Raw genomic sequence first — 116,357 nt, forward strand, 5'->3', positions numbered from 1 at the left:
CTTTCGCGAGGTGTGGAGCCTGTAGCTAACCTAGGAGTCTCCGTCTGCCAGCAATGCCGCAGGACTAAAAAGATCCCCCCAAAATCTCTTCATTGAGCCCCCACCTCCTCGAGTCCCGCTCCGGCCGGTCGAACAGCCAATCGCCTCGCGGGGCGGGGTTGCGGCGAGCTGCCGTAACCAATAGCGGTGGAGGGGGCGGGGCCTGGCTCCCGGCGCGCGGCGGTGGGGTCGCCCCGGGCAAAGCGAGCTGAACCCTGAGGGGAGCCGCTGACCGGCAGCATGGAGGACCCCGCCGCGCCTGGGACCGGGGGCCCGCCCGCAAATGGCAATGGCAACGGCGGCGGCAAAGGGAAGCAGGCGGCGCCCAAGGGCCGCGAAGCGTTCCGAAGCCAGCGGCGGGAGTCAGAGGTGAGGAGCCCGGAAAGCTTCGGCTGGGGCCCGGAGACGCCCGCCGGCGGGAAGCGGCGGCTGAGATGCTTCGGCCTCGGCCCCGGAGCCCTCGGCGCGCTCGATCAGCCCCGCGCAGTGGGCGCCTGCTGGGTCCTAGCGGCTGGACGCTGGGCTCTTTGGCTTCGACCAGTGTCCGCACGTCTCTTGCCGCGGGTTGGGGGCTTTCTAGCCCTCTGGCTTTCCCCCGCTGCGCGAAGATGAGCGCGGTACTGAGCGGACCAGATACTTTCCAAATATTTATCTCACTTAATCGCTGCAGCCCCCTGAAGCAGAAATTCCGATCCCAGTTTATAGAGGGGGGAACAGGAGCGGAGAGGTTAAGTGACTGGCTTGAGGGGTGGGAGGCTGAAGCTCAGCTGCAGGAAAGCAGGATTGGCGAGTGGGGTAACCGCACTCCCCCTCCCAGGCTGCCTGCGGCGGGCCCCTGGGCCGGCCGAGGGACTTCTGCCCGTTCCCTGCCCGTCCCCTTCCCCCCGTAAGTCTTAGGCCGTTTAGGGAGCGCCTTCTGCGGACATCAGGCCCCTGCCTGTGAGGGCTGAGCGAGACGGGATTCAGGCAGGGGCAGTCCTGGAGTGGCTATCGGGAGGGAGCAGTCCCAGGATACAGATAGGAGTATGAATATTTCCATCTCTTCCTCCTGTTCTGAAAAAAGAAACCCTATCTAGGAAGACGAAAGCGTTGAATTATTATCACTTCTCTATTCCCTCATTGAGGCAGTTTCCATCGGTTGGATCTGAGCGGGGATCAGAATAGACGACAAAATGTCAGATGTGGCAGGGTCTGCAGATATCATCTGGTATAGCCCTTTCATTTTACAGACCTAAAAGAAAGAGGAGTGACTTGCCCAAGATCAGACATCTGGCACAGTTGGTGGTCAAGAACACCAGGCTTTGGAGTAGTCAGACCAGGTTTTGACTCCCAGCCCTACCATTTACTACCTGTGTGATTTTCGGCACATTAGGGAACCTCCCTGAGCTCCAGTTTCTTCATCTGTAAGATGAGATTAACACTGCCTACCTCAGAAGGTTGTGATAAAGTCAAAATGAGATAATCGACTATAAAATATTTGGCACAGTGCAGGCACAATGCATGTAATTAGTCAGTACATAGTAACTCTTAGTATATTACTGTCATCATCATCATCATCAAGTGGCAGAGCTGGTACTAGAAGCCAGGTCTTTGGCATCCCAGACCTTGCCTTACCATTTGAATAGCATTTCAGTTTCCAGAGTGATTTCGTGTATGCTTTCCATTTTGAAGTAGGTAGAGTAGGAGGAATCCATTCTTTTTTTTCAAGGTAGAAGTGGAGATGAAAAGACTGGCCCAAAGTCACCACCTTGCAGAGGCAGAGAGCTCAGACCTCCTGTCTTGCTAGATGATACCTGCCACATCATCTCCCTCCCTACCTCAGGAGGAGTCTGGTCTTTTAGGGCACCCTGTACCTCCTTCCCCCACAGAGACATTGTTCTCTCTCAAAATGTTTTTTGGGGAGATGAGCCATTCATTAATTCAACAATTATTTATCGAGGACTTTCTGCCAGCCACTGTTTTAGGTGCCAGGGATATATCAGTGAACAAGATAGCGTCTTCGCCCATGGGGAGACAAATTGTGAGTAAATAAATAAAATAATTTCAGAATGATACGTTCTATGGGGGGAGTACAAGTCTCTGCCTGGGTCACCCTTCTAAAGTTGCAATCTGTTCCCCACCTGTCAAGTCTTCTTCAGGCAAAGGCTCTGAAAGTACAGTCCTTTGCTTTTGCCAGTACTTTGCAGTGTCGAGAGAATCGAAAGCTTTCCACCTGCACCACGGTTTACCTGCTGATTGTCTACAGCTGCACTCTTCATGCCTGGAAATGAACAACTGCTGTGGTCATCTCTATCTGGGCTCACTGCCTGCCAAAAGCCTGGCTAGAAAGATTAGCTGTCCTCTACCTTCTGCTGCAGCAGGACTCCTTTTACCTGCCAGTACATCCCCTATCACCACAGTACCCAGGTGCCAGATCTGCTTTTGTTCTCTCCCTCTTTTTGCTTTCCTGTGGAAGGCAGTCCTTAGAGGAGATGGGATTTTTTTCCTCTCTAGGGCTTTTAGAAAATCACTAGAAGAGAATTACTGTGGCACAAGTCAAGAGAGCCTCATCGTGTATCACTGTTTATGGAAGCACTGTTGACCTACCTTCTCCCACTGGCTTAGTGTGTGAACATCCCAACCTAAAAAGGAAGCTAAAGAATAATTGTTTGCTTAATAAGAAGAGTCTTAACCTAACAAAAGGATTCACCTCAGACCTCTTTTAGCCAGATCTGGTTTATTGATCTCAAACTCCTTGACAAAGTTTTAACTGGTCTGTGGTAAAATGAGGAAAATTCGGGTCATCGAAGTGAGTTTTTCTAAAAATTTAGTTCAATATGTTAAATTTAAGAATGTATACAATTTAAAACAGTGTTTTTCAAACTGCTATGGGGGAAACCTGTTAATTAAGGCTAAAATTTTTATTTTAAGAAATAAAGCCAGCATGATGGCTCATGCCTATTATCCCAGCACTTTGGGAGACTGAGGCAGGTGATAGCTTCAGCTCAGGAATTCGAGACCAACCTGGGAAATGTAGGCAGACCCCATCTCTACAAATAAATAAAAAATAAAAATTTAGCCAGGCATGATGGTGCGCACCTGTTGTCCCAGCTGCTCAGGAGGCTGAATCACTTTAGGAGGTTGAGGCTGCAGTGAGCTGTGATCATGCCACTGCACTCCAGCCTGGGTGAGAGGAAGACCCTGTCTTTAAAAAAAAAAGAAAAGAAAGAAAATAATAGAAAATAGCAAGGCATCACATGCAGTAAAGGTAAATATTTTGTTAAACTTTTGTTCCAGTTTTTTTGTGTGTGTGTGTGCTGGGACATAATGTAAAAACAGTTTTTAATGGCTGTTCTTTATTCTGAGATTCTTTCATTTTTTGAATTTTTTGAAGTTTCTAAAGTCCTTACCTATCAGAATAAGACAGCAACAACCCTATGTCATTTGCCACTCTCTACCTTTTTCTTTTTCCCTACTGTTCCCTGTAATCCAAAAGTTTGGAAATCTTTGCTATAGTGGATTAAAACATGAGTCGCCTTGTTTTTTTTTTGGATGGAGTCTCGCTCCGTCACCCAGGCTGGAGTGCAGTGGTGCAATCTCGGCTCACTGCAAGCTCTGCCTCCCAGGTTCACGCCATTCTCCTGCCTCAGCCTCCCGAGTAGCTGGGACTACAGGCGCCCGCCACCATGCTCGGCTAATTTTTTGTATTTTTAGTGGAGATGGGGTTTCACCGTGTTAGCCAGGATGGTCTCGATCTCCTGACCTCGTGATCTGCCCGCCTCGGCCTCCTCAAAGTGCTGGGATTACAGGCGTGAGCCACCGCACCCGGCCGATTTGCCTTGTTGACAGTATAAATTGGCATAATGTTTTGGGGGAGCAACTTATATACAAAGGGACTTTAAAATGTTCATAAGATTTGATTCATTAATTTTCTTTATAAAAATCTTTGCTTAGGAAATATCCTAAATATAGAAAAAAGTATAAGTCTATTACAGTTTGTTGCATATAATAAAGGAAAATTAAAAACAATTTATTCAATAAGGAACTAGTTAAGTAAACCAATAAATGTACATCCATTTATACAACCGTTTAAACTAATAGTCATAATAATATGAGAAGAATGCCTTTATAATATAATATTAAAGTCATAGAGTGACCACCCACATAGTGCTACCAAGTGCTAGGCCGTGGGCCTTTCCTGTATTAACTCATTTAGTCCTTAAAATAACCCTATGAAGTAAGTCCTGTTGTTATCCTCATTTTACAGATGGGAAAACTGAGGAGGTCATTTTCCAACAATTCGCTGACACCAACTGGATGTCCTACAATTCAATTCAGTTCTGACACTAACTACCTAGAATTAGCACAGACCCCCAAGTTAAGGGCTCAGTCCTACAAGGCCCTACTTTAGACACCAGCCATAGGTGGGATCCCCAGGCTATCTACACTTTCGCCTGGCCAACTACAAATTAAGCGGTTATCATGATCTTCCTTTCAGGTTCCATAATTTGCTAGAATAACTCACAGGATTCAGGAAAACATGTACTTAGAATTATAATTTTATTATAAAGGATACGACTCAGAAACAGCTAAATGGAAGAGATGCAAAGGACAAAGTATGGGTTTGGGGTGGTGCAGAGCTTCCTTATCTTCCCTGGGCAGCACTCTCCTAGCACATCTGTTTGTTCCCCAACCCAAAAGCTGCCTGAACCTAGTTGTTTCTGGGTTTTCCTATGGTGTTTCATTACCTGGGCATAATTAAACTATTGGCCACATGACTGAACTTAATCTGTAGTACCCCTCCCCTCCCTAGATGTGGCAGTGGTGCTGAAAGTTAAACCCTCTAATCATGTGCTTGGTCTTTCCTAACATAAGTCACCTCATGAGCATAAATTCTGGTAAAGCTGACAGTGACTCATTATGAATAACTGACACTCCTATCACTCAGGAACTTCTAAGAGTTTCAAGAGCTCTGTACCAGGAGACAGGGGCAAAGAACAGTATATTTTTTATGTCACACTGAGGCACAGAGAGGTTAACTTGTCCAAGATCAAATAGTATGTGACAGAGCTGAGATTGAAAATTTTAAAAATTCATATATATTAACATATACAGGAAGGAAATATCCCAAAATGTTTAAATAAGTTAGAAGATGGGATTATATTAAAACATATTTAATAGGATTATAAATTTATACATACAACATCATGGGAAATGTAATCTTTACTACGACTTGGAGTGGAGATGTTGCATTATTTGACAATCCTAAAGTTGCGGAATATTAAAGCTAAAGAACCTCTTTAAAAATAAGGAACTATAATCCACAGCATGAGACTTAATCTATATCATACAGTGGGTTGATGACAGAACTGAAGCTAGAATCCAGTTCTCTTTGTTTCTGTCTGTCTCAATTTTATATGAATCAGCTAGATGCTCCTCTGATCTGTGCTCATGTGGATTAGATATGGACACAGACCATAGCTTTCATATATGTTTGAGATCCTGGCCCTTTATTCAGACTTTCTGATTTTGCATAGGAATCCTCAGCCCCTCCCAACACTGAGACTCAAGTTTCGGCTTGGCGTAGGGTACCTCTGAGATGAAAGACCCAAATAGGACTCTCCTAACTGACTCCCTGATCTAACCTTGGCCTCCATGAGGGGAAGAAGATAAATAAGGGTCCAATCTTCCCTTGGCAACCCCTTTTTCCAAGTTATCCCAGTTACCAACAAAATTTCTCTGTTACAGGGCTCTGTGGACTGTCCCACTCTGGAGTTTGAGTATGGAGATGCAGACGGGCATGCAGCAGAGTTGTCAGGTATGAGGTAGATGGGTCAGTAGCTAGCGGAAGAATGGCCAGGAGGAGAGGGAAGGGACCTGTGATCTACCTGGAAGCTTGTCTGTTCTCACCAAGTGGCTGTTGAACAAAGGCTGTTCTCCACATTTCCTTTTTCTCTCCACCCGAGTGGTAAATATCTCTTTGTTTGTCTTCACATTTCCTTCTGTGATTCTCCTTGGCTATGGTATTCTTCATTCTGTCATTCTATCACTCTTTCCTGCTCACTCTTCTTTATTCTCTTTGAAAATAACTGATTTGGTGCACTCTCAAATCAGTTTTCTCTCCATCTTCTCCGTATTCCTTCTCTTTTTCTCTTCCTGTCACCCATATCTTTGCCTGCCTCCTTCTTTCTGCCATCCTCTTTCTATCCCATGCCATCTCTTTTTCCTTTGTCTCCTCTACCTCCATCTTTCCCTTCTTCCTCTCGCAACTGCCCCTTATTAAAATCTCAGCAAAGTCTGAGGAAAAACTTTAGTCAACTGGCCAGCTGAGCAAGGCTGGACATGTCACCTGCGTCCATCATAGTAGAGTTCTGCTTGGATGTTTGTGAGCTGGGGTTAAGTGATTCCGTTCTTTCAGAGCTGGCCTGCTTGTCTCTGTCTGGATTTTTAGCTTAGGGTAAATGTGATCGCCTCACATTAAGGGCCTCCATGTTACATGTGCTACGAATGCCAGTTATTAATAAATGAGCTTTGGGTGGAGATGGTGTGAAATTTAAATATTCTGTCACATGGAAGTGATACTCTGAGGCATGCTTTTTCAGAGAAAAGAGGCAAACAATTTTAAAGAAGTTCTTGTGCATGAGCACAGAGAGTAAATTTTGTGATGAGTGACAGAGAAATAGAGAGCTAAGTTTAATAACCAACAAAGGATTATAATTCATAATAGGAATATGATATAAATATATATATATTAAAGAGAGGAGAAGAGCAACCCAACAGAGAAATGGGCAAAGAATATAAATGGGAATTTATAGAAGAAAAAGCCAAATGGTCAATAAATATATGAAAAGATATTGAACTTTATTAGTAAATGGAGAAAAGCAAATTAAAATAATAAAATATTATTTCACAATCATCAGAGTGTAAAACTTAAAAGCCTGGGGTTGGTGAGGGTGCAGAGAAATTAGTACTTTTATGCACTGCTAGACATGGGGGAGCAGAGTATAAAATTGAAAAGCATTTTGCTTATATCTTGCAAAGTTGAAGATGTGCACATATTGTGACCCAACAAGTCTACTGCTAGATATCCACTCTAAAGAAAATTACACTTGGGCACAAGAAAATGTACAAAGATGTGTATTGCAGCCTTGTTTATCAGTGTAAAAAGTTGGAAACAACCTACAATGCTCATCAGTAGGGAAATGGATAAACTATAGCATATTAGTGCAGTAGGCTATTGAATAGCCATTAAAATAATAATTGATCTAAATCAATATATTTATTTTTTATCTTTTTATTTTTGAGACAGGGTCTGGCTCTGTTGCTTACGCTGGAGTGGCACAATCTCAGCTCACTACAGCCTTGACCTCCTGGACTCAAGTGATCCTCCCACCCCAGCCTCTCAAGTAGCTAGGACCATAGGCATGCCCTACCATGCCCAGCTAATTTTGTGCCATGATGTCCAGCTAATTTTGTTTATCTTTTGTAGTAACAAAGTCTCACCATGTTGCCCAGGCTGGTCCTGAACTCCTGGGCTCAAGTGATCCTCCTGCCTTGGCCTTCCAAAGTGCTGGGACTACAGGTATGAGCCACCACACCTGGCCTCAACATGTTTCAATATCAATAAATGCTTGGCCGGGCGCGGTAGCTCATGTCTGTAATCCCAGCACTTTGGGAGGCCGAAGCGGGTGGATCACCTGTCAGGAGTTCGAGACCAGCCTGACCAACATGGTGAAACCTCGCCTCTACTAAAAATACAAAAATTAGCTGGGCATCGTGGCATGCACCTGTAGTCCCAGCTACTCGGGAGGCTGAGACAGGAAAATTGCCTGAACCCGGGAGGCAGAGGTTGCAGATCACGCCACTGCACTCCAGCCTGGGTGACAGAGCAAGACTCCGTCTCAAAAAATAATAATAATAATAAATGCTAAAGACAAAATTGGGAGAAAGGATCAGTAACAAAGGAATTTATACAATAGGATACCGCTTGGATAAAAAAGTTTTAAACAGAACAATATCATATGTTTACAGGCATATATGCATATAGCAAAAGTAGAAAAATAGGCATGTGAAGGATACACACCAATTTCATTGTAGTGGTTGCCTCTGGAGAAGGGAATAAGATAGACGGGGGAGCAGTCTGAAGCAAATATAACAAATGCTAACATTTGTTTGACCTGGGTAGAAGATAATACACAGGTGTCTTAAATGTACTATTCTGTACTTACCTGTATATAAAAATTCATAATCTAAAATTTAAAAATAAAAAGACCAAAACTAAAGTTCAGTACCTAAGAGCCTTGCCCACTTTTCCGATTTGGCTTGTGGTGCTTTACTCTTAAAAATATATATATTCACTTTCTCCACTAATGACCGAAGAATTTAAGATTCAGTGATGGGATTTGATTCTGGTCACTTCTGGATTCTGGAACTTAAGACTCAAAAGCCCTGACTCCCAGACAAGGTGTTTCTCAACCATTAGACAGCTGGCTGGAACATAAGTGAATTTCTCTTGCTTTGTGAATTACCTGTGACCTAGTTAAATTTCCAGGAAGGGTCTCAGGTAGGGAGCAGAGATTTAAAGGAAATCTGTTCTATCATCTGTTGACTTCTGTATTTCAGTTCTTCATCTTCTGTAAGATGAGGGTACATATACAATGTTCTGGAGAGAGACAGAGAGTAGGAGAGGGCATTTTTATTTCTTTTCTTCTTTCTTTTTTTTTTTTTTTTTCTTTTTTAAGATACAGAGTCTCATTCTGTTACCCCAGGCTGGAATGCAGTGACATGATCACAGCTCACTAAAGCCTCAAACTCCTAAGCTCAAATGATCCTCCACCTCAGCCTCCTAAGTAGCTAGGAGTACAGTCATGTGCCACTACACCTGGCTAATGTTGAAATTTTTTGTAGAGATAGGGTCATGCTATATTGTCCAGGCTAGTCTCAAACTCCTGGCCTCAAGCAATCCTCCTGTCTCAGCCTCCCAAAGTGCTGGGATTATAATCCTATAGGTCTGAGCCATCACACATGGCCGGCATTTTTATTTCTCATAAGCTTTCTGCATTTTGTATTGAGAGGCTGCTGTTAGCAAAGTTAGATTTTCCTGGGCACAGCAGCCCTTTGACGGCCATAGCTGTTCTCTAGAGTTTTTTTTGCAGCCTCTGCTTAGTGGCTGTGGGCAGGAATCTAAGCTTCTATACCCTCTGAGGAAACTTAGCAGGGAGAGAATGAACTGGCTCCAACCCTGAAGAGCCATCTAGCACTTACTTTTCAGCCCTTGCCGTGGTTTCCTGATCCAGCACAAGGATCTTTCCTCTAAGTTTCAGGAGTTGTGTTGCCCTCCTCTTCTCTTAGAGATATGATAGTTCCTGGTTGGATTGACAAAGCAGGAGTTGCAGCCCTGAGAAACAGGAGTGATGAGATTAAGCTCTCTGTGCTCCAGTCCTCCTCCTGGCCCTCACCAAATGTTGAAGGCTGCCTTCTCTGCTGCAGCAGCCAGCTGGCAGGAAGAGGACAGGTTTGATGGTTTAATCTCCCAGGGACACAAGTGGCTATTTTTAACTGCTCTGAAAAGGAGGAAGCTGGCTTTGGATTGAATTGGACACAGGAATGTGTTGGAAGCTTCAGCTCTTTCATGCCACCCTCTCTACTTTGGGCCCCTTCTTTAAGGATCTCCGGAATGTGACTGTTCTGTCTTTCCTGCCACAGAATTGTATAGTTACACTGAGAACCTGGAATTCACCAATAACAGGAGGTGCTTTGAAGAAGATTTCAAGACTCAAGGTAATTCCAGATCTTTACTCATAGAGACCTGCTTTTTCCTTCTATGATATACCAGCCTGATCTAGTAAAAGACTAAAACAAAGTGCGATCCTTCATGCCCTCTGTATCAGTTAGGGTTCTCTTAGAGGGATAGAACTAATATGATAAATAGATATATAAAGGGGAGTTTATTAAGTATTAACTTACACAATCACAAGGTCCCACAATAGGCTGTCTGCAAGCTGAGGAGCAAGGAGAGCCAGTCTGAGTCCCAAAGCTGAAGAACTTGGAGTCCGATGTTCGAGGGCAGGAACTCTCCAGCACAGGAGAAAGATGTAGGCTGGAAGGCTAGGCCCGTCTCTCCTTTTCATGTTTTTCTGCCTGTTTTATATTTGCTGGCAGCTGATTAGATTGTGCCCACCGGATTAAGGGTGGATCTGCCTTCCCCAGCCAACTGACTCAAATGTTAGTCTCTTTTGGCAACACCCTCACAGACATACCCAGGATCAATACTTTGTATCCTTCAATCCAATCAAGTTGACACACAGTATTAACCATCACAAGTCCACCCCTTGTCAACTCGAACTCATACACATCTCCTGAGATCATACATAATCTTCAAATAGAGACAATAATAAGGGCATAATTATGCCTAACATAATACAACTATCCTTTGTACAACTGGAAACTCACCAATCCCCAACCCAAATACTATTATATAAAGTTAACAATACTTAAATGCTGATATGAAGTCAATAAATCTTATGTCACATGATAAAGGAGAAAGGAAATAAAATGAAGATATTAGTACAAGTGTATACATGCACAAACATGTTTTTAACAAAAGAAGAAGGAAATACTCATGACAATTACAGTCCTCATTTCTGCAGCTGGTCACGTGATCGTAGCTGGTATTGATGACTACCTTCTTTTACTACCCATTCTGTATTCCCTTAGCATTCAGCAAGCAGCTTGGCAGGTCATGATTTTTTTCCTGGTGGAGTGACCCAAACCTTCATTCCTGAGGGGTCTGGGTCATTTGTAGTCCTTCCTGGATTGGGGTGTTGTAGTTTCCCATCGGCCTTAGTCACAGGGCATAGTAATATTAAGAGAGGCCCTAATGGATCTCCTGTATTCCACGCATACTCTTCCTTACCTCCGTTGTGGAGTAGTAGACTGATTTCATCTTGATAGTCTGGGTCAGTCACCCCAGCCAACACTGTAACTCCCTTCTTAGCCTGTTGACACTTTGGGGTGTCCAGGTGGCAATCTTCACTTCCAGTTTAATGGAATCATTGTTGTGTCTCCTGGTGGCAGTTTCCTCCCTCTGGAGCTAAAACCTCTAGGCCAGCAGAACGTAATGTCACGGGAACAGGAAGCAAAAATTTTGCTAGATCACTAGGGGTGATGGTGAGTGGTGCCACTTCCACCCCTTGATTCCTGGACCGGTGAATCCTGACTATGGGAAAAACAGTACCATATGTTGGATGCTGATTCAGAGCATACATGGCCTTCTGGAGAACTTTGCCCCAGCCCTGCAAAGTATTGTCACCTAGTTGGCATCCTACTTGTGACTTCAAAAGGCCATTCCACCGTTCTATCAATCCATCTGCTTCAGGATAATGGGGAACATGGTAAGACCAGTGAATTCTATGAGCATGAGCCCACTGCCACACTTCTTTAGCCATGAAGTGAGTGCCTTGGTCAGAGGCAATGCTTTGTGGAATACCATGACGGTGGATGAGGCATTCCATGAGTCTGTGGACGGTAGTCTTGGCAGAAGCATTGCTTGCAGGACAGGCAAACCCTTATCTGGAGTAAGTGTCTATTCTAGTGAGGACAAACCTCTGCCCTTTCCATGACAGAAGAGGTCCAATACAATCAACCTGCCACCAGGTAGCTGGCTGATCACCCTGAGGAATGGTGCCTTATCTAGGGCTCAGTGTTGGTCTCTGCTGCTAGCAAATTGGGCACTCAGCAGTGGCTGTAGCCAGGTCAGCCTTGGTGAGTGGAAGTCCATGTTACTGAGCCCATGCGTAACCTCCATCCCTGCTGCAGTGGCTACTTTGCTCATGGGCCCATTGGACAATGACAGAGGTGCTGGGGAAAGAGGCTGATTGGTGTCCACAGAACAGGTCATCCTATCCACTTGATTATTAAACTCCTTCTCTGCTTTGGTCACCCACTGGTGAGCACTCACATGGAGTACAAATATCTTCACAGTTTTTGACCACTCAGAGAGGTCCATCCACATACTTCTTTCCCCAATTTTTTTGTCACCAATTTTGCAATCATTCTTCTTCCAAGTCCCTGACCATCCAGCCAAATCATTGGCTATAGCCCATGAATCAGTATATAATCGCACATCTTACCATTTCTCCTTCCATGCAAAGTACACAACCAGGTGCACTGCTCAAAGTTCTGCCCACTGGGAAGATTTCCCTTCACTGCTGTCCTTCAGGGATGTCCTAGAAAGGGGCTGTAGTGCTGCAGCCATCCACTTTCAGGTGGTGCCTGCATATGGTGCAGAACCATCTGTAAACCAGGCCCTACACTTCTCTTCCTCTGTCAACTTATAGGGAGCTCCCCATGAGGCCGTCAGTGCAGGCTGAGGGAAAGAAGGCAGGGTGGCAGGACTAGAGACCATGGGCATTTGAGCCACTTCCTCATGTAACTTACATGTGCCTTCAAGACCTGCTTGAGCCCGATCACATATATACCACTTCCATTTGATGATGGAATGCTGCTGTGCATGACCCACTTTATGGCTTGATGGGTCAGAAAGCACTCAGTTCATGATAGGCAGTTGAGGTCGCATGGTGACTTGATGACCCATAGTCAAACGTTCAGTTTCCACTAAAGACCAGTAACAGGCCAAGAGCTGTCTCTCAAAAGTAAAGTAGTTATCTGCAGAAGATGGCAGGGCCTTGCTCCAAAATCCTAGAGGCCTCCACTGTGATTCACCTATGGGAGCCTGCCAAAGGCTCCAAACAGCATCCCCATCTGCCACTGACACCTCAAACACCATTGGATCTGCTAGGTCATATGGCCCAAGTGGCAGAGCAGCTTGCACAACAGCCTGGGCCTGTTGCAGAGCCTTCTTCTGTTCTGGACCCCACTAAAAACTGGGTGGGGTCTAGATAAATGGGCAGGAATAACACACCCAAATGAGGAATATGTTGCCTCCAAAACCCAAATAGACCCACTAGGCATTGTGCTTCTTTTTTGGTTGTAGGAGGGGCCAAATGAAGCAACTTATCCTTCACCTAAGAAGGAATATCTCAACAGGTCCCACAGCACTGGACCCCTGGGAATTTTAATGAGGTAGAAGTTCCCTGAATTTTAATCAGATTTATTTCCCATCCTCTGGCATACAAATGTCTCACCAATAAGTCCAGTGTGTTTGCTACTTCTTGCTCACTGGATCCAATCAGCATAATGTCATCAATGTAATGGACCAGTGTGATATCTTGTGGAAGCAAAAAGCGATCAAGGTCTCTCCGAATAAGATTATGACTCAAAGCCGGAGAATAGATATACCTCTGGGGTAGGACAGTAAAGGTATATTGCTGTCCCTGCCAGCTGGAGGCAAATTGCTTCTTGTGGGCCTTATGGACAGGAATGGAGTAAAAGGCACTTGCCAAGTCAATGACCACGTACCAGGTACCAGGAGATGTGTTAATTTGCTCAAGCAATGAAACCACATCTGGTACAGCAGCTGCAATTGGAGTCACCACTTGGTTAAGCTTACTACAATCCACTGTCATTCTCCAAGATTCATCTGTCTTCTGCACAGGCCAAATGCGAGAGTTGAACAGGGATGTGGTGGGAATCACCACTCCTTTGTCTTTCAAGTCCTTGATGATGGCAGTGATCTCCACAATCCCTCCAGGGATGTGATATTGTTTTCGACTTACTATTTTTCTAGGTAGAGGCAGCTCTAATGGCTTCCATTTGTCCTTTCCCACCATAGTAACGCTCACCCTACCAGTCAGGGAGCCAATGTGGGGGTTCTGCCAGCTACTAAGTATGTCTATGCCAATTATGCATTCTGGCACTGGGGAAGTGACCACAGGATGAGTCTGGGGGCCCACTGTAAGTCAGGCCTGAGCTAAAACTCCATTAGTTACCTGACCTCCATAAGCCTGTACTTTAACTGGAGGACCACAATGACATTTTGGGTCCCCTGGAATCAACGTCAGCTCAGAGCCAGTGTCCAGTAGTCCCCGAAATAGCTGATCATTTCTCTTTCCCCAATGCACAGTTACCCTAGTAAAAGGCCAGAGTTCTTCTTGGGGAAGGATGGGAGAAAAATTCACTGCATAAACTGTCGGTAATGTAGTGGTGTCCTTCCTCAAGGGAACCCGGCCTCCCCTTCATTCAAGGGGTTCTGGGTCTATTAACTGGCTCAAATCTGGAAATTGATTGAGAGGCCATGATTCTCTGTTTTTATAATTCAAATTAGTCTTTTGTCCATTCGACCTACAAGTTTTCTGCTTGTATAAAGTAGGAATGCAGTAGACTTCCTATCAGTTTCACTTCTAGAAACACTATGATTAATTAGCCAATGCCACAGCTCTACATGAGTCAGACTATTCTGATTGCTCCTTTGCCTCTGCCATCCATTATGGTAGCTACACCCACCTTGCCTTTGATGGTCGAGTGCTTCCACTTGGCCCCTGCCACCTCGGGATCTGATTATTCCCATTGTATTTAAATTTTTTATTATTATTATTATACTTTAGGTTTTAGGGTACATGTGCACAATGTGCAGGTTTGTTACATATGTATCCATGTGCCATGTTGTTTTGCTGCACCCATTAACTTGTCATTGAGCATTAGGTATATCTCCTAATGCTGTCCTTCCCCCCTCCCCCCACCCCACAACAGTCCCCAGAGTGTGATGTTCCCCTTCCTGTGTCCATGAGTTCTCATTGTTCAATTCCCACCTAGGAGTGAGAACATGCAGTGTTTGGTTTTTTGTCCTTGCAATAGTTTACTGAGAATGATGTTTTCCAGTTTCATCCATGTCCCTACAAAGGACATGAACTCATCATTTTTTATGGCTGCATAGTATTCCATGGTGTATATGTGCCACATTTTCTTAATCCAGTCTATCGTTGTTGGACATTTGGGTTGGTTCCAAGTCTTTGCTATTGTGAATAGTGCCGCAATAAACATACGTGTACATGTGTCTTTATAGCAGCATGATTTATAATCCTTTGGGTATATACCCAGTAATGGGATGGCTGGGTCAAATGGTTTTTCTAGTTCTAGATCCCTGAGGAATTGCCACACTGACTTCCACAATGGTTGAACTAGTTTACAGTCCCACCAACAGTGTAAAAGTGTTCCTATTTCTCCACATCCTCTCCAGGACCTGTTGTTTCCTGATTTTTTAATGATGACCATTCTAACTGGTGTGAGATGATATCTCACTGTGGTTTTGATTTGCATTTCTCTGATGGCCAGTGATGATGAGCATTTTTTCATGTGTTTTTTGGCTGCATAAATGTCTTCTTTTGAGAAGTGTCTGTTCATGTCCTTTGCCCACTTTTTGATGGGGTTGTTTGTTTTTTTCTTGTAAATTTGTTTGAGTTCATTGTAGATTCTGGATACTAGCCCTTTGTCAGATGAGTATGTTGCAAAAATTTTCTCCCATTCTGTAGGTTGCCTGTTCACTCTGATGGTAGTTTCTTTTGCTGTGCAGAAGCTCTTTAGTTTAATTAGATCCCATTTGTCAATTTTGGCTTTTGTTGCCATTGCTTTTGGTGTTTTAGACATGAAGTCCTTGCCCACGCCTATGTCCTGAATGGTTTGACAAAATTCAACAACCCTTCATGCTAAAAACTCTCAAAAAATTAGGTATTGATGGGACGTATCTCAAAATAATAAGAGCTATCTATGACAAACCCACAGCCAATATCATACTGAATGGGCAAAAATTGGAAGCATTCCCTTTGAAAACTGGCACAAGACAGGGATGCCCTCTCTCACCACTCCTATTCAACATAGTGCTGGAAGTTCTGGCAAGAGCAATCAAGCAGGAGAAGGAAATAAAGGGTATTCAATTAGGAAAAGAGGAAGTCAAATTGTCCCTGTTTGCAGATGACATGATTGTATATCTAGAAAACCCCATCATCTCAGCCCAAAATCTCCTTAAGCTGATTAGCAACTTCAGCAAAGTCTCAGGATACAAAATCAATGTACAGAAATCACAAGCATTCTTGTACACCAATCACAGACAGAGAGCCAAATCATGAGTGAACTCCCATTCAGAATTGCTTCAAAGAGAATAAAATACCTAGGAATCCAACTTACAAGGGATGTGAAGGACCTCTTCAAGGAGAACTACAAACCACTGCTCAATGAAATAAAAGAGGATACAAACAAATGGAAGAACATTCCATGCTCATGGGTTGGAAGAATCAATATCGTGAAAATGGACATACTGCCCAAGGTAATTTACAGATTCAATGCCATCCCCATCAAGCTACCAATGACTTTCTTCACAGAATTGGAAAAAACTACTTTAAAGTTCATATGGAACCAAAAAAGAGCCCGCATCGCCAAGTCAATCCTAAGCCAAAAGAACAAAGCTGGAGGCATCACACTACCTGACTTCAAACTATACTACAAGGCTACGGTAACCAAAACAGCATGGTACTGGTACCACTACAGAGACATAGATCAATGGAACAGAACAGAGCCCTCAGAAATGATGTCACATATCTACAACTATCTGATCTTTGACAAACCTGACAAAAACAAGCAATGGGGAAAGGATTCCCTATTTAATAAGTGGTGCTGGGAAAACTGGCTAGCCATATGTAGAAAGCTGAAACTGGATCCCTTCCTTACACCTTATACAAAAATTAATTCAAGATGGATTAAAGACTGAAATGTTAGACCTAAAACCATTAAAATCCTGCATTTAAATTTTGTAGTTGAGTGACTGTGGTTCCCACCATTAGATCTGGCATAAGGAGAAAAGCAATTACAGGACTCTTCAAAGATGCAGTTGCTGCCTTCACAAATCTATTTTGTAAGGCATTGGTCAAGGATGTATCTTCTGGACCCTCCCAGCTGGGATGAGTAGCTCTAAAGTGAGTAATCCACTCCACCATCCCAATTTCCCTAAGCCTTTGGATCCCTTCCTCTACATTAAACCAAGGGAGATCAGGCATTTCCAGCTCACTCACAGTGGGCCATCTTTTAATCCATAATTCAGCTGACCAAATAAACTATTAGAATCTTTTTTAACTCCCCAAGCTGCAACATTAAATGCAGAGCCCCTACTTAGTGGGCCTAAATCAATAAATTCAGCCTGATCCAACTCTGTGTTCCTTCCTCCATTATCCCATACCCTTAATATCCATTCCCATGCCTGTTCTCCAGATTGCTGTTTATATAAATTAGAGGACTCAAATAGTTCTTTTCGAGTGTAGCACACCTCCTCATGGGTCACACTCTCAACGCCACCTCTAGGGGCCTGCCACAACTTTCATCTAGTTATAGGTCTAGAACCAAACAAAGGTGTTGGGGGTAGCTTCTGAGGAGAAGCAACATTATCTTGCCTGGCAACTGTTTCAGGGCAACTGCCATCACTGTTGCTTCAGGCAGTGCAGGGTTTATCTCGTCAGACAAAGGTGGAAAGGCTGATGGCAGCATGGGTCAGGAAGGAGATATTGCCACTACTGGGGATGGGGAAGCTGTTCCTCCTGGCAAAAAAGGTTCATCAGAGTTTATAAACTCAGTGTGCCCAGCTTCACCAGGGTCCTCCCACATGTCCCCATTCTAAGTTTCAGGGTCCCATTCTTTTCCACTAAATGCCCTCACTTTAACAGTAGACACCTGACAATGCTGTAAATGCATCTTTCATTGCCGTTCAGCCATTCGCATGACAAAAGCTTGTGTCTGTTTTTCCACAATTTCAGCTCTTTCTCTACAGGAGATAAGACTCTCATTCAGGGCAATCTTAGCAGATTTGAGGCTCAGTATCTGCTTCTGAAGCTGGGAGACAGAATCCCTGAGTTCATCATTTTCTTTCATCACTTTGTCCACTGAACTTAGGAGCAACCAATCAGCTTCATTATGTTCCTTGGTTCTCCACATATGGTCAAAGGTATTATGTATAGTCACTAAACTCCTTGCCTCTCACGAGCAGTGAATCAGGAATGTCAAATGCATTTAGTTTGCATAACTCTCCAAACAGTTTCTGCCAAGGACTATCCGTGTTCTCTATACTATTAGAAGTAGATTTCTCAGCATTTTTAGATCTAATCATATTAAGCAGCCAACTCCAGAAATCTCAAAACCACTGAAAGAACTCCATCCTTAATATTCTGTTCCTCTAGAACCACTCCTGGTACCCAAATCTGTGTTAGTCGGGGTTCTCTTAGAGGGATAGAACTAATAGGAAATACATATATATATATATATATATAGAGAGAGAGAGAGAGAGAGAGAGAGAGAGAGAGAGAGAGAGAGAGGAGTTTATTAAGTATTAACTTACGCAATCACAAGGTCCCATAATAGGCTGTCTGCAAGCTGAGGAGCAGAGAGCCAGTCTGAGTTCCAAAACTGAAGAACTTGGAGTCTGATGTTCGAGGGCAGAAAGTATCCAGCACGGGAGAAAGATGTAGGCTGGGAGACTAGGCCCATCTCTCCTTTTCATGTTTTTCTGCCTGCTTTGTGTTTGCTGGCAGCTGATTAGATGGTACCCACCAGATTAAGGGTAGATCTGCCTTCCCCAGCCCACTGACTCAAATGTTAATCTCTTTTGGAAACACCCTCACAGACACACCCAGGATTAATACTTTGTATCCTTCAATCCAATCACGTTAACACTCAGTATTAACCTTCATACCCTCCATAACCATGTAGCCTTTCCTTCTTGCTTAGGGGATACAGGGTTCTCTGTATCTCAAGTGGAGAGCAATGGAGTAGAAGCATGAGAAGCTGGTGCTGTGCTGCCTGATAGAACCCTTGACCTTAGTGTTTCACCCCATCTTCAACTTTGCCCTACTCTCAATAGTAATTTCATGTGCCCACACTGTGACATTCTCAGACATTCTCATCCACTTCTTTACTTGGTCAGTGGCAATTCAATTTTCAGTTCAACAAATGTGTGGTGAGTATCTATTCTGTGTCAGATACTGGAGGCAGGGGTGAGAAGCAGCTTTTACAAAGAAGTTAGAGTTTGAGAGCAGAGGAGTCATGTACACATCACAAAACTTGCTGAGGCTCAAACAGTCCTCCTGCCCCAGTCTCCCAAGTAGCTAGGATTACAGGCATGTGCCACTATGCCCAGCTTCTGCCCAAGGGCCTTCTCTGCGGCCTATACAGGGCAGCCAGGAAGTGTAGGGAATCAGTGTGCTCCTCCAGTTTAGCACCCCTCATCCAAGAGGAAAATGCTGTGTCAGAAAAGTTTAAAAAGTGTTATGGAAGCAGAGTATTTGGCCAGAGCATTAGTGAGAAAGGTCATTTTATATTGGGCATGTAAGAGTGGGAAAGAGGTCATTTTGTATTGGGCCTGTAAGATTGACTAGGAATTGAATATGTAGGGAGACAGAGGGAACTCCTTGAGTAAAGGCAGAGAGACAGGACAGTATGGGCTGTGTGTGGAGGACAGAGGGGATGTTGAAGGTGAGGCTATAGACTGGGTTCAGGCCAGAACATTTTGGGTCCTTTTCCCATACCTTATTCTTTCTCAGTGAAATAAGGAAAGCTTTTGGAGAAAATAATTTTGGCGGGGGAGCTGAGATCAGAGGTGGATATGCTATGAGGAGCCTTTCCAGGAAGGGTGGCAATAGCTGACACTGGATGTATATGGCCTTTTATTCCCAGTGCAGGGCAAGGAATGGCTGGAGTTGGAAGAAGATGCCCAAAAGGCCTATATAATGGGACTCTTGGACCGGCTAGAGGTGGTCAGTAGGGAACGGCGGCTGAAGGTGGCCCGGGCTGTTCTCTATCTGGCCCAAGGTGAGTGACCACGCTTGCTAGCTTTAGAGGGGTGGAGGCTTGAGAGGGAAGTGGGCATTATCAGGACTGACATGACACAGGCTGTGCTGGGAAAGCAAGGTTTCTTGCCTCTCAAGGACAGATCTTGTCATGTGCTAGGAGTAACCTGTGCTTATGAGGAAGATGAGATAGTGTTGAGTGCTGTTCCAGATCCCTTGGGATCTGCCTTTATCTTACCAGGCATGTCAGAATTTTTTATAGGGTTCTTCTTTTCCCTACCCTGTACTATAATCATATGTGAATACTAGCAAGAGGTGTGGCCAGAGCTGATGATGTACCACCAGCTGATGATGGAGACAAGACATCAACTGTGGCCTGGCCCCAAAACTGAGGAGAAATAGGAGAGTGTCACAGATACACATGGACCCCTTGCGTTTCTCATTGGCATTTTGAAAGTTCAAGCCAACATAACTGCAGGAGTGGATGCTGTGAGTAATTTGGAGATGATCAGAACTAAATAGAGTAATTGGGGAATGCTGCTCAGAAGAAAACTGTTAGCAAGGTGTTGGAAAGGGAAATGAGATAGCCTAGCTGGAGTGAAAATAAGCCTACGATCATAAATATGAGGCGTGTTAACTGAACCAACCAGTTGGGAGCTAAAAAAAAATTGTAAAAGAAAAAATAATAAATGAAGAGGGGAAAGGGTGGACATTAGGTGAAGAGAAGACTAGCAAATAGGACTGTGCCCTCCTATATCTTTTGGGTCTGGTGCTCTGGCCAACTTCCAACTGCCAGTACCTTCATATGTTTGCCCAAGGACTTTATTTATTTAAGTTTTTTAAAACGAAGTCTCACTATGTTTCCCCGGCTGGTCTTGAACTCATAGGCTCGAGCTATCCTCCTGCTCCAGCCTCCTAAGTAGCTAGGATTATAGGCATGTGCCACCATGCTTAGCTTCTGCTCAAGGGCCTTCTCTGCAGCCCATACAGGGCATCCAGGCAGTGTAGGGAATCAGTGTGCTCCTTTAGTTTAGCACCCTCATCCAATGACTAACAGGAGTTAGTAGATGGGTAGCCTGACTGTCTCACCCCTCTTGGATAGAATAACTGTGAGTTGTGTGTTTTATACTGTTTCCAAATTATCCCCTGAGTGAACTCTTTTGGCTTCCTTTTCTTCCCTATCTCTACTGATGATTCCTCGGAACAATTCCCAGATAAGCTACTTGCACTGGAATCCTTACTTACCTCAGGATCTGCTTCTGGGAGAACCCACCCTTAAGACGACAGGCCATTGATGAGCACATTGGACCTAACCCTGGAGACTACCTCTCCTCTCCCCTGACTCATTCCAGGAAGTTCTTGGGGTCCCTGTCATACCTATGCCAGCCTAATTATTAGGCAGAGTATTATAGGAAAATCTTAAGATCATGGGGCAGGGTGGAAAGAACTGGGATACTGCCACCCCTCAACCCCTGTAACAACTGTCTGGTCCTTTAGGTACTTTTGGGGAATGTGATTCAGAGGTCGATGTGCTACACTGGTCCAGGTACAACTGCTTCCTGCTGTATCAGATGGGGACCTTCTCCACCTTCCTGGAGCTACTACACATGGAAATTGAGTGAGAAGCCTTAGGGGAAGGGCTGGCCTACATAACCCCCATTCCTTAAAGGGGCCTCATGTTCTGTGCTGCTTCCCTCACAATAGAGACCCCCTGTGAGGAACTGGGTCTACTCATACCTCAGCCCAAAGCTCATTGACAGTTCCCCTCCATCCAGCTGTGTTCTCTGATATTCTGTTCTCCCTCCCTGAGGTTGGATACATCTGCAGCTTCTGCCTCACTTACAGCTTTAATCCTGGGCTTCAAGGGCCTATACATCTGCAGCTTCTGCCTCACTTACAGCTTTAATCCTGGGCTTCAGGGGCCTATCCTGAGTGGGTTCTCTTTTTATTCAAGGACTTTCTTAGCTCAGCCTAACTCTGGAATTCAAGAAGGAAACTATTTTGAGTGCATGACCCAAGAAAGACAGGAAATCAATTCCTGTCATTGTGCCCAATTCTTTCCCTCATGGGCTATAGTTCTAGAGGTGGCCTTATTTGCTGCTACCACTACAGTGACCCCTTGTTTTGTCTCATGCCCATCACCCAGGAGTTTGAGATAGGGTGCAATCTGCTTATTATTCATCAGGTGTTTCTTAGCATCTGTTTTATGTCCAGCACAGTTCTAAGCATAGTGGGGAATGCAAGAGGAGTGGATACCACAGATCCTGCCCTTGCCTTGTCTTCACCATAGATGAGAGTTTGCTGAGGTGGCAGGGGAATTCTATCAGCTCCTTTACCCTAGACCAGTTTCATTAGTGGCTGCCTAGCCAGGGAATGGCAAGCACTCATGTTTGTGTGAGTGATAAGTAAGAGCACAGGGAGAAAAGAGGTCTTATGCATTCCTGTTCTTTTTCTCCTCCCCCTGGCAGCAACAGCCAGGCCTGTAGCAGTGCCCTTCGGAAACCAGCTGTCTCCATAGCTGATAGCACAGAGCTCAGGTGAGTGGGGCTAACTATGGGCTTGGAACAGGGCAGATGATTAGCACCTGGGTTACCTTTTCCCCAAATCCCAGATGACTCAGACCGTTAGGAAGTTGCCCTCTAGCTAATCTCACTGGGTTGGGCTCCCACAGAGACCATCCCTGAGGTCTGTGACTATGGGCTGGGAATTGCCTTGGGAACCTCTTGTGACTCTTCTGTAACCCCAGGGTGCTGCTGAGTGTTCTGTACCTAATGGTGGAAAATATTCGCCTGGAGCGAGAGACAGACCCCTGTGGGTGGAGAACAGCCCGGGAGACCTTCCGCACCGAATTAAGTAAGAAATGGCACTTGAGGAAGGTGTGGATGGGGTGCTAATGGGAGAGGGGAAGCAGAGTATCTGCCTAGGAGAGGCAGACAGTCGTTTTTTCTTTCGTTTTCTTTTTTAAAATTAATGTCCTTTCTTTTAGGACAGGGATACTGCATGGCAGACACAAGGGCTGGGCTTGATTGCCCCCCCTGTATCTATGAGCTAAGACCAGCCATGTAACTTCCCTATGCCTTGGTTTCCTTGGTTATAAGTGGGGATAGCCATTCCTCTCCCACTCCATCACGAATCCCACATGAAAAAATGAGTTGAATCACCTTGAAAACTGAGTTCTGTTCAAATGTAAGTTGGCGTTGTCATCTGACAGGGATAGGATATGAAGGACTATGGGATTTCAAAAATATATTTATTGATGTGGGAAAGTGAATGACATTGAGTCCTTTAGCCAAAAAGCAATGTCTTCATTATTGTTACTTCTAGTTTGGCATCCAACCCCAAAGTGTCACCCTAAGCTCTGGGGCCTATGCCATTTTAGTTCCATGGCGTCCCTTCCTGCCCTTGAGGGGCTTCCTTCTGGGGGCTAAGCCTCCTTCTCAGGACCAAGTACTCTGGAATTCTTCAGGGGAGGTGAGTGCCTTCCTGTGTGTGTCCAGAATCAGGGTTACATGAACAAGGTTTTAGCTGCCTCATCCTCACTTTCTCACCCCTCTCTCCTCACCCCTAGGCTTCTCCATGCATAATGAGGAGCCTTTTGCCCTTTTACTCTTCTCCATGGTTACCAAGTTCTGCAGTGGCCTGGCTCCTCACTTCCCCATAAAGAAGGTCCTGCTCCTGCTCTGGAAGGTGGTCATGGTGAGTAATTCTCCCCACTCCCACATTATCAGATCAGCAATGCCCTATGCCACCTGTTTCTTCTAGTCTCATTCAGGAGGCTGGAGCCAGGGAGCAGAATAGGGCAGCCCTTAGCCAACTGCCAATATGGAGGGGCAACAAGGCTGTCTTAGAGACATCAGATGTTCTGTGTTAGAATAGGTTTCATGTTTTTATTGGATGGATGGGAGATGCCACTCCATAAATTGAGGATGTCAGTGGTACCTTCTCTTATTAAAGCCAATGTTTGATGGAGAGAACACTGGTTGAAAGTTGGTAGATCTGGGCTTTGCTGATACTGAGAAACTTTGGGCAATTCTCTGTGCCTCAATTTCTCTAGCTATGAAAGGTTGGGATGAGCACCTGCCCTCCCTCCAGATAAACAGGGAATTTGTACTTTTTTTTTTAATAAAAATAATTTTTTTTTTTACAGACGGGCCTCCCTGTGTTGCCTGGGCTGGTCTTGAACTCCCGGTCTCAAGCGATCCTTTCACCTTGGCTTCCCAAAATGTTGGGATTACAGACATGAGCCACTGTTCCTGGCCAGGATTTGCTTTTTTTAAAAATAATGAAGTTCTTATAAATATGTGGTTATATTTTTGTTACTAGTTATTCAACCTGATCCTTCATTTTTGGCTCCCATCTCACAAGGCAGTCCTAATGGGGGAACTGCCTCTTGACTGCAGAGGAAATTGAGTGACTCTGGGGGTTTATAGCACCTGGATGTGTTCCTTAAAAAGGTCGATAGTTTCCTTTTTTTTTTTTTTTGAGGTGGCCCCCAGGAATTCCTTTCCTAAATTCTGTGATATTTCCCATACTGGGACAGTAAATAATGCCTTATCCTGACCCCTGAGCTCCTCAGTTGCTGTGGGGATGGTAATCATATTTGCCTCTTTCTGTTTTACTACCTCCTTATTAAGGAAAAGGTCTGAAGGGACTGGGGGTTGTGGCTCTTTCTTTTCATCCATGTTTCCCTGACCTTGGCTCTCTCTTACTTCCCTTCCTTCCTCTCTCTCTGCCCCTTTCCTGTTTCTTCCTTAGTTTACCCTTGGTGGATTTGAGCATCTGCAGACTCTCAAAGTACAGAAGCGGGCAGAATTGGGCCTGCCTCCACTGGCTGAAGACAGTATCCAGGTGGTGAAGAGCATGCGTGCTGCCTCCCCGCCCTCTTACACTCTTGACCTGGGAGAGTCTCAGCTGGCACCCCCACCCTCCAAGCTGCGAGGCCGCCGTGGCTCTCGAAGGGTATGGACTGAAGCAGACAATGGTATTCTGATACTGACTGGCCAGAAATCAAGATTCTAAGCTACTCTGGGTGTGGTAGGGAAAAGCAGTAAATGACCTGGCTCATCCTGCCCAGGTTGGCCCTATGACCAACCTGAAATCTTAGGGTCTCTAGTTTGGCCTCTATCGCCCAGCCCTGACAGCCCCCTGGGCTGCTGTGATGTGACACTGTGATATATATGACACATGTGATATATATGACACATGTCATATAGCCATGTCTTGCTACAGAATCATTGGCCTGGACCTCAGTGCCTGGAGTTCCTTACATTCTGAACAACAATTAAGGGTATAATCCTGGGGATAGGGACCCAGGGTACCAGAACAGGTCTCCAAGCAAATCCATTTTTCTGGGGTAAGGCATTTTACTATTTTGAAGCACCAGGAAGGTTTACTGTCAGCCAGCCACACTCTTAACTGGCCCTGGAACCAAAGGCTTACATTTAAGAGATGACTGGGTAGGGGTCTATGTATATAACCATGTGACACTTAACGACAGGGATACAATCTGAAATATGTGTCATTATGCAATTTTGTCACTGAGCAAACATCATAGAGTGTACTTACACAAACCCAGATGGTATAGCCTACTGCACACCTAGGCATATAGCCTATTGTTCCTAGACTACAAGCCTGTACAGCAGGTTACTATACCGAATACCATATGCAATTGTAACCCAATGGTGTTTGTGTATCTCGACCTAGAAAAGGCACAGTAAAAATACAGTATTATAATCTTATGGGTCCACAATTACATATGCAGTCCGTTGTTGACTGAAGCATCGTTATGCAGCACATGACTATAGTCTGCTGTCCTGAAAAGGTCAGAATGACAAGTTATACTGAGACCTGACTATGTTCTTACAAACTCCCCTGCCTGACCCACTTCAGTTCATCAACAGGGCTAGATAGTAGTGCTCAGTAATCCAGTCTCCATTATCTGCAATAAAATTTTTTAACTTTATTTTTGTTTTATAAAGTAATGCTTACTCATTGTAGAAAATTTGGAACAAATATAAAAATGTGATGAAGGGAGAAAAGAAAAATCACCCACAATCTTAACAACCAGAGACAGTCACTGTTAACTTTTTGGCCTATTTCGGTCCAATCTTTTTTTCTTTGTCACAAGATTTAAAATTCCAAACTTGCTTCCCTCTGCCTAGCAGCAAGCTTCTGTCCTCCTCTTCCTCAGTCAGCCAGCTGGTGTATGCTCACAGAAGGCAAACTAATTGAATGTTCACCTAAGCAGAGCATAATTAGGAAGGAAAGCGCTGGCAAAAAAAGGCATCACTGCTTTCTGAAAGCTAAGTAACTGTGACTTTGGGATTATCTATGCTATGTTCCCTGGCTAATGGCAGGGTTACCTGAGAACTTCTTGTCCTGTTATTGGGCCGGGTGGGGACAGTAGGTTAAGGTGGGGAATTGGATGTTTTCACAAGGGCTTTGTTCAGATTCCATGTTCCCTGAAATCTGGAGTCCTGTACATATGGGGTGGCCTCAGACAAGGATGCCCAGAGTGAGATCTCTGCACGCCTACCCTCCCTTCTTTCCCCTCCAGCAACTCCTCACTAAGCAGGACAGCCTGGACATCTACAATGAAAGGGATCTCTTCAAGACTGAGGAGCCAGCCACAGAGGAGGAAGAGGAGTCTGCTGGTGATGGAGAACGAACCTTGGATGGAGAGCTAGACCTGCTAGAGCAGGACCCTCTGGTGCCACCTCCACCCTCACAGGCACCCCTGTCTGCTGAGCGGGTGGCTTTTCCCAAGGGCCTGCCCTGGGCCCCAAAGGTCAGGTAGGTTTAATAGCATCAGGGACCCTATGCTTTGGGGTTTCAGTCTCCAAAGGCCCAAGATGGGGTAGTCTATGTATTCAAGGCTTGTTAAGTTGGTCTGGCAGTCAGAACTCCTGGGTTTGAAATTCCTTCTGTTGATTGCTGCCTTTCTCCACTGCTCCAGTCCTCTGATTGGAGGGGTAGGAGCCCGGAAAGTTTTTCTCTCTCAAAGTTTGCTTTTCTTCCCTTCTCTGGGATTGGTCATTTCACCATCCTCTCAGACAGAAGGACATCGAGCACTTCTTGGAGATGAGCAGGAACAAGTTCATCGGATTCACCCTGGGGCAGTAAGTGACTGAATGGTTGGAACTGGCTACAGAGTGGTTCCTAGGGGGCCAGAGGAGCAGGTAGCTTGGAATGAGGGATGGTGCCTGGTAGTCATAATGTAACCTACAGCCCCTAGGCCATGGACAACTCCCAGTGACTACTTTGGGTTCTTTCTATGGATTTTTTTTTTCCTTGAGTTTCTTCCACTTTTCCTCAAAGAACTTTTGTGTTTTTAGCCAACTGTAGGACTTTGAGCAACAAGTCATTTCTCTTTCGGGCCTTAATTTTTCCTGAGGTTGTTGGGTTAGATGGTTTCTATGGGCCCTTCCTGCTCTAATGGGCTAAAATTCTGTGAACAAGAGACATGGTCAGAATGGATCCAGTCTTCCCCCATTTCCCCAGCCTCATGAAACCTTCCCACAGGCCTCTTGAAAATTGAGTCTTTATTAGTGGAGTTTTACAGTCAAGGTGTCATTGGGCTATATACCCTTTTAAGTAGGAACCTGCCACTCCTACACCAAGTGAGTACTCAAAAGACTATAAAAATCTCCTGATTTCCAGAAACATTTCTGTGCACCATTATTATTTTTGTGTCCTGAAGCACTGATGTGGGACCTACAAGCTTGCAGAGGAAGGTCTAGGGTACTGGGGGTAGATGTTGTTGAAAGTAGCATGGTCCATTGACTCTAGGGGGGTATTGGGGTATCGGTAGTTCTCTGTACTTTGGAAGCTTATGATCTGGTATGTCTGGCCTTTTACAGGGACACAGATACATTGGTTGGATTACCCAGGCCCATCCATGAGAGTGTGAAGACCCTAAAGCAGGTGACCGGGGTGGGCTCTCAGTCTTCAGGGATAGGGAGCCATCAAAGTAGGTCAGATTACCAGGCTCCTGGATACTGGGTGGGGCTTTTCTACTAAACTCTTTCTGGACCTTCTGCATTCCTCCTGCAGTCCTTTGGCCAAATAGGAAAAATTAGGTCTCTCTTTACTTACTCAGTTTCCTATATTCAGGTAGATTTTAAAATTCTCCTTTCTTCCTCTCATTTCTTTTTCCTCTTCCCATTCTTCTCTCTCTGTTCCCATTCCTTGCTTCTTTTCCTTTCACTTCTCTCTCTCTATAAGTCCACTAACTTCCAAAGGCCCAGGATTGAGTAGGAGCCTGCTCTATATCCATTGTATGCATGGAGTCATCACTCCGTGCATACGTGCACACACATCAAAATTCTCAAGGCACTGGTCCAGGGGCAGGGGCCTGTTTCTGGCTTCCCCTTGCACTTTGTTTGAAGATAAATGCTTAGGTATTTGCTGCTCTTCAGCGAATGTAGAAACAGAATTTTAAAAAAACACTGTGCACAAAGCACTTTGACTGGTGCTGATGATGCAGAGGTGATTAAGACTCCTGCCTTGAAAGAGTTCATGTCTATGTGGGGTGACAAACCCATAAGCAGAACATTTCCTTGCTTTTGGGGAATTTAAGTAAGAGACTGGTACACATGTGAATGAGGCCCTCAGCCCTTGTTGATGTCTTCTTATCTTTGTCAGCACAAGTATATCTCCATCGCAGATGTGCAGATCAAGAATGAAGAGGAGCTGGAGAAGTGCCCTATGTCTTTGGTGAGCCAAGGAGGCCCTACACAGGGGGAGAGTAGAAGAAAATCTGTCTGCAGTGTTGTCACAGAGCATGTGTGCATGCATTCATTCAGCATATTAGGCTCTAACTGTGTTCCAGGCAAGACAAGGTCCCTACTTTCATGATATATTGAAGTTGGGGAAGAAAGATACAAAACAAAAAGTTAAGTAAACCAAACTATCAGAGAATGGTAAATACAATGAAGAAAATTTAAACAGGATGACATGAAAGAAACATCAGTAGACTACTTTAGATTGGGCAGTCGGAGTAGGTGTAGACCTCTGAGAAGGTGACATTTAAGCCAAGATCTGAGGGACAGGGAGCCGGCCATAGGAGCATCAGAGGAAAGAGCATTCCAAACAGAGAGAACAGCCTTAGCAAGGGGAAAGCAGGCTTAGAGTGTCGGAGGTAGTGAAGGAAGGCTGTTGTGGCTAGAGCACAGGGCCGAGGGCTGGGATCCTAGAGATGGAGTCAGAGAGGTGGCCTGAGGCCGCTTTGCTGAGGACCTGTAAGCAAAGGTAGAGAGCTTGAAGTTGACTCGCAGTCAAAGGGAAGGAAGCCTTTGGAGATTTTAAGCAGAGGAGTGATATGATCTGATTTATGTTTCTAAAAACATTAGCTCCTGTGTAAAGATTGGACCAGAAAAGCGTAGACGCACTCTAGGGAGGTTAGAAAACCCTTGAAATAGTCAAGGTGAGAGATGATGCTGACCTGGATTTGGAGATGTAGCTGACAAGACTTGCAGTGCATTTGGATGTGGATAGAGAGGCAAAGAAAGGAATCAAGAATAAGTACCATTTGCCAGGATGTGGGGGGAATATCAAGAGTTCTGTTTTGGTCATACTAAGTTTTAGATGCCCATTAGATACCCATGTGGAGCTGCAGGCGATTGGAAATCAAGTCTAGAATTCTAGGGAGAGGGCTGACTTTGAGAAATAAATTCAGGAGTTGTTTGTAACACTTATAGGCAGTGTTAAAGGCCGTAGAACTGGCTGAGATAACCCAGGGAGGGAGTAGAGACAAAGAAGAGAATGGAAGGCAGGACAAAGCCCTGGGGCACACCAATATGTTGAGGTGGGGATGTGTCAGGAAAGGAGCCAGGAGAGTACGAAAGACAGTAAATCCAGGAGATTATGATATCATCATAAAAGCTAAGAAAGTCTTTCAAGAAAAAAGGAGTGATCTGCTGGGTAAAATGCTACTAGTAAGTGGCATTATGGTAAGAACCAAGGTGCCCATTGGATTTGGCAACATGAAGATAGTGACCTTGATAAGAGCAACTCTAAGTGAAGTAGTGGGACTGAAAGCCTAATTGGAGTGTATTGAAGGAAATGTCAAAAAAGGAGGTAGATGGTATAAAAGTTTTGTGAAGGGGAGAGAAAGTGGATGGTAGCTGAAGAAGAATGTGAGGTCAAGGGGAGGATGTTTTATGGCTGAGAGATACTAGAGCATTTTTTTGTCCTAAAATAAATGATCCAAGAGAGGGGATAATTGCAGGACTGAGGCATTCAACAAAGCAAATGGGTGTGGGATCCTGAGCACAAGTAGGAGACTGGCCTTTGTTAGAAGCACAGGCGGTTCATCCTTCATGTCAAGAAGGAAGGAAGAAGACTCTTGGTAGATTTGGTGTTGAGAAGATGAGTGTGTGCCTGTCTGATTGCTTCTGTTTTCTCCATGAAGTGTGAGTCAGGGTCAGCAACTGTTTAGGGATGGTGGGCAAAGGAGTTGGTTTGAGGAGAGAGAAGATGGTATGAAATCGGCCTTTTGGAGAGCAGGAAGGCAAACATGCCAGGATTGCCAGGCTCTGTTGAATGTCCATTTAGGACTTAGGTCCATTTAAGCAGCAGATGAGTTGTGTGGGACAGAAGGAGGCTGGTTATTCTTCCCTGCCTCAGGGTCTCATGGCAGTGGCCCCTTGCCCTGTAATAGAAGGACCTTGTAGGAGGAAGGGAACAGCATTGGTCAAAGATGACAGTGGCCTGAGCAGCTTATTGGGTCCCTGAGGCCCCAGCCTCCCCACTGTGATAAAAGGCTTAGTTAATGTCATCAACAGGACAGAGATAGTTGTATATGAGGGAGCTGGTCAGAAAGGAGAAAGTGATGTAGGGGCTAATGGAGAGGGGAAGAAAATAATTTCCATCCATTTAAAAGCTTCTTTGCTAATATTCCTTCCTGTTTCTCCAGTCCACAGGTTACCCAGCTTCCTTTTAAACCCTCACTATTGAGCCACCTACCTCTCCTTCCAGGCTTACAGAACGTTCTAGAGTTTTCAGCCTCAGATCCACACCATAGGAAGTGCTTCTGTAGCATCTGTTCCAGTATCCCAGGTCCTGAGAGGTCATCCAGGCCAACCTGATGGTCCTATTGAAGAGAAAACTAGGACTCAGAAAAGGAATGTGACTTAACCAAGGTCACACAGTGAGTCATTAACACAGCTAGAGTAGAAACCTAGATCTGACTCCCAGCTTAGTGCTCTTTTCAGGTCACCCCTCACAACCAAGAAAAAAAAGCCTTTGGTCACCTGGAAAGTGGCGTTGGCAAACCATGTATTTCTTGCCACAGGGGGAAGAGGTGGTACCACAGACGCCATGTGAAATCCTCTACCAGGGAATGCTGTACAGCCTTCCTCAGTATATGGTAAGGAGATGGCTAGGCCAGAGCTGCCCTTCTCTGCTGCAAGGAACAGACAGCTAAAAACCATTTCAAGTGGACCTGTCCAACACTTGAGCTTGTTTCCTGAGCCTTTGCCCCTTTGGCAAGGCATTTTCTGACACATGAAAATTCTGAGCTTTCCTCAATGCTCCTCTGATGGTGCTGTTCTCCCTAGTCCTTCTTTGGGAAGGGTGGGAAATAAGCTGGGGTCTCTACAGAATACACTGGGGACCCTCCTCCGAGATAAGTACTGTAGTCCCTCTGAGATCTGCTGTGATCTGTCATGTCCTAGATAGCCTCAGGCTGGGAGTGGGGAAGATGCCAATGGTTCGGGTTAGAGGAAAGAAAAGAGTGGAAGAAGTTGGGCTTATGCTGCCCACCTTATTTCTACACACTGTCCCTCCCACTCTGTTCCTTCCATCTTCCCCTTTGAAAAGAACAGTCTTTTTTTTTTTTTTTTTTTTTTGAAGTGGAGTCTCACTCTGTCGCCCAGGCTGGAGTGCAGTGGCGCGATCTCGGCCCACTGCAACCTCTACCTCCCAGGTTCAAGTGATTCTCCTGCCTCAGCCTCCCGAATAGCTGGGATTACAGGCACATGCCACCACACCGGCTAATTTTTGTATTTTTAGTAGAGATGGGGTTTTACCATGTTGGCCAGGCTGATCTTGAACTTCCAACCTCAAGTGATCTGCCTGTCTCGGCCTCCAAAAGTGCTGGGATTACAGGCATCAGCCACCATGCCAGGCCCTGGAAAGAACAGTCTTGAAGCATAACAGCCAATGCTGTCCCTCTGGCTTTCTCCTTAGCCTCACAGGCAGGCCTTCAGGACTGGGCACCTGTTTGCTTTTCTGGATGCTGGGGAGATATGGTCATTAGGGAAGAACTTAGAGAATGGCTTTAAAACACTTTTTATAGGGCGGTTAGGGTGTGGAAGAATCACTCCCTTGCTGAGTGGGTTTGACAGTGGTGAATTTCTTTATTTTCTACTTCCCAGATCGCTCTGCTTAAGATTCTGCTGGCTGCAGCTCCCACCTCCAAGGCTAAGACAGACTCTATCAATATCCTGGCAGATGTCCTACCTGAGGAGATGCCGTGAGTGCTTCAACGGGGGCAGCTGCTGGATACTAGCTGTCTTGTCTGCAGGCTGTCTCTAGTCCCCACTCACCTTGTTAACACAGAGATTGTCTCCAAAGAGATCTCCCTGTCTCTGCCCACCAGTACCCCCTTTCCCCTACAGGGCTTTCTGCTTGGCTCTTTTTAGCTCAGAACTCTGGATCTGGAGGGTGACACCAGTGCCAGCGACTGGCTGCCCAGGTATTTGGGTGAACATTGCCAAGGGATGAGCTTGCCAAAAGAGAGACAGAAACAAAGAGATCAGTGGAGCATTTCTTCAGACAGGGTCATAAGTGGGAACTCTGGAGGTTTCCCTGGCACAGAAGTTCAAGTTTCCCAAGTTCTGGCTCTCTTGTGTATATTGTATCAGACCCAAATACCTGGATCCCTACAGGGCTCCCTTTAAGGCCACTCTCTGTGCTAATACCTTCTCTCCCCATTGTAGCATCACTGTTCTCCAGAGCATGAAGCTGGGCATCGATGTGAACAGGCACAAGGAGATTATTGTAAAGAGTATCTCCACCCTGCTTCTGCTACTCCTCAAACACTTCAAACTCAACCATATCTACCAGGTGAGCAGCTAGGAGCACTTCTCCACAGGTCTTGGGTGTTTGCCAGGCCCTATCTCTCAAAGGAAGGATGCAAAGGCCCTTTTAGTCCTGATGAGCATCTTTCAGCCTTTTCTTTGTCCTCCCTCAGGGAATCCAGCCACCCATTGCATGAGCTTGAGGTAGGGTTATGGAGTGGGAACTGTCCTAGAAAGGTGCAGATGTCTGTGTCCCTTGTAAGTTATCCCAGGGTTGTGGGTAGGAATCTCTAGCTTCTCAGGAATATGCCCAGCCAGTTTTTAAACAATGCAAGAGAGAATGTAAGCATTTCACAAAAATGGGGGGGAGGTATGTTGACCATAGTTTTCTATATGTGAAGCACTTTTCCAACATTTGAGATATAATTCTGAGAATAAGGCACAGTTCTGGCTCTTCAGGGCCTTGAAATCTTATAAAGGATACAGATATATAAGTAGCCAATTATAGAGAGATAAGTGCACTGACACTGATAAGCACTGGTTGCTATGGAAACACCTAATCCAGCTTGAGGTGGAGAAGAAATGACTTCTAACCTGAGTCCTAAAAAAACAGATGTTAGCCAGGATATGGGAATTGTTAGGGAAGGAGGACAGGAGGCATTTCAAGCGGAAAAGCTAATATGCAAAAGTCCAGAGGCCGAAGAGAGGGAGCAAAGTACCTTTAAAAACCGTAATTAAATGTTGCTGGAGTTCTGCCTGGGTTGGGGAAAGATGGGCATGGTCTGGTGACACATGAAGCTGGGGGAATCGGCAAGGAGCAAATCATAATCTATATGCTAGCACACAATTACTGAGCACCTATCCTGTGCCCAGCACCCTGTTAAGCTTGTCTAGGCCCTCATTTAATTCTCTCCACCCTATGAAGTAGTCTTATTTAATACCTCTTTTATAGATACTGAAATCGAAGCTAAGAAAAGTTAAGAAGCTGCTTTCCCATAAAACATTGTTTGCCGTGCTAAGGAGTTTGGACTTGGTTTCATGGGCATTGCCAAGATATAGGGACAAGATGGGGACAGCAAATGGATGCTCCTGTCTGTGAGGAGACCATAGGGAAAGGAGGAATGCTTCTCATTTTTGCCCAGAGGCTCTACCCCATTTTCCTCCTAAGAAGTCAGAATCAAGCTTGCTGGTAGAAGAGCATGTCCTCAGAGTACAGAGAGGCTTCTGCAGGGTCGATGTCCATGGCCCTATCAACCAGGGTATTTTTCCACTTTCATACATTCAAAGACATCTTTGGGTATGTTTGGTTGCCCTGAGTGCTCCCACTTTTGCCAGTGTTTGCTGAGCAGCAGGGCTGGGAGGAGTAGGGGTAGGTAGGAGATAGTGTTTCTAGTGGAAAGAGAACAGAGAACTGTGGATGTGTGTTTACTTCTGCTTTTCTTAGTGGGAAGTATGTGGATTCACAGCCAGACAGATGGATGGCTTGATGGGCCATGCCAGTGTGTGTCAGTGAATCCTGAAGGGCCACAGGCACATCTCAAACTGAAGAAAGTTTTTCATCAGATGATACTGGATATGTGTTGGCTCTTTTGTCTGGGGCTTTGGAAAATACCCTGGATTTTACAAATAAAATAAATAACCTTCCAGGGAGAAAATATTGAACAGAAGAGGGAAGTGGTCTTGGCATAAACTCACTCCACTGCTCTAACTACATACCCAGGGCCATTAGGCAGCTTAGCTTGCTGCTTGGCTACTTGTTGGTGATCAGAGAGCTGAGGATTTAAAACACCATAGTTCTCTGCTTTCTCAACCCCATTTCTATACTAGAATACTAGGTTCTGGATCTGGAGATAAACTGTGTTTGACACTCCTTAGTGTATCATGGGTAACATAACCCCCATGACACTGCTTTTATGGCCACCTGTCCCACTAGGTTGTCCTATATACAAACCACATCTGGATTTGGGAGAGCAGAATGGAGTCTCCACATTCTGGTATTAAGCCTATCAAAGACACCTTAGACTTCTCAATGCAGTATCTGTTGGCTGAAGGGCTCTTGTTCATTCATTCATTAAAATATTTACTAATATTCTTTCCCCCCTTCCCCCATACTCCAAGCGGCCAGTATACTTACTGATATTCAAAATACTAAGGATAATATGGCATACCAGACATACTGGAGCTGGAGCCCCGTGGTCCATTTGGTTATTATGTGCTGTCACCATCCTGACTGGGTGATGCCAGCACTTGCCAAGAGTAAGCTGCAGCTGTCCCTGCTATATCAATTACAGCTGAAGCATTGTGAGCCAGAGGTTTGGCATGGAAAACAACTCCCTCAGGGAGCCTTCCTTTCCTGTTGGGCTTAGGAACAAATCTCACAGCAATTCTTTCTATGCATTGGAGTGGGATTTTATTTTCTGGCTTCTTTGTTTTGTGCTTGTGACGTATACTGCAGATGATCCCCCTCCATGTAGGATGGGCTGGCTGAAGATGATTCTTCCCATTTCCCAGACAGGAAGACTGATAACACAAGTGGATAGTAGATATTCTCAGGAATCAATATTAGATTTGTACTTCCCCTCTTTTTTTCAAACATACTTTCCATTCTCCTCCAAATAAGCAGCCCTTTCTGCTTTGATTTTTAATTCAGTTTGAATATGTATCGCAACATTTGGTATTTGCCAACTGCATCCCCTTGATCCTGAAGTTCTTCAATCAAAATATCTTGTCATACATCACTGCCAAAAACAGGTATGAACTCTGGACAGGTTTATTTCAAGGGGCTATTTTGGGGTGGTTGAGAAAATTACATCATCTCAGAGCCTTTCAGTTTTCCTGGTGTCCCTAGTCCCTCCTGTCTTAGAGCTGTCACTGTTAAATTTAATTTCCTTGAAGTGTTAGCTGATGGAGTGTATAGTTTACCTTCTTTAGGGAAGTATTTGTATTTTAATAGTTTTAAACACCAAAAAATGTCATGACTTAAAGAAATGAAGTGGCAATGATGAATTTTTAGCTCTGTGTCAGGTGGATCCAGGGGTTGTTTTTTGTGAAACAACCTGCTTGTCTGGCCAGGCCTTATTTTAGTATAAATCATAAGTTGGAGCAATTGGAACAGTTATGCTGTTTCATAAACTGTAATGCATACAAAATTTGTAACTGAAGGTACGTAATAGAATTTACTGAGGTACATCAATTTGTAGTTTAAAAAAATAAGGTATTTCGCATTCATTATTTAATCTCCTCAGCAATGCCAAGAGTTGTTGTAAGTTTTATTCTCATTTTTCCAATTAGGAAACAAATTCAGAGATATTAACAAAATTAACATGCTGGTGAGACCCCTTAAGTAAGCATCAGAGACAGGATCAGAACACAGGCTTCCCTGTGAATACAAATTGCTTTCCATTCCTCCAGCCAAGCAGGGACTTGGGGATTACAGAGTAGATCCTTGTTCCTTACTATTCTACTTTCACGAGAACTGGAAATATGTTAATCAGTAGAGTTTACCAGAGGCAAAATTCCTAAAGTAGAAGTAAGAGGGCTAATCTCATACTTGGGGTGACTAGAGATATTGCCACACTAGTCTGTCAGTACTGCCTGAAATTCCACCATGGAGAAGGAGCCTGCTTACATGTAGCTTAAAACACACACACACACCCTATGGAGCCTGAAGTCATGAGACCTGGATTCGTGACCTGGATCTGCTACTTGCTAGTTATGTAATCTCAAGCAAGACACTGTTTCTCTGAACCACAGTATTTTCATCTTTAAAATAAGAATACCTTTTCTGACTATATCATAGAACTTTTATAAGCATTAGTTAATATTAGTATGTGTAAGATTGCTTTAAACACTTTCTTTGGGGGTAAGCATTGGAGGATGGGTTTTTCCTAACAATATGGAGACCTGTGCACTGACCCCTTTAAAATTGGCACTTCAGTTGTGCTCCTTGAGTTACCAGGGAAAATGAAAGTACAGGTCAGCCTGTGTCAGGGCCACAACTGCATACAGGCACCTCCGTGTATCAGTCAACACTCTTGGTTAAAAGTAACCAAAACTAGCTGGACTAGACTCATGCAGAATAGTGACTTTGTCAGAATGAAATGACATGTGTCATCCTGAGGAACCTAGGACAGCAATGCAGCTCTGGACCTCAGGGTTGGCCTGTAGTGTGGGGAGCCCAGAAAGCCTTTCACTTGTATCTGTAAGACACCAGGCCTCTGTATTTCCACTCCAGTTTCCTCTCTCACTGACAGATTTATCAGTCTGCGTTGTTTGCTTCTCAGGCCTCATAGTGAAATATGTCTATATGAGCTAAACATGCCCCACCTCAGAGACTGAACTGACTCTCCAATCCCTATTCCAGATTCCCTGGGTTAGAAGTTCACCCCTAGATCAACTGTGGCTAGGGGAGTGATATACAGAAACTGAATGTTCCTTCTGCACCCATGGACCTAGAATGGGAGGTACAGACAATTCAATAGATGTCCATTTGGTTCAGTTTGAAGTTGGAAGAGTGGTAGCAACAGACTACACCTTTTGCTAAGGTTGGCCTGAACAAGATGATCCTCTTAGGCACCACCTGTAAGTTTTGCTTTTGAATGATCTCTGAGAACTTGGAGATCACAGCTCATTATTGCAGAATTTCCTCATGGCTCTTACAATCTAGATGTTCTAGATACTTGTAAATTAATTTTATGCCCCCTTAGGCTAGATTTCAATTCACTAAGAGAATGGAACAAATCCATCTTTGATTTCCCACCCCCATTTCCTGGTCGCCGGCACCTACTTTGCCACAGGGCTTCATCAGTGGGAGGTGGGTGGATAGGTGGATGAGCCAGCCAAGAATGTTCATCCTAATGGAGCAGTACAGAACTGGCAACCCTGGGAAAATCCAATAGAGTGAATCAAGATGATGAACAACATTACAGGTAGTTTGACACTGCCCTCTCCCAAGCTGACCCTTCTCCTCTCCTACCCTGGTCCCCCAGGTTATCTTTGTCTGAGTTTCTTGGACAAAGGTAAACATTTCTGGCCAAATAAATTGTTGCCTTTTACTTGTATAGAAGTTTTGACTTTTAAAATGTAGAGACAGGTTCATTATAGCAGTGTGAACTCGTTGTCGTCAAAGCCACTGCTTTGCCAACATCCTTTATCCATTTCCAGCTGCACTGGTTCACATAGGTTGGTGTTCAAAACCTCATGGAACGTCAGAACCAGAAGGAGCATTACAGATTAGCTAGTCCAGATTCTGTATTGTGTCAATGAAGAAGGGAGAAGAGGAAAGAGAGAGCTGTCATTTATTTTGTAACTATGTCCTTGTCATAACGCAATGCCTTATTTCCCCTCCTAACTCATGCCTGCTTCCCTGGGCTCACCACAGAGCTGTAGCTTGCAGTCCCCCACTGTCAGCTATTACCATTCTTGAGTTACTAGATTAGACTTTCTATAGGAAGCTGCCCCTGTCTCAAGCTTCCTTTAGGAGTGGCTTCTGTAATCATTCCCCAGAGCTCCCAGCTTTTGGAAGGATCTGGTGAGAGACACAGGAGGATCATTTCATCCTCACATCCTCAGATTGTTATCCAGTGGGATGGGTTTGGGCAGTGTCTGTGGGAGCAGTTATATTCACACATACAGTTAAATGCAGAAACACAAATGCACTCAAGTTTACGTATTCCTTTAAAGAAGCAAGGAGTGCTAAGAAAAGAGGCTGTCTTTCTGCTTTCTTTTGTATCTACCAGATGGGGGCCAGCCTCAAAGAACTCACTGGTTCCTCTCATGACAGGAAAGGAGACTGGAGCTAGAATTGCCTGGCACCAGAGCCCTCAGTTTCAGCTGAGGTCACTAAGCAATTTGGGAAATGGATAGGGGCTGCTGGAGAGAAATAACTCCTGCCCTTTTCAGATACAGCCAATTCCTGCTGTTGCCATTTACCTAAAGCCTGTCCTTATCTCTGCATCTTACAGCATCTCAGTCCTGGATTATCCTTGCTGTACCATCCAGGATTTGCCGGAGCTTACTACTGAAAGTCTGGTAAGCAGATGGGGATTTGGTAGCCTTTGAAATTGCTAGGTGGCACAGGTTGGCATTTGCTCTTTCATTTCTTCTCCAACCCCTTAATGCCCCGGTTTGAGAGTCTCAGATCAATGAAGGTATATTGGCAAGAGCACAGATGCAGCAGGGGTTTAGAGTTGCTGACCCAGTTGAGAAAGATCTGGAAAAGCTTAGCATAGCATTTTTCAGAAAGGAGGAAACAGCCAGTGAAAAACACTAAGGAGGAGAGGGAATTTAGAAACATAATGGGACTGAAATTGAGTGTGAATATCTATGCTAAATGCAGGAGAATCTCTTCTGGTCTAGCACAAATAATTGTCTTCTTTCTGCTGTGCTACAGGGAGTTCACTTCTTATTTTCATATAGGTTATAAAACCTAGCAATGTGTACTTGAGAAAATACTTTATCTAAGTCTCTTGGAGGCAAAAGTCTATATAGCCACAAAAGGATAGCCCAGAAAGTTTCTCATCTTGAAAACAGCTCTAGGCAAATCAGAAAAGTCACTCACAGTTTTTCTCAATTCCATGAAACTGACTGAACAACAGCCATACTGAAGATGAGGTATCTACCTCATCATGTATTGCCACAGCTCCTTAGATAATGCCACAATCCATACCTCCAGTCTGTTACATTGTAATTATGTATTTGTGTCTGTTTGTTAATTTGACTGTAGAATGCTTGAAGGAAGAGACAGTATCATCATTTTTATATCCTTAGAGTCTAGCACCTTGTCTGGTACATTGAAGAGCTCAATAAATGTCAAATGATTGAATCATGGCACGCACCAATGGTTACTACAACCCTTTGTCCTCCAATTGTAATTCCTGCAAAATGTTGAGTCAGAAAAGTATATTATGCAAAAATAGAATGACAATCTCTGTGGTACAGGTTTTATAGAACCATGGGATTCTTGGCTGGAGGGGACTTAAGAGCCATTTGATCCAACCCCCTTATTTCAAAGATGAGAAACCTGAAGGCCCAGTGAATGAAGTGACTTGTCATGGTTTACTCCTCATAGGTGACACAGCCTGAATTAGACATGAGTCAAAAGACCCATGTCCTGAGACACCAACCTAGCACCCTTTTTTACCACTGGGATAGAGAGATTCCCTGGTCTTATTTAGATGTGGCCTCAGCAGCCAAAGAATTTGGAAGCTTTTTATTCCTACAGAGAAGTAATAAATTGTCCAACCCTCTTTATGTTATTTATGATGCTATTCAGTCTTTTTTCAAATTTTTTATTTAAAAAAAAATTTTTTTTACCCACACTACACAGATGTAGCTATTCAATTGTTAAAACAACTCTATGAGGTTAGTAATACTATTTTATAGATGGAGAAGTTAAATAGCTACCAGTTGAAAGTGGAAGTTGGGGTAGAGAGACATGCATCCCCTGCCATTCAGAGTTGGAATGAAGAATACATTTTCCACAGAAACAGTGGTACACAGTAGCATTAAAATTCTGCTATTAGTATGGCATTTCACAAGATGAAGTCAACTTTTATGGCCTGAATTTATTTCTTCCTATAATGTGTTATTTTCAATGCCAACCCCATTGGTTCATATATAGGAATTGATAGGAACCACACTTTCACATCTCTCCCAATTGACCTTTGGGATATGTGCATAAAATTACTGAAATGAAGTGAACATAATAATTTATTATGTTTTCTAAGAAGACTTTAGTATTATCCAGAGTGAAAGCATGTATTTATTCTTCCTAACAAATAGTCATGCTAAGTATTTTACCCCTTTCTGTGAAGCAATAGTGGCACCTGGTGGTTTCATTTAGTAACCACAGACTTTTTGTTTTGCTTGAATTTTGAATGAGCCCAGTCATGGGCTGCAGTAACTAGTGAGTCTATTCCACATAGGTCCTCAGTATGGTTTATCTAAACTGGTGACTTCTATGCTCAGAAAAAGACTAATGTTCATATGAGTAAGATATATCTCTTTTTTTCAGGCTCAACAAATTGCAAGCACAGAAAATGTACTGGCTATTTGAATATATAGAATTTTCTTTTCTTTTTTTTTTTTTTTTTTTTTTTTTGAGACAGAGTCTTGTTCTGTCACCCAGGCTGGAATGCAATGGTGCGATCTCAGCTCACTGAAACCTCTGCCTCCTGAGTCCAAGTGATTTTCCTGCCTCAGCCTTCTGAGTAGCGGGGACTACCGGCACGTGCCACCATGTCCAGCTAATTTTTGTATTTTTAGTAGAGACAGGCTTTCATCATGTGGGCCAGGCTGGTCTCGAAATCCTGGCCTCAGATGATCAACCTGCCTCAGCCTCCCAAAGTGCTGGGATTATAGGCGTGAGCCACCACGAATGGCTATAGGATTTTCTTTAAGTAACTTTTTAAGTTTTTTTCCTGATATCAAAATAAATATATGTATTGAAGAAAACTGGAGAAACAGAAAAGTATGAGGAAGAAAAATACTCTTATGCCACCTACATATAGCCACTGTTAATATTTTGCTGCAATTATATATATATTCACTCATATATAAACACATTAACAAAACTAAGACTTTATACATAGATGTTTCATTTGACAGCAAAATTTAAATGTTCACAATATCATTTTATTAAACATTCTAGAGGACAATTTTTTTCTTTCTTTTTTGAAGACAGGGTCTTGCTTTGTCACCCAGGCTGAAGTGAAGTGCACTCGGCCTGAAGCACGGCCCATCGCAGCCTCAAGCTCCTGGGCTGAAGTGATCCTCCCACCTTAGCCTCCCAAGTAGCTGGGTGTAGCTGGGACCACAGACATGCCACCATGCCAGGCTAATTTTTGTATTTTTTGTAGAGACGGGGTCTTTGTGTTGCCCAAGCTGATCTTGAACTCCTGGGCTCAAGCAATCTGCCCTCCTTGGCCTCCCAAATTGCTGGGATTACAGGTGTCAGCCACCACACCCAGCTGAGGACATAATTTTAATTATTTATTTATTTTTTATTTTTATTTATTTATTTTTTTGAGATGGAGTCTTGCTCTGTCGGCCAGGCTGGAGTGCAGTGGCGCCATCTTGGCTCATTGCAACCTCTGCCTCCCGGGTTCAAGCGATTCTTCTGCCTCAGCCTTCCAAGTAGCTGGGATTACAGGCACAGGCCACCACACCTGGCTAATTTTTTGTATTTTTAGTAGAGACGGTGTTGTACTGTGTTAGCTAGGATGGTCTCAATTTCCTGACCTCGTGATCCGCCCACCTTAGCCTCCCAAAGTGCTGGGATTACAGGCGTGAGCCACTGCATGCAGCCCAGGACATAATTTTTAATAGTTACACATAATATTCCACTATTTAGTTTCAAAAAAGATTCTTCTCTGCTGTTAACATTTATTTATGTTTTCCTTGTATAACTCCAAAACAAACATCCTTGCATGCGAATCTTTTATTTTATTTTTATTTTTTGAGACAGGGTCTCGAAGTTGCTCAGGCTGGAGTGCAGTGGTGTGATCACAGCTCACTGCAGTCTTGACCTCCCAGGGTCAAATGATCCTTCCACCTCAGCCACCCAAGCAGCTAGGACTACAGGCACATGCCACTATGCTTGGCTAATTTTTAAATTTAAAAAAAATTTTTTTTAGAGATAAAATCTCCCTAGAGACAGAATCTCCCTATTTTGCCCAGACTGGTCTCAAATTCTTGGGCTCAGTGATCCTCCTGCCTTGGCCTCTCAAAGTGCTAGGATTACAGGTGTGAGCCACAATGCCCAGCTGCACATGAATCTTTGATTATTTCCTTTAGATTCCTAGAAGTGGAATTATTGGGCTGAAGTAGTCTTTTTTTTTGAGACAGTCGCCCAGACTGGAGTGCCAGTGGCACAATCTCTGCTCACCGCAGCCTCCACCTCCCAGGTTCAAGCGATTCTCCTGCCTCAACCTCCCAAGTAGCTGGGATTACAGGTGGGTGCCATTACTGCCCAGCTAATTTTTGTATTTTTTAGTGGAAGCAGAGTTTCACCATGTTGGCCAGGCTGACCACAAATGATCCACCTGCCTCGGCCTCCCAAAGTGCTGGGATTATGGGCCTGAGCCACCGCTGGGCTGAGGTAGTCTTGATTTACATTTTTTCAGTTTTCTGAATTTGAACTGAATTCAACTTTATTTGAAACTCTAAACAGCATGATGAACATGAAATAAAGGTAGAGCTAATGGCATATTAATTTCTGAAGTATTCCCATTTTGTCAGAATAATTAGCTTTAGACAGGCTATCCTCACCAATATACTGAATAGTTTCCCCTCCCACCTGGTACAGGAAGTTTAAAAATTTGTGTATCTCCAAATGTTGGTATTCATATTCAATCCACTAAGCTAGGAAAAAATTGAAATAAAATTCCAAACTTAAATGAAGGATGGTGAACGTATGATTATGTGGAAGTTAAGTGTGGTCTTTGAAAAGAGGTTGCTGGAAAAGGCAGTGGATGTGGGCTCAGCATGTATTTTGCAATGCTTAGCATCTGAATGGTTGTTGAGAGCAGTGGTATGAAATGTAGGCTGTGCAAGGACATACTTTGGGGAATGGAAAATATTAAATCTTTTATATGTATTATATTGATATCTTTTTTACTTTCTGTACTTATGTGTACATTCCTATAATGTTATTTAAAGCTATGCATTTATGAGTAAACATACATGTATTTCAGAGATATACTGTAAATATACCATGAGGTATATATCCACTTTCCATGAGGTATTTAGGCAAAGGAAGGACCATGGATAAAATTTTTTTAGCATTGTATCAATTTTCCTGTTGGTCACTATTTCTATAATGGGTTCTTAGGGAGATTAGAATCTCCAGGATGATTTTTCAAACCCACATACCCAGGTATGTTAGTGCCCCTTACTGGAGCACTTGTAGTTTGTTAAAGTTTCCCAAACAATCTTGAAACTTTTTTTTCTCCTTCCTCCTTATCCACTTATTTCACTTGAGAACCATTACTCTCTTTTAAGCTATCCAGATCTATGTCCTTAATCTAGCAGTAATTTATCAAAAACCCATATGTTAAGAGAATTATTCTATAATGGTGTTGGTAAAGAAAATCTAAAATAGAAAAAAATTACCGACAATCGATTGGCTAATGAGGTGGGTGATGCCAGATGCAAGACTGCTGGGCCTACCACAGGAGCAAGAGAGAAGCCATGCATCCCATCTCAAGGCATCTGTGAGGCCACGTAGGCACCATGAGCAAAGCTCACCCTCCCGAGTTGAAAAAATTTATAGACAAGAAGTTATCATTGAAATTAAATGGTGGCAGACATGTCCAAGGAATATTGTGGGGATTTGATACCTTTATGAATCTTGTGATAGATGAGTGTGTGGAGATGGCAACCAGTGGGCAACAGAACAATATTGGAATGGTGGTAATACGAAGAAATACTATCATCATGTTAGAAACCTTGGAACGAGTATAAATAATGGCTGTTCAGCAGAGAAATTCCATGTCCCCTCTCCAAAGAGCCTGTTTTACTATGATGTAAAAATTAGGTCATGTACATTTTTTTATATCGGACTTTTTATATTAAAAACTTTTTGTTAGGCCGGGCACAGTGGCTCACGCCTATAATCCTAGCACTTTGGGAGGCCAAGGCAGGTAGATCACCTGAGGTCAGGAGTTCAAGACCAGCCTGGCCAACGTGGTGAAACCCCATTTCTACTAAAAATACAAAAATTAGCTGGGTGTGGTGGCGGGCACCTGTAATCCCAGCTACTTGGGAGGCTGAGGCAGGAGAATCGCTTGAACCTGGGAGGGAGAGGTTGCAGTGAGTGGAGACTGTGCCATTGCACTCCTGGGCAACAGGAGGAAAACTCTCTCAAAAAAAAAAAAAAATTGCTAGATAAACTTTTGTAATAGTCAAAAAAAAGAAAATCTGAAATAAAAATAGGATTTCATTTTGTTATGTGAACCATAATAGAGAAATGAATCAAAAGAATCATTTATCAAATAGTAGTTATTCCCATGAATTTGAAATCAGTTAAGTATTAAGACCTAGCAATTTCTTTTTCTTTTTCTTTTTCTTTTTTTTTTTGAGAAGGAGTCTCACCCTGTCACCCAGGCTAGAGTACAGTGGTGAGATCTTGGCTCACTGCAACCTATCCTCTGGGCTCAAGTGATCCTCCCACCTCAGCCTCCTGAGTAGCTGGGACTAGAGGCACATGTCACCACGCCTGGCTAAGTTTTTATATTTTTTGTAGAGACAAGGTCTTACTATATTGCCCAGGCAATTTTTAAATTTTTTTGTAGAAACAAAATGTCACTATGTTGCCCAGGCTTGTTTCAAATCCCTGGTCTCAAGCAATCCTCCTGCCTTGACCTCCCGAAGTACTGGGATTACAGGTGTGAGCCACCATGCCTGGCCAGCATAAGTTTTTGTAATAGTTTCAAATAAATGCAGGGCTAACATGGCATGGAAAGCCTGAAGCAAAAAGCAGAGAAATAGATTAGTTGGTAGTATGGAAAAGACAAACAAACCTGGCTTTGCCACTTACAACTATAAGGGATCTTGAGCAGATTTCCTGTAGGCTATAGAAATTTCATCTATAAAAGAAGGAAGGTTGGGTCATTAGATAAGCATCTGACTTTCCTTGGACTATAAAATTCCCCTAGATTCATTATAAAATAACCAAGCTAATATTAATAATTTTGATTTATCAGTGCAGAACTCATTTGTCACATAGGGACTTCAGTAGGCCGTTGAGGAGGTTTGAGATATAGTATTAGATCTCACCCTTAGTAGCCCTTCTTTAAAGGTTCAATCTGATCATAGGCTGACTAGATTCAGTCAAATGCTCCCATTTAAAGCAGGAAACCTCACTGTTTTTTGTTTTTGTTTTTCCTGGAAACAATTATTTTCTTCTGATTTGAAGTACGAATTATGGTAGGACCAAAGAATGTGCTTTTCCACCATTGAGTCTTTAAGTAGCTCAGAAAGCAGGGGATCCAACTAAATTTCCTCTGCATTGCCTTCTGTGTGCAGGATTCCAGAAGTGCAGCTAGAAGGTGAACAGTAAACAAAGAGTCTTCTAATTGACTGAAGACTGGTGATTGGGTGCTTATCACGTGACCTTGGGCAAGCCCCTTCCCCTTTCTGGGCCCCAGCTTTTGTTTCTGTGGATGACAGAATTGGGACTAGAGCAACTACATTCCTTCTGGTGCTCACATTCTAACCAATATGATTTCCTCAATCCGAAAGGAAGAAATGCTTCATTCTTCCCTTAGTTATCTGAATTAATTATCTACATAATTGGCATAGCCTAGATTTTATTTGGCTTGGCTCACTCAGCTGGGTTATGGATGGATCTTTGAGAATAGAGCCCTCATAGTGCCTTGGAGATACTCTGAAAGAGTAGGATGTAGTCCTTGAACTGAATCTTTAGACCTAAGGCATACTGCAAACAAATACTCGTGAGAGTAGGTCGTGGGTGTTTTTTTTTTTTTTTTTTTTTAACTTTAGTTGATACAAAGGAAGTAAAGGTCTTGCTAGTATGAAGTACCAGTAACAAGAGAATGTGACTGTGGGCTGCTGTTCACAAATTTTATATCTCCTCATAGAGGTTTCCATCTTAATATGCTTAGTCTTACAAAAAAAAATAATAAGAAAGGTGACCTGCCTTAAATGAACATAAACATGAAGAAAAAACTCTCAAGTTTGGCAAATATGAACAGGTACCTGTGGAACTGAAGGCCTGCTGGGAAAAAAGTTATCTGTTGGGTTGGAACAAGGCACAGGTTGGAGCAGTGCTTCAGGTAGAGCCTGCTGCAAACAAGGGAGACAGAACAAGCTAGGGTTTGGTGGCCATCCTGAGAGAGCCACTGACCAGTGTGTGTGCTTTCAGTGCCAGCTCCTGGCAGCATCTGATGTGAGAAGTGGGGCTAGTTACAGTTGTCTGGGGAAGCAGTATCAGAAGGAAAAGAGAGTTGGCACATGCCTATAGTCCCAGCTACTTGGGAAGCTGAAGTGGGAGGATGGTGAGTTTGAGCCCAGCCCAGGCAAAATAGTAAAACCCAGCCAGGTGCGGTGGCTCACTCCTGTAGTGCCAGCACTTTGGGAGGCTGAGGCGGGCAGATCACCTGAGGGTCTGCAGTTTGAGACCAGCCTTTCCAACATGGTGAAACCCTGTCTGTACTAAAAATAGAAAAATTAGCTGGGCATGGTGGCATGTGCCTGTAATCCCAGCTACTTGGGAGGCTGATGCAGGAGAATAGCTTGAACCTCGGAGGCAGAGGTTGCAGTGAGCCAAGATAGCGCCACTGCACTCCAGCCTGGGCAACAGAGCGAGACTCTGTCTTAAAAAAAAAAAAAATATATTGAGACCCTGTCTCAAAAACCAAAAAAAAAAAAAGAAAGAAGAAAAGAGAGCAAGGCCATGGGCAGCTGAGACTATCTTCAAAGAGCGTACTTGGGTTCCTTTCCTGGAATTCTTGAGACTGAGCCCTAAGGAAAAGGCAGCAGCCACAGACAGCTGACCCTCACTCAAAACTTCACTTTTTTTTTTTTAGACGGAGTCTCACTCTGTCGCCAGGCTGGAGTGCAGTGGCGAAATCTTGGCTCACTGCAACCTCTGCCTCCTGGGTTCAAGCGATTCTCCTGTCTCAGCCTCCCGAGAAGCTGGGACTATAGGTGCACGCCACCATGCCCTGCAAATTTTTGTATTTTTAGTAGAGATGGGGTTTCACCATGTTGACCAGGATGGTCTCTATCTGACCTTGTGATCCGCCCGCCTCAGCCTCTCAAAGTGCTGGGATTACAAGCATTAGCCATTGCGCCCAGCCCAAAACTTCACTTTTAAAACTTTACTTGGTAGGGCACAGTGGCTCACGCCTGTAATCCCAGCACTTTGGGAGGCCGAGGTGGGTGGATCACGTGAGGCCAGGAGTTCGAGACCAGCCTGGCCAACATGGTGAAACCCCATCTCTCCTAATACAAAGATTAGCTGGGCGTGGTAGTGCACACCTGTAATTCCAGCTACTCAGGAGGCTGAGGCACGAGAATCACTTGAACCGGGTGGCGGAGGTTGTAGTGAGCTGAGGTGGTGCCACTGCACTCCAGCCTGAACGACACAGCAAGAGTCAGACTCAAAACAAACAAACAAACAAAACTTTACTTGATTAATCACCAGTCCATTTATTTTTGAGATTTAAATATAGACCCTCCCACAGAGAATCTCTGCTAGGGAAGTTAGCAAAGTTGTTTGGATTATAGTCACACATCCCAAATGTCAAATGTTGTAATTCTAAGATTATTCATTGTGAGGCCAGGCGCAGTGGCTCACGCCTGTAATCCCAGCACTTTGGGAGGCCAAGGCGGGCAGATCGTGAGGTCAGGAGATCGAGACCATCCTGGCTAACACGGTGAAACCCCGTCTCTACTAAAAATACAAAAAATTAGCCGGGCATGGTGGCGGGCACCTGTAGTCACAGCTACTGGGGAGGCTGAGGCAGGAGAATGGCGTGAACCCGGGAGGCGGAGCTTGCAATGAGCCGAGATCGTGCCACTGCACTCCATTCTGGGCAAAAGAGCGAGACTCCATCTCAAAAAAAAGAAAGATTATTCATTGCAGCATTGTTTGTAATAATGAAAAATTGGGGGCCATGCACGTGATAGCTCACGCCTGTAATCCCAGCACTTTGGGAGGCCAAGGCAGGTGGATCACTTGAGGCCAGGAGTTCAAGACCAGCCTGGCCAACATGGAGAAACTCCATCTCTACTAAAAATACAAAAATTAGCTGAGTGTGGTGGCCTGTGCCTGTAATCCCGGCTACTTGGGAGGTTGAGACATGAGAACTGCTTGAACCCAGAAAGTGGAGTTTGCAGTGAGCCAAGATTGCTCCACTGCACTCCAGCCTGGGCAACAGAGCTAGACTCTGTCTCAGAAAAAAGAAAAAAAAAAAAAGGCCAGGCGCAGTGGCTCACGCCTGTAATCCCAACACTTTGGGAGACCGGGGCAGGCAGATCACCTGAGGTCAGGAGTTCAAGACCAGCCTGGCCAACATGGTGAAACCCCATCTCTACTAAAAATAGAAAAATTAACTGGGTGTGGTGGCAGGCATCTGTAGTCCCAGCTACTCGGGAGGCTAAGGCAGGAGAATCGCTTGAACCCGGGAAGCAGAGGTTGCGGTGAGCCGAGATGGCACCACTGCACTCCAGCCTGGGTGACAGCGTCAGACTCCATCTCAGAAAAAGAAAAATTGAAAGATTGGCAATAACCTAAATGCCCACTAATATAGGGCCAACTGGTTAAATAAATTATGGTACATACTTGCAATACAATATTAGGTAACCATTAAAAAGAACGAGGCAGTTCTTTTCAACTGGAGAAAGTCCACGTAAATCATGGAATTATAGAATGCTCAGAGCTGAAGTGATCTTAAAGATTAGCTAGTTCAACCTCCTACAGGAAACAAGGAAAATGATTTACCTAAGATCATACAGTCAGGGATGAGGCCATAATCCAAGTATTCTGGTATCTATTCCAATGCTGCTTCTGCAAGGGGATGCCTTCTCTCCCATATTATTCTTTGAGATACTGAGGAATGCAAGGCTTTTTATGCCTCTACCGTATTGAAAATCAGGATGAAGGAAGCTCACAGTAGAAATACACTTACTTATCACATATGTTTTGTGTTTCCCTTGCGTCTTAAAAATTTGAAAGTCTGGTCGGGCGCGGTGGCTCATGCCTATAATCCCAGCACTTTGGGAGGCCAAGGCGGGCGGATCACCTGAGGTTAGGAGTTCGAGACCAGCCTGATCAACATGGAGAAACCCCATCTCTACCAAAAATACAAAATTAGCTAGGCGTGGTGGTGCATTCCTATAATCCCAGCTACTCAGGAGACTGAGGCAGGAGAATCGCTTGAACCTGGGAGGCAGAGGTTGCAGTGAGCCGAGATCACCCCATTGCACTCCAGTCTGGGCAACAAAAGCAAAACTCTGTCTCAAAAAAAAAAAAAAAAAAAAGTAAAAGTCTGCCTGTCTCTATTAACCACACAAGATATAACATCTGTAGAACTTGGTCTATTTGGGGCAAGCCAGACTAGTTGATGCACTAGAGTAGAAAGTCCCGTAGAAGTTTTCCTTAGAAGCAGACAGATGGTTCTCCTGGGACGATATTGAACATTTACTATAGGATGGAGAATATTATTTATAAATAATATTTCTTTTTTTTTTGAGATGAAGTTTCTCTCTGTTGCCCAGGCTGGAGTGCAATGGTGCAGTCTCGGCTCACTGCAACCTCTGCCTCCTGGGTTCAAGTGATTCTCCTGCCTTAGCCTCCCAAGTAGCTGGGATTACAGGCACCTGCCACCACGCCCAGCTAATTTTTTTAATTTTTTTAGTAGAAATGGAGTTTCGCCATGTTGGCCAAGCTGGTCTCGAACTCCTGGACTCGGTGATCTGCCTGCCTTGGCCTCCCAAAGTGCTGGGATTACCAGTGTGAGCTACCATACCTGGCCTATAAATAATATTTCTAAATGAGAAATTTCCCTGAAACTTTTTGGCTCTTGGTATTAGGTATTAGGAAAGCCTAATACCCTCAAAAACCTCGGATGTTCATTCCACATTAGATATATGCCTATCTTGCTTCAAATTAATTTGAGGGAGGAGGAGGTAATTTTCCATTCACCAGACAGCAGCTCACTTCTACATGTCGTCTACTCCTACATTCTCCTATCACATTGTAGATGTGAGGAATTTCCAAGATGTTAGTTTGGCTGTCATGTGTGCTCATTGATTTATATAGCTTCTGACACCAGTATGTATTTGCAAGCCCCAAATTCACATAAGGACTCATATTTTTATTTCTGAAAAATGTTTCTATGAGTAGATACCTGCTTTTAATCTGACATCCATCTGTTGTCTCTGGTTAGGTGTTCACAAACTATCAAGAAATATATAAGAAAAATATCTGATTAGAATAAACTATCTGCCATTTTTCCTTCCATGCTGAAGAATTAAGCATCTGACTGTAATATGGTTTGATAAAGGAGGGTGGAGTTGATTAAAAAAAAAATTCAACCATAGTTGATATCAGATCCATCCAACATAGTTTAAAATCTACCAGAATTAGACCTAATCCTAACAATTACAAACATGGTTTATGTAAGCGCAAAGTACCTGTATATGGAGGTAAAATTCTCTCAGCTCTTTTCTGATCCTAGAGCAATGAGCTACACAAGAAAACTTGCCTGAATCAGGTTCCTGTGCTCATGTATCATCTTTCTAACCAACACATGCTGTAGGTAGAGTCTTCCAGGATTGGCAGCTGAGGGGGTTTTCAAACCGTGGGCTTTGGAGACTTCAGTGTGTTAAGAAAAGGAAGGTGAGGAGGTATTATTTCATACAGGAAGGCCTCACCTAAACTGACCAACACTGACTTCCAGGCTTCTGTGGGAATTAAAGCCTTGTAGATATCAAGATAATGATGGATGTTTCCTATTATAGGAAGCTGGAGACAACAGCCAGTTCTGCTGGAGGAACCTCTTTTCCTGCATCAACCTCCTGAGGCTGCTCAATAAACTGACCAAATGGAAACATTCCCGGACAATGGTGAGGGTGATTTTACATCATGGAGTTGTCCATCTGACTGAATTTTTAAAAGATCGCTAGTAAATATTTGTGTGCTCCCTGGTTTGTGATCTCCTTATATAGACACTGAATGCTACATAAGATTTAGCACCTCATAATTCTGGGCACTTATTCTATATTAGATGATTACTTACCAGTCCATTTCTTTTCAGGGGGCTGAATCTCAAACCCTCCCTCAGGGCAACTCTAGCAGGGAAGCTAGCAATGTTGTTTGGATTACACACATTCCCAAATGATGCAAGTGCAAGGTTTATCATTGCAACATTGTTTATAATAATGAAAGCTTGGCTGGGTGCCGTGGCTCATGCCTGTAATCCCAGCACTTTGGGAAGCCGAGGCGGGCAGATAACAAGGTCAGGAGTTCAAGACCAGCCTGACCAACATGGTGAAACCCCATCTCTACTAAAAATACAAAAATTAGCCGGGAATGGTGGCAGGCACCTGTAATCCCAGCTACTCGGGAGGCTGAGGCAGGAGAATCGCTTGAACCTGGGAGGCAGAGGTTTCAGTGAGCCGAGATCATGCCACTGCACTCCAGCCTGGGCGACAGAGGAGACTCCATCTCAAAAAATTAATAATAATAATAATGAAAGCCTGTAAACAAGCTAAATGCTCATTAAGCAGGACCAACTGGTTAAATAAATGATGGTATGTTCTTATAATAGAATATTATGCAATCATTAAAAAGAATGAGCAGCCAGGCTCAGTGGTGCGTGCCTATAATCCCAGCACTTTGGGAGGCTGAGGCAGAAGGATTGCTTGAGCCCAGGAGTTTGAGACCAGCCTGGGCAACATGATAAGACCCCATCTCTATTTAAAACAGTAAAAGAATGAGGCAGTTCTGTACTGATATGGAATGATTTTCAAGATATATTCAATTAAAAAAACCAGGTATAGAACAGTGTGGCAGGATATGTAGCTGGCTACCATTTGTGATAAAAAACAAAAGTAGGCTGGGTGTGGTGGCCCACGCCTGTAATCTCAGCACTTCAGAAGGCCAAGGTGGGAGGATCACTTGAGGTCAGGAGTTTGAGACCAGCCTGACCAACATGATGAAACCCCATCTCTACTAAAAATTAGCTGGGTGTGGTGGCGGGCGCCTCTACTCAGGAGAGGCTGAGGCAGGAGAATCACTTGAACCCAGGAGGTGGAGGTTGCAGTGAACCAAGATTGCACCACTGCACTCCAGCCTGGGTGACAGAGTAAGACTCCATCTTAAAAACAAAACGAAAAAATAAAAGTAATGTATGCATACATAGAATTATCTCCAGAAAATAAACAAAAAACTGTGACAGTGGAAATGATATGTGTGGCTGACAAAATTTTCTTTTCACTTTATACTATATGCTTTGAATATTGAAAACTTTGAACAATAAAATATGAATGGAATAGTTCTCTCTCTCTCTCTCTCTCTCTCTCTATATATATATATATATATATTTTTTTTTTTTTTTTTTTTTTTGAGATGGAGTCTTGCTCTGTCACCCAGGCTGTAGTGCAGTGGCATGATCTCAGCTCACTGCAAACTCCACCTCCTGGGTTCAAGCAATTCATGTGCCTCAGCCTCCTTAGTAGCTGGGATTACAGGCCCATGCCACCATGCCTGGCTAATTTTTGTATTTTTAGTAGAGATGGGGTTTCATCATGTTGGCCAGGGTGGTCTCAAACTCCTGACCTTAGGTGATCCACTGGTTTCGGCCTCCCAAAGTGCTGGGATTACAGACATGAGCCACCGCGCCCAGCCCCCCTCTATATTCTTGAAGATTAAATCTAAGTAGAGCCTGGACCATAGATTCCTGAAAGCTCCCCAGGGATTTCTGAGGCTAGCTAGGTTTGGTTTAATTTGTCTGTAAACTGGAAATTCCAAGAAACGTTAGATCTTTACCCCACCCCTCTTTCAATGAACAGATGCTGGTAGTGTTTAAATCGGCACCAATCTTAAAGCGGGCCCTCAAGGTCAAACAGGCCATGCTGCAACTTTATGTCCTAAAGCTGCTAAAGATACAGACCAAGTACCTGGGGCGCCAATGGAGGAAAAGCAACATGAAAACCATGTCAGCCATTTACCAGAAAGTGCGTCACCGCATGAACGATGACTGGGCTTACGGGAATGGTGAGTCTTCCCAAAGCTCTTGACTTCCTGGAGTTTCCTGGGGTTTAGACAAAACTAGATAAATATTTATCACTCCTCTTTGGCATGAATTGTTACATATTTTAGACGAAAAAATATGTGATTATAGGTCAGGCGTTGATACACCACACTTTAAGGTTATGCCCCAAATTCTAATATGTACCCTTGTCCTATGTAAACTATGAAAATCCGTTTTATAAAACAAGTAAATTGAGAGATAATTGCCTTTCCAAAACATTCTTTTAAATGACAGCTTTCTCCAAAAGATTTAAATTAAAACAACTTTTTATTATTACAAAGCAGTTAGAAAAAAAGATAGAAAATACAAGTAAACAAACATTTTACTGTATTATATTTATGCCATATTTGTACTATGCAGAAATTGCCACCATTAACATCTTATTGTATATTCCTCCAGATCTTTTTCTATATATATATGCATATTTTATTAAAATGAAAGCAAGTTATGTATGCTATTTTGTAATTTTCTCTTTTAACATTATCTCTACCTTTTCATGTCACTACATTTTCATTTCATCTAATAAAGTTCATATTCACAATTTTCTAGTTGTCCCAAAATGTTCTTTATAGCTATTTTTCCAAGTCAGAATCCATTCCAGGTCCACAGGTTGCATCCAGTTGTTATATATATGTTAATTATTTTTGTTTTCTGTTTTTTGTTTGTTTGTTTGTTTGTTTTGAGAGAGGGTCGCTCTGTCACCCAGGCTGGAAAGCAGTGACATGATAATGGCTCACTGCAGCCTCGACTTCCTGGACTCAAGTGATCCTCCCAGCTGCCAAGTAGCTGGGACTACAGATGCATACCACCACCACACCCGGCTAATTTTTAAAATTTTTTTGTAGAGATGGAGTCTCTCCCTGTGTTGCCCAGGCTGGTCTTGAACTCCTGGGCTCAAGGGATCCTCCTGCCCTGGCCTCCCAAAGTGCTGGGATTACAGGTGTAAAGCCACTGTGCTTGGCCTCTAGCAGTCTCCCCACCCCCACCATTAATGCTAACTAATTGAAGAACTAGGCCAGTTGTCCTGCAAAATACTCACATTCTGGATTTGTCTGTTTTCTTCTTTGTGGTGTTATCTACTTTATCCCTCTATCTATGGTATTACCTGTAAACTTGAAGTTAAATCTAAAGGTTTGATGAATTCAATTTAAACCTTTTTGGCTGCAGTATGTCCTAGGTAATCTTGGGAACTGTACATTGCCTCACATCAGAAGGCAAGACATTTGGTTGAACTATCAGAACTTGTAAGATTGATTAGAGTTTGGAAAAATTTATTTTGGAGAGCTGTTTTGTTGTTTTGTATTTGACCATTATTTCCATAATTGTATTTGAGAATTTTTGGTAATGACTTGTCTTTGCTGGGTTTGTAACCTGCTTGAATTTTAAAGGATGATGTAGTAAAGAGTTCAGAAAACTCTACTTACCTGTCAGGGAAAATACCATGATCATGAAGGTGGTTTTCCCAAGACAAGGTTTATCCATTTTACTCCAGATATGCTAACCCCTGCTATTCCCCAAATGTGGGAAACTCAACTGTATAATTTGTGGTAGTGAGGGACTGTCTTTTCACTAAAAAAGGGTTTAGAGAACTAAAGGAAACATATGATAGGCACATAACAAGCCAGGATGCAACTTCTGCTATAAGACATAAAGCACAATTATCTATTAAATTCTTGTAAATTTTTAAAACACAAAAATGTTTTATCCTGCAAACGGCACATCTGTTGTTGCTGCCATTATGAGCCCAAACTCACACTACACTTCCTTATGATAAACCCTTGCATGTAGGACTTGAGAGATCTGGGAGATTTGTATCTTTAGCCCTGAAATAAGTGTCCAAGTGAATAGAAGCAAAACAGATTATCTGTTTTCTGTTTTTACCTTCATTGAAGCTGTCACCTCATCATCTTAAAATAAGCTGACATATAGATTTATCATGTGCTGGAGGAGATTCCAGGGAATCAGGAAAGTCTTCGGTAATTGGTCCATTCTGATTCTCCATGTTATACCCCTCTTGCCCCTTCCTATTCCTTGAGAGCTGGCTATTCCATTCAGATGGGACACTCATCCCCTAAGGAAAGCTGCATAAAAGGAATTTAATTACCCTTTTGGGAAACATAATACATATAACTAGTAATACATAAAGCTAATAAGAAAGTGAAATAATGAAAAGGAAATGCAATAGAAGAAGTCCACCTCCCTCTGGGCCCTCATTTCCTTTCTCATAGGTAACTACTATTACCAGTTTCTACAGTACCCTTCCAAAGATAATTTCTGCATATACATGTGGGCATATGTGTATTTTTTAAACGTGTCAGCATGCTGTATACTAACTTCATACATTGCTCTTTACAAAAAAAAAAAAAAAAATTTCTGAGCAGTTCCGTTTTTGGAATCCCATAGACCATGCTCTGTGGTAAGAGGAGCAGTGTCTTGCATTATATGTCGTTTTCTTCCACTCTTTCCAACACAGACATCGATGCCAGGCCATGGGACTTCCAAGCAGAAGAATGTACCTTGAGGGCCAACATTGAAGCTTTTAACAGCCGTCGGTATGACAGACCCCAGGACTCTGAATTTTCACCTGTGGATAACTGCTTGCAGAGTGTACTGGGGCAGAGGTTGGATCTACCTGAAGATTTCCACTACTCATATGAGCTCTGGCTCGAGAGAGAGGTGTTTTCACAGCCCATCTGTTGGGAGGAGCTGCTCCAGAATCACTGACTAAGTTCTTGTCAACAAGCATCAATAGATGGAGGTCAGCTCCAATAAATGGTGCTCTGCCTACCCTGTCCATACAGGCTTTGTTACCAGTTCAGGGCTCTTCTAGGGGCTCTTGGGCCTAGAGACAGTACAAGGGTGGGATCCTGAATCACAACAAAATTATCAACTTGCCCTGGGGTCAGTTGGGTGCCCATTTGGCCTTGGAAATCTTTTGGTGGATCAATCCTAGACAAGCTCTTTGGTAGGACCTTTTCCTGCTTTAGTCTTGGCTAGAACCAGGCTAGATTTTGCTAGCTCTAAAACAGGAAATTTGTTATGGCATTTGACCCATGGCATTCATCACAGATAGTGGGAGGTACAAGTCATAAAATAGGGAGAAAGTTTTCTTCTTGCTCACCCTAGATTCCTAGGACTTATCAGAGATTTGGAAAAGCCAACTTTGAAATTAAGTTTGCATTTTAAATTTCAAATTTAGACAGCCTCTGTCTAAAATCATTAGCTCTGAGATTATTTTACAGCACCTGCACCTTCTTTGTGAAGGATGATGATTTACTATTCCCTCAATACTGCATGTTATAGAAAAGCATGTTGTGTAAAGTGTTTTTTTCCCCATTCTGTAAGAGATCTATATTCAATGTGAAAATTATTTCCTTGTGTACTCTGTATAGGGCATGGAATGCTCTGCCATTTTTAAAGAGCCACAACAAATATGAAATAATCAGGTCCTCTCTAAGGATGTTTCATGTTTTTCTTAAATGACTCCAGTCTTAAAATGGCTGAGCATACTGCAGAAAATTATCCTTTTCATCTAATTCATTTTTTAAATGACAAGTTAACTACAGGAGGCTTTATTTATTCAGATGGTATGTCCACTTGTGCTCATGATCAATATATTTTTCTAATTGAAAAGAACAGTAAAAGCATCACAGCTTACCATTTTTCTTTTTCTCCAATGTTGATTAATGATTTTTTTCCCTTTTATTGCTAGCAGTTTCAAAGTGTCATGTGGAGATTTAGCAATACTGTCTCTACCTAAAAGTATTGCACATTTCATTGAAAATATGAGTTGATGTACCAGCCTCTTTATATTTCTCTTTTACAGCAGAATCACATACTTCTCAAGATAAACAAGGTTTTTAAAAAAGTTTCTGATTTAGTTAGGATCTTTTTTTTTTTTTTTTTTTTTTTTTTTTTTTTTTTTTTTGAGACAGAGTTTCGGTCTTGTTGCCCAAGCTGGAGTGCAATGGCACGATCTCGGCTCACTGCAACATCTGCCTGCCGGGTTCAAGCGATTCTCCTGCCTCAGCCTCCCAAGGAGCTGGGTTACAGGCATGCACCACCATGCCTGGCTAATTTTTTGTATTTTTAGTAGAAACAGGGTTTCACTTTGTTAGCCAGGCTGATCTCAAACTCCTGACCTCAGGTGATCTGCCCGCCTCGGCCTCCCAGGGTGCTGGGATTACAGGCGTGAGCCACCATGCCCAGCTTCTTCAAACTTTTTTACTATAAATGTTGCCCCCCTCCCCCAACTTAGGCACTACTGAATCTTTTTATGATGGCACCAGGTCACTTTATGCTGGGAGACCTAGTTAAAATTTGCTTATTTACTCTGCCCCTTGTCAACCACAGTATCATCTGGAGGACATGAATAAAATACTTGACGTATCCAAAGGAGCTATACCAAAATCTAGTAAGTAAATTTTGGATTTTACCTCTATGTGCTTTAAAGTACCAGGATTTCTGTCTTTATGGATAGGTCTTGGAGAATATAAGTAATGGATGAAACTTTTTTAAATAATTTGTAAATTTTACCTAAGTAGGACAGTAGTCCTTATTGCAATCAAAATAATTTACTGAGCACAAGTCCTGTAAATTAATCTATGGTCAGGCTAGTATGATTTTAATATGATTTGAGTAAAAAGATAATTTTCAAGGAAAGAGTAATCATCCATCAATTTATTTTAAAGCCAGATAGTATTCAACTTATGTCAAGAACAAAGAAATTGCCCTTTTAAAAGCATGTACATGAATGCTTTTTGAGGCACAGAAGTATGCTAAGCTTTAACATTTTGTATTTATTTACAACCCTTCTCTAAGGGAAGGTTACTTCTCAGTGCAGATGGAGAAACTGAAGCACTAAGGATAAATGATTAGTTTCCAGTCACATCATTTTTTCCATAGACTTGCTGGGACTAGCTTTCAGGTATTGACAGCCAGCCCCATATATTAAGGTAACCAGGTTGAATCTTCCAGTTTGAGAACCCTGTATGGGTTGCAGTGAGCAGAGATCGTGCCACTGCACTCCAGCCTGGGCAACAAGAACGAAACTCCGTCTCAAAAACAAAGAAGGATATAACAAAGTTAATATATAAACCATGTATGTGGTTAGGAATAAATTCAAATTCACCAGTCTCCAATGGTGATTACTTTTACTACATAGAAAAACATTTCAATGACTTATAGAGGATTTTTATTTGTGAATATTTCAGTAAAGTTTGTGTTGATTGTTGATAATACTGTTCATCTACTGAAGCACTTTAATAAAAATAAAATGAGCTGGAATTAGAAATTTGGTGTTTAAATTCTTCAACACAAGAGAACCTCGAAGTCAGATGTAGAAAGGAAGGATATAGGCCGGGCGCAGTGGCTCACACCTGTAATCCCAGCACTCTGGGAGGCTGAGGCGGGCAGATCACCTGAGGTCAGGAGTTCGAGACCAGCCTGACCAACATGGTGAAACCCCATCTCTACTAAAAATACAAAATTAGCCGGGCATGGTGGTGCATGCCTGTTATCCCAGCTACTGGGAGGCTGAGGCAGGAGAATCGCTTCAACCCAGGAGGCGGTGGTTGCAGTGAGCTGAGATCGTGCCACTGCACTCCAGCCTGGGCAACAAGAACAAAACTCCATCTCAAAAACAAGGATATAATAAAGTTAATATATAAAATATTATTTTACCCCAGAGTGTTCCCTGAGGATAGACCAATAACAAGCAATAACTCCAGATCTTAGTGACTTTTGACAAATGTTTCTTGTTCACGGGTCTGGGAGTCAGCCACAGCTCTGCTCGACTCAGCTTGGCTTGCTTGGCTTGGCTCTGCTCCACAGTCTTCTTTCTCTGGCACTAGACTGATGGAATAGTCCCTACTGGGACGTACATTTTTTTATAGTGAGCAGGAGCTAGAGACAAACAATACCATGCAAGCACATTCAAAGCTCTTGCTTGAATATGGTGTAAATCAAATTGTTCATATACCATTGACCAAAGCAAATCACATGGACAAGCCTAACATGAGACTGGAGAAGCATACTCTACCTACACAGTGGCAAACATGGGTGGTATAATACTCTCGTAGTAGAGAAAGTGAATTGGTCATGAATATCTGCTCCTATATTACACACAACACACAGCCCCTCCTCAAGGAAGACCAAAAATCTTATCCAGTCATGTGAGACCTAAATTCTAGTGTCTCATCTAGATGAAGGTGTAGATGAAGTGTTTCTTGATCCTGTGACTTGTTAACTTAAACAACAAGATACGTCTACCTAAAATGAACAACAGAGACCAACTCTCCAAAGCAGAGTTTATTTGGGAATAGCAGGGGATTGCAATCTGGGATATGCATGCTATGGCAGACCACAGGCTCATCCAAAGGAGTTGTGGCAAAGGGGAAGCTTTTAAAAACAAAAAGAAGTCCACGTAAACTGTTTTGAAACAAAGACCATTGGTTACAGGGGCTTTTTTTTTTTGAGACGGAGTCTCGGTCTGTCGCCCAGGCTGGAGTGCAGTGGCGCCATCTCGGCTCACTGCAAGCTCCGCCTCCCAGGTTCACGCCATTCTCCTGCCTCGGCCTCTCCGAGTAGCTGGGACTACAGGCGCCCGCCACCAGGCCCGGCTAATTTTTTGTATTTTTAGTAGAGGCGGGGTTTCACCGTGGTCTCGATCTCCTGACCTCGTGATCCGCCCGCCTCGGCCTCCCAAAGTGCTGGGATTACAAGCGTGAGCCACCGCGCCCGGCCGGTTACAGGGGCTTGTTGCCGAGTTGGCAATAACTCATGGGTGGAGACGTTCATTGTTGAATATCCTTGTGTAAGTGACTTATCTGGAATACTGCAGTTTTGAGGAATTTTTTGCATAGTTCCCATCATAGGCATACTCGAATGAGGGCCCCTCCTCCATGGCCTCAGCTCCATTTTGTTTGTTAGAGTTTGACATTAGTGACTCCATTTTGATATTTTCACAGTTAATGCATTGTGGTCATTTCACAATGTATACATATATCAAAACATCAAGTTGTATTCCTTAATTATATAAAATTTGTGTCACTTTGATATCCAGGCTACATGAAGTATAAGCCTATGTGAAGTATAAAACTTGCCACACTGGGACTCTGGGAACATAGGTGAGAAGTGTGTGTTTAGGGTGGTTTGCAGGGGCAAAGAAAGTCTTGACATGATTTCAGAAATCGTAGGAACAACAATTAACATCTGCTTTACCTACAATAATAGGTCCAGGTCAGACTTTTTGATAATAGTGTAAGTGTGATAGAATGTTTTCTGTAGTAAAAGAATGTTTTACAAAATACAGAATTTGCTAAAAACATTTGTGAAACACCCAGTAGATTCTTTAGCAGCTGATACTATTCTGACTTGTGCTTAATGCTAACACATAAAGTTGGCCTTCCACATCCATGGGTTCCACATCCATGGATTCAACCATTGTGGATCAAAAATATTTTTAAAAATTGCTTGTGAGGCTGGGCATGGTGGCTCATGCCTGTAATCCCAACACTTTGGGAGGCCAAGATGGGCAGATCAACTGAGGTCAGGAGTTCAAGACCAGCCTGGCCAATATGGTGAAACTCTGTCTCTACTAAAAATACAAAAATTAGCCAGGACTGGTGGCTCATGCCTGTAATCCCAGCTGCTCTAGAGTCTGAGGCACGAGAATCACCTGGAGACGGAGGTTGCAGTGAGCCAAGATCATACCACTGCACTCCAGCCTGGGCGACAGAGTGAGACTCCGTCTCAAAAAAAAAAAAGAAAATTGCTTGTGTACTGAACATGTAGTCTTTTTTTCTTGTCATTATTCCCTAAACAATACAACAGTAAAACAACCATTTACATAGCATTTACCTAATATTAGGTATTATAAGTAATCTAGAGATTATTGAAAATATACAGGAAGATGCACATAGTTATATGCAAATACTACCCCATTTTATATCAAGGACTTGAGCATCCAAGGATTTTGGTATCTTTAGGAGGTCCTGGAACCAATCCCTCACAGATACTAAGGGACAACTATATTGTCTTAGTCTGTTTTCTAAGACTACCAGAAATCGGATAATTTTATATAAACAATATAAATGTATATGGTTTACAGTTCTGGAGGTTGAGAAGTCCAAGAGCATGGCGCTGGTATCTGGTGAAGGCCTTTATGCTGCATCATCCCATGGCAGAAGGCAGAAAGGCAAGATAGCACACTAGAGAGAACTAGGAAAAGGGGGCTAAACTCATCCTTTTTCAAGAACCCACTCCTGAAATAATCAACCTATTCCCACAATAACTCCATCAATCCCTTCATGATTGCAGTCTTCATGATCTAATGACTTCTTAAAGGTCCCACTTCTTGATGATTGCATTGGGAATTATGCTTCCAACACACAAACTTTGGGAGACACATTCAAACCATAGCACTTCTTTTTTTTTTTTTTTTTTTTTTTTTTTTGAGACAGAGTCTCGCTCTTGTCCCCCAGGCTGGAGTACAATGGTGTGACCTCGGCTCACTGCAACCTCTGCCTCCCAGATTCAAGCAATTCTCCTGCCTCAGCCTCCCGAGTAGCTGGGATTACAGGCATGCACCACAATGCCCGGCCATAGCACATATTTTATATGATGTTTTTCAACATTAGAGACCTCAAAAAGACATTTGAGAGTAAAAATGGCTACAGTATGATTTTATTATCTATACATTAAATATAAACTTTATCTGCCTCTGAGTCTCCTCCTTTCCCATTTTCTCTGAACCGAAAAAAAGAATGAAGAGAATAATTTACCTCCCTTATCTCACCACTCAACACAGATTGTTTATATGGTGGTGGTTTAACAATATAAGGAAATGTGTAATCTCTAAAATAGAGTAGAACAAAGAGATCAAAGCTCTATTGATATTGGTAAAGCATTGTAACAACACGCAAATTATTTCTGGAAATGTTGATATAGGTAAGTCCTAATAGGTGATGTTTGGAAAACACATGAGTTACATCTCAAAAAACAACAGCAACAGCAACAAAAAAACAATAGAAACTTATTCTCTCTCTTTTTTTTTGAGACAGTCTCACTCTGTCACCCAGGCTGGAATGCAGTGGCACAATCTCGGCTCACTGCAACCTCCGCCTCCTGGCTTCAAGCAATTCTGCCTCAGCCTCCCAAGTAGCTGGGATTACAGGTGCCTGCTACTACGCCCAGCTAATTTTTTCTATTTTTAGTAGAGACAGGGTTTCACCATGTTGGCCAGGCTAGTCTCGAACTCTTGACCTCGTGATTCACCCACCTTGGCCTCCCAAAGTGTTGGGATTACAGGCATGAGCCACCGCACATGGGCAACTTATTCTCTCTCACAGTGTGGAAGCCAGGTGCCTGAAGTCAGGTGTCACTAGGAAGGTGCTCCCTCAAAAGGTTCAGATGGGAGAATCTGTTCCCTGCCTCTTCCAGCTTCTGGGGGCTCTGGGAATTCCTGGGCTTGTGGTGCATCACTCCAGTCTCTGCCTCTGTGGTCACAATTCTTCCTCCCCTTCTCCCTCAAAACCCCCTCTGCTTCTCTCTCATAAGGATACATGTGATTGCATTTAGGGCCCCCTCGGATGATCCTCTCCTAAAGATCCTGAACCCAATCACATCTTTGGCCATATAAGGTAATATTCACAGTTTCCTGGGATTCAAATGTGGACAACTCTTTTTTTGAGCCACCATTCAACCCACTTTACCCACTAACACTCATCAAAAATCTAACAAATAGCAACAGTGATTCATTTACTCCCCTCTGTCATCATTAGTAGTGTAAGGCAAGTCCCAGGAGAGGTTATTTTTAATTGAAAAATGCTTGCAACTGTAAATGTAGTCAAAGGAGATTCAAGTAAAGAAAGATTTTCTGGCTTGGGTAGGGGACATGCCATGAAGAAGCAGGTATCCAGTTGAATAATACATTTCTGCATTTATTGGTATTTTAATTAAGAATATACAGGTTAAAAATTCAGAGGATACAAGAGTACACAACGAAAAATGTAATTTCCTCCCATCCAGATCCCTATCTCGTTCCCCAGAACTAACGACTATCAATATTTTTTTATCCTTTCAGAAAACTTCCACAGTACTCATCCATCTCCTCCCTACCAACATTTTTTTTTACACAACTGGGAACACAAGACATGCTGTTCTATATTTGTCTTTACCATTTGTCTTGGATATCTTTCCATATTAATATTCTCTCATATGACTATAAATTAATATACTCATTTAATAATATAGGATTTTAATTACTTATTACTTAATAAATAAGTCTTCCCTAACACCACCTTCAAATACTTTTCACCTAAGAAGGGTATAGATGGGAAGAATTGTGTGTAGCGTGTGTGTGTGTGTGTGTGTGTGTGTGTGTGTTGTGGTGGGGATGGGGTTAAGGGAGATTCACTCAGTTCCCATAGCAATAGGTCAAAACAGTCTAACATATCATTTCCTCCCAGCAGTTCTGGTTATTCAGACTCCCAAATCCTGTAAATGTAATGAGATGGTGCCCGAGTGTGCTATGGGGAGGTGTTCAGGCTGTTTGCTCCTTTAGTAATTAGCCAGATTTAAATTTCAAAAATCAAGAATTTTAAGTTTTTACTTTTATTTTATAGAAAAGAAAATAACAAAAGTCTTTCTAGGGAACCGCAAGACTACAAAAGTCATCCCACCTCTGCTCAAACACCTTCAGGGAAAGTGACTTCTTTACTAAATAAGACAGTGCCATCTGTCCCCTTGCCTCCAAATGGAAACATTACTTCAAACATTCTGTAACTTTTTGTTCAAATGCTTAATGGAGCTGGCAGGACAAAGATCTTCCATGTGGATGCCTGTGAAAATATGTCTTTGCCAGAAAATAACATTTTACCCAGAAAGGCAGTACAGCATAATGGCTCAGATAGAGGGTGCTAGACCCAACTTGGTGAGCTATTGTATCATGCTCTGCCTCTCTATTAGCTGTGTGATATGCAACAGATGATTTAGTCTCTCTATGCTTCAGACTCCCCATCTGTAAAATGGGGCTAATATTACTACTTACCTTCTATGGTTGTATTAAATGAGTATACATGATTTTTATATATAGTGCTTAGGAGAATGCTTACTAAATATGAGTGCCCAATAATTGCTATTATTTTTCCTACCTCATCTCCCTCCCTCTCAATCCCCCAGCAAGAATAATCAATAGCATTTTAACTCTCTAGATCAGGGATTGGCAAATTAACAGCCCGTGGGCCAACTCTAGCTTACTACCAGTTTTTATACAGCCCATGAGCTAAGAATGTTTTTTTACATTTTTAAATGGCTGGGGAAAACCCAAAGAAGAAAAATATGTTCTGACACATGAAAATGAACACAGATGTGCTCATTTGTTTACGCGTGGTTTGTACAGTCATGCGTTGCTTAGTGATGGGGATACTTTCTGAGAAATGCATCATAAGGCAATTTCGTCCTTGTGCAAATACCATAGAGTGTACTTACACCAACCTAGATGGTATAGCCTACTGCACACCTGGGCTATATGGTATAACCTATGACTCCTAGGCTACAAACCTGCACAGGATGTTACTGTACTGAATACTGCAGGCAATTGTAACACAAGAATGAGTATTTGTGTATCTAAACATAGAAAAGGTACAGCAAAAATAAAGTAAAATACAGTAAAAATGGTAGACCTGTATAGGGCACTTATCATGAATGGAGACAGCAGGGCTGAAATTGAGTGGTGTGTGAATGTGAAGGTCTAGGACATTGCTATATACTCCTGTAGACTTTATGAACCCTCTACACTTAAGCTACACTAAACGTATTTAAATTTTTTTATTCAATAACAAATTAACCTTTGCTCACTGTAACTTACTTTATAAACTTTTTAATATTTGTAAACTTTTTGACTTCTGTAATAACAGCTTAAAACACGTGCACATTGTGCAGCTGTACAAAAATATTTTCTTTCCTTATATCCTTATTCTCTAAGCTTTTTCTATGTTTAATTTTTTTTAGTTTTTAAACTTTTTTGTTAAAAACTAAGTCAGAAACAAATACATTAACCTAGGCCTAAACAGGGTTAGGATCATGAAGACATCACTGGGTGATGGGAATTTTTCAGTCCCATTATAATCTTATGGGATCACTGTTGTATATGTGGTCCACCATTAACCAACATGCTGTTATGCAGTGCATAGCCTGTAACTGCTTTTATGCTACATCAGCACAGTTTAGTAGTTGTAAAAGAGGACACAGGGCCGGGCGAGGTGGCTCACACCTGAAATCCCAGCACTTTGGGAGGCCAAGGCAGGTAGATCACAAGGTCAGGAGTTCGAGCCCAACCTGGCCAACATGGTGAAACCCCATCTCTACTAAAAATACAAAAATTAGCCAGGCGTGGTGGGGGGCATCTGTAATCCCAGCTACTCAGGAGGCTGAGGCAGGAGAATCACTTGAACCCCAGAGGCGGAGGTTGCAGTGAGCCGAGATCATGCCATTGCATTCCAGCCTGGGTGACAGAGCGAGACTCCGTCTCAAAAAAAAAAAAGAGGACACAGGGCCCACAAAGTCTAAAATATTTACTCTCTGGCCCTTCACAGAGTTTGCTGACCTCTGTCCTGGATATGAATGACTCCTCTCCTAAGTCTGCCCCAGCTGGCCTTGTATCCCAAGGTCTTGCATTCTCACTGCTAGGACCCTAGTAGGTGACCAGAGGAAATTACCTACAAAGAGCGGTTTATTTTTTCTGTAACTTCTTCTTTAATATAAGGGCTACCAAGGGTGGGGCTATCATGAAATGAATCCAGTGATATACTATTGCACTTAATGAAACAAAAAGAAAAAGAGAAAGAAAAAATAAAGGAAGGACAGAAAGAAGATGTCACCAGAGTGGAAAAGAGGAAATAGGAATTTTTAAGTGTAACTTCTAAGAAAGATAGTGATAGAATATTCTAAGTTTGGATATTCTAAGAATGCATGCTTTAATTCTGGTAATTTTTAAAAAGAACAGCACAGTTAGCATTACTATTTATAAAGAAGACATAAGGATGTGTATTCATAAATAGATAAAATTAACTAGTGCTATTCTGATGTGAGAATGAATAGTTATCTAAATTTAACATCTTCTTCCACTTTACACAGGAAGATTTGTTCAGTTCTTGTGGAATAAACATCTAAGGTCCTAAACATTAAGCGATTCTTAAGTAAACTGGCATTTAAGACAAATGCATATGTAATCGATGATGTTCTGATACTAGCAAGAATCAACTATGTGCTATAACAAAGTCTACCATCCAGCCACACACCTCAGCAGCCCTCCTTACCTCCCTGCAGATCAATGCTAAGGCTTTCTTCCGTGCAAAGGCTGAAGATCCATTTGGTTGATGGAAAACAGTCCTGCCACTGAAATTGTTTCAATCATCACCAGACCATTCATTTTATATCCTGCCTGTCCACTGGCAAAACATGATTTCTTGTGCTTTATATCTTTTAAAGCAAGGCTTCTTGGAAACACTTTAAATTCACATAGCAGGCCAGGTGCAGTGGCTCATGCCTGTAATTCTAGCACTTTGGGAGGCCAAGGGAGGATCACTTGAGCTCAGGAGTTTGAGACCAGACTGAGCAACATAGGGAGACCCTGTCTCTACAAAAAATTAAAAATAAAAAAAATTAGCCTGGTGTGGTGGTGCTAGCCTGTGGTCCCAGCTACTAGGGAGGCGCAGGTGGGAGGATCACTTGAGCCCAGCAATTCGAGGCTGCAGTGAGCTATGATTGCATCACTGTACTCCAGCCTGGGCAATAGAGCAAGACTCTGTCTCAAAATAAATAAATAATAATAATTAATTAATTCACATAGTACTTTCACAGTTATTCTATCATATTGCCTTCACAGCAACCCAAGGGGAAAAAGTGAAGCTCAGAGAATTGCCCAACTAATAAGTAGTGAGGCCAAGACGTGAAGTCACATCTTCTGGCCTCAAGTCCAGGGCACCTTCCTGAATAATTATAGTGGTTAACAGCACAGGCTTGACAGACAGAGCGGGCTTTGACTCTGACTGTGAACCTGGGAAAGTTACTCACTTTCTGACCTCGTGTACAAAGTGGAAAACATAATAGAAACGACCACACTGGTTATAGTGAAGTGAAAATGCAATATGTGTGCAAATGCCCCTTCAGTGTTGGCTACAATTTGCAGTAAGAAAAGGATGAAATGATATGGATATCAAGGGAGGGACTGATACAAGAGCATTTCCAAAGGACACTTAGGCCTGACCAATGAACTTATCATTCTAGATGGATGAAGATGAGCTAGAGGAGATGAAGGGCAGGAGCCTGGGGGAATGGTGCAGCCAGTGGGCACCGGACGAGGCAGGACAAGGGGAGATGCCCAAAGCGCAGGGAATGATGGGGGCTAAGGGCCAGAGCTCAGAGGGCAGCCATTTTTCACCACAGAGAGCTCAGAGGGCAGCCATTTTTCACCACAGAGACTGTGTCATCATGAGAGTGGTAGGCACTGACGTGACTCCCTGAGCCAGCAGGGGAGGGGACACTGAGGGAGAAGCGCCCAGGGCTGAGGAGTGGACTTTGAGATCATCCCCCACTTGGAGTGTGGCAGGAGGCAGATAGGCATGTAATGACGATATAGGCTGGGATGAGCAAGGAGCAGAATGTATGCCTCAGAAACAAGCTGGGGACTTAAAGGAGGGGAGGCTAGCAGCCTTCACTTAGGCTCAGAGGTCAATGAGAATGAAGTCTCTGAGCTTGGCAGAATAAAGGCAATAATACTTCCCAATGAACCATGAGAATTGTTCCATTAACATCTATCATTACTGCTGTGGCATAAAGTGAGGAGCCTAAAAGAGGCTGCTCACTGTGCAGGAGACAAGGAAACCTCTCTCTAACTAAAGTACAGACTCATGCAATGCCAGAGGCCGAGGCTGAGTTTAATGGGCACAAAATGTTGCTAGTGATTAATGAGTTCACAGTTTGTGCTGGGCCTTGAAGGTTGAACAGGCTTCTGATGATAAGCAAGGAGGAGAAAACACTCCAGCTAAAGGGGACCCACATAAGTAGAGGCCGGGAGGTGTGGAGCACCACAAGTCCCAGAGACAGAGGAGAGTGGCCAAAATAAGGCATGAGGGGCCAGCAAAGGTAAGTAAAACTAAACAAGCAGATGGAGGCGAGATTTGGGAAGACGACACATATTCATACCATATCAAGGAGTTCTTTGTAGGACTGTCATCAACAGTTTTTGAAAATGGGTGAGACATGATTAAATCTGTGCTTTAGAAAGAATACCAGATGGAGTGCAGAAGTCTCAGGAGGCAGCAGGGCTGGTCAGGAGACTTCTGTAGCAGCTCAGGCCAGAGACAGCAGAGGCCTGAGCAGGGTAGTGATCTGAGGAAGAGCAGGGTGGGGAAGGGCGGTTCCCCAGAGAGACAGGGCTTGGCAAGCAGTGCAGGAAGGCACACTGAGAGGCTGGCAGCTGGGTGATTGGGAGCAGGTGGCATCATCCACAGACTTAAAAAGGTGAAAGTCAGGTGTGGTGGCTCATGGCTATAATCTGAGCACTTTCAGAGGCTGAGGCAAGAGGATCCCTTGAGCCCAGGAGTTCAAGACCAGCCTGGGAAACATAGGGAGACCCTATCTCTATTAAGGAAAAAAAAAAATTGAAAAAAGAAAAGAAAAGAAAGTCAGCTGGGTGCAGTGGCTCATGCCTGCAATCCTAGCACTTTGGGAGGCCAAGGCAGGCAGATCACCTGAGGTCAGGAGTTCAAGACCAGCCTGGCCAACATGGTGAAACCCTGTCTCTACTAAAAATACAAAAATTAACCAGATGTGGTAGCACACGCCTGTAATCCCAGCTACTCTGGAGCCTGAGGCAGGAGAATTGCTTGAACCCGGGGGGCAGCAGCTACAGTGAGCTGAAATCGTGCCACTTCACTCCAGTCTGGGTGAAAGAGCAAAAATCCATCTCAAAAAAGAAAAAAAAAAAAAAAAAAAAAACAAGTCAGGAGGCAGCCTCAAGTAGGTGCAGATGAGAGTGTTCTAGATACAAGGAGAGAGAGAGGGATCAAAGGTGACCAGTTCCTAGCATGGGTACCTAGATGGCTGCTGAGGCCATCATCCAAAACAGAAGGAGATGCACACTGGCTATGAGAAGTGTTTGATTTTATTGATTTAGAGGCAGGATCTTGCTCTGTCGCCCAGGCTGGAATGCAGTGGTGCAATCATGGTTCACTGCAATCTTGACACCCTGGGCTCAAGCGATCTTCCCGCCTCAGCCTCCCAAGTAGCCAGAACCACAAATGTGTGCCACCATGCCCGGTAAATTTTGTATTTTTTTTTTTCATAGATGGGGTTTCACCATGTTGCCCAGGCTGGTCTCGAACTCCTGAGTTCAAGCGATCCATCTGCCTCAGCCTCCCAAAGTGCTAGTATTGCAGGTGTGAGCCACCATACCCAGTCATGTTTGATTTTAGATGCAGTAGGGTAAGGTTCCTGAGTTGAAGTTTCAAAATCAACTTTATCAAGGTATAATTAATATATTGTAAACTACACTCATTTGAAGTATATAATTTAATTCTGACAAATGTATACACCTGTGCAGGGCCAGGTTCATGGGCTGCTTGACCCCAGTGGTTACACAGAGTCCTACTCTTTTTTTTTTTTTTTTTTTTTTTTTTTTTTTTTGAGAAGGACTCTTGCTCTGTCCCCCAGGCTGGAGTGCAGTGGTGCAATCTCGGCTCACTGCAACCTCCGCCTCCCGAGTTCAAGCAATTCTTCTGCCTCAGCCTCCCAAGTAGCTGGGATTACAGGCGCCCACCACCATGCCTGGCTAATTTTTGTACTTTTTAGTAGAGATGGGATTTCACTGTGTTGGTCAGGCTGGTCTTGAACTCTTGACTGCAGGTAATCCACCCGCCTCGGCCTCTCAAAGTGCTGGGATCACAGGCATGAGTCACCGCGCCTGGCCGAGTCCTACTCTTAGAAGGGCCACAGGCTTGGGATTTAGTGCTCTGAGTTTCACAGTGTGAAAATTTCTTAGTAATTTTACCTTTGAATTTCTGTTTTGTCAATGAAATCTGACGGGAAAATGGAGCATGTTGGGGGAAGGGGGTTGGTGCCTCAGCTCCTGCTGAGTCTCACCTCTTGTCACCCCCCACTACCCCAATCCCCAACTTCACCCTACCCAACCCCCATCCCCATCTAGGGCAGGGCATGGCAGTACCCCAGTACATTCAGAGTGAGACATGCAAGTGTCCTGTCCACCACAGTCATGACACCAAGCACATCCTGGCACAGAGGGTGCAATCCCTCGAGGGTCACCCATCTGCTATGGGAAGATAGCTAGGAAGGGGAGTGTTCCCGTACCCAAGGAAACACATTAAACAGTAAATAAAAACAGCATAACCGGTTGATAGAGACCACAGAGAAAAGGAAAGCTTTCTAATTTAGTACCTTTAGTGGCACTTTTCCCTGCTTCTTCCTGTTTTCATTTTGCACTGAGCCATGCAAATGATGCAGCCAGCCCTGCACCTGTGTAACTACTGCCACAATCAGGATAGAGAGTATTTCCATCGCTCAGGAATTTTCCTCTTAGCCCACTGCAGAGTCAATCCTCCCCCACCCATGGCACACCTCAACCACTGATCTACTTTCAAGACAGCTGAGTTTTAAAACTTGTAGCAGAAGGCCGGTGCAGTGGCTCACACCTGTAATCCCAGTGGGAGGCCGAGGCAGGTAGATCACCTGAGGTCAGGGGTTCGAGACCAGCCTGGCCCGTCTCTACTAAAAATACAAAAATTAGCCGGGTGTGAGAGCACATGCCTTGTAATCCCAGCTACTTGGGAGTCTGAGGCAGGAGAATTGCTTGAACCCAGGGGGTGGAGGTTGCAGTGAGCAGAGATCATGCCATTGCACTCCAGCCTGGGCGACAGAGCAAGACTCCATCTCAAAAAAAAAAAAAAAGAAAGAAAGAAAAGAAAACCTTGTAGCAGGGCTCTGGATCTCTGATCTGGAGCTCAGGAAAAGCAGGGCTGAAACAGATTTGGGAGTGATCCCATAGGGGTAACCTTGGGAGACCTGAGATAACCCAGAGAAGTGTAAGCAGCTGGGGTGGGCCGGCCCCATCCAGGGATGAAGACAGGGGCAAGCAGAGAAGAAAGTGCAGGTGGAGGGCAGGAGAATTTGCCATATCCAGGGCATATGGACTCATAAGAAAAACTCACAGACATATTAAAAGTAGTTGGAAGTTGGGTTCGCTCTGTTAATGAAAGATTAGGGAAAGCATATGTAAGAGAACCTAGAACATAAACAGTCCTCTTTGGAAGCCAGTTCGTCTTTCAAGAGAAAGCAAACAAAACACCTCATCCTTGCAGAGCCTTCCAGGACCCTACTCCTGCTTCTTGGTCTAGCCTCCTCCTCCTGTCCCTAATTTTGGCATAATTGACTGCTCCTTGTCATCCAGATCTGTTTTAACGTCACCTCCTCAGAGAGGCCTTCCCCAGTCACCAATCTAAAAGAGCACCCAGTGGTCACATCAATTTAATGCAATAGGCCATACTGTCTCTATCACTTTTAATGTCTGCCAGGCCCTCCATTTCAGCTACGACCACCTCCCCCAAATCACCCCTTAAAAGAACAAGGACTTTGCCTCATTCAGAGCTCAATTTCCAGGGCCTGGAAGAGTGTCAGGCACGTGGCAGATGCTCAATAACTGTTGAATAAAAAGGAATGATAGGCCGGGCGCGGTGGCTCACGTCTGTAATCCCAGCACTTTGGGAGACTGAGGCAGGCGGATCACCTGAGGTCAGGAGTTGGAGACCAGCGTGACCAACATGGCGAAACCCCGTCTTTACTAAAAATACAAAAATTAGCCGGGCATAGTGGTACGCATCTGTAATCCCAGCTACTCAAGAGGCTGAGGCAGGAGAATGGCTTAAACTTGGGAGGTGGAGGTTGCAGTGAACCGAGATGGCGCCACTGCACTCCAACCTGGGCGACAGAGAGAGACTCGGTCTCAAAAAAAAAAAAGGAATGACAAGTCATAAAAAAAGAATGAGTCGTACCATCCAAAGTGTAGCCTTCCCCTGCGGGGAGGGAGGCTGGAACTGGCAAGGTTGGAGGCAAAACTGTACTTACTGTACCTTTCTCGCCCAATCCTACTTGCACATGAACTCCCTCCCCACCGCTTTAGTCTCTCGGGCCCTTACTCTCTTTACCTGGCTCTTTCGCAAACATTTCCCATGATATTCTCCCTTCACCGTCACAGTCCTTATGCTCGTTTCCCAAAAGAGCTTCTCCGATGATCTCTCCCAGGTCGGCCGAGTGAGCTGGCCTAGCCTGCGCACTCATCCCAGCGCCACCCCAGTGGGAGGGCCGCCCGTGCCCGCCCCCTCGCCCCGCGCCCCTCGCCCCGCGCCCCGCGCCCCGCGCCCCGCTCCCGCCGCTCTGGCAGCCCAAGCCCAGATGCTACAGCGCCGAACTGGGGTTCCGGGCGCTGGAGGCCGTGGTCGGCCTCGTGCTAGGTGAAGGCCCATCCCGCCCGCGCGGGCCGGGCACCCGGTTCAGCTCACCCTCCGAGCGCTGCCGCGTTGCCCTGGCAACGGTAACCACGGCGAGGCCCTGCCCCACGCCCGGCGATTGTGCGCGCGGCCCCGCCCCCGAGGCGCACGCCGGCCCAGCGCCCACACCTGCGGCGGCCTAGGTGCCGCGTGGGGCAAGCAGGTGCCTCGCGTCCAGGCGGCTCCGCGGCTGGCTGTCTCGTGAGCCGGCCGCGCTCCTCCGAGCGAGGCGTGGCGGAGAGGCGTAGTGAGGCTGGGCCCGCGGCGGTTCCCTGAGGAGGGCCGAGAAGGGGCCGGGGGTGCTAGGGGAACGGGCGCTGGGGGCAGCGGCCCCGGTGGATGCTAAGGGCTTCGGGATCGGGAGTCCACCACGCCTGCCTGCTCGGCTGAGAATCGCCATGGTAATCCCCGTCTCCCTAAAGTACCGGGGGCCCGGGCGCGCGTTGTAGAGCCCCAGGCTGTCCCGGAGAGGCGCGGGCGCCGAGGTCACCGCCTCTCCCTGGGGTCGACCTCAACGCGTGGCGAAAAGATGGAGGGACAAGGGGTGCCCGGAGGTCCGCGCCTGCTGGGGGCGCAGCAGCCGCGGAGTCGGGCGAGCCCTCTTTCCGGGTTTTAGGTCGTGGTCTTGTTGAGCAGCCCTCACACCCAGACGGTTGATGTGGGAAATAAAGGGAGGGTGGTACCGTGGTGTGGCACCTCAGGGCGCCAGGCCATGCCCACAGTGACGGGTGCGAGCTCTTAGCTGCCGTCGCCACACTGGGTGCCCGCGCGGGATTCTCCGCTGCTCTGCAGACTCAGGAAGCAGAGAGTGAGCCCTGGTACCACCACCTTGCTGTCAACAGCATTCCTGTTCTCAGCGCTCATCCAGTCACTTGCGACCTCCTTCCCACCCTCGCTGCTCTTTCCAGAAGGGCTGTGACCTTCCAGCCCCTGCCCCAAGTCCTCAGGGAGGCATCATTGTCTGCTAAAGTAACTACTGCACGCTTGAGCTGGGCGCACAGAGCCCTTGCTGAAGAGGCCTCAACCTTGAGCTTTCTCTGCCATATCTTCTCTGCTAAACAACAACAAACAAAACAAACAAAAACCCCGCATCCCACACTAAACCCGCATTCTTCTGGAAGCCCCTTGCGCCTTCCCTGTCTTGATCCGTTTTCTTTGAGACTTGGATTAGAAGGACCGTGTCTCCATCGCTCCTTCAGCGCCCGCAGCCCTTTGCACCTCACCTCTGGTGCTTTGCCTGTTTTTCCTTGGAAAGCCTTATTCCCCATTAGACTCTAGTGTAGAAATCATTAAGTTTCTGTGTTCTTTCCAGTTTGTTTCCTGTAAAAGGATTAAGTAAAAATTTCTTGGTTTGAGAGTCATTCCACGGTTGCTATTGCCTTTTTTTTTTTTTTTTTTTGACAGGGTCTTACTTTGTCACACAGGCTGGAGTACAGTGGTGTGATCACAGCTCACTGCAGCCTCGATCTCTGAGGCTCAAGTGATCCTCCCGCCTCAGCCTCCCAAGTAGCTGGGACCATAGGCAGGCACCACCATGCCTGGCTAACTTCTGTATTTTTAGTAGAGACAGGGTTTCGCCACGTTGCCCAGGCTGGTCTCAAACGCCTGGGCTCAAGGGATCCTCCCGCCTTGGCCTCTCAAAGTGCTGGGATTACAGGCGTGAGCCACTGTGCCCAGCCAACTGCCATTTCTTTCAGGGCCCAGGGAACTGAGGCAGAATGCTGTACATAGCCACTGAAGCAAATGCCAGTTAATTCATGCTCTTTGAATGAAGATCGAACACATTAGTGCACAGAGCCTGCAAGCCAGAGCGGAATCTTGCCTAACTTTCCTGCCTCAGCTGCTCTCACTGGCCCCCTTGGTTGCCTGTGGGCTGGCCATATTGGCCTTTTTTGGGTTTCTGTCTCTTTGTGCACCTTCTCTCCGGCCTCAGAGACTTTGCATAGGCTGTTGGTCTTGGAATTCCCTACTCTCAGCCCACAGGCCACTCTTAGGGAACCCTTGCTTTGATGGCCCAGAGTAGGTCAGCCCTTGCCCATCTTGTGCTATTATAATTCCATGTGTTACAGACATTATAGGGCCTTTCTTTATTAATTCCTTTGTTTTTATTTTTTTAGAGATAGGGTTTTGCTTTGTTGCCCAGGCTGGAGTGTGATGGCATCATACGTAGCTCACTTTGGCCTTGAGTTCCTGGGCTCAAGGGGTCCTCCCACCTCAGCCTCCTGAGTACTGGGGACTACAGGTGTGTGCCACCGATCCCAGCTAATTTTTTAAATTTTTGTAGAGACAGGATTTCGCCATCTTTCCCAGGCTGGTCTCAAACTGGGTGCGAGTGATCTGCCCACCTCAGCCTCCCAGAGTGCCGGGATTACAGGTGTGAACCACCACGCCTGGCCAATAGGGCCCTTTCTTCACAGCGTGAGTCGTGAGTAAATGCGTTTGTGATTAGGTGACTAGTGTCTTTCTCAGACCTCACTGGACTGTAAGCATCATGAGATCTCCTTTGCTCCCCATCTAATACAGGGCCTGGTACACAGTAGATTTTTGTTAAATACTTGTTGAATGAATGAAGGAGGCATCTTAAAATTCAGAAAAGCAGAAATCCACATTTGCTTTCTAAATTCTGTTCTTGCATTGCATCTCAGTTGTGATGTATTCATTCACTCAGCACATATTTATGCATCCTTGCAGTGTGGCAGATATTGGTGTAGGCTGGGGAATTCAGTGGTAAATTTATAGACGGAATCTCTGGTGAGGGAAACAATAAACATAGGCAACAATTACTATTAACTAGTGAAAAGTGCTGCGGGGAAGGAGATGGACAGTGACTCTACTGGGGTTGCTGGGAGACTGTTAAAGACAGACCACTGTACCTCCACCTGTCCCTATCCTGGGACAGTCTCAGTTTATGTTTGTTTATATTTGTTGAAGTATCTGGATTTGGGCAATAAATTATATGGTCACTCCAGTTACAAACAGAGTATAGACATGGTGACAGGGAGGTTTTTCTTCTTCTCTCTCTCTCTTTTTTTTTCTTTTTTTGAGACAGAGTTTCGCTGTTGTCGCCCAGGCTGGAGTGCAATGGCTTGATCTCGGTTCACTGCAACCTCCACCTCCCAGGTTCAAGCAATTCTCCTGCCTCAGCCTCCTGAGTAGCTGGGATTACAGGGACCCGCCACCATGCCTGGCTAATTTTTTTTTTTTTTGTATTTTTAGTAGAGATGGGGTTTTACCATGTTGTCCAGGCTGGCCTTGAACTCGTGACCTCAGGTGATCCACCCACCTCGGCCTCCCAAAGTGCTGAGCCACTGTGAGCCACCATGCCCAGCCTGTCAAGGAGGTTTTTCTAAAGAGGTGATATTTGAGCAGAGGCTAGCGTAAAGAGAAGCAACGAATTCTGCCCCTTCAATTAGAAGGTCTGTAGGAAGGCCAAGCGTTGCGCAGGGAGAAGCTTGGAGTGTTGGGAACTAGAAGAAAGTCCAGTGTGGCTGGAGTCAAGTGGTCTTCCTTAAGGCGTTTGGAGGGTTTTAAGTCGGGAGCTTCGTGTTCTGAGACCAGGAACAGCCAAGAGCCACAAAGTTGTATTGAACCAACCCAAGGAATGGATGGGCCCAGAAACAAAACCTTTATTACTCCCATGTAATAATTTCTTAACAGATTTATTGAGGTGGAATGTTTAAAATGCATGCTTTGGGCATGGTAGCTCATGCCTGTAAACCCAGCATTTTGGGAGGCTGAGGCGAGAGGATAGCTTGAGCTCAGGAGTTCGAGTTGGGCAACATAATGAGACCTTTATCTCTACAAAAAGTAGAAAAAATTAGTTGGACGTGGTGCTGCAAATCTGTAGTCCCAGTTACTCAGGAGGCTGAGGTGGGAGGATCGCTTGAGCCTGGGAGATTGAGACTGCAGTGAGCCATGATCGCGCCACTGTACTCCAGCCTGGGCAATAGAGTGAGACCTGTTTCAAAAAAAAATAAAAATAAAATGCACATTTTGATAAGTTTGGCAAATGTGTGCATTCATTAAGCCATCACCACAATCAAGATTGTAAACGCAGCCATCACCCGTTTTTTTGTGTGATTCACCTTTCTCTCTTGCCGCTCTCTGTACCCCTATGCCCTCCCAACCCTCCCAGGCAATGGTTGGTCTGCCGTCTCTCTAGATTAGTTTATCATTTCTAAGATTTTATATATATGCAGTCATACATTATGTTTTTTTTTTAAATTTTACTGACTTTTTTTACTTGATTATTTGGAAATTCATCCATGTTGTATCATTTATCGGTAATTATTCCTTTTTAGTGCTGAGTAGTGTTCCATTGTATGGTTATACCATGGTCTGTCCATTTGCCTGCTGATGGGCTTTTAGGTTTTCTTTCTTTCTTTTTTCTTTTTTTTTTTTTTGACAGGGTCTCATTTTGTCACCCAGGCTGGAATGCAGTGACATGATCATGGCTCACCACAGCCTTGACTTCCCTGGGCTCAGGTGATCCTCCCACCTTAACTGGGACTACAGATGCATACCACCACCACACCTGACTAATATTTTTGTTGTTGTCGTTTGTTTGTTTGTTTGAAATGGAGTCTCGCTCTGTCGCCCAGGCTGGAGAGCAGTGGCGCAATCTCGGCTCACTGCAAGCTCCGCCTCCCGGGTTCATGCCATTCTCCTGCCTCAGCCTCCCGAGTAGCTGGAACTACAGGCGCCCGCCACCACGCCCAGCTAATTTTTTGTATTTTTAGTAGAGACTGGGTTTCACCATGTTAGCCAGGATGGTCTCAATCTCCTGACCTCGTGATCCGCCCACCTCGGCCTCCCAAAGTGCTGGGATTACAGGCGTGAGCCACTGCGCCCGGCCAATTTTTTTTTTTTTTAATATAGATACGGGGTCCCATTTTGTTGCCAGGGCTGATCTTGAACTCCTGGGCTCAAGCGATCTTCCTACCTTGGCCTCCCAAAGTGCTGAGATGACAGGCATGAGCCACTGCACCCGGCCTGTTTCCAGTTTTTAGCTATTACAAATAAAGCTACTATGAACATTCATGTAAAAGTCTTTGAATGAACATATGCTTTCATTTCCACCTTAGGAGTGGAATGGACTGGGTCACATGGTAGACATGCGTTTAACTTTTTAAAGAGACTGCAAACTGTTTTTCAAAGTGGTTCTGTCATTTTAGATTTCTATCAGCAGTGTATGAGAGTTTCAGTTTCTTTACATCTTCACCAATACTTGGTACGATCAGTCTTTTTGACTTGAGTCATTCCAAAATGTATGTGGTGGTATCTCCTGGTTTTCATTGCATTTCACTGATGACTTAATGTTGAGTATCTTTTCATGTGCTTATTTGCCATCTGTATATCTTTTTTGGGGAAGGGTCTATTCAACCTTTGAACATGTTTTATTGAGTGGTTTTCTTACTATTCCGTTTTGAGAGTTCTTTGTTCTCCATATAGGCCTTTATGAGACACATGATTTGCAGATACTTCCCCCAGTCTGAGGCTTGTCTTTTCATTCTCTTAATAGTATCTTTTGAAGAGCAGAAGTTTTAAATGTTGATGGTGAGTTTATCAAGTTGTTTTCATGAGTTGTGCTTTTAATGTCATATCCAAGAAATATTTGCCTAATAATCCAAGGTAACAAAAGTCTTCTCTATTTTCTTGTAGAAGTATTATAGTTTTTGGTTTTATATTTAGTTCTATTATCTATTTTGAGTTAATTTTTATATATGGTGAGACTACGGGTTGAGGTTCATTTTTTTGTAAATGGATATTCATTATTCCAGCACCATATGTTGAACAAGATTATCTTTGCTTCACCAATACCTTTGTTGAAAATTAGTTGATCAAATACTTGCGGATCTATTTCTGGACTCTATTCTGTCCCATTGTTCTAGTTGCCTATCTTGACACCACTATCACACCATCTTGTTATGGTAGCTTTATAATAATTCTTGAAATGAGGTAGTATTAGTCCACCAATTTTGTTCTTTTCTTTTTCTTTCTTTTTTGAGATAGGATCTTGCTCTGTTACCCAGGCTGGAGTGCAGTGGTGCAACCTCAGCTCACTGCAACCTCTGCCTTCCGGGTTCAAGCGATTCTCCTGCCTCGGCCTCCCGAGTAGCTGGAATTACAGGTGCCTGCCACCACACTCGGCTAATTTTTGTATTTTTTGGTAGAGACCGGGTTTCACTGTAGTGGCCAGGCTGGTCTCAAACTCCTGACCTCAGGTGATCCACCTGCCTCAGTCTCCCAGAGTGTGAGGATTACAGGCGTGAGCCATTGCACACAGCCAGTTCTTTTTTCCTAAGTCCTTCGCTTTTCCATGTGAATTTTGGAATCTTCTACAAAAAGATGAGAACTTTGAAAACAATGTCAAACCTTTATCTCACATCCTTTGTGTTTCCATATGAATTTTAGAATCAGTTTGCCAATTTTTTACAATAAGATGAGAACTTCAAATAAAAATGTCAAACTTTATGTGAATTTTAGGTCTCAAACCATTTTAAAGATTAAAACACATACATTAAGTCAAGTGTGGTTGGCATGCAAAAAAGTACAAGGTCATAAAGAAATCAAGACCCAGGCCAGGCGCGGTGGCTCACGCCTGTAATCCCAGCACTTTGGGAGGCCAAAGTGGGCAGATCATGAGGTCAGGAGTTGAAGACCAGCCTGGCCAACATGGCGAAACCCCGTCTCTACTAAAAATACAAAAATTAGCCAGGCGCGGTGGCAGGTGCCTGTAATGCCAGCTATTCGGGAGGCTGAGGCAGGATAATCGCTTGAAACCGGGAGGCAGAGGTTGCAGTGAGCCAAGATCATGCCACTGCACTCCAGCCTGGGCAACAAGAGCAAGACTCTGTCTCAAAAAATAAAAAAGAAAGAAAGAAAGAAAATCAAGACCCAAAGTCTTTAAGAGTTTCTGGTAAAATGTACATCCCGTACCTCATGGGGTTGTTTTACCAGGAGAATGCAGTTACATAGGATTTTCATGTGAATTCTCTCAGAGAAGCCAAGCCACTGCATTGCAAGATACGTCTCATCTTCATTCCCGGGTTTTGTATCTAGGAATGTACTCTATTTCACCTAGCAAAAATGTATTTTAGCAGTTTTTTTTTTTTAGACGGAGTCTCACTCTGTCCCCAGGCTGGCAGTGGTGCAATGTCGACTCACTGCAACCTCCGCCTTCCGGGTTCAAGAGATTTTCCTGCCTCAGCCTCCTAAGTAGCTGGGATTACAGGTGTGCGCCACCACGCCCGGTTAATTTTTGTATTTTTAGTAGAAATGGGGTTTCACCATGTTGGCCAGGCTGATCTCGAACTCCTGACCTTGTGATCTGCCCGCCTCAGCCTCCCAAAGTGCTGGGATTACAGGCATGAGCCACCGCACCAGCCTATTTTAGTAGTTTTAACACATGAACTATGTTCCTCTTTGTTTAGCTTGGGACATTTTTTGACTGCAGTGCTGTGAATAGGACACCTATTTTATATAAATGGTTACCCCTTGCAGGTGTCCTTGAACATTTATACCTTACTCTTCTCTCCCTTGCCTACAAGAGACACTTTTTAATAATATACTTCCATCTGTTATTTTCTGTATGTGTGGGTCAGAGGACATAGGGAAGTTCAACTCAGTTTTGTGCAGCTCTAGCAAATATAAATGTAAAACCAAAAACTATAACTCTTCTAGAAGAAAATATAGAAGATGTTTGTTACTTGGGTTAGGCAAAGATTTCTTGGGTATGACAAAAGCACAGTCCATGAAAAACAGGTTGACAAGCTCAAAGTGTAATAGTTTATTTCCAGATTAGGATGGTATCCATTCATTTTCCCAGAGAACACTGACCTTATGGGTTAGTCATGGAAAGAGAATAGTCACCGAGCCTGGTGGACACTGGTTTCTGCATGCTGGGTAGCCTAACTGAGCCCCTACATTTCCATTTTGAAGGCAGGAATAATACATAGAAATACAGCTCTGAGTGTTGGTGGTGTTAAAGATGATGGCACAGGCCGGGCACAGTGGCTCAAGCTTGTAATCCCAGCACTTTGGGAGGCCAAGATGGGAGGCTCGTTTGAGCCCAGGAGTTCAAGACCAGCCTAGGCAACATAGCGAGACTGTCTCTACCAAAAATAAAAAAATTAGCCAGAAATGATGGCTCATGCCTGTGGTCCCAGCTACTTGGGCGGCTGAGGTGGGATGATCGCTTGAGCCTGGAAAGTCAAGGTTACAGTAAGCTGAGTTTGTGCCACTGCACTCCAGCCTGGGTGACACAGCAAGACCCTGTCTCCAAAAAAAAGGAAGGTGATGACAGTCATCATTTATTGAGTATTTGTCTCATGTCACACATGGTGCTAAGTGTCTTTTTTTGGGGGGGTGGAGGGGAGGCAGAGTCTTGCTCTATCCCCCAGGCTGGAATGCAGTGGTGTGATCTCAGCTTACTGCAACCTCCGACTCCTGGGTTCAGGCGATTCTCCTACCTCAGCCTCCTGAGCAGCTGGGTTTACAGACGCTTGCCACCGTGCCCAGCTAGTTTTTGTATTTTTAGTGGAGATGGGGTTTCACCTTATTGGCCAGGCTGGTCTCAAACTTCCTGACCTCAGGTAATCCGCCTGCCTCGGCCTCCCAAAGTGCTGGGATTACAGGCGTGAGCCACCGCGCCTGGCCTGTGCTAAGTATCTTATATTTGTGTCTCACTTAAACCTCATGACTGCTTAATGAGGTAGAGACTACTTGTAAAACAAGTGCCAACATATATATTTGCATCCTGATTATCAAACTTGTTTTAAATTTAATGTGTATTATGAAAATTTCCAAACATAAATGAAAATAAAATCATAAACTAAATCCTCATATATCCATTTCTCAGATTCAGAAATGATTAGGATTTTGCCACATTTGCTTTATCTGTTTTTTCTGGGTAGGGGGCAGTGGGGGAGCTCAGTGTTTTAAAGCAAACCTCAGACCTTCTTTCATTTCATCCCTACAGATTTCAGTGTGCACTTCAGAAACGTGTGGACATCTTCTTCTGTGATTTGCCACCATTGTCAGACCTAATAGAATTACTAATAATTCCTTGACATGATCAGATTTCCCTGATTAACTCAAAGACATCTTTTTGCAGCTTGTTCAAATAAGAATGCAAACAAGGGCCACAGCTTGCATTAGGTTGGGTCTCTTTTAATCAGGGTGCTTAATAAACATTTGTCAAATTAGATTGCATGTGACTTTCAGAAATTATTATAATTCTGGGTCGGAATTAAGCTGCTCTCAAAAGGCAGTTCTAGTTGCATTAATTGTTTTCTTTTGCCAAAGGGGATTTGTCATTTAGAGAAGATACGACAATGCAAAATGTTTGTTGTGGCTGCTGTTTTGACTTATTTCCTTTTAGGAATTTTTTTTCCTTGTTCAATACAGAAATACTGAAAATGATATCAAGTTTATAAAAACTAACTCGGCCTGGCATGATAGCTCACACCTGTAATCCCAGCACTTTGGGAGGCCAAGGTGGGCAGATTACTTGAGGTCAGGAGTTTGAGACAAGCCTACCCAACATGGTGAAACCCTGTCTCTACTAAATGTACAAAAATTAGCCAGGCGTGGTGGGTCACACCTTGTAATCCCAGCTACTTGGGAGGCCGAGGCAGAAGGATCACTTGAGCATGGGAGGTGGAGGTTGTAGTGAGCCAAGAGCATGTCACTGCACTCCAGCCTGGGTGATGGGAGTGAAACCCTGTCTCAAAAAAAAAGAAAAAAGAAAAAAGTAACTTCCCTCCTCCCATATTTATATTTGTCTTTAAAAGCCAGCTAAAGGGAAAAAAGGAAAAGGCCAGGGCAAGTCTCGTGGGAAGAAACAGAAGAAACCAGAAGTGGACATTCTCAGCCCCGCGGCCATGCTGAACCTCTACTACATCGCCCACAACGTCGCTGACTGCCTGCGTCTGCGAGGATTCCATTGGCCGGGTGCTCCCAAAGGAAAGAAAGGGAGAAGCAAGTGACAGCATTTCACAACACATCTCTGTTACAGACAACAGGACTTGGGGAAGAGAAGTCAGGATAACACAACTATTGCCAGCAACATAGACTTTACTCCAGACGACTTGAGATGCAAATTAAGTGTGCTTTTCTGTGATGGTTGATGATCGGGAAATGCACCTTACTTCCTCTGTTATGCAGGATATGGTTAGCCACTTTGGTTTCTTAGGAGTTATAGGGTGGGAAAAGCCTGAGTAATTCCTACACAGTGTGCTGAAATTAATAGAACTTTCAGAAATTATTATAATTCTGAGTCAGAATTAAACTTTGCTCTCAAAAGGCAGTTCTAGTTGCATTAATTGTTTTCTTTTGCCAAAGAGGGTTTGTCATTTAGAGAAGACATGGCAAGAAGCACTGGGTTTCCTTAGGAACATTCCTCTCTTGGGCACCATTTCCTTTTTTTTTAATGGAAAATAATAAATACTTTGTTTCTATAATTTTCTTCTCAGCAGTCTGACTCTGTTTGATTTGAATTAGCCACAGGCTCCACGGATGCTAAGATGGTCACGAATGCTCTGACCCTGCCAGTCTTGCAAGCAGATGGTGAGAAGTGGCTGACAGTGTGAAGTGGCTGGATGCAGGGCAGAGGAGGCAAATCCGCCCATCCCTTTTTTTTTTTTTTTTTTTAAGATGGAGTCTCACTCTGTTGCCCAGGCTGGAGTGCAGTGGCAAAATCTCAGTTCACTGCAACCTCTGCCTCCCGGGTTCAAGCGATTCTCCTGCCTCAGCCTCCCAAGTAGCTGGGATTACAGGCGCACACCACCAGGCCCGGCTAATTTTTTTATTTTTTAGTAGAGACCGGTAGTAGTAGGCCACCGTGTTGGCCAGGCTGGTCTTAAGCTCCTGACCTCAGGTGATCTGCCTGCCTCAGTCTCCCAAAGTGCTGGGATTACAGGCATGAGCCACTGCACCTGCCTCGGCCTCCCAAAGTGCTTTATTATAGGTGAAAGCCATCGTACCTGGCCATCCCTCTTTTTTCCCTATTATCACCTGACTCTTCTCCCTCCTTCCCTCCACACTCTATTTCTTCCCAACTTCTGCCTACTTTCTTAAAACTTGGCTGGCCCCGAGTTATAGAATTGGTGCCAGGCACTTGCCCTGGGCATTCGGCTGATATTCTAGGATCTCCCTAGCCCTGTAAGGAGACGCCTAAGAGGTGAAACTGTAGTTCTTTCTCCTCGGCCCAGAGGCCTAAATTCTCCAGATGTAAAAGCCAGCGTTTTGTAAATGCGGACGCCGTCTTTGACTCCCTGAGCACTCCATCCTTGCCTCCTGCTCTGTCTTCCTGGCTCTTCCTGCCCCTCCCCAGCCCCTGCACTGTTGTCTCCATTCATGGTTCTGAGCCCAAAGCTGACACACTCTAGGCAGCACCTCCGGGGATGTTCTAGTTTGTTGGAATTATAATTATGCTGTAGGTGGCCTTGCGAGGATCGCAAGGATTCATGAGGTTTGCTAAGGGAGGCTGCAACTCAGGACTGAGGCTTTCATACGCATCAGAGAAAAAAAGGAAGCTCCATGAATCTCTGTGCTAGAGAAGCGGGGTGCCCATGACCCACATAAGCCTGTTGGGAACAATATTGTTTACCTGCACCATCTGTGCAGTTTCCATAGAAGCCCTTGGCCAGTTGCCAGAGGAGCCCTCACTTGGGTGAATCTGAAGGGAGGTGTCCTCTGCTGTCTGTTTTCTGGCTTTGGAGACAGGGAGCACCTTCCCGCCCTGTTAGGGACTCCTGAACTCACTCCAGTTCAGCAGTTCTCACACTTGAGTGTGCCTCTTGGTCACCTAGAACACTTGGCCAAGTGCAGATTGCTGGGCCCTACCCCCGCAGGAAGGATGGGGCTCAGGGATTTGTGTTTCTGGTACGCTGGCAGGTTATGCTGCTGCTGCCCAGCCACACAGGTAGACAGCTGCCGCTCCAGTTAATGCTGCCTACCCAGAAGCTAAAAGGCTTAGTGAATCCGAACCTGTGGGATGTGTAATGTCCTTTCCTGACTCACCTGGGTTCAGGAGCTCGTATTTGAGTAGTTGGTTATTGGAAGGTTGGGGAGAAGGCACCTGCAAAGCTTCCTTTTGATCCCTGACTGCCCACACCTGCAAGGCTTCCAGTGGCCGGATGCTCCCAAGGGAAAGAAAGGGAGAAGCAAGTGACAGCATTTCACAACACATCTCTGTTACAGAGAACAGGGCTTGAGGAAGAGAAGTCAGGATAACACAACTTTTGCCAGCAGCATAGACTTTACTCCAGATGACTTGAAATGCTGCTCATCTGTAGCACAGATACAGGCATTTACAGGCTAACAAGGTCTGAAAGTGGTCATGCTGTTTTCTTTTGAGATGATGAAATGATGAGCCAGGACTGTGAGCGCTGGGATGGGGGAAGCACTGGTCTGACTGGCCAGGGCACCGTGACTCAAGGCTCACCCCAGTTTAGCAGACTGCCTGAGGCTGTCTCAGTATTGTGCTCATTGGAGCCCTGGGGTTCTGAGAGAAGCCATAAGAAATTTTGGGTTCAAATAGCCGTGCTCTAGTGTTACCACATATACTTAAAGTCATAAACATTACACACACGCTATATAAAGGTTATGATGCATTTTACTTTTTGAGAAATTATTGTTTTTTTATTTTGGTGAAACGCTAAAAATTTTTTCAACAAAAGCTATTTCAATACATTAATTCAGCATCTACTATGCTTGGCACAAAGACAGCAACACAGGATCCCTACTGATATGATTTGGCTGTGTCCCCAGCCAAATCTCATAATGAATTATAGCTCCCATAATTCCCACGTGTTGTGGGAGGGTTTGGTGGGAGATAATTGAATCATGGGGGCAGTTCTCCCCATACTGTTCTCATGGTAGTGAGTAAGTCTCACAAGATCTGATGGTTTTATAAGGGGTTTCCCCTTTCACTTGGCTCTCATTCTGTTTTGTCTGCTGCCGTGGCCGTGTGAGATGTGCCTTTCACCTTCCACCATGATTGTGAGGCCTCCCCAGCCACGTGGAACTGTGAGTCTGTTAAACCTCTTTTTCTTTATAAGTTACCCAGTCTTGGATATGTCTTTATCAGCAGCATGAGAACAGACTAATACAGTTACCCTCAAGGAGCTTCCAGTCTGGTCAAGAAGGCTACTACCCAGATTAACAGAGGGCAACTGAGTTGCTGTTTCAACTTTGATAAAGTATATTCATGATGCAATTTATGAAGGTGATTAAGAGGAGGGTGGGATTAAGAACTCTAGAGGACATCTGGAGGATATCTGATGATAAAATATATCCTTGAACCCTGCTGTTTTTATTTCCCCTAAACTCAAATTGGCAAGAATCCTGATTCTTGCTGCTTTTAAAGATTCAAGGAGGAGCTTGTGGAAGGCACAGTGTGTTAGGTCATTTTGCATTGCTACAAAGAAATACCTGAGGTTGGCTGGGTGCCGCGGCTCAAGCCTGTAATCTCAGCACTTTGGGAGGCCGAGGCGGGCAGATCACGAGGTCAGGAGATCAAGACCATCCTGGTTAACATGGTGAAACCCCGTCTCTACTAAAAATACAAAAAATTAGCCGGGCATGGTGGTGGGCGCCTGTAATCCCAGCTACTTGGGAGGATGAGGCAAGAGAATGGCGTGAACCCGGGAGGCAGAGCTTGCAGTGAGCCGAGATTGCACCACTGCACTCCAGCCTGGGCGACAGAGCAAGACTCCATCTCAAAAAAAAAAAAAGGAAAGAAAATAAATACCTGGCCGGGCACAGTGGCTCAGGTTTGTAATCCCAGCACTTTGGGAGGCCGAGGTGGGCAGATCACGAGGTCAGGAGATCGAGACCACAGTGAAACCCCGTCTCTACTAAAAATATAAAAAAATTAGCCGGGCGTGGTGGCAGGCTCCTGTAGTCCCAGCTGCTCGGAGAGGCTGAGGCGGGAGAATGGCATGAACCCGGGAGGCGGAGCTTGCAGTGAGCCGAGATTGCGCCACTGCACTCCAGCCTGGGTGACAGAGCGAGACTCCATCTCAAAAAAAAAAAAAAAAAGAAAAGAAAAGAAATACCTGAGGCCAAGGCAGGCAGATCACTTGAAGCCAGGAGTTTGAGACCAGCCAGGCCAACATGGTGAAACCCTGTCTCTACTAAAATGCAAAAATTAGCTGGGCGGTTGGGCGTGGTGGCTCACGCCTGTAATCCCAGCACTTTGGGAGGCCGAGGTGGGTGGATCATGAGGTCAGGAGACCGAGATCAGCCAGGCCAACATTGTGAAACCCCATCTCTAATAAAAATACAAAAATTAGCCGGACGTGGTGGCGTGTGCCTGTAGTCCCAGCTACTCAAGTGGCTGAGGCAGCAGAATCGCCTGAATCAGTGAGGCAGAGGTTACAATGAGCCGAGATCGCACCACTGCACTCCAGCCTGGGGGACAGAGTGAGACTCTATCTCACACATACACACACACACACACACACACACACACACACACACACACACACACATTAGCTGCACATGATGGCGCATGCCTATAATCCCAGCTATTCAGGAGGCTGGGGCAGGAGGATTGCTTGAACCCAGGAGGCAGAGGTTGCAGTGAGCTGAGATCTCACCACTGCACTCCAGCCTGGGCAACAGAGTAAGATCTGTCTCAAAAAAAAAAAAAAAAAAAAAAAAAAAAACCTGAGCCTGGGTAATTGATAAAGAAAAGAGGTTTAATTGGCTCACAGTTCTGCAGGCTGTACAAGCATGACACCAGCATCTGCTGGGCTTCTGGGGAGGCCTCCAGGAGCTTTTACTTATGGCAAAAGGGTGCAGGCACATCACATGCCTAGAGCAGGAGCAAAAGAGAGAGGATTGTGGGGAGGTGCCACATATTTTTTTTTCTTTATTTTATTTTATTTTATATTTTTTTGAGAGGCAGTCTCACTCTGTCACCCAGGCTGGAGTGCAGTGGCACGATCTCGGCTCACTGCAAGCTCCGCCTCCCGGGTTCACGCCATTCTCTCCTGCCTCAGCCTCCCAAGTAGCTGGGACTATAGGTTCCCACCACCATGCTTGGCTAATTTTTTGTATTTTTAGTAGAGACAGGGTTTCACCGTGTTAGCCAGGATGGTCTCAATCTCCTGACCTCGTGATCCACCCGCCTCCGCCTCCTAAAGTGCTAGGATTACAGGCGTGAGCCACCACGTCTGGCCAGTGCCACATACTTTTAAACAACTAGATCTGGAAAGAACTCACTGTCTCGAGAACACCACCAATCCATGCGGGATTCATCCCCATGACCCAAAGACCTCCACCAGGCCCCACCTCCAACACTGGGGATTACAATTCCACATGAGATTTGGGCAGGGACAAATATAAGCAGTGATAGGTAGGTCCACATATAGGTCATGAGGGCTACCTGGAGGAGGCAACAGCTGAAGTGAAGGCCTTGCTGTGAAGCTATGGAAGCTTTTTATGAGGAAGGCTCTATGCAAGGGTGAGGATGGAAATGGGGCTTGATGGTTAGAAAGTGGGAGAGAAGGCCAGGTGCAGTGGCTCACATGTGTAATCCTAGCACTTTGGGAGGCCGAGGTGGGTGGATCACCTGAGGTCAGGAGTTTGAGACCAGCCTGGCCAACATGGTGAAACCCCGTCTCTACTAAAAATAAAAAAATTAGCTGGGCATAGTGGCGCACACCTGTAATCCCAGCTACTCAGGAGGCCGAGGCAGGAGAATCGCTTGTACCTGGGAGGTAGATGTTGCAGTGAGCCAAGATCACGCCATTGCAGTCCAGCCTGGGCGACAGGGCGAGACTCTGTCTCAAAAAAAAAAAAAAAAAAATGGAGAGAAGGGAACGGTGACTGCAGGAATAGAAAAAATGTCCACTGAGGAGGAAGGAGGACTTGGCAGTCACATGTGGACGGGGAAGACATGTTTTAGGATGGAATTTTCCATTACAAATCTGATGATAGAATCCAAAGAGACAGTGACAAGTGTCAGCGAGGGTGGGAGAAACTGCAACCCTCATGTGTTGCTGGTGGGGATAAAAAATGGAGCTGCTGTGGAAGACAGTTTGGCAGCCACTCAGAATGTAAGTAGAGTTACCATACAGCCCAGCAATTCCACTCCCAGGTACACGCCCGGAGAACTGAACACACGGTCACACAACATCTTGTAGATAAGCCAAGTATAGCAGTGCTCGCCTGTAGTCCCAGCTACTCAGGAGGCTGAGGCCAGAAGGTATCTTGAGCCCAGGAGTTCGAGGCCAGCCTGGGTAATACAGCAAGACCCTGTCTCAAAGATACCAAAAAACAAAACAAAACTTACATACAAATATTTATTACAGCACTCTTCATAACAGCCAAAAAGTGAAAACAACCCAAACGTCCATCAACAACAGATAAAATGGGGTCTATCCATACAATGGAATATTATTTAAACATAAAAAGGAATGAAATAGTGATACGTGCTACACCGCATGGATGAACCTTGAAAACACTGTGCTAAGTGAAGCCAGATACAAAGGCCACATATTGTGTGATTCCATTTAGATGAAATACTCACACAGGCAAAGCCCTAGAGACAGAAAATGGATTAGTGAGTGCCGGGGGAAATGAGAAGTAGTGGCTGCTAATGGGTCTTTAACCTTTGGGTCCTTTTTCGTGTGGTAAAAATGTTCTGGAATTCAATAGTAGTGATGGTTGCATAACCTTGTGACTATACTAAAAACCACTAAGCTGTACATTTTAAAAGAGTGAATTTGATGGTATGTGAATCATGTCTCAAGCTGATGATAGCTAGAAAAGGTCCAACAAGACTGAGAGATAAAGAGGAGGCAAGTCTCAGATACCAGAGCAGGTGGCCCCAACAGAGACGAGGCCATGGAAGAGGGAACAGGGCCCGGTCAGACCCCTGCAGCTAGATCCTGGGACAGAGAAACTTAGGAGCTGTGGCAGGAGGAACTGCAGACCCGAGGTGTCCAACATTCCTGCCAGGGCTGAACTCATCTTAAAAGAAAAAAAAGGCCGGGCACGGTGGCTCACACCTGTAATCCCAGCACTTTGGGAGGCCAAGGCAGGCGGGTCACGAGGTCAGGAGTTCGAGACCAGCCTGGCCAACATGGTGAAACCCTGTCTTTATGAAAAATACAAAAATTAGCCGGGCATGGTGGCACATGCCTGCAATCCTAGCTACTCAGGAGGCTGAGGCAGGAGAACTCCTTGAACTCAGGAGGCAGAGGTTGCAGTGAGCTGAGATCACACTACTGCACTCCAGCCTGGGTGACAGAGCAAGACTCCATCTCAGAAAAGAAAAAGAGTACACGGGGAACACTTGGGAAAAACAAGAGCCACAAATAAGACAATTAGAATCACCCCAAGTCCCGCCCATCTGCAGCTAAGCTCTGTCAGCCATTTGTCACATTTGGTGTATACTCAGGCTGTTTTCTATGTGCTGGTATGAGTGTGTATCTCCATGTACACGAGGGTACATATTTTTATTCTAGGGCAAGTCTGTCTGCTGCATTTTCAAGCTTTTCCTCCCTGCCGGCTCCTTCCTCATAGCCTGGAAAAGAGAGACTCTTTTCCCAACTTTTTAATGGAAGAATCTGGGGCTCACTGAAGTTAGGAGTGAGGGTGGTCCAAAGACCTGTGGACCAGTAAGAATTGCATATTCATTAAATGAGTGTTTATCAAGGCCCTGTGTGTTCCAGGCACTAGGCGACAGACATGAGGCCAACAGACATATGGTCCTGTTCTCCTGGGGCTCCAGTCTACGGGGAGCTAAACGTGAGTAGGTATCAGTTGATGCTGCTCGGTGTACCAGCACTGTCCAGGAGAATCACCTCTGATAACGGAGATGTTCTATGTTGCACTGTCCATCACAGCCTCGAACCACATGGGGCTGCTGAGCATGACATGTGGTCAGTGCGACTGAAGATCTGAATGTCTCATATGGTTTCATTGTAATTCATTCAAATTTAAGTAGCCCCATGTGGCTAATGGCTATTGTATCAGACAGCGCAGAGCTACCTGTGGAAAAGCTCTGGCATAGTTGGGGAGGGGGAGAGAGGCGGGAAGATGTTACTGAGGAAGCGATGTTGGAGTTGAGAGCTGGAGAGGGATTTACTACGAAGCCAGCAAAGCCATGGCCGTTTTGTATTCATGCTGTTGTGTTCTTTTTCTTAAAGTCCCCAAGCTCTAGGCCCCACAAAACCTGGCTCTGTCCCTGAACTAAGTTAGACAGGGCCAGAGCACGTGCAAAGGCACGAAGAAGGGAGCATGGCAGGGCTGAACAGAGCAGAGACCAGGGGGAAGGGGCGACGAGAACCTTGTGGAATCCCAGTGGGACCCCTTCAGGCCAGCCTGGTGGCTCCAGGATCCCAGCGGGCGCCAAGGACCGCAGCAGCAGCGTGGTGACTCCTCGCTCCTGAGCTGCTGTAGTGAGAGGACAGACTCCGTGAGCCGTGGCTGCCTGGTCCTCTTGGCTCTGCATGGCTTTCTCCGCATGTGAGTTCTGCCTTCTGTTGGTTTCAGCGTCTCCACCACCGCAGCTTGTTGTAATCCTCCGAGATCCCCTGTGACTCCTGCTCTACTTTCTGGTCTCTGTCTTTGCTTGTGTTGAGCTCCAGCTTCCTCTCCTAAATGCCTTATTCTGAGGCTTTGACAGGAGCAAGAGTCTGATTGACCACCCTTGTCTTTCAGGGCCAGGCTGTGTCGTGGCAGCCACTGAATGAGCTGTGGGGGTCTGGGGCTTCCCACCCCCATCAGCTATGCCTGAAGGTGGCAATGGTCAGGTGCTGCAAAATACCCACCCAGGACTCTGCCTTGGGGTTGGGGCATGGGGACCACAGGTTGCATGAGGGTTTGCTTCTGTCTCTTTGTCTCTCCCTCAGGCTGAAATCCATCCCTTTAGAGTCAAGATCCTGGGAAGAACTTGCTTACTCTTCAGTCTTTTTGCTTTACTTCCTCACCTTTCTGTCACACATTTTTTTCCTCTCGCTTTTTTTTGGTTGCACCTTTGTATTTTATTTATTTATTTTGAGACAGAGTCTTGCTCTGTCACCCAGGCTGGAGTGCAGTGGCACAATCTTGGCTCACTGCAACCTCAGCCTCCCGGGTTCAAGTGATTCTCCCACCTTAGCCTCCTGAGTAGCTGGGGCTACAGGGTCGCGCCACAACACTTGGCTGATTTTTGTATTTTTAGTAAAGACAGGGTTTCACCATGTTGGCCAGGCTGGTCTCGAACTCCTGACTTCGAGTGGAAGTCAGTGGGTGATCCGCCCACCTTGACCTCCCAAAGTGCTGGGATTACAGGTGTTAGCCACTGTGCCCGGCCCCAACTTTGTATTTAAAAAAATTAAAAATTGGCTGGGTCCAGTGGCACATGCCTTGCAGTCTCAGCTACTCGGGAGGCTGAGGCAGGAGAATCGCTTGAACCCAGGAGGCGGAGGTTGCAGTGAGCCGAGATCACGCCACTGTACTCCAGCCTGGGCGGCAGAGAGACTCTGTCTCAAAAAAATAAAATAAAATAAAAAATTAAAAATCTGCAGAAAGGTTGAAAGAAAGTACAGTGAACACCCAGACTTTTCACATAGATGAAGGCTCTCAACCCGAGCACCCTGGATGGTTTGGGCTGGATACTTCTTTGTGCTGGGGGAGTCTGGTGAATTATAGGATGTTTAGCAGCTTCCTCGCTGAGGACACTATAGCCTCCCGCTGCTAGCACCCCCTTGGCTATGACAACCAAACAGACATTGTCAGATGTCCCCTCCAGGCAAAATTGCCTCCAGTTGAGAGCCATTGATCTGGCTTTATGAATTAACATTTTGTCACATTTATTTATACACATTCTTCATATACATATATATTAAATGCAGATATTATACAAATGCATATATGTATATATACACATAAAACATTTACATCAAGAAATTTGCATCCATACAGTATTATTTAATGTATATTCTGTATTCACTATTCACTTTTTCCTAATTATCCCAATAATGTTTTTAATGGATTTTTTGATCAGTGATCCAGATGATCCAGTCAAGGATCATATTGCATTTAGCTGTTACGTCTCTTTAGTATCTGATAATCTGAAACAGTTCCCTCCTTTTTGTGGGGGGAGGAGTCTTTTACGACATTGACTCTTTTTTTTTTTTGGCTCCCTCTGTTGCCCAGGCTGGAGCAGTGGTGCAATCATGGCTCACTGCAGCCTCAACCTCCTGGGCAGAAGCCATCCTCCCATTTCAGCTGTGACCACAGGCATGTGCCACCACACCCAGCTAATTTTTTTGTATTTTTTGTAGAGATGGGGTTTCACTATGTTGGCCAGGCTGGTCTCAAACTGCTGAGATCAAGTGACTCTCCCACCTGGGCCTCCCAAAATGCTGGGATTACAAGCATGGGCCTCCATGCCCTGCCAACATTGACCTTTCTGAGAAGTCTTGGCCCAGTTGTTTTGTGGAATGCTCCTCTGCATTTTTTTTTTTTTTTTTTTTTTTTTTTTGAGACAGAGTCTTGCTGTGTCGCCAGGCTGGAGTGCAGTAGCACCGCCTCAGCTCACTGCAACCTCTGCCTCCCGGGTTCAAGTGATTCTCCTGCCTCAGCCTCCCAAGTAGCTGTGACTACAGGCACCTGCCACCACACCCAGCTAATTTTTGTATTTTTAGTTGAGACGGGGTTTCACCATGTTGGCCAGGTTGGTCTCGATCTCTTGATCTCGTGATCTGCCTGTCTCAGCCTCCCAAAGTGCTGGGATTACAGATGTGAGCCACTGCACCCGGCTGCTCCTCTGCCTTTTCAACCCATTGCATTTGGACATCTGCCCCCACTGCTCCAGTGGAACGGCTTCATAGCTACCTTCGTTCCATCAGTTCTAAGAGTCCATGGCTTTTAAGCCATTCCGTCACTTTATGTACCACTAAGAGAGAAGGAAGAAAAACACCCCACCGGTGTTTTCCACCCCATTTCACCCTTCTCAGCTCCTCCTACAACTTTCACAGCTCTTCCTCTTCCCTCTGCCCCGAAAGGAAGGGAGGTCATTCCTGCGGTTCCTAACTCCGTTTAACAATGAAGTGCCAACTGTGGTGTGAGACATCGAGACATCGTGTTCAAGTGTGAAAGGGGGACTTTGAATGGATGAAATTTGGTAATTGCCAAGGCGAATCCCCTGTTTTCACTCACTCCCGTCTTGCAACTCTGTCCTCTCTTGGTTGCTTTGACGCCTTCTCTCTGGCTCTCCTCCTGTCTCTGACTGTTCGTCCACATCCTTTTGCTTCTTCTCTTCCTGTGGTCTCCACTGATGTGTTGGTCTCCCTGTGGCCCCCCTACCTCGGCTGTGCTCTGTACCTCTTCCCCCCACCCTTCACTGGCCTAGGCAGATGGGACCAGGGTGGAATCACCAGCTATACAACCAGAGCTGGATGAATCAGAGTTTCTCTCTGGAGCCATGAAGATGGCTGTGGAAAATCAGGGAGATGTCCTGCCTGATTTGGGGAGTGGGGAATTTGGGACTAGGGCTCAGAAGAGAGGTGTTGGCTGGGAGGTAGATTTAGGCACTGTCAACTTAGGTCATGGTTGGATCCAAGAACTGGGAAGGATAGTGTAGAGATAAGAAAGGAGTTAGAGGCCAGGCACAGTGGCTCTCGCCTGTAATCCCAGCACTTTGGGAGGCCGAGGCGGAAGGATTGCTTGAGCCCAGGAGTTCAAGACCAGGCTGGCCAACATGGTAAAACCCTGTCTCTACTGAAAATACAAAAATTTACCCAGGTGTGGTGGCAGGCACCTATAATCCTAGCTCCTCAGGAGGCTGCGGCACAAGAATCCCTTGAGCCCTGGAGGTGGAGGCTGCAGTGAGCCAAAATTGCACCAGGGCACTTGGGCCTGGGCGACAGAGTGGGACTCCGTCTCAAAGTAAATAATTAATTAATTAATTAAAAAATTTTTTTAAAAAAAGGAGTTAGGAACCGCAGGAACGACCTCCCTTCCTTTAGGAGCAGAAGGAAAAGAGGAGCTGGGAAGGGTGAGGAGCCTGGAGAGGTGTTTGTGGAAGAAAAGGAGGGTCTGCGGGGCCAGACACATTGCAGAGACGCCAGGGAGGATGAGGGACGGGGACAAGGACAAGGGTCCTCGTCAGGCTCTGCTGCAAAATAGGAGCTGAGAGTAAATGTGGAAGGGAAGAACCAGGGCTTTCAGCTGGTGCTAATAATAATAATAATAATAATAAGGGCACAGACACCTCTTGGTCTCTGAATCCCGGCCTGAGCTGTGCTGAAGCAGGCATGGCCAGTGCGTGCCCCCTCTCTGGGCCTAGGGAGGATGCAGGGGTGTCCTGAGTGGCCATCAGAACCTAGAGAAGCAGCCAGTTTGAAGCAGCGTCCCTGGAGACTGGGCAGAAGTGCAGGCAGAGCCACCGCTGCTGGGCTTGTGGGAATGTGGCCTGTCCTGTCGGATGGACAGGGTGGACGTGGTTTTGATTTCTCTTCACCTGATGTTTCTGATCACACACAATCCTCATTGGCCATTGGTCTTTAAAAGCAACAGTGGGGGTTGGGGAGAGGCACGCTGCTCCCCTGCCTCAAAACTTCCATGACGCCCATCCTGTTGCTCTTGGGATGAGACCTGGGCCCACAAGCCCTGAGTGGCCTGGCCCTGCCCAGTCCCCACCCCACTAGCCCTTCCTCACCCTCCTCCTGGCAGTCCAGCCACCCAAGCTCCCTTCTGCCTCTACCCACCACACTGGTCTCCCTTCCCCCTGCCTAACTCCTGTTCATCCTCCAGCTCAGCTTTCCGTCCTGCAAGAGCAGCTCTCCCCGACCCCCGGCAGGCAGGTCACCTGGCTACCTACACTCTTCAGCGCCCTGTATTTCCTCATACTTTTTTTTTGGAGACAGGGTTTTTCCCTGTCACCCAGGCTAGAATGCAGCGGCATGATCACCACTCACTGCAGCCTTGACCTCCTGGGCTCAAGCGATCCTCCCACCTCAGCCTCCCCAGTTGCTGGAACTACAGGTGCATGCCACCACACCTGGCTAATTTTTTTTTTTTTTTTTGTAGAGACAGGGGTCTTGCTGTGTTGCCCAGTCTGGCCTCCAACTCCTGGCCTCAAGTGATCCTCCCACCTCACCCTCCCAAAGCGCTGGGATTACAAGCATGAACCACCACGCCCAGCCTCTCCATACTTTACAACAAAATGGTGAATTGTACAATGGGATGTTTTTGGCTCTCTTCGCTGCTAGCGTGTAGCTCTCTGAGAGGAGAGCTTGTCAGCTTATTGATGGCTTTCTTGTTCCCAGCTACATTGCCACGTAAGTAAATATTTATGGAAGATTTTTATAACAAGTTATAGTAACAAGTAACCCCCAAACCTCAGCAGCTTAATGCAACCAAGGTTTATTTCTTGTATAGGCTTCGCGCCCATTGAGGGTAGATGGGGGAGGCTGCTCTATGTCACCCTCCTCAGAAGTATAAATTGCACACAGACTCTTTTTATTTTATTTTTCTTTTTTTGAGATGGAGTCTCACTCTGTCACCCAGGCTGGAGTGCAGTGGCATGATCTTGGCTCACTGCAACCTCCACCTCCCAGGTTCAAGCGATTCTCCTGCCTTAGCCTCGCAAGTAGCTGGGACTACAGGTGCCCACCACCACGCCCAGCTAATTTTTGTATTTTTAGTAGAGACGGGGTTTCACTATGTTGGCCAGGATGATCTCGATCTCTTCCCTTGTGATCTCCCCGCCTCGGCCTCCCAAAGTGCTGTCATTACAGGTGTGAGCCATGCGCCCAGCCCACAGACTCTTAGAGTTCCTACCTGGAGGGGAACTTTAAGTGACAGGTACCACTTCTCTTGTTTTGTTGGCCAAAGCACATCACATAGCCGCACTTCACTTTCAGGGAACAGGGAAAAATGATGACACAACAGGCTCCAGAGGAGAACCAGAAATAGTGGCTGGACAGCACTCACTCCCTCAGACAAGCGCCACTTTTGTAATCAATTTTTCTTTTTTTGAAATGGAGTTTTGCTCTTGTTGCCCAGGCTGTAGTACAGTGGCATGATCTTTGCTCACCACAACCTCCCCTCCCCAGTTCAAGTGATTCTCCTGGCTCAGCCTCCTGAGTAGCTGGAGTTACAGGTACCCCCACCATGCCCAGCTAATTTTTTTTTTTGTGTGTTTTTAGTAGAGATGGAGTTTCACCATGTTGGCCAAGCTAGTCTCAAACTCCTGACCAGAAGTGATCCGCCTGCCTTGGCCTCCCGATCTGCTGGGATTATAGGCGTGAACCACTGCACCCAGCCTGTAATGAATTTTTTAAAATTCAGAAAACAATTTAAAAAAAAGCACAAGGCTGAGAGACAGCTGGCATCAGGAGCTGGGTGGAAGAAGAGGTGGCATGATTGGTACTTATTCCTCAACTTGCTGTTTCTGTGCACTATGTTTAATTTCTCCAGCCACCTGTAGAGGTGTCCAAAGCCTTCGGGATGCCTGAACAAAGCACGGAGCTTCAGGTCTCAAAACTCTTCTTAATCTCTGATCGCATTTGTTTCTGCACCTCCAACTCCTAGAGAAATCGTTCAAATAAGATGTCTGTCCTGAAATATTTTCTTTTGATTAGTGCTTACATTTATCAAAATGCAATTCGTAATTCAGCATTTACATTATTATTTGTGTTGAGACAGTGTACTTCCTGATTTCTTGTGTGAAAAAAAAAGTGGAGGCCAAGCATGGTGGCTCATGCCTGTAATCTCAGCAATTTGGGAGGCCGAGGTGGGCGGATCACCTGAAGTCAGGGGTTCAAGACCAGCCTGGCCAACATAGCGAAGCCTCGTCTCTACTAAAAATACAAAAATTAGCCAGTTGTGTGGTGTTGGACGCCTGTAATCCCAGCTATTCGGGAGGCTGAGGCAGGAGAATCACTTGAACCCAGGAGGCAGAGGTTGCAGTGAGCAGAGATCGCGCCACTGTACTACAGCCAGGGCGACAGAGTGAGATTCCATCTCAAAGAAAAAGAAAAATAAAAAGAAAGTGGAAGATTTTTTTCAATTGCAAAAATTCTTAGGAGTTCAGCCTTCCCATTTGTTCAAAGCAGAATTAACAAAAGAATCTCACGGAGCACGACGTCTTCTGTGATGTCTTCTTCTGCTGGCCTGGCAGAGTCATGGAACCTTGGAGATTACCTTCCAGCCCTCAGAGCAGTGTGCAGCCGAAGTTGGTCCCTGGAAGCTCGCACACAGACCCACCCCAGACCGCGGGTCCTGCCTCCGTGGCTGCAGGCACGTCTATCCACCCTGCTGCAAAGTGGCCTTTCATAACCCTGGGGGCAGTTCTTTCTGAAGAGGGATGCCTCAGACACTCAATCCCTTCAGACGCTTTTTACTTGACGTGACCCCCTCTTAGGTCGCCCTCTTTTGGATGCAGCCAGTTTGTCATTGTGCCTCCAGCTAAAATGGGACCTCCACAGTTGGCTGTGTGATTTCATAGTGCAGTGAGGTTCTGGGCTCCTGAAATCTGGCTGGTAGACCATCCCTCCCTGCCAAGCATGAGGCTTTTAGAATAGATTCATTCTTCCTTTAAAATAGATCATGGCCGGGCGCGGTGGCTCACGCTTGTAATCCCAGCACTTTGGGAGGCCGAGGCGGGCGGATCACGAGGTCAGGAGATCGAGACCACGGTGAAACCCTGTCTCTACTAAAAATACAAAAAAAATTAGCCGGGCGTGGTGGCGGGCGCCTGTAGTCCCAGCTACTCGGAGAGGCTGAGGCAGGAGAATCGCGTGAACCCGGGAGGTGGAGCTTGCAGTGAGCCGAGATTGCTCCACTGCACTCCAGCCTGGGCAACAGAGCGAGACTCCATCTCAAAAAAATAAAATAAAATAAAAATAAAAATAAAATAAAATAAAATAAAATAGATCAAAGTGGCCAGGCATGGTGGCTCATGCCTGTAATTCCAGCATTTCGGGAGGCTGAGGCAGGAGGATCACTTGAGGCCAGGAGTTCAAGACCAGCCTGGCCAACAGAGACCCTGTCTCTACAAACAAAAAATTAGCCAGATGTGGTGGGTCATGCCCCTAGTCCCAGCTACTTGAGAGGCTGAGGTGGGAGAATTGCTTGAGCCCAGGAGTTTGAGGCTCCAGTGAGCCTGAGATTGCACCACTGCACTCCAGCCTGGGCGACAGAGCAAGACTCCGTCTCAAAAAAAAAAAAAAAATACAAAATAAAATCAAGGCTTCTCCCTTTTTGTTCCAGGTCTCTGGGAGAGGTGGCGGGGGAGGGACAGCAGATGCAGGGCAGAGGCCCCCATGCCCCAAGGCTTTCTCTCTGCATGGGGGCAGGGTGGGGCGGGTGGCAGATAGAAGGGAGGGGCTTTCTCAGAAGGACAGGCCCCCACCCCAGTCCTTTGCTCGAAGGCTTCCTTCTCTCCCCTCGAGGCGCAAAGAAGCCAATCCTCCCTCTGTCTCTGCACACCTCGCCCTCCAATCTCAAGGCCACACCTGGGCCACTATTCACCTGGCCCACCCCACCCCTCTACCCTCTGAGGCCTCGAACCCACCTCCCACAGAAAACAATCCACACCTGCCTGCTCGCCCTTCACCGCTCCTGACGTGCCCAGCTGGAATCTACGTTTCCTACTCATTTGCACCTTGGATCTGTCATGCAGTGAACAGCCTTCCGCAGTTATTTCAATTTTGTGTTTTCTCTCCCTGACTAGGATCTAGAAGGTAGGATATAGACTAGGAGGTACAGAAGCTGTGATGAGATGTCAGGCTGGAGGCAGAGCCTCAGAGTGCAGACTCGGGGAGGCCATGCAAACCGAGGCTGTGAGCTCAGGGGCTCACTCACGTGTCCCCAGTCACTGTCATGCGGACTATCATCGTATTTGCCAAAAACGCTTCACAAGGGGAGCTATAAACAGCAGTGTCCACCCAATAGGGCCCACGCCTTGGCCTTGGAGTTGAACTGTCAGCACCACTTGACCCCTTCTCTCTGTGTCCTTCACCCTTGACCTCTTTGGCAGTGTGGTGCCGGCTGTGTGCAGCTTGAGGGCTTCTGTTCCGGGACATGGCTGAGCTCCACCCGCCCTGCTAAATTCAGCCTCCAAGAGCCCATACGGCAATGCCGAAGCCTGAGGCCGCAGTACAGCCAGGCTGTGTGTGCGTGTGTGTACACTCTGTCCATGTGCGTGCGTCCGTGTGCTTGTGTGCGTGTGTCCGTGTGCGTGCGTGCACACTGTGTGTGCATGTGTACACTCTGTGTATGTGTCCATGTGCGTGTGTGCGTGTCTGTGTGCGTGCGTGCACACTCTGTGTGTCTGAGTGCATGTGTACACTCTGTGCGTGTGTGTTGTGTCTGCACACCACCACCAAGTGAGCTCAGATAGAGGACAGAAGAGTTTGAAGGTGTGGCTAATGTTGATCTTGAGAGGCAATGAAAGGGCGGCGCAGGGTGTGGGAGGGACAGGCCCCTGCCACAAGGGGCAAGCCCCTGCCACACAACCCCTAGGTTGCTGTGGTGGAGAGAATCCCTTGGCCCAGCTTTGCTTTGATGGATGGGTCAGCTGAGGTTCTTCTGGTTTAGGCCTCTGGTCAAAACGCAGCAGCCTGCTGACAGGTCCTTCCCTTGAATGACAAGTCTGGCTTACTGTGGTGCCCAGGCAGAGGCATCTGCCCCTGTGCCCCAGATCTTTGCCTTTTACCCAGAGCCCTCCATTCACGGGCCCTACTGCAGTCTCTGTCTCCCCAGTGCCGGTAAGTTGACCTCAGCCCTCTGTAGGCTCCACGGAGGGACAAGGAAGGTCAAGTGCCTTCTCTAGCTCCACCTTGGGCGGCCACCATGGCTCCTGCAGCCATCCCACCCAGAATGTCTCCAGCTGCCACCATGTACAGAAGATGGGGGCAAGAACTGCCTGTTAAGAGCTGAATGTTTTTGTTCCTTCCCTCTTCAGTTCATTTGTTGAACCCCTAACTCCAAATGTAATGGTATTTGGAGGCGGGGCCTTTGGGAGGTAATTGGGATTAGATGAGGTCACGAGGGTTGTGATGGTGAATATTGGGTGACTGCATTGAGGAATGCCTAGATGGCTGGTAAAGTATCCTCCTGGGTGTGTCTGTGAAGGTGTCCCAGAGGAGACTGACATTGGAGTTGAGGACTGGGAGAGGAAGACCCACCCTCATTGTGGGTGGGCGCCATCCGTCAGCTGCCAGGGCAGCTAGAACAAAGCAGGCGGAAGAAGAGGGACAGCTTTGCTGGCTGAGTCTTCTGGCTCTATTTTTCCTTCCAGAGCTGGATGCTTGCTTCCCCACCTCCTGCCCCCGGACAGCAGACTCCAGGTTCTTTGGCGTTTGGACTCTGGGACTTGTACCAGTGACTTCGCAGGGCTCTCAAACCTTCAGCTGCAGACTGGAGGCTGCACTGACAGCTTCCCTGGTTTTGAGGCTTTCAGACTCGAACTAAGCCACTACCGGCTTCTCTCTTTCCCTAGCTTTCAGACAGCCTGTCATGGGACTTGGCCATGTAATCGTGTGAGCCAGTTCTCCCTAATAAACTCCCTTTCGTATATACATATATCTTATTGGTTCTGTCTCCCTGGAGAACCCTAACGCAAGGGTGGAATCCCCATGATGGGATTAGTGTCCTTTTCACTTGCATAAAGAGACCACCAAACAGGCTTTGTGTGAGCAACAAGGCTGTTTATTTCACCTGGGTGCAGGCGGGCTGAGTCCGAAAAAGGAGAGTCAGCGAAGGGAGATGGGGTGGGGGCTGTTCTGTAAGATTTGGTTGGGTAGTGGAAAATTACAGGCAAAGGGGGTTGTTCTCTGGCAGGCAGGGGCGGGGGTCACCAGGTGCTCAGTGGGGGAGCTTTTGAGCCACAATGAGCCAGGAGAAGGAATTTCACAAGGTAATGTCATCAGTTAACGCAGGGACTGGCCATTTTCACTTCTTTTGTGGTGGAATGTCATCAGTTAAGGCAGGAACAGGCCTTTCCCCCCCACCCACTCCCAGACGGAGTCTCTGTCGCCCAGGCTTGAGTGCAGTGGTGCAATCTTGGCTCACTGCAGGCTCCGCATCCCGGGTTCACACCATTCTCCTGCCTCAGCCTTCCGGGTAGCTGGAACTGCAGACGCCCGCCACCAAGCCTGGCTAGTTTTTTTGTATTTTTAGTAGAGACGGGGTTTCACTTTACTGTGTTAACCAGGATGGTCTCGATCTCCTGACCTTGTGATCCGCCCGCCTCGGCCTTCCAAAGTACTGGGAGTACAGGCGTGAGCCACCACGCCCCGCCAAGAACAGGGCTTTTTCACTTCTTTTGTGATTCTTCAGTTACTTCAGGCCATCTGGATGTATACGTGCAGGTCACAGGGGATATGATGGCTTAGCTTGGGCTCAGAGGCCTCACAGTCCCTTTAAGAACAGGCACCAGAGAGCTTGCCCTCTCCACGTGTACACACAAAGAAGGGGTCATGTGAACACAGCAAAATGGCAGCCACCTACAAGCCAAGAGAAGAGGCCTCGGAATGAAATCTCCCTCCTCCGGCCAGGCGCGGTGGCTCACGCTTGTAATCCCAGCACTTTGGGGGGCCAAGGCGGGCGGATCACAGGTCAGGAGTACGAGACCAGCCTGGCCAATATGGTGAAACCCCATCTCTACTAAAAAAAAAAAAAATACAAAAATACAAAAATCAGCCGGGCATGATGGTGCGGGCCTGTAGTCCCAGCTACTCAGGAGGCTGAAGCAGAAGAATCGCTTGAACCTGGGAGGCGGAGGTTGCAGTGAGCCATGGTCGCGCCATTGCACTCCAGCCTGGGCTACAGAGCAAGATTCTGTCTGAAAGAAAAAAGAAACCTACCTCCTCAGCACCTTTATCTCAGACTCCCAGCCTCCAGAACTGAGAAAAGTAAGTTTTTGTTGTTCAAACCATCTAGTCTATGGTATTTTGTTATGGTAGCCTGGGCAGACTAATATACTGCCTAACCTCCAAATCCAGAAGACATTTGGGACCTTTTAAAAATTGTATTAGGCAGGGCGCAATGGCTCACGCCTGTAATCCCAGCACTTTGGGAGCCAAGGCAGGCGGATCACCTGAGGTCAGTAGTTCGAGACCAGTCTGACCAATATGGAGAAACCCGGTCTCTACTAAAAATACAAAATTAGCAGGGCGTGGTGGCACATGCCTGTAATCCCAGCTACTTGGGAGGCTGAGGCAGGAGAATCGCTTGAACTCGGGAGGCGGAGGTTGCGGTGAGCCAAGATCGTGCCGTTGCACTCCAGCCTGGGCAACGAGAGCAAAATTCGGTCTCAAAAAAAAAAAATTGTATTAACATTTTTATAACAGCATTAAATTGTTAAGAAATAAAAAATAATAAAAATAATAACCTGGATTCCCCCATACTAATACAGCAACTGATTTTTTTTTCTTTTTTCTTTTTTTTTTTTTTTTTGAGACAGGGTCTTGCTCTGTCGCCCAGGCTGGAGTGCAGTGGTCCCATCTCGGCTCACTGCAACCTCTGCCTCCCTGGCTCAAGTGATACTCTCACCTCAGACTCCTGAGTAGCTGGGACTACAGGTGTGCACCACCATGCCCGGCTAATTTCTGTATCTTTAGTAGAGACGGGGTATCACCATGTTGTCTAAGCTGATCTCAAATTCCTGGGCTCCAGAAATCTGCCTCCCTCGGCCTCCCAAAGTGCTGGGATTATAGGCACAAGGCACCACGTCTGGCTCTGATTTTTTTTTTTCAATAAAAAATTCATCCAGAAATATTGATTGAATACCTCATATGTGTCAGGCACTGGGTAGGTACTGGGGGTAGCAAGACAAATCAGATTTGATCATCCTTCTTTTTGTATTTTTTCCAGTCTTTCCAGGCCATTTTCAAATATAGTCAGTTTGCTATTTACATATTTATTATTATAATAGCAGAAAAAATATTATGTTGTGTTTTTCACTTAACATTGTAAACATTTTTTTTTTTTTTTTTTTGAGACAGAGTTTTGCTCTTGTTGCCCAGGCTGGAGTACAAATGGCATGATCTCGGCTCACCGCAATCTCCGCCCCCTGAGTTCAAGGGATTCTCCTGCCTCAGCCTCCCAAGTAGCTGAGATTACAGGCATGTGCCACCACACCCTGCTAATTTTGTATTTTTAGTTGAGACGGGGTTTCTCCATGTTGGCCAGGCTGGTCTTGAACTCCTGACCTCAGGTAATCCGCTGGCCTCGGTCTCCCAAAGTGCTGGGATTACAGGCGTGAGCCACCACTCCCAGCCTATAAACATTTTTTTAAAAAACCTCGTCATGGTTTTAGGTGAAGAGTAATTTTCAGATACTGAACTCAATATGTTCATGGAATTATAAAAATTTTTACAAAAAAAAAATTTTTTTTACTTGTGGTTTCATCACCTTTACAGCTGCCTGTTAATGGCTGTGTAGTGTTCCACTGAGTTGATGTACTGTAATTTACCTGAAGATCTATTAGAGTGGGATATTTATTTATTTTTAATTTAATTTAATTTTTTTTGAGACAGAATCTCGCTCTGTCACCCAGTCTGGAGTGCAGTGGCGTGATCTCAGATCACTGCAACCTCCACCACCTGGGTTCATGCGATTGTCCTGCCTCATCTTCCTGAATAGCTGGGATTACAGGCATCCACCACCACACCTGGCTAATTTTTGTATTTTTAGTAGAGACGGGGTTCTGCCATGTTGGCCAGGCTGGTCTTGAATTCCTGATCTCCGGTGATCCTCCCGCCTTGGCCTCCCAAAGTGCTGGGATTACAGGTGTGAGCCACCGCTCTTGGACCTTGTAGTGGGACATTTGTATATTTCCAATATTCACTATTATATATGATGCTGAATGAATCCCTTTTTGTGTATAGATTTTTAAAAAATTATTTTCTTAGAATAAATTCCAGCCAGGTGCAGTCGCTCATGCCTGTAATCCCAACACTTTGGGAGGCTGAGGAGCCCAGGAGTTTGAGACCAGTCTGGGCAACATGGCAAGACCCATCTCTATTTAAAAAAAAAAATCTAAAAAGGAAATGAATAAATTCTTTGTGAACTTCACCAGAAATTTTTTTCTTTTTTAAAAAAGAATACATTCCTGTAAGTGGGATTAGCAGGTTAGAAAGTATTGAGATCTCTTGGTTTTTGTTTGTTTGTTTGTTTGTTTGTTTTTAATAGGGCGTGTTGTTCATTCTTTTTTTCTTCTTTCTTTCTTTCTCTCTCTTTTTTTTTTTTTTTTTTTAGAAAGAGTCTCACTCTGTCCCCCAGGCTACAGTGCCTCCTGGCCTCCACCTCCTGGGTTCAAGCGATTCTCCTGCCTCAGCCTCCCTAGTAGCTGGGACTATAGGCATGTGCCACCACGCCCAGCTAGTTCTTTTGTATTTTTAGTAGAGATGGGTTTTCGCAATGTTGGCCAGTCTGGTCTTGAACTCCTGACCTCAGGTAATCTGCCTGCCTTGGCCTCCCAAAGTGCTGGGATTACAGGCATGAACCACTGTGCCCGGCCGTTATTTTTCAATTGACTTACAGGACCACTGGCAATGACTGGATTCTCATACTTGTAGTTGAACCTAAGCGTTTGCTTCTGCCTGGGCAGGTATAGCAAAGTGATAATGCAGAAAGACAGAATTCAGGGAATGACCAGCCCAGGAGAGGATCCCTGTCTGGTCATCTCCTGCAAAGTTTGTGCAGATGTACAAAACCTCTCCCATTGGCTTTGGATTTTGGATGTCTTTGTAAAATATAAATTTACTTAGCTTGGGGGTTAAGTCATGCATTGTAGAGCAAGATGCTTGTAATCAAATCCAGGCTCTACTGGGTAGATGGGTGTGTAACCCTGGGGAAATTTCCCTAATTTATCTGTGGCTCTGTTTTCTCATTCATAAAATGGAAGATGAAAAACTGAACTTACTTGATAGAGTACTGTGAGGATTAAATGAGATAATACATGTGATATGGTTTGAAACTGTCCCCCAAATGTCATGGGTTAGAAACTTAATCCTTAAATTCATATGTTGATTGGAGGTAGGGCCTTTGAGAGGTAATTAGGATTAGATAAAGTCATCAGGGTGGGGCTCCCATGATGGGACTGGCGGCTTTAGAAGAGGAAGAGAGGGCCGGGTTCGGTGGCTCAAGCCTGTAATCCCAGCACTTTGGGAGGCCGAGGTGGGTGGATCACCTGAGGTCAGGAATTCAAGAGCTTGATTAACATGGTGAAACCCTGTCTCTACTAAAAATACAAAAATTAGCTGGGCATAGTGGTGGGCGCCTGTAATCCCAGCTACTCAGGAGGCTGAGGCAGGAGAACTGCTTGAACATGGGAGGCAGAGGTTGCAGTGAGCTGAGATTGCACCATTGTACTCCAGTCTGGGTGACAGAGCGAGTTCCGTCTCAAAAAAAAAACCAAAAAAACAAGAGAGACCTAACTTGACACACAGTCTCTTGCCCTCTCACCATACGATGCCCTTTACAGTGTTACAAAGCAGCAAGAAGGCCCTTGAAACATGCCGGCGCCATGCACTTGAACCCCCCCAGCCTCCAAAACTGTAAGAAATAGTTTCTTATCTTTATAAATTATCCAGTATATGGATTTTGTTATAGCTACAGAAAACAGATGAAGACAACATGCTATGTGGTTAGCCTAGTGCCTGGCATGTGGTAAATACACAATACATGTTAGTGTTCTCAAGGACTAATTAAGGAATGTGTCACTGACACAGCCTGCTATTCAGACTGTGGGTTTGGTTTCTTCCTACCTTCAGGTTTGTTCCCACACACAAATCCTGTGAAGTTAACTATTTAAAATTCTCAACAGAAACTTAATTCTGTACATCAGAATGGAAAGTTTAAAGTCAAAGCCAGGCTTGCTGGCTCACACCTGTAATCCCAGCACTTTGGGAGGCTGAGGCAGATGGACCACCCGAGGTCAGGAGTTTGAGATCAGCCTGGTCAACATGGTGAAACCCCATCTCTACTAAAAATACAAAAATTAGCCAGTTGTGGGGGCGGATGCCTGAAATCCCAGCTACTTGGGAGGCTGAGGTAGGAGAATTGCTTGAACCTGGGAGGCGAAGTTTGCAGTGAGCCGAGATTGCGCCATTGCACTCCAGCCTGAGCAACAAGAGCAAAACAATGTCTCAAAAAAAAAAAAAAAAAGTCGAACAAACTGACAATTAGGACTATGCAGAGAGTGCTGAAGAAGTGTGTGTTAATGTCCTTGAGCTCAAAGACCTTCCATTTTTTGAACATTTAGCTTTGAAAGAAAGAATGGATGCACAGACCTTGAGTCTGAAATAGCAGGGAACATCAGTTCAGCTGGCACTGCCCTGTCGCAAGGGGCTGTGGGGCTGGGGTGTGGGGGGTAGAGTGAAGCATAGCTCAGGAAATGGTTACAATTTTGTGGTAGGAGTGACAAGTTTGTCCTCAAAGCTGAAGGTAAGAATATGCGTTTACAACAGATCTGCTCACTTCAGAATGGCAATGGTGCAACAGAATCTTAAAAACAACAACGATGAACATTTTCCTCAAAATAAAATTCAAAGAACAAATGAAATGGAACTCCAGTGGCGTTCTAGGTCCCAGGAACCCAGGACTTCCTGTCATTCCATTGTTAAACCCTCTGAACTCTTCTGAGGCGGTTGCCATGGGCATGGGTTTTGTTTTCCATAAGACATTAAGATAAGCACCACAAAATTCTCTTTGTTTAAATCTACTTCTGTTCTCATGGTAACGGAGGGTCCATCAGCACCAAAATATATAGAGGCACCAAGGCAGCGTGAAGATGTTACTACGACAACTGGAATTTAGAGGAGACATTTTTAAAGGCGTGTGGGAGGCTTTCACTTCGCTTTCTTCATGAAAGCCTGGGCAGGATGAGTCAGGCATTTTAGAAAACAGGGGTACAGGGGTACCCTGGGGTGTAAGGTCTGGGGGGTTCCACAATCACGGTGCTGGCTGGGACATGGGATGACAAAGAGTGTTGGCTACAGAATTCTGTGAAATCTCTTCAACGAAAGGTTGCTCTCTTGTCAGGAATTATATAGAGATATCTTTGTGTTGAGACGAGGTGGGACTGAGGAGTATTTGCGGAGATGAACTCTAAATTTTAGTCTTCATGGAATTTGTGAATACAAGAAGACCAGGAGAAACAATCTTACTTTAAAAAAGGCCCATTCAGGCCAGGTGCGGTGGCTCACGCCTGTAATCCCAGCACTTTGGGAGGCCGAGGCGGTGGATCACCTGAGGTCAGGAGTTCAAGACCAGCCTGGCCAACATAGTGAAAGCCCGTCTCTACTAAAAATAAAAAAATTAGCCGGGCATGGTGGCATGTGCCTGTAGTCCTAGCTACTCAGGAGGCTGAGGCAGGAGAATCACTTGAACCCGGGAGGTAGAGGTTGCAGTCAGCAGAGATCGCACCACTGCACTCCAGCTTGGGCAACAGAGTGAGACTTTGTCTCAAAAAATAAATAAAAATAAAAAATAAAATAAAATAAAAAAGGTCTATTCTCTGCTGGGCACGGTGGCTCACACCTGTAATCCCAGCACTTTGGGACACCAAGGTGGGTGGATTATAAGGTCAGGAGATCAAGACCATCATGGCCAACATGGCGAAACCCCATCTCTAATAAAAATATAAAAATTAGCCGGGTGTGGTGGCAGGCGCATGTAATTCCAGCTACTCGGGAGGCTGAGGCAGGAGAATCACTTGAACCTGGGAGGTGGAGGTTGCAGTAAGCCGATATCGCGCCACTGCACTCCAGCCTGGGTGACAGAGCAAGACGCCATCTCAGAAAAAAAAAAAAAAAGTCCATTTTCAAAGTAAATGAATAGTCCGTTCTCTAGTTTGTAATGTACAGGTACTACTAGGAACTTGAAAAGGATGTGACATTTCCATTTTCCTTTGAGGTTGTGAATTTATTTCTCATCCTGGGCCTAACAGAACTAAAAACGTTGTCTTTGTTGTGTTTTTACTGTATATCCCTAATTTCAGTATTAGGGCTACAGCAGGTCTGTGGACCAGCCGAGGGATGCCAGCCTTCAGCATGTGGCACTGGAAAAAACCTCATACTCTGGGGTAAGCTCTGTGTCGTAGGCCCTCAGAGCCCGCTTCCAGTCCTTCGTGATGACTGCCTAGCCCAGCCAGCCCTCCCAGTTAATGGTGTTCATTTTCACCTGCTTGGGGTGATTTGACATTGCCCCAGTATCTGCCTGTTCTTCCCTGAAATGTCTCCTTAAGACAGTCACTTCTGGCCGGGCACAGTGGCTCACCCCTGAAATCCCAGTACTTTGGGAGGCTGAGGCAGGTGGATCAGTTGAGGCCAGGAGTTCAAGACCAGTCTGGCTAACATGGCGAAACCCCATCTCTACTAAAAATACAAAAAAAAAAAAAAAAAATTAAGGGCCAGACATGGTGGCTCTTGCCTGTAATCCCAGCACTTTGGGAGGCCAAGGTGGGCAGATCACTTGAAGCCAGGAGTTCAAGACCAGCCTGGCTAGCATGGCAAAATCTCATCTCTACTAAAAATACAAAAATTAGCCTGGCATGGTGGCGCATATCTGTAGACCCAGCTACTTGGGAGGCTAAGGCATGAGAATCGCTTAAACTCAGGAGGCAGAGGTTGCAGTGAGCCGAGATGGCGCCATTGCACTCCAACCTGGGTGACAGAGCAAGACCCTGTCTCAAAAAAGCAAAAAAAGAAACAAAAATTAGCTGGGCCTGGTGGCGTGCACCTGTAGCCCCAGCTACTCAGGAGGCTGAAACTCAAGAATCCTTGAATCAGGGAGGTGAAGGTTGAAGTGAGCCGAGATTGCACCACTGCACTCCAGCCTGGGCAACAGAGCAAGACTGTGTCTCAAAAAAAAAAAAAAAAAAAGTCACTTCTCTTGGCCTCACGATGTATCCACAGTTAATTGAATGTGGCCCAGGCACAGGTCATATGAAGGTCTCCGGTAGAGTCAGGACCTTCCTAGTCAGCTCCAGAGGGATCTCAGGCAGGAGTTATGCAGCTCAGAGCAAGAAGCCTGGGTAGAGAAGCTTCTGTGCACAGATTTCTTTAATTCTCCAAACAACCCTAGGGGAGAAGTAACCTGTCCAAGGTCACAGAGGAGTCCAAGGTCACTGACAAGTGAAATTGAAGCCTGGGAGAGGGTGACAGTGTAAGTTTCCACCAGCTGACGTCAGAGTTGAGGGAACCTGGAGCATCTTGCTGTGACTTTGCCATTTTGGCTCTTGGCCCCTACATCATTGGGTGGGGCTTACAGAGAAGTTGCAGATCCTGCAGAGATTCACGGATGCTTTGCCACATTCTGGCAGATATTATTCATGTGTTTTATCTCTGTATTTTGTGATGCTTTGACAACATGGGGGCCTTGTGAACCTGGAGAGAGACTGCTCTTATACCAGGGCTAGTTAATGCCTAGAAATAGCAGACAACTCACCTAGAAGCCTGCCTTTCATATGCAAACCAGCCACCTCTTCACCCTGCCAGGCTCGAGTGGCAGTGCCACAGGCTCAGCTGCTTGGGCTCAAGCCACCTTCCCACCTCAGCCTCCTGAGTAGCTGGGACTAGAGGTGTGCACCATCATGCTTGGCTAATTTTTAAAATTTTTAGTAGAGATAAAGTCTTGCTATGTTACCCAGGCTGGTCTCAAATTCCTGGGCTCAAGCGATGCTCCTGCCTTGGCCTCCCAAAGTGTTGGGATTCCAGGTGTGAGCCACTGAGCCTGGCCCAGACTAGCTCCTTCTGAGTCTACACTCGATCTGTGTCCTTTGATCAGGACTGGCTCCTGCAGTCCAGGACACTATCCTCTGGTCTGAATCATCCCAAGGCCAGGTAGCAGACAACTAGAGACCACCCCTGGAGCCCACCAAAATTATTCAAACTATCTCATCCAGAGCCCGCTCAGCTTGCATACCCTGCCTTGTGCATGATTTCCCACAAAACTCTGGCCCACGTTTCCGCCCCATAAACCCTTCAGCCCATAAAGGCTCCGGCCCATGTTCCCCTCTTACCGCCTCTGCCTCCTGACCAACCCTGGTGCTGCCCTGTGTGAGCCTGTGTGGTGTGGTGTGCCCCTTCCTCATGGGAACTGTGAGTAACAAACTACTTTTTCAAAGACTCTCATCCCCTGCGCTGTTGCTCTCTTTGTTTGAAAAACAAAGCCCCAGGTTCATTTTAAGCCATAGGAAAGAAGGATGAGGAGGGCCAGAGTGGGCCACTCTCATTGAAGCTGTCCCCTCTCCCATTTACAGGGGGCATCCTGCGCATCACCCGCCTGCCTCTTACATTAGGGTGAGTGGCCCTTTCTCCCCCCTTCTCTAGCTCCTGCCTCTTCTTTTCTTTTTTTTTTTTTGAGACGGAGTCTGGCTCTGTCACCTAGACTGGAGTGCAGTGGCGTGATCTCGGCTCACTGCAAGCTCTGCCTCCCCAGTTCACGCCATTCTCCTGCCTCAGCCTCCTGAGTAGCTGGGACTACAGGCACCCACCACCACGCCCGGCTAAATTTTACATTTTTAGTAGAGACGGGGTTTCACCATGTTAGCCAGGATGGTCTCGATCTCCTGATCTTGTGATCCGCCCGCCTCAGCCTCCCAAAGTGCTGGGATTTCAGGCGTGAGCCACCATGCCCGGCCAAGCTCCTGCCTCTTCTACCCTTTCCCCTAAAGCCCAAAGGCTAAGCCTGGGTTCACAGAGGCCAGACCTGGGATGAGATCAAGGATGTGACCTATTTAGTTTCCTCCATTTCCCTTCCTCTCACATCAGTGCCTGCTCGAAACCACCAGAGCTCTGGGGAGAATGCATGTGCCTCCAGAACTTTTTCCAGTCACAAGGTGTGAAAACTCCATGTGAAGTTGTATCTTCTCACATTGTGGATCTGGCAGCCTCAGTGGGGTGGCTTGGCTGGGGACAAGGCCCAGGAGCATGACAGGGGCGTGCCGTTACCCACATCTTCCCAGCTCCCCGGGCCCTCCTGGGATGAGCAGGCCATCTTTCAGCTTAGGGCCACATGCTGTCACCAGGTCCCTGTCCTTTCTCTCACTTATACAATTAATTTATGCAACTTGAATCATCAGCTCTGTTTTCAGCATTAATGGGCTTGCTATTCTTTTTTTTTCAGATGGAGTTTCGCTCTTGTCACCCAGGCTGGAGTGCAATGGCACAATCTTGGCTGCAACCTCTGCCTCTCAAGTTCAAGCAATTCTCATGCCTCAGCCTCTGGAGTAGCTGGGATTACAGGCGTCCGCCACCACGCCCAGCTAATTTCTGTATTTTTAGTAGAGACGGGGTTTCACCACGTTGGCCAGGCTGGTCTGGAACTTCTGACCTCAAGTGATCCGCCTGCCTCAGCCTCCCAAAGTGCTGGGATTACAGGCGTGAGCCACCATGCCTGGCCTGGTCTTGCTCTTCTTAGCAGACTATTTATAGTTTGGAATGGTAGTAAGAGTAACAATATGATGACCCAGGACAATGACAACACTGATCAAATTGACAGAGCATGTGACATGGGCTGGTTCTTTCATCACAGAGTAGCCGCGCAGGTGAATTTGGTTGCAGCAGGAGAGGCAGCAATGAAGAAGAAAAGCTGGATGGAAGGGAAGACTGGAGAAAGGGCTGTGGCCTGGCTGTGATGGCTTGGAGGGCCAGGTGAAGGGCTCAACCCTGATTCTGTGGGATGCAGTCCCTCCCAAAGGTCTGAGAAGGGCGTGGCTAGGTGTGTGTGTGAGAGAGGACCTTCATGATGGAGGCCATATGTATGGGGACAGGAAGAAATGGGGAAATCACTGCCAGAGCCCAAGTGAAGATGAGCACGCAAACGGGCCTGGGGAACAAACAGCACAGGGGCCCCAGAGACGTTGTAGAGGCGATGGAATGGGTCCTTGTCATCCATGAGGAGCGCTTTTGCAGACCTTCAGGAATCCCCGGCTTTCAGAGCATCACCCACTGGGCTGCAGGTGCTGCAGGAGGTCGGAGCTCCCTTGCTAAACGATTCATTTCCCTCTCAGCAACCTGGATGCCTAAAGCACAAGTTCCTGCCAGGCCTCTGCAGTACTCCAAATGCCTGAGGGCAAAGACTTTCAAGTTACTCACAGTCACAAGTTTGGGTTGGGACACAAACAGGAAGGTGGTGTCAAATATGAGTTCTGATTCTGAGCCCAGGTAACTAGGAAGATGGCGCCCAAGACAGAGAGACAAAGGAGGAGGAGTGTTAATGAACAAAAGTGACGAATTCTCTTAGGACCTGTTGACCTTGAGGGTCCCAAGGAGCACCTAAGTGACAATATTTGCAAGAGCTGCATTAAGCTCCTCGTCTGCACAAGGCTGACAGGTCATTTACGGCCATATGTCACATTCTGCATGGGAGAGTTGGCAGAGCTCCCCCAGATGAAGTTAGAATTACTTTCTGAGATGAAAATTTAGACTCAAAATGTGAGAGAAGACATTGGCTAGACAGAGAAAACAAATAACAAAAGGCATTTGTAGCAAGAGTGACTGAAAGGTTGGGACCACCCCACAAAGCAGTTGGGGTGACTGGACAAGAACTGTGGGGACATGTAGGACGAACCCTGCCTCAGGAGAGGGGAAGCATGAGGCTCTTCCCTTTTAATTTTTAATTTTTTAAAATTTCGAGACAGTCTTGCTGTGTCACCCAGGCTGGAGTGCGGTGGTGTGATCTCGGCTCATTGCAACCTCCACCTCCTGGGTTCAAGCAATTCTCCTGCCTCAGCCTCCCAAGTAGCTGGGACTACCAGGCACGCACCACCATGCCCGGCTAATTTTTTTTTTGTATTTTTAGTAGAGACGGGGTTTTGCCATGTGGTCCAGGCTCATCTCAAACTCCTGAGCTCAGACAATCTGCCTGCCTCAGCTTCCCAAAGTGCTGGGATTACAGGCGTGAGCCACCGTGCCCAGCCCAGGCACCTCACTTCTCTAGCTGCATCTCTCTGCTCCTTCTGACACCTGACGGCTGGCTAGGTGTGAAAAGCTTCCTGACCACCTCCCCCAACCTACCCTGACCCTCCGAGGCCCATATTTTCTGCTTTCCAGAAAAGTCGGTTTTTTATCTGACAAATTCCTTCCCAAACTCTTAATTCTCTTCCAACCTCTCTCAGCCTGGACTTTGTGCCCTCTATTTTGGTTTTGCTCTCACAACCCCGTGCCAATTATTCATAGTTATTAATTTTTGTTTAGGCTGTTTCTTTTCTTTTTTTTTTTTTTTTTTTGAGGTGGGGGTCTTACTCTGTCACCCAGGCTGGAGTGCAGTGGCACAGTCTTGGCTCACTGCAGTCTCAGCCCCCTGGGTTCAAGCCACCCTTCCATCTCAGCCTCCTGAGTAGCTGGGATTACAGGCACACACCACGCCTGGCTAATAGGCTTTTTCACTTAAAAGTATTTTTACTTTTGGCCGGGCAAGGTGGCTCACGCCTGTAATCCCAGCACGTTGGGAGGCTGAGGCTGGTGGATCATGAGGTCAGGAGATCGAGACCATCCTGGCTAACACAGAGAAATCCCATCTCTACTAAAAATAGAAAAAATTAGCTGGGTGTGGTGACAGGCGCCTGCAGTCCCAGCTACTCGAGAGGCTGAGGCAGGAGAATGGCATGAATCCAGGAGGCAAAGCTTGCCGTGAGCCAAGATCACGCCACTGCACTCCAGCCTGGGCGACAGAGTGAGACTCCATCTCAAAAAAAAAGAAAGTATTTTTACTTTCATTTTCATTTGATCCCACAAAAACTTTGTGAGGTTGGCACATTACTAGGAGTAGTTCCTTTTTATAAGTAAGGAAACAAAGCCCAGAGGTTGAGAAACTTGCCCAAGGCCATACAAAGAACCTAGATCTGATCCTTTTTTCAGGGTCCTTACACCCCAATATCCATGAGTAAAATTAATAGCATTTTGCCTACTTTAAAATATGTTTTTACTTTTTCCTTTGCCACACCTGGAATACCTGCCCACCCACCCAACCCTCTAACCCACCTACTGCTCACTCCAACCTCCCAACTTGATGAGTTTCTATTTCTCCTTCAAAGCTCAGCTGAAATATCACCTGCTCGATAAGGACTTCCCTCCTTACCCAGGGAAGGACAATCAGATCCTCACTCAAAGTCCAGGGCAGGTGCATCTGCTCTGTGTGTGCCTAGGACGGGAGTCCACACCCAGCTGCCGGGAGGCTGGGAAGGCAACGTCTGGACCTTCTAGCTTCTGCAGTGGAAGGCAGTCTCTGCCTGTCCTTAGACTCATGAGGCGAGGAATGCCCAGGACCCAGAGATGGGGTGTTCAGGAGCTGGGCAATGAAAAGAATGACAGATGCCCACCAGAGCCCACATCTCTGGCTGCTTGACAATGTAAACAATTCTCCCCATTTTCATACTTCAAAAATGAAAATGTTGTCGCTGATACAAAGATACAATCCTTTGTATAATCAGAAGTGGGCTGAGCACAGTGGCTCACACCTGTAATTCCAGCACTTTGGGAGGCTGAGGTAAGCGAATCACCTGAGGTCAGGAGTTCGAGACCGGCCTGGCCAACATGTGAAACCCCATCTCTACTAAAAACACAAAAATTAGCCAGGCATGGTGGCGCATGCCTGTAATTCCAGCTACTCAGGAGGCTGAGGCAGGGGAATCACTGGAACCTGGGAGGCAAAGGCTGCAGTGAGCCGAGATCTCACCATTGCACTCCAGCCTGGGTGACAGAGCGAGACTCCAGCTCAAAAAAAATGTATGCATTACCTGCAAAGGGAAGTAACCTGGAGTCTCATTGGTGCCACATCCACTTCTGGTCCAGGATTTCTATTCCCATCCCAAAGCCTCTTTTAAAACAAATATTTTGTAATATCCCCTTTACTACTCTGAATGAAATTCAGAGGTAAAACATCCTAACTACATACATAAATTTTAAGATCTATTTATCCATCTCTCTATCTCTATTCCTAACTGTATAATAAAGGGGAAATTAATAATTTGTAAAAAATAAAGATAAAATGTGTTTAAATAAGTAAATTCTCAAGCATGACAATTCTAGATGCCGTAATAAAGGAGTCAGTCACCCCACCACTGGATAGCTGGTTTCCCTACTCAACAAATGTGTCAAAACAGTGTACGTAAATGTGAAATTATGTTGCCAATAAGAACCATAGAGTTCCACTTAGTGTTATGCCTCTTTCTTAGTGGTGGTGCTGCAGAGGACAGCTGCCTCTAAGCTATTAAAGGATGCTAGAGTGTATATACAATGGAACATCATTCAGCCCTAAAAAAAGAATGAAATCCTGTCATTTGTG

The 116,357-nt window shown here is 45.4% G+C and overlaps 2 protein-coding genes and 2 pseudogenes across 3 annotated transcripts; all 4 read left to right on the plus strand.

The window, feature by feature from the left end:
• Nucleotides 1–204: 204 nt before the first annotated feature.
• Nucleotides 205–58,837, plus strand: STRIP2 (striatin interacting protein 2). Of its 2 annotated transcripts, XM_030825543.1 has the most exons (22): nucleotides 205–408; nucleotides 5,767–5,836; nucleotides 9,724–9,798; nucleotides 19,627–19,761; nucleotides 21,237–21,357; nucleotides 22,208–22,276; nucleotides 22,486–22,592; nucleotides 23,308–23,435; nucleotides 24,495–24,698; nucleotides 26,296–26,531; nucleotides 26,792–26,857; nucleotides 27,599–27,662; nucleotides 28,383–28,454; nucleotides 31,033–31,107; nucleotides 32,117–32,214; nucleotides 32,681–32,807; nucleotides 35,412–35,512; nucleotides 38,725–38,791; nucleotides 51,251–51,355; nucleotides 53,303–53,507; nucleotides 56,018–56,302; nucleotides 57,898–58,837. In XM_030825543.1, the coding sequence occupies exons 1-21, from the start codon at nucleotides 280–282 to the stop codon at nucleotides 56,266–56,268; spliced, it is 2,505 nt and encodes an 834-aa protein (XP_030681403.1). In that variant the 5' UTR covers nucleotides 205–279; the 3' UTR covers nucleotides 56,269–56,302; nucleotides 57,898–58,837. The 2 variants fall into 2 exon arrangements, with proteins under 2 accessions (XP_030681403.1, XP_030681402.1); XM_030825542.1 differs by having other exon boundaries at nucleotides 56,018–58,837.
• LOC115837935 lies at nucleotides 43,994–44,224 on the plus strand (annotated as a pseudogene).
• On the plus strand, nucleotides 54,961–55,112 carry LOC115838172 (annotated as a pseudogene).
• A 14,346-nt stretch (nucleotides 58,838–73,183) lies between the features above and the next one.
• On the plus strand, nucleotides 73,184–83,569 carry SMKR1 (small lysine rich protein 1). Its single transcript, XM_030825774.1, has 2 exons — nucleotides 73,184–73,507; nucleotides 82,901–83,569. The coding sequence occupies exons 1-2, from the start codon at nucleotides 73,505–73,507 to the stop codon at nucleotides 83,093–83,095; spliced, it is 198 nt and encodes a 65-aa protein (XP_030681634.1). The 5' UTR covers nucleotides 73,184–73,504; the 3' UTR covers nucleotides 83,096–83,569.
• Nucleotides 83,570–116,357: the final 32,788 nt, after the last annotated feature.

Source organism: Nomascus leucogenys, chromosome 13 (genome assembly GCF_006542625.1).
Source record: "Nomascus leucogenys isolate Asia chromosome 13, Asia_NLE_v1, whole genome shotgun sequence".
NCBI lineage: Eukaryota > Metazoa > Chordata > Mammalia > Primates > Hylobatidae > Nomascus > Nomascus leucogenys.

What these genes read in the sequence shown, in the direction of transcription:
- STRIP2 (XM_030825542.1), top strand. Translation starts at nt 280, where the DNA reads ATGGAGGACCCCGCCGCGCCTGGGACCGGGGGCCCGCCCGCAAATGGC. An exon ending in GCATGCAGCAGAGTTGTCAG is followed by an intron (nt 5,837 to 9,723) that starts GTATGAGGTAGA and finishes TTCCTGCCACAG; the next exon opens with AATTGTATAGTTACACTGAG. An exon ending in ATCGGATTCACCCTGGGGCA is followed by an intron (nt 26,858 to 27,598) that starts GTAAGTGACTGA and finishes GGCCTTTTACAG; the next exon opens with GGACACAGATACATTGGTTG.